The sequence below is a fragment of the Salvia miltiorrhiza genome, unplaced genomic scaffold (assembly GCF_028751815.1).
Source record: "Salvia miltiorrhiza cultivar Shanhuang (shh) unplaced genomic scaffold, IMPLAD_Smil_shh original_scaffold_419_1, whole genome shotgun sequence".
NCBI lineage: Eukaryota > Viridiplantae > Streptophyta > Magnoliopsida > Lamiales > Lamiaceae > Salvia > Salvia miltiorrhiza.
The window spans coordinates 90375-234553 of record NW_026651545.1 but is presented as its reverse complement, the minus strand read 5'-3'; the positions used below and the strand labels follow the sequence as shown (position 1 = coordinate 234553).

Here is a 144179-nt window from a genome sequence, read left to right as displayed (position 1 = left end):
CTCCAAAAAGTAAGCCTTGACAAAGGCCAAAACCACATGCTTATCAAAACACAAATCTTCAAAAATAAGCGCATTGCGTCCCGACCAGATACGCCACATCAGAGTGACAGTTCCCGCTTTCCAAAAAGAACCAATTTGGGAACTCCAAGAGATATTCCAAGCCTGAACCAAGAAGGAATGAATATCCATGCATTCCAAGAGGCCCTCTTTACCAAACCAACCTAAAAAATCAGTCTAAAGAGGACGAACACACGAACAACCCCATAACACATGCGAAATCGTCTCACTATCTTGGAGACACAACGAACAGGCATTGGGCGCAGTCAACCCTTGCCGGATCAGAACGTCAATAGTAGGCAGGCGCCCATGGAGGACACGCCAACAGAGAATAGATCGCCTCATCGGAATATAATCCTCCCAAATCCATTTGCCCCAACTAACTGCAGGAAAACGATGGCAAATACTAGAGAAAGCCAAAGAGGCCGAAACCTTACCCTTAACCGACCATTTCCAAAATCTTGTATCCCGCTCGCCTCCCATCGGAATACGCAGAATATCATCCATAATTTCAGTAAAACGAGAAACAAAGGAGGCCGTGAAGTGCCAAACACCATCATAAAAATAATCACTAACCGGAAAACTCAGAAACTCATGCATATAGCTCGGAATTTTGAGTTTATCCACAAGCTTGTACCCAAGCCAATCATTCCGCCAGAAGTAAGTATGCTCACCACGGTCAATACAAACATAAGAATCATCCACCAACTGGTTAACTTCTTCTTTCATCCCAATCCAAACAGAAGAATTCGACACCGAATCCTTTGCAAAACCAAAATCATTTAAGTATCTCGATCTCAGAATGGAATGCGCCCAAACCTTACCCTGAATTAACTTCCAAGCCAACTTCATCAAATAAGATTTATTCATTAACGTAAAAGACCTGATGCCGAGGCCGCCTTCCGTCAAAGGGGAGCAGACCCTACCCCAACTAACAGCACAGCTAGGACGTTTATCAACATGTCCCGACCAAACGAAATTACGACATTTCCTGTCAAGGGAGTGCAGTAAAGATTTTTGGCCATTTGTAAACCATCATGGAATGAACAATCGAACTCTGAATAACAGACTTGACTAGACAAAGCCGCCCATCCGTAGAAAGATGACGACCTTTCCATCGAGCAAATTTCTGGACAATCCTATCATGAATTGCCTGAAAGAAGGAGGCTCGCGGCCGCCCAACGAAAATCGGGACTCCCAAATAATTGAAAGGAAGACTCTCGGTGGTCAAACTGAGCTCACGCTGAATCGCACGTTTCCTGTCAATGAGAACTCCCGGTCCAAAATAAAAGCATGACTTCTCCAGACTACACTGCTGACCCGAAAGAGAGTCACAGTAAGAAAAAATCTGATGAATTTTTCTAGCATTCCGAACCGTAGCTTTACAAAAAATCATGATGTCATCCGCATAGAATAAGTGAGTAGGGAACTGAAAAGTCCGACTAAAGCGCATAGGCTCCAGATGCCCAGAGTCAACACAGCTTCTAAACAGCCGGCTCAAGACATCCTCCGCAATTCCAAAAAGAATCGGAGAAAGGGGATCTCCCTGACGCACTCCTCGAGAACAAGCAAAATATCCCCGAATCTGACCGTTATAAAGAATAGACAGTCTTGCTGAGCTGAAAATAATAGAAATCCAGTAAATGAACTTCTCATGATAGTGATTAACTCGCAAAACTTGCAAAATAAAATCCCAGCGAATAGTGTCAAAAGCTTCGCGAATGTCCACTTTACAAGCCATATTACGCCCTCTATCCATGCGTTTCTTACAGTTGAAACCTTCCGAGCTGAGCATGATGCAATCATAAATATTACGTCCACTAATGAAGCCAAATTGATTATCAGAAACATGAGACGCGGCCACCACACCAAGACGAGAAGCGAGAATCTTCGAGATAATCTTAAACAAGAAATTCGAAAGAACAATAGGAAGAAGATCAGCAACAGTGTCGACCGAATCCTTCTTGGGAATCAAAATCATCGTACTTAAATTACACCCAGAAGGTAAATAAGAATGGCGAAAGAAATTCTGAACCGCCGCAATGACATCCTCTTTAATTAAATCCCAGCAACTTTGAAAGAAGTTACCAGAGAAGCCATCAGGGCCAGGAGCACTTGAAGCATCCATACTAAACACCGCCGCCGCAATCTCACTCACATCAGGCATACCAACCAACCGCGCATTCTGATCATCAGACACCCCAGACTCAAACAATGCATCAATCTCCAACTGATCTCCAGAAGGCCGACCATCATCAGCGAAAAGAGATGTAAAGTGGTCAATAATATGACTCTCAATAATAGCCGCATCATAAGTCTCTATGCCATCAATCTTGAGGCGAGTAAAAGGCACATTCCGTTTCTTGAACTTGGTTAATCGGTGAAAAAAATTAGTATTCTTGTCCCCATCCCGCAGCCAGGTCGCACGGCTTTTTTGCTGAAGCAAACTATTCTTACGTGTCAACGAAACATTTAACTTTGCCTGAAGACTAACCTCTTCATCAAAAAGAGCATCCGTGTAGCCAGAAACAGAAATCTTCTCCTGAGTAATCTCCAGCTGCCTCATGAGAGAAGAAATAGAGGAATCAACATTGCCAAAAACCTCTTTATTCCAAACCCCAATATCCTTACGAAGCCTTTTCAATTTCTGCATAACACATAAAATCGGGCAACGTGTGTTGACAGTCTCCCTCCAAGAAGTCGCCACCATCTCCCGAAAAGTCGGATGCAAAGTCCACATATTAAGAAAACGAATGCAATCATCTGATCAGAAGAGAACAAGACATTAGTAACCACATAAGGATGAACAAGAACCCAAATATTCGAACAACGAGGAGACCGGCAGTTTTGATGCACCGGGACAAGATTCAAAGAATGCCAGTAACTCTGTCTAACTTTCCGAAACGCCCGTTTCGGTTCAAGAATACCCAACACCACAGGATTAAAAGAATTACAATGCTTCTTTCAACCTCTTCCGCCCAGCTCTCTTTGGCGACGCTATCCATGGCTAGAGCGCTGTCTCTATCACTTTTATCAATCACAAAAGTACGCGACGTATCCCCCGTCTTACGAAACCTACTTTTTATGCTTGTGTCCGCTGCCTTGTTGGTTGTGCTCTCCGCTGCCCTAGCAGCTTGTGCCTGCTTGGACGGTCTTCCTCGTCGTTTAGCAGGAGCAACCTTTTCTGGCATGGGCGCTTTGGCAATCGCTAAAATCTGCTCTAATCGTTGAGCTTTCAAAGCATTATTAATAGCAATCTCATCTGTTGTGGGAACAAACTTTCCACTGCTGTCACAATTCACTTCTTCATCCTCATCAGAATCACCCTCAGAAATATGGCCATCAGAGATCGCAGAATTATTGACAATCTGATCAAACACCGAGTTTTTACAAGGTTTTAGACACTTGGCGAACCTATCAGGGCCGTAGTGTTCAGCAGAAGTAGTCTCATCCAAAGATTAATTACCCCTAGAAAGTGGCTCTCGCCGCTGCTGCTCCGAATCTTCAAGCAAAGTAGTAAATTCAATGCCTTCATGATCCAACGGAGCAAATCTGTTGTCCGACGCCGTAGCCGACAGGCGTAACTGTTTCTGAGAAGCATGTTGCTGAAGCGAGTAACATCCTGGGTCAGAGCGAGCTGGAGAAACATGCATGCATCTTTGATACGAATCATCGCGTCCCGAACCCTCCTCAACCGGCCTATCCTCCTTTGCCGTCTCCTGCTCATGTTTCCCATTGTCTCTTGCGTCACCAGAGATAGGCTGCCACTGTTTCCCAGTTTTAACCAAAGGCTGCTGAATTCGATCTTGACCGCCCTCTTCCACAGCCTTCTTAACCGAAACATTCGTTTTCTGGCACTTTTCAGTGGGATGTCCTGTAAGTTTACACCTAGAGCAATAGAAAGGTAAATTCTCATACGTGAATTCAACATAAAATGAGAAAGTGTCGTTATCAATTAAGAGAGTAGTAGGTAAGGATTTGGACATATCTAACTCAATGAGAATACGCGCAAACTGCCCAAAGTCACGACGAGCCGAGGCTCCCACAATTTTAATAGGATGACCAATGTACCGCCCAATCCCGGCAAGAATCTCAGGATGCCAATACTCAATTGGCAAATAATGTATCCTCACCCATACATTCGCCATGGAAGAATGTTCTTTAAACAGATCAAAGTGTTTAGACCATTCGCGAAGACGTAGATGACCACAAGATAATTCCCAAACTGGCTTGGTTTTAGCGCGAGTTTTGTCTTCAGAAGTCCGGAAAGCCATCGTATAATACCCTTTCCCAAGAGGAATAAATTGCCACTCAGATTCTATTTTCCAAATTTTGTGAAGTTCTGCCTTAAAAAGCAGCGCAGGGTGAGGCTTGTCTCCTTTATGAAGAAAAAGACGACCAATAATTGCGTGAGACAATTCCTTACTGACTTCTTGCGCATAGAGGTGTTGTGGGACTTTAAAGGAGAATTGCTCTCCCTCCTTGGTGGGACAGAATGAGTGAAACCGATGAGCAGCCAGGTCGGGACGTCTCGGAGGCCTATTCATCGTGATATCGGCATAAGATTTAGTGTTGGACGTGTTATCAGTCCCCACAGCCGAATCAGTAGGGTTTAAGATAGTTGTGGTGTTGGGAACAACAACTTCTAGAGCCTCCACAATATTAGGGTTTCCAGGGTTAGGGTTACTTCCGTTCCCCAGAGATCCTGTCTCAATGCACGCGGAAGAAGAAACCATCGTCTGTTTAGCAGCAAGGTCTGCTCCATTAACGCCAGCCGGAACAGCACCGGCCTTTGAAGAGCCAATCATCGAAGAATTATTGCGAGCAAAATTGATAAGAATTATCAAGGGTTTGGCTACTTCGAGCGAGCCTACTCCAAACAAAAAGAGAAAACAACAAGGGAAATATTCTTCATTGATTGAAAGTGAAACAAACTCTGAAACTTAAAAGGCCAAAAAGCTAACACAACGGCTTCTGCTACCACCCGCAGATCCTAACAACTAGTGGGGACCAAGGTAACAGGTGCTCTCCTCCTTAGTTCAGGATAAAATCATCGTAGCGGGCCGGCATCTTTTTCTCGCGATTGGGCCTGCCTTCTCTTAATGGGCTCACCTTCGTTTCTTCTTCAGTAACATTTTCCACAGTTGGCCCATTAAGCTCTGGGGCAGCAGGCGTATCAACTCTCACCCCTTCAGAAACAACCTTGTCCTCAAGGTTCAGATTTGGAAAAGAAAGTCGAACCTCGTCTTTGTTCTCCCATGTCGCGCACTCTGGCGGTTCACCGTTCCATTGCACCAAAACTTGATCCTGTGGTCCTGTAGTAGTGAGGACACAACGCTCACCGCAGATTGCAAGGGGCACAGTGGTGGGTCTTGAATCTCTCGAATCCTCCGGAAGCACACAGACCGGGGGCATGGTGGATCCCTTATAAGGCCGCAGCTTCGAAACATGGAACACTGGATGGATTCTGCTTGTGGGTGGAAGGTCCAAACGATAAGCGACCCGACCAATCTTCTCCACAACGTGAAACGGCCCATAATAGCGTTGAGCGAGCTTTGGCGATTGCCGACCTCGGACCGAAATTTGTCGATAAGGTTGGAGACGAACTAGAACTTGCTCCCCTTCCTGGAACTCGAGATCACGGCGGTGTCGGTTAGCTTGCAACTTCATCCGTGCTTGTGACTGTCGAAGAATCTCCTTAAGTTGATGGAGGAGGGTGTCTCTCTCTTGAAGAAGCTCATCCAACGCTTGTACTTTGGTCGCCCCTACTGTGTACCGTGGGATCATTTGAGCTTGCCGTCCATAAAGCGCCTCAAATGGGGTCATTCTAATGCTGCTACAATAGGAAGTATTGTGTGAATATTCTGCCCACCCGAGATAAGAAGTCCACGCTGCCGGTTTAGCAAGAGCAAACGCCCTTAGATATTGCTCCACAGTGCGATTAACCACTTCCGTCTGCCCGTCCGTTTGAGGATGGTACGCTGTACTGTGGTGGAGAGTGGTGCCACTTAACTTGAATAAATGTTGCCAGAATGCACTCATAAAAACAGGATCGCGATCAGAGGTGATGGTTGATGGGAACCCATGCAATCGGACCACCATGTCGGCAAACAAAGTGGCAGTAGTGGCAGCAGTAAAGGATGTAGGAAGAGGTCCGAAATGAGCATATTTGGAGAGGCGATCGACCACTACTAGAATCACAGTATAACCGTGGCTCGGGGGTAGGCCAGTAATGAAATCAATGGTGATTTCATCCCAAACTTTGGTTGGTATCGGCAGCGGTTGAAGTAACCCGGCAGGGGGTTGAGTGGAGTATTTAGTTTGTTGGCAAACAAGGCACGACGCCACAAATTTTTTCACGGACAACTGCATATTAGGCCAGTAGAATGCAGAGGCGAGGCGCATAAGAGTGCGTTTCACACCTCCGTGTCCAGCCATGGGAGTCGCATGCGCCTCTAGCAGCAACTTAGGTATGAGCTCAGAGGACTTGCTGATGTAGAACTGTTGCTTAAAGGTAAGAATGCCATCCACAACCGCATAATCGGCCCCCAACTCTTTAGCCTCGAATTGCCTATGCAGCTGTTGGAGATCCCCACAGGCGGCATTCTCTTGCCGAAGAAGGGTGAGTAATTCCGACACCGGAGAGCTTCGAGCAAGGAGGACGTGGTTGGCCTCTCGAGTTTCCTCTGTTCCCACTGCCTGCTCGGGACGGCGAGACAAAGCATCGGCAGCTAAATTGGAGGCACCAGCCTTGTAATCAATTCGGAAATTAAATCCAAGGAGCTTCCAAACATACTTTTGCTGCTCCGGAGTTTGTATGGTCTGTTGTAGGAGCTCACGAATGCTCTTGTGATCAGTGCGGATGACAAAGAAGCGCCCCAGTAGGTATTGCCGCCATTTATGCACAGCCTCCACGATCGCGTGCAACTCCTTAGTATAAACCGATGCCGATTGCAACCGAGGGCTGAGTTTCTTGCTAAAATAAGCAATAGGTTGCTCCTTTTGCATCAACACCGCGCCTATCCCTTTATCCGCAACATCTGTTTCCACAATAAATTCAAGAGAGAAGTCAGGTAAGCGCAAAACAGGGGTGGAAGCCATGGCTAACTTGAGCCTAGCAAAGGCGCTATCTGCCTCTTGTGTCCACTCGAAGGCATCTTTGCGGAGAAGATCAGTGAGTGGGGAAGCGATCCCCGCATAGTGTCTCACGAATCGACGATAGTATCCCGTCAACCCCAAGAACCCACGCAACTGCTTCACATTGCGAGGCACCGGCCACGTACTCATGGCTTCGATCTTTTCTGGATCAGCTAGAACACCCCCACCTGCCACGATATGACCAAGATAAGACACGGATGCTTGCCCAAATACACATTTCGAAGCCTTGAGAACAAACTCCTGTCGGTGTAGTTGCTCGAGAATCAGTCGGAGGTGACCAACATGTTCATCCATGGTAGCACTATACACCAAAATGTCGTCAAAGAAGACGACCACGAACTTGTGGAGGAATGGAGCAAATAGTTGATTCATCGTTGCTTGGAAAGTCGAGGGCGCGTTGCATAATCCAAACGGCATGACGAGGAACTCGAAATGCCCATCTGCAGTACGGAAAGCCGTTTTGGCTATGTCCCTGTGATGCACACGAATTTGGTGATAGCCGGCATGTAAATCCAACTTTGAAAATACTAGAGCTCCACCCAAATCATCCAATAACTCATCGATAGTTGGTATCGGGAAATTATCCCGGACCGTTACCGCGTTCAAGGCACGATAATCAACACAGAACCTGAAAGTGCCGTCCTTCTTGCGGACGAGCAGAACTGGTGACGAAAACGGCGACTGACTCGGCCGTATGGTGCCTTGTTCTAACATTTCAGCCACGAGTTTCGCCATCTCTTGCTTTTGAAATTGAGGGTAGCGGTAAGGGCGCACATTGACCGGAGAGGTGTTCGGCTGTAAATGAATGCGGTGATCGACGGTCCGATGCGGTGGCAGTCCGGTGGGTGGCGCGAAGAGATGCTGGAACTGTTGAATGGTTTGGTGGAGAGCCTCAGGAACAGAGTCAAGAGGGGCGAGGGAAAAGTGGGCCGCGGTGGCAGGCCCATCTGGTGGAGAGTTGGGCCGGATGAAAACCGCATAGGCCATGTCGATTGCTCCTCGTTGGGCCTCTATCTGCAGCTGGGAGAAGGAAATGGGCTGCACCTCAATCGCGGAATCTCCGACCAACTTGGTGGTGACACTCGCATCGGTGAATTCCATGGTTTGAGCGGCGTAGTTGTGGATGACGGGGCCTAGAGTCTGCAACCATTGGATTCCTAGCACCACCGAAGGACCAGCGATCTTCAAGAGGTGAAGATCCAGTGTAGTAGAGTAGCCTTGGATCTCAATAGGGACCGCCGGGCAGATACGATCACAAGTGATGAAGTCTCCGTTGCCTACAAAAACTCGAAAAGGAGGAATAGCTTGAGTGTGGAGTTTCAAGAGCTGCACCACCGACGGTTGTAAGAAATTGTGGGTACTCCCACTATCCACCAAGACTCGGACAGAGTGACCATGAATGGCGCCCAGTAAATGGAGAGATCGGGGTCGACCGAGCCCCGACAAGGTGTTCAAGCTGGAGATATCGCCGCAGAGAACCGCCTCTGGAGAGTCCAACGGTGTGGGCGACTCCTCCGATGGGGGTACCTCCGTGTCATCCTCGTCGTCGGTTCCAAGGAGCCCATAGAATCGGCTTTTACATCGGTGAGACGGGGACCATTTTTGGTCGCAGTTATAGCAAACCCCCTTCTCTCGCTTCTCCCGGAGCTCTTGCGGAGAGAACCGGCGGACTGGAAGAGTGGGCCCCGAAATTAGCAGCGGTGATGGTGCTTTGGGTGCCGGCGGCGGAGTTGGTGTCGACGAAGAGCCCCCTGGTGACGAGAACACGGATGTGGGTGCTGCAGGAACAGTAGAGATCGGCACCGCTTTCACCGGCGTTCGTGATACCCACCGATTTTCAGCGCGCGTCTCTTCCAATCGAGCTTCATAAGCTCTAGCCAACGCGAAAGCCTCCATGAGTGTGGCGGGCTTTGAAAAAGAGAGCTCTCGACGGATGTCGGACTTGAGTCCGGTGACAAAGAAACTCACCAACAAAGGCTCAGAGATGCCCTCAACCTTATTCATGAGGTCTTCAAACTCCGCTTGAAACTCACTGACAGTAGACTTCTGGGTAAGTTTAGATAAGGTGCCCTGTGGATCTTCATACATAGAGCCCCCGAAACGGTGGCGCACACTGTGGAGGAACACCGGCCACGTTGAAATAAGGTGGTTCGTCTGCATCCACTGGAACCACGCAGCGGCTCGCCCTTCCATGTGAAACGAGACGATGCGCAGTCGCTGAGACTCTGGGGTTTGGTGAAAATCGAAGAAAGCTTCAATGCGGAAGATCCAACCCGCGGGATCGGTGCCATCGAAGGAAGGGACCTCCATTTTCATAGGTCGGAATGGTAGCCCTGTATTGGGATCTGGTGGACGATGCCGATAACCACCGGAGGAGCCCGAAGTCTGTAATTCGGCGAAGCGGAGATCAACAGAGGACATAAATTGCTGGAGCGTGGAGCTAGTAGCCACCAATTGACCTTCCAAAGCTTTGATGGCAGCGAGCACGTCTGAATCAGTCATGGAGAAAGAGGAGAAACTCTCAATGAAAGCACCAATTGATAAGAATTATCAAGGGTTTGGCTACTTTGAGCGAGCCTACTCCAAACAAAAAGAGAAAACAACAAGGGAAATATTCTTCATTGATTGAAAGTGAAACAAACTCTGAAACTTAAAAGGCCAAAAAGCTAACACAACGGCTTCTGCTACCACCCGCAGATCCTAACAACTAGTGGGGACCAAGGTAACAGGTGCTCTCCTCCTTAGTTCAGGATAAAATCATCGTAGCGGGCCGGCATCTTTTTCTCGCGATTGGGCCTGCCTTCTCTTAATGGGCTCACCTTCGTTTCTTCTTCAGTAACATTTTCCACAGTTGGCCCATTAAGCTCTGGGGCAGCAGGCGTATCAAAAATTGTTGGAAACAACTGGGAGATACAACCCTCCCGGAGATGTCATCACGAACAAAAAAACTCCGGCAGGAAGCACCGGAAACAGCAGACAGACGGCAGCGCTACAAAGGGGGCGCTAGGGTTTTCATGCTCTCTCATATTGATATTATATTTAATCATTGGAAAATATAGATAAAGAAATACTTATAATATGTATTTCAAATAAATAGTTTTCCACATATTTTTATAACTGTAATAGATTTTCACATTAAATTTATAATAACTTCATAATTCAAAATCTAAAAAGTCAAAATTAAATTTCAATATTTGCAAACCTAAATAAAAGTATAGATGTTTCTGAAATAAATAGGTTCTTAAGCTGAACTTGGTTAAAGTAAATAAAATGATCGTTAGATATATTTTAAATAAATAAGTAATTTATTTTAATTTGGTCATATAAAATAAAGAAAATGATAGTAAGATATATATTAAATAAATAAGTTCTTCAATTTAATTTGATAATGTATATAATTTGAAATAATCCTCATTTTCACATGAAACTCATAACCTAAATAAAAAGCTTAATTTTCATTCATATTTTAGCTTTTCATCATTCTCACATTATGTATTTCAAGCACATAGTTTTTTATATATATATTTTTATAATTGCAATAGTTTTCCACATTCAATTGAATTTAGATATATAAAATAAATAAAATGATACTTGAATATATTTTAAATAAATAGGTTATTCAATTTAATTTGGTCATATGAAATAAAGAAAATGATACTAAGATATATATTAAATAAATAAGTTCTTCAAATTAATTTGAAATAAATCCTCATTTCCAAATAATCTCATAATAATCTAGATAAAACACTTAATCTCCATTCATATATTAGCATTTCATCGTTTGAATTTTGGTTGAGACGGATGATCAACTAAAGTAACAAATTATATTTAATTATCTATATATTTCAATAACTTAAATAAGTATGAGTAGTCGTGGGTACGTATTACTATAAATTGGTCCTCAATCAAAATGTATAGTAAATAATTCTTTATTAATTTTCAAATGAATACATGTGTGGATTTATAAATTCAAAATGAGTTTAATCAATTGTATAATATCCAAATATGTACCTTAAATTTGATTTTTATATTTTGTTATTTATCATATCAATTATCTACATACTGAGAGGTCTTCACTATTCTTTATCCTATGTGGCACTCACACAATTTATATTTGTTTCTGTCACGACCGGACCTAATTAAGGATAATTAAGCCGGGGAAACCGTGACTAATGGAGGGAGATTAGAAGCGGGGTAGAAAGGGGAATATTCAAACAAGAAAGGATCGCAGTATCATTGTTAACAACAGGGATATTTATAATATAACGGAGTTTTAGTCGTATAGACTCAAATAACTAGTAAGTTCGGATAACTCCGACTTATCCAAAATAACATAAAAATTCTGAGTACGCAGCGGAATAAGGTTCTGATTACATGTATGAAGACATGTAACCCTAGAGTTCATTAATACATAATAAGACAAAAGAGTCCCGCTCGTCACTTCATCACCATCGGCAGCTACTCAACCTGCACATTTAGAAATATATGCAGGGCTGAGTACAAAAGTACTCAGTGGGCACATATGCCTACTATGAAATATAACATGCTTCGTAAAGTTGTAAATTGTCATGCCATCATAAACAGTACAGCAAGGGAGTTTTTCGCTAAAAAGGCCCAAGCTTACTAAATTCATTTGTGATTCTTAAAGTTCGTCTGCAGACTAAGTTCTCTTGTAATCTATCATATCTGGAACTGTGTGCCGGAGAGGTGGCCACCTCTCACGGTCACTTGACCGGCCAACCCGCTAGATGACTCACGGTCACTGGTGTACACTAGCCCTGGCAGGATAGCTATCAACTGCTCAAGACACGAATTCGATTACATGATAAAAGTCACATCAGATAGATATCATACCGAAATTTAAATATTTTATGGCAAAACAATATTTGAAATAACTTCAATTAATTTAGTCATGAAATAACTTGCTTGAACGTAACATTTAAACTCATTTGATATATATGAAAGTAATGCCCACCTGTTAGAAACTTTTTGTGGTACAGTAGCTCCTTGACTGATTATTAATCTCGTGCTTGACCTTTATTACGAGAATATAAATAAGATATTGCTCGAATAAAATCATCAAATGAGAATGTGTATTTAACTATGCATGATCCTTATGCATGATTTATTACTCCGAGATGATATTAGAGAATTACTACTATTAATCCTCACTATCGGATCAAATAAATACCAACTAGGTTTCATCTTGCGTGGTTGAGTAATTAACTAAAATAATCTGTTCGCTTCAGGTGTTCTAATCCGCCAATTAAATAAACCCCATTCCTCGTAGTCAATAGAAAATAAATAATACTTCAACTTATTCGCTTTATAACTTCATAATTAATCGGGCTTAATAAATAGGAACAAGTAATGTTATAAGATTAAATAATTAAAAGGCTCAACATAAGGCAGCCTAATAATTAATTAAACAAATATGGGCTTGATTTAAATAAATCGTGGCATTCCAATAATTAAATTGAAAAGTTTAGCTGGAGTAATTCATGGACTCAAGTAATTAAATAATTTTAGGGCCCAGTTGAATAAGGAGACAATTAGTTGGGTTTAATTAAATAATTCATCGGCTCAATTAATTAAATAAATCTTGGCCCAATAATAAATAATTTGATTAGTTGGGCTCAATTAAATAAATCAAACGAGGCCCAACGAAGATAATATAACAGCCCAATAAAATAGATGGGCTTCAATTTAAATAAATTCAGCCCAATGAAATAGTGTAATAAAAGCCCATCTTAGTAAAATAAATAAATTCAGAGGCCCAATCAGTGAATAAAATCGGCCCATATAAATAAAATCAGAGGCCCAATCAGTAATTAAAATCGGCCCATATAAATAAATTCAGAGGCCCAATTCATAATTTAAAATCAAGAAAGCCCAATTAAAAATGAATAGGGAGGAGCCCATGGATCCAGTTCACTTAAAAGGAATAAATTCAGCCCATTCTTTAATAAACTCAGTCTAAATATCGGCCCATCAAAAAAATAAGGAGCAGCCCAATTCGAATTATAAGGGAAGCCCAAAACAATTAAATAGATCAAGCCCAAAATAATTAAATGCAATGGCCCAAACCAAATTAAACAAAGCCCAAGCTCAAAATTCGGCCCAAAAGAAATTAGAGGCCCAATGTAATGGCCCAACACCCTTTTCTTCCTTATTTCTCCCCCTTCACAGCCGCTTTCCCCAACATCTCTCTTCCTCTCTGAAAATTTCACGTCACACACACACGCACGTAGGCAGACGGGCGGCGCCGCCTTTTCCTTGAAACACCGGCGACGGGCGCTGCCATCAGCCATCATCTTCTCTCACTCGAGGTCACCGGTCGAAGTGGCGGTAAGAAGTAACCACCACCGCCTCATCTCTCTCCGGCGAAGCAGCGGAGTTCGCCGCAGACCCGACGCTCGTTTCCTTTCGCTGAACAGATCCGACATCTCTCCCTCCGCCGACCAGCCCCCGCGTCCAGCCGCCGTCCACCCACTGCTCTATCTGAATCGACGGGCAGCAGGAGCACCTGGCCACTGCCGCCGTCGATTTCCCGAGCCCCGACGCCGCTGCTACTGGAAGGCCGGCTTCGCCGTGCCACTGCACTCCAGAATCGGCGAGATTCGCCGCGCTGCTACTTCAGAATCGGCAAGGACCATCGCTGAGGTCGGGAGTCTTCTACCTTTCACCGCTCGACGCCGCCGACGTCGCCGTCCTTGGAACCGCCGCTGCTGCGCACGAGTCCGGCGTGCCTCTGCACGTCGCCGTGATTCACGGTTGGCGCTTGGATCCCCTTGAGCCGTCGCCCAATCATCGCTTCATGGCTCGACCGAACAGGCTGCGCCCTTTTCCATTCGAAGCTAAGTTCATTCTTAATACTCTATTGTGAACGAAACTCAAAGCTTGTTGTAACTCAGTTCATGATTCTATTGAGCTCTAGTATTTCTATAATTCGATTATGCAGTGGGTAAAACTAGCCATAGTGGTTTGTTTCTATTTCGAAAGTCCTCATTGTCTAACTCATGAATAACACATAAAAACTGATTTTAGTTGATTGCTATGTCCATTATGCAACAATGTTTTCTATCATTATATACAGATCATGCTTTGATATGCATACAACTGGATTGAATATTTGGTATTGAATTAATACCTTGAAAATGACTGTTGGTTGGCTGATTGTCGTTGGTTTAAATGCAGCAAAATGAACTGAAATAACCAAGTTGCTGTTCATAAATATAGGTGGAATCCTGAGTGCATTAAAGAGAATTCAAAGAAGGCTTACCTCTTTGAAGTTTGGCAAGAAGAAGAGTACTTTACTCCCCTTGAAACTTGACGGACAGTGAATGAAGTAGGGAGTTTGTTGGCTGGGGTTGATACTAATAATTCATTGGTGAAGACTTGAGTGTAATGGTGGGGAAAAAGAAAGAAAAACATAATGATAGTGGTGTATAGAAGTTGGGGAACAAAGTTTAATGGAAAGAAAAAGAGAAGAAAAAGAAAGGAAAAAAAAAATGTAGAGGAGAATTATTGATGTATTTTCTCTGACTCGGTGATTCTGTAACTGTAAAGTGAATCACGTGCTCATATTTGCTTGTACTGTTTATTTAAATAAATCCCGATTTCGACATGTGATATCTTACTAAAAACGATAAGTTATAAAATGAATCTAAATTAAATCCGTAGATTTAATTCGTTCATTGATCTGATATCTAAATTAAATCCGCAGATTTAATTAACTCACGAGTCTGAAATAATCCACAACTTGAGTAAGAATAAAATCTAATTCCATCTCGCTTAAATAAATAACGTGACTTTGCTAAGTCAGTTATAACTCTGAAATAATATCATTGACTGCTTTAACAATATAAATTCAGGATCATAAGCTGAATTCATATCAGAATAATATCCATTTTCATTCACTGATGAACAAAAATATACACTCATTACTGGATTTAAAATATATAAAAGAGCGGGTCACTACAGTTTCACTCTCAATTCTACACCATATGACATTTATACATTTGTTTTCATCTATCCCACATTGAATTTATACTAAACTTCATCAATCATAACCTTAATAAAAGGGTCAATCTCCATGAATACATTAGCCCATCTATCTTTCTCACATTGATATTCTATAAAATTTAATTATGGGAAAACCTTGATAAAGAAATACTTATGATATGTATTTCAAAAAAAATAGTATTCCATATATTTTTTTTATAGTTGCAATAGTTTTTCATATTAGATTTATACTAAACTTCATAATTCGAGTCTAAGAAAATTATAATTAAATTTCAATATTTGGAAACCTAAATAAAAGTATAGATATTCTCGAAATAAATAGGTTATTCAAATGAATTTGGTCGTATAAAAAAATAATACTTAAATGTATTTTAAATAAATAAGTTATTCAATTTAATTTGGTCATATAAATAAAGAAAATGATACTAAGATATATACGGAATAAATAATTTCTTCAATTTAATTTTGATCATGTAAAATAATTTGAAATAAACTTCATTATCACATTAATCTCACAATGATATATCTTAATAAAAGGCTTAATCTTTATTCATATATTATCTTATCATCGTTCCCACATTGATATTTTGTCATTCCTACATTGATCTTTATTGAACTTCACCATTAAAAAATATAAATAAAAGGATTCTTTTGAGATGCATTTAAAATAAATAGGTTCTTCTATTTAGTTTGCTCATGAAAAATTACTTCAAATACATTATCATTCCCAAATTGATCTAAAACATTCTCACATATATTGAATCTATATTAAATCTCACAATTCAAAATTTAAATAAAAATAAATTCAAATAAATTACCATTGCCGAATTTGGTCATATAAAATAAATAAAATGATGCTTAGATGTATTTTAAATAAATAATCTATTGATTATATAAAGAGCTACATATTGAAGAGTTGTTCACCATTCTCTATCATAAGTGGCATTTTAACAATTTAGTATTGTTTCACTCTCAATTCTACACTTTATGATATTTTTACATTTGTTTTCATATATCCCACATTGAATTTCTACTAAACTTCATCAATTCACAACCTAAATAAAAGGCTCAATCTTCATGAATACATTAGATCATCCATCTTTCCCACATTGATATTCTATTAAATTTAATCGTGAGAAAATCTTGATAAAGAAATATTTATAATATGTATTTCAGATAAAAAAATAGTTTACCACATTTTTTTATAGTTGCAATAGTATTTCACATTAAATTTATATTTATGTTAAACTTCATAATTTTCAAGGTCTAAAAAAATTGTAATTAGATTTCGATATTTGCAAACCTAAATAAAAGTGTAGATGTTTTTGAAATAAATATGTTCTTCAATTGAATTTGATCATATAAAATAAATAAAATAATACTTACATGTATTTAAATAAATAAGTTGTTCAATTTAATTTGATCATATAAAATAAAGAAAATGATACCAAGATATATATAAAATAAATAAATTCTTCAATTTAATTAGGTTGTATAAAATAATTTGAAATAAATCTTCATTTCCACATTAATTTCATAATGATATATCTAAATCAAATGTTAGGTCCGGAGGGTCTCGAATAGGTGTATGGGGGGGAATACACCTATAGGCTATTTTCAAAATCAGAATGATCTCAAGAAAGAGATCAAAACGAAACTTTACATACAAACTCAGACACCTGTTTACTGAAAAAAGTTTTGACCAAAACAGGGTTGACGACCGATACTGAAAGACTCTTCAGTAATGAGTTATCAGTTAAGTCACAAGAACTTAACTGATCCAAGTAAGGCTTCAGTCGAGTTTGCTAAAACAGAGATATTATAAGTCTTCCTGACTATCAGAGGATAGATCAGTCAGACTGATAACATACGCAGCGGAAATACTTTTGTTTCGTAATTGCCTTTGTTGAGAAAGTTGTTAGTCTTAAGTTTCTCTTTGCAATTAATCAGTATTCAGTTTATCAAAGGTAAGAACACAAGTAGGAAAGTAAAACTGAAAGCTGTAAATAACACAGAGATTTTTACGTGGTTCGGAAAACACTTCCTACATCCACGGTCGGTTGATCAGACCAACAACTTCACTCTGCAAGTGCTTACGGGTGCACTGCAAACCTATCCGTGTGCTTGCCGGGTGCACACAACTGAATCAACTGAAGATCCAATCTTCAGTACCAACACACCTTGTTGGATTTCTCACTCCTAGCACGAACTGGCACTAGGATCTCACGGAGTCAGAGTACCTTCCTGAACTTCTTTTCAACTCAAACACTCGATTCTATCGGTCGAAGGGAGGTTTGAAATCTTGTCAACTAAACTTCAAAGAACAAGTTCTTTGGAGTTAGTTTGACCTAGGCTTCTGGGTAAACAGAGGTTTGCCTAAGGTCTAAGAGAATATATGTAATCAGCAGTGACTGATTTTTGGCGTTGGTATTATTTTCTTCGATTCAAGCTTTGGAGAGGTTAAGCTTTGGCTGAGAAACAATTTTGGCAGAGTTTCAGCTTATGTCGTTGAATCGGTGAAGATTGAAGTGATCCTCGAGCACTATTTATAGGAGAGGTCTTGAATACATCCGTTGGCGGAGAAGGTCTTCAAGATTTCTTCCGTTGGAGAGCATTTTGAATTTGGGCTGAGGCTTCAATCTTCGAGGTTCCTTGTTTGGTGAGAACAGCTATGTTGAAGAGCAGGAGATGCGACGTCTCTGATAAAGTAGCCACCAAATAGGAATGACCTCTGCAGAGAAAAGATGATCCTGAGATCTCTGCATTTAATGCGGCTGTACTTTTTGGAGTACGTGGCTTCCTTTGAATGTTGGAGGTTCAGTCCGAGGATGAATGTTTAACTGATAGTATCAGTCCGCTGATTCCACGTGGCACCCATTAAGTAATCAGTTCATGACTGATTTTTCAACTGATACTTCAGTTGGTAACTTCAGTCTTCAGTCTTCAGTCCTTCGTCCTTCAGTCTTCAGTCTTCAGAACAGCAAACTAAACTAGAAAATAACTCTAACACTTGAGTTCGAACAGTTCTAGTCTATTACAATCAAAGCCTATAGATTTTGGCATCATCAAAACAAGAATTAGGATATTCCATTAAGTTCCCAACAATGTTTAATCTTCATTCATATATTAGCTTATCATCATTCCCACATTGATATTTTATCATTCTCACATTGATCTTTATTGAACTTCGCCATGAAAAAAACATAAATAAAATGATACTTTTGAGATGCATTTAAAACAAATAGATTCTTCTATTTAATTTACTCAGGAAAAATAATTTCACATAAATTATCCTTCATGAATTGATCTTACACATTCTCATATATATTGAATTTATACTAAGATATATGTGTAATAAATAAAATTTTCAATTTAATTTTCATGTAAAATAATTTAAAATAAATATGCATTTCCACATTAATCTCATAATGATATATCTAAACAAAAGGCTTAATCTTCATTCATATATTAGGAATTGTCCCCCACGCGATGGAAAAGTAGGGAGCTTTTGTCCCCCACGCGAAAAATGAAAGCACAAGCTTTTTGACCAACTGTGCGTGTGCGGCGCCACGCCGGTGCCATCTCCCCCTCCCCGGCTTCTCCTTGGCCGTTGCTTCACCGACGACGCGGCCCTCCTCGCAGCAGCAGCAGACCCTCCTCGCAGCAGCAGCAGATCGGCCCTCCGCTCCTCGCAGCAGCAGCAGAACCGACGACGCCGCCTCCTCGCAGCTGCAGCAGACCTCCGCTCTCGCTTCGCTCGACGCCGCGCTCTCGCCGCTCGCCGTCGGGAGCCACGCCGAGAAGACGGACGCGCTGCTCAAGCGGGCCCAGCTGCAGGCCGCCGGAGGTTAAAGAGCCGCATGAAAACTGCAGCTTGAGAAACCTCACCGCAGCTTGAGAGCAGCGATGCCATCGACGTCGCGCGGCCTCGACGTTCGCGGCTCAAAGCTGCGTCGAAGGAAAGCGGCGACGTCGTCACAGATTACCTCCGTTTGTGAGAAATGGCATCGCTCCGGCCTCCACTCCAAAATTACCCGATTGTGTCTAATAACTTTGCTCCTGTCAGTCGATCATCATCGCCACTCCACAGTTCTTCTAGGGATTTCACCACTACTGATCAGACGACAATGAACTCTACGACAGTAATGACGGCGCTTCTCTTCCCCGAGTCTGGGATCACGATGCCTCCGAGCATCACTATCACAGATAGTTCGGCGGAGAATGCTAGAGCTACTGATGATGTTTCGTTCCCGGAAATCGCTGCGGTGATGACTGCCCATACTGTCGGTGTCTCTACTCAGGCCGATGGTCCTAAGGGCCTGATCCCACCTCGCTCGATCGGGACTGCCCATCCGAATGTGGTCAGTCCACCGTCTGCTTCGAAGGTGTCGCCGGTCTCTTTTGCAGATAAACTGAAAGCTAGGGATGGCAGTCCGACAGAGCAAGTTTCCAAGCCTAGGGACGTCCCCGCTCATGACTTTACAATCCTCCGGCCAGAGTTGGTGGATCTCAAACGTTGCCTGGTTTTAGAGCCTTCTTTCCACCAACGACAAGTCCGGCGTTTCGCCCATGCGGTTCACGGCCGGCTGATCCTCCGCAAAGGTGAGTCACCTCGATTTGCAGCGGATCTTTGGCAGGAACTTTAGCAACTTTGGAAACCGTCTGTTGGTTGGTCGATTCATCCTCTCGGAAAAGGTTACTTCACTTTTAATTTCGCCACCGACGAGGATAGGGCAGCGGCCTTCGCTAAAATGACTTGGCGTCTACGCTCAGGTATACTCCATCTCCAGGCCTGGGTGCCGAATTTTGATCCCTACAAAGCGAATTCAACCCTTGTTCACGTATGGATTAGAATCTTTAACTTGCCACATGAATATTGGCACCCAGAGGTTCTTTCCGGGGTCGCACGAGAAGTGGGTACGCCTATCTTGATTGATGGTCAGTCTGCACAGGCTCATGTGGGTCACTTTGCTAGAATTCTTGTTGAGTTAGATGTTTCGGCTGATATTCCTGAGGCTTTAGATATTAAGTGTGGCGACATTGATTTTACTGTCAAGTTTGTATATGAGAATTTGCCTTATTACTGCTCGGTTTGCAAGGTTGTGGGACATATTTCTAACGAATGCAGAAGGAGGAAAACAAACACGACAGAGGAGGGCTTTACGGAACATCAGGGCCGGGAACGTGGTCAGTCCAAGGTAGATGACCACAGGGTTCATCCTCGTCCCTACACCGGAAATCAGGAATCTCCAGCAAGGGCTGGAAAGGCTTTTGCTGAGGTTGGACAGAAACTGAACTCTTCTTCAGACTCTCCTACCTCATCCAATCCCTTTGCTGTGTTGGTTTCTCTAGAGTTGCAAGATGAACATAGACTTGTTTGTGATGATAACATGGAAAAGCCGCCATCTGATGGAGGCCGAGCTTCAGATGCTTGCATCTATCAGGACAATCAGGATAGAAAGGATATGGAACAGCTTGAGTCAGATGACGAAAAGAGCCAAATTGAGGTAGTGGACCAGGAACACGAGAGGACTTCTGCACCTTTGGTTGTTCAGCCGCTTGCTGTGATGACTGACAACAACGATTTGCTAACTTTGACTGGGACGACAGGACCCAGTTCTCGTAGACGAGGGCGTCCGAAAGGGGCTATCAACAAGAAGGGGAGAGTTTCTGATTCTTCTATCAAGCACAGGCTCCGTCGTATCATAATGAATGGCATGTCCTCGGATTTCCAAAACTCAGCACGCCATGATGATATGCAGGGCCCTGGTCTTGACACTTCTTCGCCTGTGGAGTTCCTGAATAAAGTGAAGTATGCTCAGTCTAGAGGACAGATTCTGCAAAACTTTGTGATCAACTCCTCTAACTCTACCGATGCAGCCCATGCTATGTCGGTTGTGGCCTCTAAAAAATGGGGCGATATGTTGGACGATGAAGATGACGATGTTTTAGACGAGGACGACCCTCTTAAAATGTTCTCTTAGTCTTGGTTTCTTTTTTTGGTTACCCGGGGTTTCTTGCGGGTGCTTTTGCTTGTTTCCTTTGTCTCTGGTCTCTCTTTTTTCTTTTCTTTTTAATAAAATTTCTATTTCAGCAGCTTCATTCATATATTAACTTATCAATTATCATCGTTCCCACATTGATGTTTTATCATTGCGCATTGATCTTTATTGAACTTCACCATGAAAAAAACATAAATAAAAGGATACTTTTCAGATGCATTTAAAATAAATAGATTACTCAATTAAATTTGGTTATGAAAAATAATTTCAAATAAATTATCATTCTCGAATCGATCTAACTCATGCTCATATATATTGAATCTATATTAAATCTCACAATTCACAATTTAAATAAAATGATTATTAAACTTTACCATTTAAAAATCTAAATAAAAAATACTTAACTTTGAAAAAATAATAAAAATATATTTAAATATATTTGAAATAAATAGGTTCTTATTGTTTGAAATTTTATCGAGATTATCAACTAATTATTGTTTGATATTTTACTTGTTTATATACATATTTTATAAATTTAAACAAATTCAAGAAATTAGTTGATATTATTAAATGGGTTAAATGGGTTTAGGACGAGAATAAGTATTAAAATCATCACATATCTAATAGGAAAATGGAATACTCCTATGTGGCATCACCATATTTTTGCTTTTTTAGTTATCCTAATTCTCTAAACATTTTCATATTTATTCATTCATATTTATCTAAATCTTCTCATCGAATATTGATTTTTTATGAGATTTCACCTAAATAAAATCTATATAAAAGGATGTTCTTACTCTCCAAACCAAAAACCCACATTTAATTGATGAAGTGATTGAGATTAATACAATTTAAATTGCAATAAAAGTTGATCAAATTTATTTAGTTGAATAAAAAATTATTTAATTTTAAAAAAAATAAATACTTGTGATTAAATAAATTATTTCTTTATTTTAATTTGGTCATGAAATAAGATATTTTGCATAGTTTTTTTTATTACACATTGATTTTTTTTATGAAAATTTAACAATTGAAATACTAAATAAATTGATATGATATAATTTGAATATCACATCAATTTTCTCAAGCCTTAAACGAGATGATTCTCAGAACTTAGTTATGGTCTTTCAAACTTCAAATAAGATGATTTTCATGAATCAGTTTTATTCTTTCAAACTCCAAACGAAATGATGCTAGAAACTCAGTTATAATTTTTTAAGCTCTAAATAAGATGATGCACAAATGGGGATTTTTTAAGCTCTATACAAGATGATGTTTAGAAGTTAGTTATAATCTCACAAGCTTCAAATTATATAATCTCACAAGTCAACCATGGTCTTTCAAGCTCATAATGAAAATGATGTTTAGAAGTGAATTATGATATTTAAAGCATCAGATAGTGATGTTCAAACGATTGACACATTAAGTCAGGCATAGTATTTTAAGGTCTAGACGAGATAATCAAAAGTCAGATATCGTCTTTCGAGTTCTTGATGATCATGAGATGAGATGATGCTTAGATGAAAAATGAGATCTTAAATTAATTCTTATCCATCAATATATTAAAAATGTACAAAATTTATATAAACGAGTATTTTACTATTCTAACAAAAAGTTAACATTTAATTGACGAATATAATTAAGATTAGTATAATGTAAATTCTATTACATCAAATTAAATTAATTAAAAAATAATTATATTATATAAAAATAATATAAATAATTTAAATTATAATTTAAAATACCGTCGAATTTCGACGGGTTATACACTAGTTATATAATATAGAATTGAGAATGATCCAAATACTAACTTGTGGGAGTGCCACATAGGATAAAAAATGAAGGAGAAGTCTTCAATATGTATTCTATTTAATAATAGATAGATACCACAACACAAGCTTGTTGAGAAGAAAATTAAATATTCAACTTAAATATTTTCATTCTCTTAAGAGAACGAATACATAAGAATAAAAAATCAATACTTGATAAAATTAAAAAATACAATCTTAATTACTTTTCCTATTCAAAACATACTTATTGATTCTGGTTTTTTAACTTACTCTTCCAAATCAATTCTAACATACTTATATCCTCCAATTTTGTGTTCTATGTTGTAGGTGCATTCCATGTTTATATAAACTTATTGATTCTCATTTTTTAACTTTGTGGTAATATATATGTTTGATACTGTAGCTCTAACAACCAATGTTTTCTGGAATCGGTTTCTGATTAATACAAAGATTACTTATATTGCAAAAACATACAATCATAATTACTCTTCCTGTTCATGAATCTTAATCAGACTCAATTTTCAATCTTCTGCCCTAAATACTTTTATCAAGTGCAAAAAGTTGTATAAATACGTACTCTCAAATAATTTTAAATAACTAGAATAAACATATAAATTCTTACCTGAACTTGATTTCGGAAATCACCCTCTCAAATTCGCCTTTCAAAAAATTTCGTAGTGAAATATGCATCCCAAGCCCATGCCCAATTGATTAGAGTGACACGAAAAAGAATACTAGTATATGACTGCGTTAGGGTTTCAATCTATTTCTTGTTCTACATCTGTTCTGTCCACTACGAACACGATGAGTAATTCCGAGCAGAAACGGTTTAATGCGAAATTTCACCTTGGCAAGTCCGGTATGTATCATTTATCTGCTTTTTCTCCGCCAGATTTTTCTGAAATCCCTGAAGATAGTTTCGACCTTCCTTTTTTGAATCCATGGCAGCCAGCTTTTGGTAACAGTTGTAGGGGTTTGTTGGTTATGGGCGATGCTTTTGGCCATATTTTTCTTTGCAACCCCACAACCAAACAGTTTCAATTTATTCCTCCCACAGAAGATATAACTTATTTTAGCATCCAGCAGTTGTCTCTCGGCTATGATTCTAAATCTGGTGATTACAAACTCTTAAGAGTTACGATACGAATGCGGGAACCTGATAGAACAAATAGAACAAAAACTGAGTTGTATTCAGTAAAAAATGATTCTTGGAAGACGATTCCGAATTGTGATTGTTTTCTATATGGCCGCGGTGAGTATGTTGACGATAGGTGTTATTGGCTGGATTTATATGGAAGCAAAGTCATATCGTTCGATTTTAGCGAGGAAAGCTTCTCTTACTTGCCTGTACCACGTGAGCCACCAGAGCCAGAGGATCGTCTTGATAAATTTCTGCTATTTAAGTTAGATAATGAAGATTCGGTAGGGCTTATTTTAGTTTGGCCACGGAGCGGAGGTATCTATAGTTGCGGTAAACGTATTGGCGGTGATTATTATCAGTTTTGGGTATGGAGAGATGGGTCTTGGTGCTTGCATAAAAATGTCGTTCTTAGTGGTTGTTATGATTTATCAGATATGATAGATGGTCGATTCATGTTTCTTGAAGGACCAAGTAGCCAATCGCTTATACCCTATGAATGTCATCAAGTAGTTTACGATTGGAATGGGAAAGAGTGTATGTATTTGGGTTTGATTGAGCGTAGGAATAATATCATTTTCTTTTCTTATGTTCAGAGCACCTTTGCGCTGCCCCATGGAAAGCCAATCAATGGGTATGTATGTAACATTCTTCTTTCAACCCCTTGTGTGGCTTAATTATATCATGCATTTTTTTACTTGAAATGGGCATATCTAATTCGAAATACGTTATGATTTTTGGTGTTATATTTTAGAAAAAGTTTCTTGAATATATAGTATTCGAAATTGAAACACCATGTTGACTCTCACTATTTCTAATTGAAAAGCTAGCCAACTTTCTCTTTGTTTCAGTATTTCATGTGAAATAACATGATGTGTGAGTGCAGATCCCGTTATCTTAATCATATTCAGACTGACTCCGAGCCTATACTCAAATGGGCGAATGATGGTTATGATTCTGATCTTGATCTTGGTCTTGATGACGACAACTTGAACCTCATTGATTCGTTTGCTAACGGGTATGTTTTTCCGTGCTTTTTTCTTATTATCAACAATTGATAGGGTATTGCATAAGGATTAATTTTGAATATGAAGGTAATACATGCATGGGTGTTATAATTGTATAAAGTTAGTTTCTTAAATAGGATGTTAATTATTTGTGTTTTAGATTACTTTTTTAATGAAAAGCAGCTTTCTTGCTTCCTTTTACTAATTAAACACATGTGAGACTGCAGATTCCGTGTCTTTGATGATACAGAGGAGGCAGTGGAGGTATTGGAGGAGGATGAGGATGAGGAGATGGTATTCTTGTTCTCATTTGTTTTTTACTTCATTCTTTTTAGCTCCAATCTAATAATATATATTCTGTGACATTGATGCATATTATTTTTAGTTGAAGTTGGGAATGATATGCTTTCTGTTATACTTTATTGGATCTAAACATTAAGCTACTACTTCATTGATTTGTCATTGGAAGTTTTCTTTCTTTGGACACATAACTCTATGGACCTTAGTCCTTCATAATCAGTTATGTATTGACTTACCAATAACTGTTCTTAGGAACTTGATGTTGGAAATATAGCCTCATTGATTATGATTTTATCTATGGATAAAGTCAGTTTGTTTAATAATTGTTTCTGTTTCTTTTCTTTTTTCTTTTTTCTTTTTTATTTTAATGATTTGGAATTTCATGTCTCAACTCATTGGCAAATTTTGCAGGATCCCAACACTGAGGAGTTAGTTGCAAATTGGCAAAAAAATCATTCACGCTATGTTGTTGGAATTAGTCATGGTGAAAGTTCGATAATTTACCTAATCTTCTATGTGTTACTCCATGCATTGTTCCTCACCATGTTTATTTTGAGAAACAATGTGGGGAAATTTCAGCAATGCGAAATAGTCATGGTGAAAGATGTTTATTTTGAGAAACAATGAGGGGAAATTGTAGCTATGCTTCTGGAAATGGTCATGGTGAAAGTTTGATGATGATGGGAAATTGCAGATAATGAAGTGATTAAAAGTACTAAACTTGAAAATAAAATATTTGAAGTATCTAGTAGATTGAACATTAATTAATAATTATATAGTAGTTGTAATAGAATTGTTGCACATTAATTAATAATTAGAGTAGTCGTGATAGAATTGTTGCAGTTTCTTGGTTAACTTTAAAACGAATATGCTACTAGTAGTTGTTTCCCACATATATAAATTAGCTCCACCATTGACGGATATTTCCATTAAGTCCTAAATAAGTATGGTTAACAGTTGAATATCATGTGTGATTATGTGATTAGCCAACCTTGTCTACATGCTATATTTTATATTCTCTCATGAGTTACTGATTTCACATCATATTCTCTTATATCATATTTTAGGTACAAAAGCACCTGGGGCACCATTTGCTGAATGTGGTTCTCTCCCATTACGTGGAATGTGTTGTTCAGTGAGTAATACTGAACCGTATCCTACAAACACATATTGACTGTTTTATGTCAAGATCCTAGGAAATATAACCCGCTAATGATGGAATTATTTTAGTATCATTGGAAATTAAATGTTCATCTCTTTTGTAACCCATGCTGCTAATTTGGAAGTATATTAGGGTAAACATAATAATAAGAAGATGTTGAGATGGCAAACTTTATTGGTTGTACATATGCTTTATATATGGGTTGATGAGGCCATGTTAATTACTTCAAATTTAAAGGAAGAGCATATCTTAAGTCACAACATGAAATAAGTAGTATTGTATTTGTAGCATATAAGGAAGAAGCAATAAACTACAAATCTTGGCCTTAATTCTTTGAGTGAAAGAGCCTTTAAAACCTTTTGGATGAAAAAATTTGTTCCAAGTTAAAAAAGATTGGGATATAATTGATGTTTCAAAAATTGGTTTATAATACATAATATAAAATTTATTCATTTTAAATAGGTTGTACATTACAAGTATTTGCTCTTTGTATAATGTTACTGGAACTAGACTATATAAATATTATGTATTTTGGTTGGATTTCATTAATACTCCTGCCATATGAAGTATATAGTGACCAGTTTTGACCACTTGTGTTTGTTATTTGGATTCCAACTAGCAATTGAAGCTTCATTTAACCTAAATACCAAATTATATAATTCTTTGTTCAAAAAAGAAAAAACCAAATATATTGCTTTAGTTTATCAGTCGCTCTATATGATAATGGCTTTGGAATCTAGATTAAGTACTTAGGGGGGGTGTATTCGTACAGGATTTTAATAGATTTTAAAAATCTACATATTTCACACAGATTCTAAATAGATTTTGAACGGATTTTGTAGGGATTTTAACAAGAATTTGAAGGACTTGAAATCTACCATCCCAACGCTCGTTGGAATTAATTGAGCGTTGGGACAGCTCCCAGTGATCGCTTTACCCAGCGACTGCTGGCCTCGTTGAATATTGATAGTTTCACATAGAGAGATTAGTATGGTAATTAAAAAACGTGATTATGTTTTTGTACAAGTCAATAAACACTAGATTTGTTTTAATGCTAAATAGTGTTGATGAGTACACATTGAACCAGACACCAAAAATAAATAATTCCCACCATTTAGTTAATGATATTAATATTAGCTGCCAAAATGTTGTGAAAGTATTTTTATAATTATACTACTTATTTCAAAGTAAACTTAAGTCGGCAAGAAACAAATTTCATAATTGAATATGGGTATCAAACAAATCGTGGTATCTAGATAGATTGCCAGCGACCGTTGGGTATCAAGTAACACTCATTAGGTTTTACCGGGCCAACGATCGCTGGCTTCTTCGAGCCGCGGTCGGTGGAACCCAGCCGGCGCTGAAATTTGAAGATTTCCGAAATCTCGTGGTTTGAGGTCGGATTTGTTCATGTGTATTTTTTGAATGAAATCAATGAAAATCAGTCCAATTTTAAAATCCATGGATTTTTAAATACCTCTAGATTTTCATAGATTTTTAAAAGTCTGAAACGATTACATCTGGATTTTTATAGAATTTTAAAAGTCTTGAACGAATACTTCTAGATTTTCATAGACTTTTAAAAGTCTTGAATGAATACACCCAGATTTTAAAAGTATGCAGAAATCTATTAAAATCTTGAACGAATACACCCTCCTCAGATTAGGTAGTGATGATTTTTTTAAAAAATCAATTTTGTCAATTATTTATTTATTTATTATGTCTAAAATGTATTGTTCTAAATAGGACCTTTATATCTATCTACAAAATCCTAACTATAGAAGAGAGTATAACCATGTAATTTTGAAAAATGGAAATGTTGTTGGGAAATTTATTAAGTGTTTTGATTATGATTCCAATACTCCTAAAATGATGATGAACCATTCTGATATAATAGTCCGATAGCAAGCTTGCATGTTAGTGAGCTTTAACTTTGACAATGATGAGTTCGTAAACAATTCTCATAATAAAGCTAGATAATTGTAGATAAAACAGTAAAAATGGTAGAGATTTTATTGATGGAGAAGAGTTCCCAAATACAAATCAAGTATAATAATAATGAAAAAATCCCCTTATTCCATTCCATGTACAAGTGCCCTATTTATGAGAATAAGCCTAAAGCATTTGGGCCTTTCTAAGCCCCTAAAGCCCATTAGCCCAAACCCCCTTATACTATAACCTGGGTCGCGCTATCAGGGCTGGCATAGGTCAAAGCTGAAAGTCAGAACTGAGTTTTGGCAAGCCGAGAGTCGAGTTAACCCTATCAAGTCGGTGCTGGACCAAATACCTGAAATAACCATAATAATAATGACTAACAATTAGAAATATTCTTGTTCTAATATGCACAGTGCTGTATATATTTTACTCCTCATTAGACAAGAATTTAACTAAGAGAGAACCTTGTTTGGTCGTAATTTCCCATGCATTTTGTGATTATTTTACTCGTAACATGTTAAGTTTTCCGTCTTGTTAGCATGAATTTGATTAATTTGCACTAAGTTGTCATTTGTCGTGTTACAGGTTTCAACGGAAAACAATTTAAAATTTCTAACCGGCTATGGCTTGCAGCTACCCGGCATTGACTGCAGCTTCGCCAAGAATAATAGGCACATAGAAGGCAGCAAGCTTAGCCAGCCATGGTTGGCCCATACCCTGCTCTCGCTTGGCTGTTGTGTGAGGGGCAGAGGGCCCCTTGGCTGGATTGGGCAGATAGGAGGCAGCAACCTTAGCCCGCCCTTGCTTGGCTGTCGCAAGAATAATATGCCCTTAGAAGGCAGCAAGCTTAGCCAGCCATGGTTGTGCCATAGTCTGCTCTCGCTTGGCTGTTCTGTGAGGGGCAGAGGGCCCGTTGGCTGGATTGGGCGTATAGGAATAGGAGGCAGCAACCTTAGCCAGCTGTGGTTGGCCCCTAGCCTGCCCTTGCTTGGCTGTCGCATGAAGGGCAGTCTGCGGATTTTCTATTGAATGTTATTTTGGGGCTCTCTTGGCACGCCTGCATTATCATCTGTCATTACGCTCTTTCTCACTGGCTCTACACAAAAAACAATAGAGAAGCACTTGGTTTGTAAGAATTGCTTTATCAAATTTATCTTGGAGAATGTTTTGTGCTTGGTTTGTAAGTTTTATCTTTTCTTTCTAATTTGTAGTTTGATTTGATGGTTTTTTATCTTTATTTGCTTGAATCAATTCAACGTGATAATTTAGTTTTCAAATCTATAGTGTTTAGGGAGTTTGAATTGAGGTTTGATTAATTGTTTGTGAATTCTTGATGCGCACTGTCCAATTTGAAAACTAAATTATCACGTTTGAATTGAAAACTAAATTATCACGTTTAATTGATTTGACTATTGTATTTAGGGCAGAGCAAAACCGAACCGTTCTTTTCAAATCGAATTGAACCGAATCGAACCAAATTGGGTGATTTGGTTTGTTTTTGGTAGATAAAATGGTGCAGTTTGGTTTGAAAATTTTCAAATCGTCAATTTTTGGTTCGGGTTCGACCGAACCTGTCAAATTATTTAATAATTATTATAATATATTATATATTTTATAAATAATTAATATTAAATTATTAAACATTAATCATTAGGGTTTTGTTTTAGATTTCAAAGTTCAAACCTAATTCTAATTCTATTCCGTCGCCCCCCTTCTCTCACCCATTTTAGAGCTAGGGTTTGCTAAGTGGCTTGAGCTCCCGTCGCCCCCACCTCATTCTGCCATCCCCACCCACACTCGCCGCCCCCGAGGCCCATGCCGGCGCCGCCTTCTGCACCGAGCCTCTCTGTTCACGTCCCCGTCCTTCACCGCTAAGCCCACTACAGTTGAGTTGTCGTCGCGAGACTCGCGACGTCGCCCAAGTCTCAAGCTCCCAGCGACGCCGTGACGCCGTTGCTGTCGCCCAGTGCCGTCGCCCCTGTGCTTGACTGAAATCAAAATACTGAAGTCACTTCAGTATCAGTCTACAACCACTTTACAACTGAAGATTGGTTTGTTTATTTTCCGCAAAAATAGCCTACAGGTGTATTTCCTCCCCCCCCATACACCTGTTCAGTCAACCCTCTGAGACCCAACAATTAGTATCAGAGCAGGTTGTTCGCAAGAACAAATTGCTTTGACCCGGTTCTACTGAACTAGATCATTTTCTAAAAGAGGGTTTTGAACTTTTTCGTCTTCTAAGTGCTATTTGCGTTCTATACCTGTTATATCTCTTTTCCTTGTACAATGGAAACTAACTACAACAGAGCCTCATCACTCCCAGCGTTTAGTATTGAAAAATACGGCATATGGAAGTTCATACTAGAGAGCTATCTCACTGCTCAACACTGTCGAATGTGGAAAGTCATCACCAAAGGACCAATCGTCATCACAGAAAGTGGTCAAGAGGACTCCACTGAACACCACAAGAGATCCATACGATGCAGTCCAGATCAAATCCAAGGCTGACTTCACCACTAAAGAAAGAAAGCAAGATGAACTGGATAATCTTGCCAAGAATATCATCTCCGGAACAGTCCCCGACAAACACGTCACCAAGATTATCAAATGCAAGACAACAAAAGAGATGTGGGATATTCTCGAAAGGATGTGCATCGGATCAGAGGAAATAAAAGAGAATAAGCTATTTATAGCTTGCCAAAAGTTCGACACATTCCTGATGCTAAAAAATGAATCAGTTGAAGAAATGGAGTACAGATTCAATCAAATACTGAACGAGGTTCAATCCATCTCAAATGACAAGTATACACAACGAGAAATCAACTTAAAGATTCTACGAGCACTTCCGTGAGGTGACTGGCAAATTTATGCAGTTGCTCATTAGAACAAACTTGGATTCAACATGCTCCCAACTAATAAGCTTTTCTCAGACTTAAAAGCAAATGAATTTGACATTCTGAGAAATCGAGAAACCAAAAAGGCCAGAGGATCAAGATGAAGATACTCCATCCGGATCAAAAGGAGCTGCACTAAAAACTTCATCAAAGGAAAGTAAGAAGCAGTCGAAGGAACCGACTGAACTGAAACCAGAAGACTTCTTCAGTCAATATGCTTTGTTGATTGAAAGATTTAATAAAATGGAATCTAAGTTTCGCAAGTACAAGAAGTTCCACAAGGGAAAAGAAACAGAGTACAAATTCAGACACTCCACAGACAAGGATGTGGAATGCTTTGGGTGCGGGAAGAAATGGCACTACAGAACTGATTGCCCTGAATTATCGCATGAGGAACGCAAAGAGCTAAGAGCTAAGAGGGATCTCAAGTACGCGAAGAAGAAAGCTATGGTAGCTGGAGATGCTAGAGCTTCTTAATCAACAACTGAATCATCAACCAGCAACTCCACCAACTCAAACGACGAGCCAAGCCCTCATGGCCAAAGATGCCGAAAGCGTGGTTGACAATTCAGACAACAGCTATGACAACGGACTGAATGGGCCTGAGGTAAACTCTCACTCTAGAACTCTTAATACCGATAACTCCTTGTTGTTTACAGGAGATAACTCATAATCTGGAGGCAGCTCAACCAATGAAGTTGATGAGTATGATCAGCTCATGGCTGATCATCGATTGCTAAGAACAATGTTCGAGAACCTCCTACAACAAAATCAGAAAATGGAAAAGGAGATCAGTGAAGATCAATTCAAGAAAGAAACAGTCATCTACTATCCAGATGAAAATTGTCTTGACGAACTGATTATAGAAAATCACCAGCTGAAAGCAAAGCTCAAGAAATCAACAGTAGAATGTGAGAGGGCCTCTCATGAAATCAAGAGGCTCAACTACAAATTAGAGCAAACAATCAAGAACTGTATGAAGGAATCTCCATTAATGGACAACTTTCTATCAACAGCCCTAGTGGAAAGTATTGGAGGAAAGTTGATCTCTACTGATAAGGGAAAATGAGTCATGATTCAGAATGTAACTGAAACATTCGATACGCTAGAAGAATCAAGGAATTATGACAAGGAAGAAGTTGAGAAAAGAAACCTGATGGTGAACAAGAATGTTCCTTCTCCACAGAGCTTCAGACGAGCAAATGAGGCACCCAATCAGTATATCCTCTTGAAAAGACTAGAAAGCCAATTTCAGTCGAAATATGGGAAAGGAACATCAGGACTGAAACAACATCAAAACTACACTTTATTGCATAAATCCCTTATTTTAAGGAATTCAACTGACGGGCATTTAATGCGGATGTCAAATATCATTAAATACACCTTGGCGCGCGGATTTCAACCGCCGGTGTCTTTTCAAAGCCCTAAAAGTAACTGTTCATCTCCCACGACCGCTCACATCACTATAAGATTTATTTTCTTCCACACTTAGCCATTTTCTTTTCTCTCACCTGCTATCTAACCCTAAGCTCCACAAAAATCATCTGTGAGAAATCTTGTTTGATCTTTTCTTTCAGAATCATAGATACAATGGCATCAGTGGATTGCAGTGGCAAAGAAGTTCGCTATAAACAATCTTTAGATGTACCCTCCTTCCAATCAAAAACAGGGTACATGGAAGCCGATGAAATTTTGGCGAGGCACCAGTGGCTCACCTTCGTCACTGCTGAAGTACCTTCAGGAAAAACCTGGCTCTCTCCCCGGTGATGATGCCAAAAAGGGGGAAGAGTATTGGGGTTTTGAACCTTCTGTTGGATCCTTTGAAGCTGCCAAAGAAAAGCTTCTTGCTCCGTCTCAATCAAGGGAATACAGGAAGAGACCCAGAGCAGAGGACAAGCCTCGAGAGCAAGAGCCAAGAGCCAAGAAAGCACCGAAGCTTACTCTGTACCAAAAACTGACATCTCATCAGTTATTTTGAAATGAGAATGTTCATTCTCTTGATCTCAACCTGAAGACAATGTCTTTTTGTCCAGGCTCTGATTACTTATTTGAGTTATGTCTTCTTCTTGTTCTTTAACTGTTATGTTTTCCTTCTGTGTGCAAGATTTTAGGATAATTTGTTAAGGGGGAATAGCATTCACCCTGTTTTGTATCTTGCCTTTTTGTTTTCAATCACTTCTTGTCTTAGAACTGATTGTATGGTTTTGGCATCATCAAAAAGAGGAAAATTGTTGGGAACTTAATCAAATATCCTAGACCTAGTTTTAATGATACCAAAACCCTTAGGTTTTCTTTTCTATAGACTAGAACTTTTCGAACTCAAGTGTGAGTTCATGTTCTCTAGTTTAACTAGTGTTCTGAAGACTGAAGACCAGAGGACTGAAGACTGAAGACCTCAACTGAAGATAGCTGTGAAAATGTCAAGTCAAATACTGATGTTTTGACTGAACGAGGTTCTCACTGAAGAATCAGTTATGACTGATCTATTTGAAGGAATATTAAACTGAATTAATACTCTACTTGCCCGATGATCGTTTCTTGGATTATTATTAATTCATCATACAACGATTAATCTTAACATGCTCCTATGAATTTAATTGCTGCACGTTGGTGTTAGGATTACTTACTTGTAAAGCGTATGCAGAGGCTATTGATGATTGAATCGAACGACTCCAGCTCAGATCTTTTGAACTGTATACCGCTCAGCTTTCACCGTTGGATGGACAACGAACTATGAAAGTCCCAAGGCAAAAATCTGCTTTTCACGTTTCCTGCGCCTCCTGCTCTCTCAAAACCCTAATATTTTATCTGTGTTTTTTCCTGAGAGCAGACAACTGTATTTAAATAAATTAAATACGTGAGGGGGCGCCAGTTTCACTGTGATGGGCGAAAAACAAATGCGGGGGGAAATTCCCTATCAATTTTCTAATTCGTATATTTTAAAGTAAAATTTTTTGGTCATGGGAAAAAACCCAAAAACTAAAATGTATGTGGATTTAGTGGCAACTAAAATGTACAGTGAGGAGTCCGTGAATTCATTTGAGAGAAAGTACAGCATTCATGGAGAATGTAATTTCCTTCGGTCATTTAGTACAACTAATCCAGGTAGGAGGTTTTGGAGATGTCAATTTGGAAATTTGGTAAGTTTTTTTTTATTCAATTTCATTTAAGTTCCATTTTTTTTCTTTGAATTCAAAATACTTGTTGTCAAATTCTATGTAATTGTCAAAGTATTTGTTAATTTAGCCGAAGGATTGCAAATATTTTGTGTGGTACGATGAGCCGTTTGTCATGAGAATGATTGGTGAAGATGATATTCTGGAGAAAATATCCAATCTTGCAGAAGGGAAGGAAATGCTAGGGTTTATTGAAGAAATTGGGGATTATACGTACAAAGAGGAAGAAGATTTGGGTTTGTGCCATGTTTGACTTCCTTCAAGTCAAAAATATATATTTTACTGTTCATGTTTTAAGCAAAGTTGCTAGTAGGGAGAATATATATATTTTACCCTTTTTAGTTGTGGCTTTGTGCCAACCCTAGCTGTTGAGCATTTATTTAGCCGTTTTCTTGGACTAAAAGTTTGGGCAATGAAATATCTATTCTACTTTCCTATCTCTCTCTCTCTCTCTCTTTATCTTCCCTCATTTTTCCTTATCTGCTCTTCATTCTATCAAACACTGTTACATTACTATTCAATCCAACAAATCCAAATTGTGGGTCCGCTACAATTGGTATATCAGAGCCTAGGCCTTGATCATGGCTGAAGCAACACGTTTCAAAGATCTTCAAGAAGCTCAAAAAAAGTTGGATCAAATTCTTCATGCGGAGTCCATGAAAAGGGATGCTTCCGAGGAGAAACTGCAGGAACAAATCGATGGGATTAGTTCTTCGATGACAGAAAAAATGGATCATTTAGCAAGAACTTTAGCAGATATGCAGCTGCAATTGCTAAACATGAACAGGGGCATTTATGAAGATTCAGATTCAATCTTGGGGCATCATCACACATCTTCAACTGGTAAAAATTCTGGATCTAAGATGAGAATGGAATACACTCATGCTTATGTAAATACTAGGATAGAATTTCCTAAATTTGATGGGTCTAACCCTAGAGCATGGGTCCTTAAATGCAACAGTTATTTTAAGATAATCCCAACCCTTCTTGATTACCAAAAGATCAACCTGGCATATCTATGAATTTTGAAGGAAAGGCATTGCAATGGTTTCAAAATTTGGATACTGGGCAGTTGGATGTTACTTGGGTTCAGTTTGTGGATATTGTTTCAGCCAGATTTGAAGGTATAAGGGGAGCCAAGGTTATAGTGGAGTTTAATAAGTTGAAACAAACTGGAACATATGCAGATTATGTTGAAAAATTTGAGGAACTCGAGTCTTGCATGCTTTTAAATAGCCAAAATAGGTTCTCCGAGGAATACTTTGTGGCTAGCTTCATTAGTGGCTTAAGTGATGAATTGCAATCCTTTGTGGGCATGTTCAAACCCACTACTCTAGAGCATGCCATCGAATTAGGTGAGCAACAGACTGTCGCCTTGGATATCATCTCTAAACGGATGAAGCCCGTAACCAGGAATTACAGTAGCCCTCCTTCCAACTATAAAAAGCCGGGGTTTAACAATCAGACAAGGAGTCTGCCATCTCCTATTCTCCAGCCACCTACTCAATTACTAACACCTGCACAAATGGAGGAAAGAAGGAAGAAGAAATTATGTTATAACTGTGATGAACAATTCACCCCTGGACATAGGTGCAAGAACAGAATCAGCTACGTGATGACAGAGGATGAGGAGTTATCTTATATGCCAACAGAACAGGTGGTTACTGACCCTCAAGATTCAACAGAGGTACCTTATGAGGAGGTGCATATTTCTATTGATTCTATTATTGGAGGAGCAAGCTCTACTACATTGAGAATGGTGGGAGAAACAAATGGACACCAATTACAAATCTTAATTGACACAGGCAGCACACTCAGTTTTCTCCAGGAAGCCGCAGCCATGAGGTTGGGTTGTCAATTGGAACCAGATAAATCTATTATGGTTCGAGTAGCAAATGGCCAGAGGTTAACTAGCACTCATAAGGTTGCTAATTTCAAGTGGAAGGTACAAGGACATGAGTTCACATACACTCCAAGGATTTTGGGCAGTGAAGGTTATGACTTAATCCTAGGAGGAGATTGGCTAAGGCATTGTACACCAATTGAGCTGGACTATAAAAGAATGACTGTTACAGTCCATTTGAGTGGGCACAAGGTTAAATTGAAGGCAGCAACATCCCCTGCTAGTGATTGCCAGTTCATCTCAGAGGCTTCTTTGTATAATTTGATACATAAGAACCTAGATACTGTAGAGGAAGTGTTTATATTAAAAAATCCCTACTCAGGGACCAATGAAAACCATGGGCTGGAAGATTTATTGGGGGGAATTTCAGGATGTCTTTGAATAACCTCAGGACCTACCTCCATCTAGAGGAATTGAACACCAAAGGGTTAAATAGCAAATACAACCTCAAGGTTTGCCCGTATTTTGCAAAAACAACCCCCACGTAACGTTAGTCGCATGGTAAACCTTATCGTATCACTTTTTAAAATTTTCAGTCCTTGACAATGACGGCCGTTAACCCTTCCGTCAAGTAATTAAATTTTTTTTTAATTTCGAACGGGCCGTTAAAATTTTCAGTCCTCGTTCCCGGCAATGGCTTGAGCGTCTCCGACCTTCTCTGCTGCACCCAGAACGACAACTGCCCCGGCGCGGGCGTTGTCGGGGCAGTGGTGTCGCTGAGCTGTTCGAATTTCTTTATCTCGGGCAGAACACCACCGATCTTAACGGATTCTTCAACATTACTGTTCCCATAGCTCCAGGTAGCCTCGTCGGCCTGGCTGGCAGCATTCCGTGCGCGGCCACCGTGCAGCTTCCGGTGGGCGGCGCCGCCTGCCCCGCGCTGTCCAACTCGAACGACGTTCTTAACGGACTCCTTCAATCTACGGGCACGTTGGTGACACAGGTGCTCGGCGTCGTCCAGTCTGCTCGGCGTTCGAAAAAAAAAATTTAATTACTCGACGGAAGGGTTAACGACCGTCATTGTCGAGGACTGAAAATTTTAAAAAGTGATACGATAAGGTTTACCATGCAACTAACGTTACGTGGGGGTTGTTTTTGCAAAATACGGGCAAACCTTGAGGTTGTATTTGCTATTTAACCCAACACCAAATTACTCTCAAGCCCAATAGTATTCCCAAACATCAATATCCATACAGAACATCACACAACCATAAAGATGAGATAGAAAAGATTGTCAAGGAGCTCTTAGAATCAGGGGTAATACAACATAGTAGGAGCCCTTTTGCTTCTCCAGTTATTTTGGTAAAGAAGAAGGATAATTCATGGAGGATGTGTGTCGATTACAGGTACCTAAACTCTCTCACAATCAAGCATGATTATCCAATACCCTTGATTGATGAACTCCTAGATGAATTAAATGGGGCTGTCTATTTCTCTAAACTTGACCTGAGGTCTGGATATTTTCAAATACTGGTCAAGGCTGAGGATAGGTATCTAACTGCTTTTAGTACACATCATGGACATTTCGAGTTTTTGGTTATGCCTTTTGGTTTATGTAATGCTCCTGCAACCTTTCAGTCCTTAATGAACTAGGTGTTTCAAGGTTGTTTAAGGAGATTTGTGTTAGTGTTTTTTGATGACATCTTAGTCTACAGCAAGAATTGGGAGGATCACCTACTACATCTCCGAACAGTGTTGGAATTACTAAGGAAACACACTCTTTATGCCAAGAAAAGTAAGTGTAAATTTGGGCAAAACAAGATTGAGTATCTGGGACATGTTATCTCACATGATGGGGTATCTACAGATCCGGAGAAGATTCAGTGCATGCTTAACTGGCCAGTACCCAAAACAATTAAGCAACTTCGAGGTTTTTTGGGGCTTACCGGCTACTACAGGAAGTTTGTTCAAGGGTATGGGTTGATTAGTAGACCTTTGTCCAACCTTCTAAAGAAGGATGGTTTTCATTGGGACAATGAAGCACAATCAGCTTTTAATCAGTTGAAAGAGGCCATGTCATCAGTTCCTGTTTTGGCACTACCAGATTTCAGTCAGCCATTTGTTTTAGAAACTGATGCCAGTGGCAGTGGAGTGGGTGTTGTTCTTATGCAAAACCACAAGCCTATTGCATACATGAGTAAGACTCTATGTTCAAGGAACCAAGCTTTGTCTATTTATGAGAGAATTTTTGGCAGTTCTTATGGTTGTTCAGAAGTGGAAAACATATCTACAGGGGCATAAGTTCATTATTCGTACTGATCAGCAAGCTTTACGACATCTCTTAGATCAAAAGTCCATGAATCCTACCCAGCAGAAATGGTTGACTAAATTATTGGGTCTCAACTATGAAATTCAATACAGAAAGGGAATTGATAATAAAGCCGCTGATGCTTTATCCAGAATGGGAATGCAAGAAGAGGAATGTACATGACTTACTATTGTCAGTCCCATTTAGGTTCAAAAGGCGATACATAGCTATGACAATGATCCATTATTTTCCAAGGTAATATCATCTTTGGCAATTGATAGGCTAGCCCATGGTAATTATACCCTCAGTGCTGGAATACTGAGGTATAAAGGGAGGATAGCAGTGGGTTCCAACACCAATCTAAGAGACGAGTTGCTGCAAGAAATGCATAACTCATCAGTGGGGGGACATTCTGGCAACCAAGGCACTTATATGAGACTCAAAAGTTTGTTCTACTGGCTTAATATGAAAGAAGCTGTGGTTAAGTGGGTGCAAGAGTGTGACATTTGCCAGAGGAATAAGGTAGATAACAAACTTTATCCGGGGCTCCTCCAACCTCTACCCATTCCTACCACAGCCTGGACTCACATAGCTCTAGACTTTGTTGAAGGATTACCAAAATCTGGGGGGAAAAATGTTATCTTGGTCATTGTTGATAGATTAACAAAGTACACCCACTTTGTTGCTCTTTCCCACCCTTTTACTGCTCAATCAGTAGCTAAAATTTTCCTCGACACAATCTACAAGCTACATGGACCACCTGTGAGTATTGTTTCAGACAGGGACAAGGTCTTTACTAGTACTTTTTGGAATGAACTGTTTAAACTTATGGGTACAACTTTGGATATGTCTACTGTGTATCACCCACAAAGTGATGGACAAACAGAGAGACTCAATCAGTGTTTGGAGAGCTACCTGAGGTGTATGGTGGGATGTTGTCCAAAACAATGGTATAAATGGCTTTCTTTGGCAGAATATTGGTATAACACTAACCATCACAGTGGCCTCAAATGCACCCCCTTTGAGGCTCTTTATGGTTTTCAACCTGCTCGAATGGTGTTATCTCCCTATTTGGACTCTACTGTTTCAGAGGCTAAGGACTGGCTGGTTCACCGACAAGAATTCACCAAACTTCTGAGGGACAACTTACTTCAGGCTCAACACCGCATGAAATACTATGCCGATAAGAAGAGGAGTGAAAGGGAATTCATTGTGGGAGACAAGGTCTATCTTAAATTACAACCGTTCCGCCAGAACTCAGTCGCACTAAGGAGGAATTTGAAACTCTCGTCTCGCTACTATGGACCTTATACAGTTTTAGAGAAAATTGGGCAAGTCGCATACAAACTCGATCTACCACCTACCTCACGCATACATCCAGTCTTTCATGTTTCTCTGCTGAAGAAATGCATAGGAGAAAAGAAGGTACCTTTGCTCGACCTTCCAGAAACTGATAACGATGGGCAATTTAAAATTGAGCCTGTTGCCATCTTAGATACGCGCACCATATCCAGGAAGGGCGAAGAAATCACACAGGTACTGGTTCAGTGGCTGAATGCTAAGCCGAATTTCGCTACTTGGGAGGATCTGAAGCATATCCGCACCAAGTTTCCTACTTTCGATCCTTGCGGTCAAGGATCTTCATCACGAGGGGGTATTGTCATGAGAATGATTGGTGAAGATGATATTCTGGAGAAAATATCCAATCTTGCAGAAGGGAAGGAAATGCTAGGGTTTATTGAAGAAATTGGGGATTATACGGACAAAGAGGAAGAAGATTTGGGTTTGTGCCATGTTTGACTTCCTTCAAGTCAAAAATATATATTTTACTGTTCATGTTTTAAGCAAAGTTGCTAGTAGGGAGAATATATATATTTTACGCTTTTTAGTTGTGGCTTTGTGCCAACCCTAGCTGTTGAGCATTTATTTAGCCGTTTTCTTGGACTAAAAGTTTGGGCAATGAAATATCTATTCTACTTTCCTATCTCTCTCTCTCTCTCTCTTTATCTTCCCTCATTTTTCCTTATCTGCTCTTCATTCTATCAAACACTGTTACATTACTATTCAATCCAACAAATCCAAATTGTGGGTCCGCTACACCGTTCTATGGAAGAGCGAAATCGGCTCTACTACATTGCATAGAGCCAGCGAAATTCTACAGTGCAGGGCTGCCAAGAGCCAGCGCTGCCAGAGTGAAGGGCTGCCAAGAGCCAGCGCTGCCAAGAGTTTGACTCGCCAGAGTGCAGGGCTGTCAGCCTACTCAAATTAGAAGAAGTGAGAAACGGTGCCGTTTTGGGCCTCTTTTAAATTGCTGATAAAAACTAATTCCAGCTGGATTAATAGAGCCCACGTGGATATGCCATGGTGTAAATCCGGCGATCCACGTAAGTTTCCGATTATCGGAATTTTTTTGCAGGACACGGACGATATTGAAGGTGATACGTTAGGTACCGTTTTGATATTATCGTTAGGATGGGACATATTTGAGAATTCGCTCAAACGATGGAACAGAAAGTGACTTTTACCCAAATATAAATTTTCCAAATGTTTGTATGGACAAAATAAGTCCATTCCCATTCTGGAACCAAACAAAAACAAACACATATTAAAAACATTCAAAACTATTCATTTCTTTTTTTCCATTTCCCCAACATATATAAGTCAGATGTTTTAGCTACCTAGGAATTCACTCGTCAAACATTTCACGCATCAATTCACAATAATCTTCCAATTCACATTAATTAAAAAAGGTCCAACTTAATCACAGAGAGCACATGAATCTAGCAAAATCCAGTTCTTCTGCTACCAAATAATGAAAGTAGTCAAGTAGTAAAGTACATGGACTCAAGTTTTAGAAAATTTGAATATGCATTTATCACTCACTCACTTAGAAAGCATGCATACAAAACCCTTTCCAAATCCAACCTTCCATCATCACCAATTCTTTAAAATAAAACATTCCCATCTCTCATCTCCTTCACCAAAATCCCAAGACAATGGCATCCTCCTTCCTCCTCGTCTCATCTCGTCTCATCTCTGGCCCTCGAGATGAATCTAGAGATGATCTGAGAGTTGAATGTATGATCTTCTGGTATAATCAAGGACTAAAGTCGTTCCACAATAAAATACAATTCTAGCAAATGTGAAAATCAAAAGGCTACTCTTCCAAGTAGCGGAAATGGCTGATGGAAAACGGCGAAATCAGACAACACGGAGTTAATTCATCACATGCAAATGCTTGCAAAATAACAACAAGACGAGAAACTCAAAGCAGATGGTTCCATACTAGCACAAGACACAGTGCAGCAAGACCACCCGATGGTGGAACTCCCTTCAAGTATATATCACTCTTAGCACTCTATGAATCACTTCTTGACAAGTGAAAATCCCACGTGATAAATTATCCTGCGTAAAAGGATGGCAACGAAACAGGAAACAGTTCAGCTGAAGCTACTTTCAACAGTAAACAGAAACACTAGATGTTCGAGTTGAGAAAGTGGTGATCTTTCACACAAAAATCATCTTCTTTTAAATTTAGTTTTTTGCGTAAAATCTCATTGAATTTTAAACAACCTTACCACCACACAAACTGACAACAACAACAATGGTTAGAGAGAGAGAGAGAGCATAAAGATTACTGCATTCAACAACAACGACAACAACAAAGGTTATAACAAGAAGATGAATAGAATCAAATGTAACTTCAGTCAAGCATTAATACCTCAAAATAGAACATTCACTTGTCGATTTTGAGCACAAACTTTCTTAAGAATCTCTTGCAATTTCTCATCTTTACCTTCTCCTCTTCTAAGTTCCTGAAGCAAAGCAGAAATGATCTCCGAATTCACATCAAATCCTCTCCTGCACATCTCCTCCAAGAAAGGAATTGCCTCATGGAACCTTTTGCTCTTCACCAGATTCCACACAATAATATTGAACGTCACGCGATTAGGTGCGCAGCCGCTCCTGTCCATCTCCTCCATCAACCTCCTAGCCTCCCCTTCGCGCCCATCATTGTAGAGGGAGTTGAGCATAATGTTGTACATTTGTACGTCCGGATTTAAGCCCTTGGAAGGGAGATGGTTGAAGAGCCTCGTAGCATCATCAAGTCTTCCGCCCTTGCATAAGCTGTTGATCAGAACACCATACGATACGATATCAGGTTTCACGCCTCTCGCCTCCATCACCGTCAAAACCGCAAACACCTCATCAATCCGACGTATCCGACACAAGCCATCCAACAAGATGTTGTAGGTGTATAGATCCGGATGTAGATTCTGAGCTTCCATATCGTGGAAAAGCTTCAACCCGTCTGAAAAACTACTTTGGCGTATTAGCCAGTGCATCATCGTGTTGTATGACACGGTCGAGTGTTTGAGACCTACACGCGAGATTTCATTGAAGAAACGCCACGCTTCATCAAGGTTTCCCGCCTTGCAGTATCCCTTAATCAAGATACAATAGGTGAATATATTGTGCTTGATTCCCCTCTTTGGCATCGAATTGAAGAGCTCTCTAGCTCTAACCATCTCGCCAAGCGAGCAATATCCATCGATCAATGTGCTGCATGTGACAGCATCAGGCGAGATGCCCTTCTCCACCATCTCGGATAGCAGAAGCAGAGCTTCATCAACCATCCCACGCTTCAACAACCCATCCAATAATGTACTATAAGTTTGCACATTATGCTCGAGACCTTTACCGGAAATTTCAAGAAAAATAAGCCAAGCTTCATCCACGCTTCCCTTCTTACAATATCCATTTAGCAAGGTGCTATAGTTAACAATATTGGGTTTAAGGCCCCTCTCTACCATGGAATCAAGTAACTGTTTCGCTCTTTCGATTTCACCCTTCAGACACAGCCCTTCAATAAGCGAAGAATAAGTAAAGACATCGGGACAAATATTTTGTTGCGTCATTATTTCCAACATATTTTCAGCCTCTTCCATCTTTTCTTCCTTACAGTATGCATTAATCATGGAACTATAAGTGACGACGTTAGGTAAAACACCCTTCCCAACCATTTTGGTTAGAACCTTGAAGGCATTGTCCACCATTCCGCCCTTGCAAAATCCATCAATTAGTGCACTATAAGCCTTAACGTTAGGACTCCACCCAATACTTTCTAATCTATGAAGCCAATCATGGGCTTCAATGACCTGTCCAGTTTTGCACATCCCATCAATCACGTGCAGAATCATAACATTACTGGGCTCACAAAGTTTTAAATCCAAAATCTTTTCGAACAGTTTCACGGCTTCAGCCTCCTTATTAACTAAGAATAACCCTTTTATGAGAGTGCCGAAAGTCACGACATCTGGTTCGTGACCTCTCTTGAGAAAGAATCCCATTACAGAAAAAGCAGAATATATATCTTTCAAGAGACGACAACAGTTGACAGCAATACTCATTGTGTAATCATTAACCGGGACACCCATCCTAAGCATTTCGCCGAACACATCAAGGGCAATATAATACTGCTCAATCGTTACACTAACACTCATGAGTTTGTTATACAGGAGAACAGAAGGCTCTTGCCGCAAACTCTTTATTTTTTGAAACAATTGAATAATATCGTCTACTTCTTTAACACAGCTGAAATCGATTCTAGACCGCTTAGGTTGAAAAGCCTCGGAAGAGAAGAGAGAGAACAGAGGAGAGAGAATACCCGATTTATGCTGCGACCATCGATTGACAAATCCTCTTTCATGAATGAGATCAATTGCAGAAACAACAGCTCTTCTGGCCATCATCCTTAATCGGCGGTGAGATTTAATGTGAAGAAAGAGAGATTAGATCTGAAGTAAGGTACAAAAGTGAGAAAGAAGAGTTTCACTTATACAATATATAGTAAAAGATAAAAGATGTAAAATATAAAATATAAAAGAAAAAACTACTCGGTCAAAATTTTCTTTTTCTTCGGATATTAGTTTTTGAAAAGCTTTAATTTTGTAAGTAACTAATTAGTTAATAATGCCTGCCAAAGAAAAAGATAAAAGTACTCAGTTCAAACAGTAAGTTCAGTTTTTCATTTTATTCGGATACTAGCGTCTAACCCGTCGAAATTTGACGGGAATTATTTTATGTCATCATTTATAATTATTTTTATTACTATAATATATGAAATAGTTTATATATAAATTATTTCTTTAGTCAATTTGATATGATCAAATTAAATTAGTAATACAATATTTGAAATAATATTAATCTTAATCACTTTCGTCAATTAAATGTAGGTTGTGATAATAGAAATAAATTTTTATATAAATATTCATTTGATGAAGTTCACATGGAAGGAGGGAGTATATATATATAGTTAATTATTTAAGTAAATACATCTATACATAAATGTATTATATATATATATATATATATACATATTAATTTGTTAGTATGATGTGATAAACTTAAACAAATATTATATGATAAAATAAAATACAAATATAAATCTTTTTTAGATATGGAAATTGATTAAAAATTTAGAAAAAAATAAGAATGAATGAAAATTGAAGAAAATTAAAATAGAGTGATTATATGGTGCCACGTAGGATATGATTTATTTTGCTATTATATATATATATATAGATAGATAGATTGGGCATAGGCATGTATTTTATTTATTTATAACATTTAGTTGAAGAATATATTTTCTAAAAAATGAATTGACATTTGAATTAATTGCTTTTCGTGGATTAATTTATTGGTATATCTATACTATTAAATAATCGTATAAAATTATTAGATAAACTCTGTACTATTAAATAATTGTATAAAACTATTAGATAAATCCAACATATCTATTTAATTATTATCACTCCATTCTAATTTTCTTCAATTCTCATTCATTCTTATTTATTTATATATTTCTAATCAATTTTTACATTATAGCAAAATAAATCATATCCTACGTAGCATCGTATAATCACTTCATTCTAATTTTCCTCAATTCTCATTCATTCTTATTTATCTATAAATTTATATATATTATCGCAAAATTCTATTCTAATTTTCCTCAATTCTCATTCATTCTTATTTTTTCTAAATTTTTAATCAACAAATTTCTATATATCTATTTTCGAACCTATCATCAACAATCGTATAATCACTTCATTCTAATTTTCCTCAATTCTCATTCATTCTTATTTATTTATACATTTCTAATCAATTTTTAAGAATGAATAAGAATGAATGAGAATTGAGGAAAATTAGAATAGAGGTGATTATACGATTGTTGATGATAGGTTCAAAATTAGATATATAGAAATTTGTTGATTAAAAATTTAGAAAAAATAAAAATGAATGAGAATTGAGGAAAATTAGAATAGAATTTTGCGATAATATATATAAATTTATAGATAAATAAGAATGAATGAGAATTGAGGAAAATTAGAATGAAGTGATTATACGATGCTACGTAGGATATGATCTATTTTGCTATAATGTAAAAATTGATTAGAAATATATAAATAAATAAGAATGAATGAGAATTGAAGAAAATTAGAATGGAGTGATAATAATTAAATAGATATGTTGGATTTATCTAATAGTTTTATACAATTATTTAATAGTACAGATTTTATCTAATAATTTTATACGATTATTTAATAGTATAGAATTTATCTATAAATTTATATAATTATTTAATAGTTTTTAAATGTAAAAATTGATTAGAAATGTATAAATAAATAAGAATGAATGAGAATTGAGAAAAATTAAAATAGAGTGATTCTATTACACCATGTAGGATAGAGTTTATTTTACTTATATATATATATATATATATATATTAGTTTTTTTTGGAGGTATTCGGATATTAGTTTTTTTTTTTTTTTGACGGATGGATATCTATCAATACTATATTAAAAAGGGAGTTTTTAATTTGAAATTGATTTCAAATCAATTTTAAAATTGAGTAGCAATTTTGTAGTTAGAATAAAATTGAACGTTTATTTATAAGCTATACATCTTCTTTTTTTTCTTTAATTTCTTACTTTTCTATTTTGTTTCTTTTTTAAAATTGTGAAATTCGACTAATTATAAAATATTTTATATGCATATCAAATTAAAGATCATGACAAGAGCTTTAATTTGATATATGTTATGTAAATATTAGATTTAAAATATAAAAATTATATTTATTTAAAGATTAAAACTTAAGAAAATTCTCTCTCCTCTCTCCTCTTTTTTTTTGAATAAATCTATTTTTTTTTCAATTATCTTTTATCTTATATTGTTTTCCTATTTTACAATATCAATTTTTATTAATATGAATTATTCTTTATTATTTTTATATTAAACTAAAATATATTTATCTTAAATTATAGCATTTTTAATTATATTTAGAATTTTATATAATAATCAAATTAATATCAATTTTATATACTCCCTCCGTCCCTAAAATAACTTCCTCTTTTCCATTTTGGGACGTCCCGCAAATAACTTCTTTCTTTCTTTCTTTCCATTTTTGGAAACCTACCCCACCACTAATAATACTTTATTTATTCTTACTTTTCACTTTTCACCACTCTCAATACTAATTATAACACTACTAAAATGCATTTATTAAAAAGAAGAAAAGGAAAAAGAACCTAAGAAACCCTTGAAAGCACAAGAAAAGCAGACTAAGGGCCGAGCCTCATTAAAACCCTTTTACGGAAAACCCAGTGGGAAAAACCGTAAAAAGGAAAAAGAGTACCCGTCTAACAGACAAAAACGAAACAGAAGGAGAAGAGCGGAAGAGAGAGTTTCGGGAACTCCGGCCTAACCATCGTCCCCAAACAATCTCGGCTCTAACCCCATCAAACAACAAAGCAAAACCGAAGGCCGGTGAGAAGCCGTCGCCAACAGCAAAACCAGGAACAGAAAGACTCAAATAGAAAAATAAAAAGAGATAAGAAAAACAACACGGCCGGTTAGACGCCGTCGCCGCGAGCAGACAAAGAGAGACAACACGGCCGGTAAGACGCCGTCGCCGTGAGTCAACTAAGACACCCCGCACATCAATCCCAGAGATAACTAACGGCCGGTTATACGCCGTCGCCGTTAGCACCCCAAACAGAAGGAAACCCCAGAGCAACCAAACACTAGTAGTTTTGGCCGGTGAGACGCCGTCGCCAAAACTAAACAAGATCAGAAACAACTCTAAGAGAAAATAAAAGCAACACGGCCGGTGAGACGCCGTTGCCGCGAGCAGAGAAAGAGAGATAACACGTCCGGTAGGACTCCGTCGCCGAGAAACGAAAAAACCATCCCGCACAAAGCTAACTAACCGCAGATCACGCACATGACACCACCGATGCAGAATCACGCCACTGCGAAGGGAAGAGCAGGCAGCCCCAGCCAGCCGTCGAAACCAAGCAATTAAAACCCCAAGGAGCAATAACCGAAAGAAGAGGAACCCGCCGCAGACATTCTTCCAACCATGCGACCAACGACAGCAAGTCCAGGAATCCAGCCCATCCAGGAAACAAGCCCAGAGCTCGCAGAACACAAAAACCCCCCTACACCCAAATAAGCAGCTCGTCAAACCCAGAAAACGAACCGCCCACCAGGTGTTCGAAGAAACATCAGACCCAAACAACATCAAAACTTTATCTGGACTCGACTATGCGTCGACATATCTAAAGCAACGGCTTTCTTGATGGCATCAATAGCAAAAGGCCACCATCCCTCATCTCTATCCTGATTGGCCATAGAGTCCGCCGCGCTGTTCCCTTCTCTATAGATATGAGATATCTGCAAGCGAAAGTCAAGGAGAAGATGAAGCGTGCGTTTCCAAGTAGCCTTGAAGCGCCACGGAACGTCCTGAGAGCGGGAATTAAGAAGATTAACAACGTAAATAGAATCCGCCTCAATCCAAAGCCAACGCCACCCTCTGAAATGAGCAATATTCACCGCATGAATCACAGCAAGCAGCTCAGCCTCGAAAGCAAAACCAGTACCCCCTTTGAAGTGAAAACACCCACGCACCCATCCCCAGTTGTCCCGGAAGACACCACCAGCAGCAATGCTTCCCGGGGCTCCCAAAGCAGAACCGTCCGTGTTAACTTTCATCCACTGTCCTGCCGGCGGCCACCAATGAACTTCAATCATAGTGGGGGGCGGCGCCGCCCTCGTAGAAACCCCAATTCTGCGAAGCACAATATAATCCGACCAAGAGTTGTTCGAGCAGCCCAGCTTATGAAAGTTAGCATCCATTTCTTTGAACATCACCTGCAAAAAACTATCAATAGTTTTAGGATGGAAAGAAGCATCATTGAAAGTCATTTGATTTCGGCAATCCCAGACTTTCCACAACAGAGTAATAATCCCCGCTTTCCAGAAAGACCGAATTTGGGGGCTGAAATCCACATTCCATGCAGCAACCAGGACACTATGAATATCTAAGCAGAGAGAGAGCTCCTCTTTGCCAAACCAAGCCAAGAAAACCGACCAAACCGAACGCAGAGCACTGCAACTCCAAAACAAGTGATCCATGGTCTCCATATCTAAACCGCACAAGATGCAACGGTTTGGTCCAAAAATACCGCGTCTCATAAGAGTATCCAACGTGGGCAATTTCTTATGTATAATACGCCAACAGGTCAACGAACGACGCTCCGGGATAAACTTTTCCCAAATCCAATTTTCCCACACAACCTTCGGAAAATTACGATTTTGAGACTCATAAGCAAGAGAAGCAGTCACGTTCCCACAAATCGAAGGTTTCCAGAAACGAACGTCCTTCTCATCCCCAATCGGAAGTAACAAGATATCCACAACAATGTCCGGATAATTGATAATAAAATCCGCAGTGAAGTGCCAAATTCCCTCATAAAAGTAATCACTAACCGCTTGGTTGAGGAAGTCCATCATAAAGCTCGGAATATGAAGCTTATCCATCAACTTATATCCCAGCCAATCGTCCCGCCAGAAATAAGTATGTTCACCCGTGCCAACATAAGAGTAAGAATCATCAACCAGATTATTCACAAGGCCCCGAATACCAGTCCATACAGGAGAGGAAGCCAAGTAAAGTTTAGCATAGCTAAAGGAAGTCAAATAACGCGTGCTAAGAATCGCAGGAGCAAACTCCTTGCCCTGAATAATTCTCCAAGCAATCTTCATTAAGAAACTCTTATTCATAGCAGAGAACGATCTGATCCCCAAGCCACCAACTGCACGCGGAACACAGACACGGGACCAGCTGACCGGGCAAGAAGGCTTTTTATCCACATTACCCGTCCAAATGAAGTTCCGACACTTCTTATCCAAGCTATAAATCAGAGACTTTGGCCAGCGATAAACCATCATAGAATGAGTGACTGAGCTTTGAATAACCGATCTGACCAAGCAAATTCTACCAGCCATAGAGAGCTGCAAACCTTTCCAATTCGAGAATTTGTTGACAATCCTGTCATGAATACCCATAAAAAAAGACGCCCGAATACGACCCTGAAAGATTGGAACTCCCAGGTAATTAACCGGTAAAGAACCCACGGCAAAGCCCAGATTTCGAAACACACCATTTTTCATCACAGGAGAGACACCCGACCCAAAGAAAACGTGAGATTTCTCCGGGTTACAAATCTGACCAGAAAGTTCCCCGTAGAGATCCAAGATTTCTTTAATTTTCCGCGCATTCCTGACAGACGCTTTGCAAAAAATTAAAATATCATCAGCATAGAGAAGATGAGTGGGAAAGTGAACAGATCTACTAAAATCCATGGGGATGAGATGTCGAGAACGAACACAATTCAAGAAAAGATGACTCAACACATCTTCAGCGAGTCCAAAGAGGATCGGCGAAAGAGGATCACCCTGACGGACCCCTCTGGAACAAGCAAAATAACCGCTCAGCTGCCCATTAAAGAGGATGGATAACCTAGCCGATCTGAAAATGATAGAAATCCAACGTATAAAGTTCTCATGAAAACCGTTCACCCGAAGAACTTGTAGAATAAACTCCCAACTCATCGTATCAAAAGCTTTGCGAATATCAATCTTGCAAGCCATATTCGATCACTTCCCCGTACGATTCAAGCAATTAAACCCCTCCGAGCCAAGCATAATACAGTCGTGTATCGATCTTCCTTCAATAAAACCAAATTGGTTTGGAGTGACCCCAGCCGCAGCCACCCCACTTAATCTCGTGGCCAAGATCTTTGATATGATCTTAAAGAAGAAGTTCGATAGAACAATCGGACGTAGATCAGCCACAGTCTCAACGTTATCTTTTTTAGGAATCAGAATTAACGTACTAGAGTTACAACCCGCAGGCAAATAAGAAAACCGAAAGAAAGCCTGAACCGCCGCCACGACATCAACACGGATGATGGACCAACAATTCTGAAAGAAACGACCAGAAAACCCATCAGGCCCTGGCGAACTATTGGCATCAAGGCCGAAGACTGAAGCAGTAATCTCATCATCGTCCGGAATACCAATGAGATTGTCATTCTGCGCATCAGTAACAAAATGATCGACAATAGCCTCAAGCATAATCCTCTCCACTCTGCTCCCACCATCATCCTTAAACAAATTGGAAAAAAAATCCACAATGTGTTGTTGTATGTCATCCCGGACGTAAGAAAAGGAGTCGCCAATCTTAAGATGCTCAATCCTCAAGCCATGCTTTCTAGAGCGAGTCATACGGTGAAAAAAAGACGAGTTTCGATCACCATCCTGTAACCAATTCGCACGACTTTTTTGCTGCAACAGACTATTCTTACGTTCCAGAATAACGTTGAGATTAGCTTGAGCAGCCACTTCATCCTCAAACAACTGATCGGTATAGCCCAAAAGCGAAATATTATTCTGGATCTCTAACAAGTTTTGCTGTCCCGACTGAAGAAGCTCGTCCACATAACCAAAAACGGTCTTATTCCAGATACGCAGGTCACCTCTTAGCCGTTTAAGCTTAGCCATCACCGTGAAGATGGGACATCGAACATCCACAGCAGCCGACCAGGAAGAATTAACCTTTTCCTGAAAATCAGGGTGAGAAATCCACATGTTCAAAAACTTAAAAGAACGTCGAATGTTGGGCGAACCAGAAGCACACTGAAAGATAAGAGGAGAATGATCAGAAGTCAGCCTCGGAAGTGCATGAGTATTGACGTTGGACCACAAGCCACCAAAACTGTCAGAAAAAATAGCCCTATCCAGCTGAGATTCCACATGCCTAGGGAGGAGCCGCCTGCCAGACCACGTGAACCGAATACCAGAGGTAGGCGATTCAATAAAGCCAGAAGCTTCGATAAAGTCACAGAACTCCTTACAAGAGCTCCTCGAAGGCATCACCGAACTTAAACGCTCATGAGCACCCTTGACAGCATTAAAATCACCTATGAACACCGTGTTACCATCAACAAAAGAAAGAAGATCCATCCACAAAGATCGCCGAGTGATCTGATCGTTAGCACCGTGAACAATCGCCACACGGAAATTCTTCGAACACCAACAACAATTAGCAATAACCACCTGATCCGAGGAGTGAATGATGCTTGTCTGAACAGTAGGGTGAGCCAGCAACCAGATGTTCGAGCGACGAGGACCTCTACAATTCTGGTGACGAGGAGTCATATTAATAGATCTCCAAAAATGTGTTCGAACTTTGTGAAATCTAGTTTTAGGTTCGATCAAACCCAAAATGATCGGAGAAAAGGAACGGCAATGTTCCTTAAGAAGACGTTTAGACTCGTCCGTCAAGCCACGGACGTTCCAAACGAGAAAATTCATAAAGCTAGAATTTCAATCTGGGCTGGGAGTCTCCCAGCTCCGCTTCCTTGTCCCAACGTTTATTCACCACGTTATCCATTGTTTGTAAATAATCATCCTTGCTATAATCAACAATATAGTCGCGCGGATTGTGGCCTGCTTCAACCGACTTCCTGAGCCGATTTTTAATACTTTCTTGCTGCATCATAAGAGCCTTGTTATGATTCCTTGCTGCCTGATCTTGCTTAGAGGGTCTGCCCCGGCCTCGTTTCGGAAGGTCTTGGCTCTCGCTAATACTTTGCTTGAGGTGCTGAATTTTCTTCTCATTCTCCAAAGCTATGGCCTTAGGAGCTATAGATTCTGTTTCAGTCTGCTCCACCTCAGTAGTAATTTGATCCATCGACAAGTTCACGCTCTCATTAGGAATTGCGTGATTTTTGTTGCTCTCATTAAGAATAGATTGATTTCTGTTGTCATCGAAATCCCCCATCGACAACTTTCTGCGTCCCATCTTATCAGTGCACTCCAAGCTTCCTATCTTCAAAAGGCTCGCCTGAGCAGCCTCCTGATCAAGAGATTGCTGCAGCTCATGAGTCTTGTTCTGTTGCTCCTTGTGAAAAGTAACAGAGGGCCCAAAACTGCTATCCGCTGGTGATCTTAAATCCTTTTCCCTCTGGTCCGCCAGGTTCACCATTGGTGTGCCATTGCTCTTATCCTCCACCAATCCCTGATGTACTTTGCCTGGGGCCACTTCGAAATCAGTCAACTCCATACTATCCAAAACATTGAATCTGTTTGCATTCGGTATACTCGGATTCGAGGTTTTCATCATGTCCGGCCCTGAAGGCTGCTATTGCTAATCCTCTATCTCACCATCCGACAGCATGATGGTATTCTCCCTTTCATTCAAACATTTATCCAGTGAAGGATTATTCACGGTTCCAACCACTTGCCATTCCGGTTCCTTTGGTTTCGCTACCTCCACAGGTTGTTTTGGCTCCTTTTTTCCCTTCCGGCATTTGTCCACCGAGTGCCCAATAATCCTGCATCTCGTACAAAAAAGAGGGAAATATTCATAGCTAAATTCAATATTAAAAACATAATCCCCACCATCAATCGACATCTTCTCCGGAAGAGGTTGAGCCAAATCGATTTCCACCAAAATGCGGGCAAAGTGCGCAACATCATCATCAATAGAGTTTCCATCGATTTTCAGCGGTTGTCCAAGCCAACGACCTATGCCAGAAAGAACTTCTGGATGCCAGAATTCCACAGGTAGATAATAGATTCTTACCCAAACTTGAGCCAAAGAGGATGATTCCTTATAGGGATTGAAGAACCTAACCCAGTCACGGAGCCGCAAAGATCCCGCAGAAAGGTCCCAAATGAGATGAGCTTTGGCAATCGCCTTATCCTCCTTACAATGAAATTTCAAAGTATAATATCCCTTTCCCATTGGCATTAAATGCCATGCATTCTTGATCGCCGAGATAGACTGGAGTTCCGTTTTAAGCTCTCGAGTAGTTCGAGGCTTCTCGCCTTTGTTCATCATAAGCCTGCCTATGAGGGCGAACTGGAATTTAGAGGCTTGAAAGTTTTGAATCTTCTTTGGGACTTTGAGGATCCCCATCTCACCCTGACGAAACGGCCGAAGAGCCTGAAATTTGTGTGCCGGAAGGTCCGCCTTCTTGGCACGTTGCGGCGCGGTCACATTCGCGTAGGAAACAGCAGGCGCCGAAGACACAAAAGTCTTAGTACCAGAGGGACCAGCAGTCGTAGTAGCAGCCATCGAAGATTGCTTGTTGTCCAAGGCAGGAGCTTCAGCAGATTTGCGTCCATCCTGATTCACAACAGGAGGAACTGAGTTATGATGAAAGTTAGTTGACACCGGAGGGAGGTTGAGGGCGCTTCTGTCCACCGAGGGGGGCGGCAGATCAGGCAACATGATCGGAAAACGAACGGAAATCAGCGGCGGACAAGGACAGTTAGGGTTAGGGTTTTTGGAGAGAACGTCATGCTTTTCAAAAAAATATCTCAATACTAATTATAACACTTTTCACAACTTCCAATAATAATTATATCACTTTTTCTCCATTATCAATACACATTACAACTTTTTATTAAAACCCGTGCCGTCCCCAAAGAGGAAGCCATTTCAGGGACGGAGGGAGTATAATAAAATATAAAAATATTTTTCGTGCGTTGCACGAGTGAAAATTCTAGTACTATATTAAAAAAGGAGTTCTCAATCCAAATTGATTTCAAATCAATTTGAAATTGATTTTAATGGCAATTTTGAAAATATATTCAACATGAAGGTTACAAATAAATTATATCGCACTTAGGGCTGTCGATCGGTTCGGGTTCAGTTAACCGAACTCGAAATTGTCATATATCACTAACCGTTTCCGAACCGTTTTAGGTGTTCGGTTACCCGATTCGGTTATTTGGGTATCCAAAATACCTATTTAAAAAATTAAAATTCAAATAATTTGCTAGATAGAGGATTTGAACCCTAGTTGCCAGAAAATACACAAAGCAACTTATCCACTAGACTAAAGCTCATTCTTATACTTTAAATATATCATAATTTTATTTTACCAAAGAATCGATTTTTTAATAAAAATAAATAAATTAATGAATTAATAATTAAAATGTATATAATATATATATATATATATATATATATATATATATTAAATAAATTATTAAATAATTTTCAGTTATTTCGGTTAATCCGTTTCGGTTATCGGGTTAACCGATACCCGAAATATTTCTAAAAATGATACCCGAAATTGAATCGATAACCAGAAAATTCGGTTATTGGATACCCAAACTCGGGAATTTCGATTCGGTTAACAGATTATCCAAAATTCGATAACCAATTAAACAGCCCTAATCCCACTCACCCCACTATCTCACTTACACATTAACTCATTCAAAAAAATCAAATAAATCCACTAATATATTATAAAAACTAACGAGCAATTATCAAAACTAAATTTGAATGGTCTTTTATTTGATTTTATATGTATATCCATATTCACAAATTATAAATTCAAATTGATACTCTAAATAATGCACATGCTATAGATAATTAGGTAGAAAAATTAGATTGTATATTCGAAGAAGTATTTTACTATAAAAAAGATGTGCACTTGTATTACCGTAATTCACTTATATATATATATATATATATATATATATATATATATAGATATATATATATATAGAGAGAGAGAGAGAGAAGGAGGGCTAAAATAAAAACACTTCTTAAAATATAAAATATAAACAATTTTCAGCCCTTAGATCATCAAGATCTACGGTTGATTCGTAACCCTGGATGAATTCGTGGTCCTGAGTTCGAATCCCAAAAGTAGGAAAATTTTATTTTTCACAATTCGTAATCCCGTTAGATGAATTCATACGTGTGTAAACACAAATTTTTTGTATTTCAATTTATAAAATACAAAAGTGCGTTACAAAGATAATTTGATAGAATTTGATAGAGTTTTGCAGGTTGCAATCTCTAGTTGATCCTCTGATTCTTCTCTTCCATTTGATTCTTGAACAATATCGAAGGTTCTCAAAATATTTGATTTGATGACGATAAATCCAAAGGACTCAAGCCATGATTTTGAATTTGAACGTCGAAGTTGATTTGATTTGGAGAAGATCGTCTTTAGAATTTTGTAAGAACGCCTTGAAGCTTTCGATCTTGAGGATTTGAATGCTTGATCGCTTGAAGATTTGAAAATCTTGATCACTTCAAGATTTGAAGATCTTGAATTCTTGAGCTTTTGAAGCTTTGAGGATCTTGAATTCTTGAACTCTTGAAGCTTTGAAGATGATTTGAAAATCTTGATCACTTCAAGATTTGAAGATCTTGAATTCTTGAGCTTTTGAAGCTTTGAGGATCTTGAATTCTTGAACTCTTGAAGCTTTGAAGAATGCTTGAATGTTTGAACTCTTGAAGCTTTGAAGAATGCTTGAAGAATACTTGAATCCTCCACCTCTTCCACTTGTGGCACTAGAGAGAATTCTTGTGCTCTTCAACCTTTTACTCTTCCAAGATGGCATTTATGAGCTCTCAACACCTCTATTTATAGATATAGGAGGTGGGCCTCATGGGCTTTATGGGCTTTGGACCTCCATGCATGGGCCTTAGGGCTTTAGGTGTCTATGAGCCCATTAATTCATTTATATTAAATATTAATTATATATATTTATTTAATTTAGGAATAAAATCCTATTTAATAAAATAGAAAATATAATTAAATATTTAATTCATGAATTTACACATGGCACGATTTAACACGTCGTCAATTTTAATTGTCTACAAATTGCCCCATCGAGGCTCGTTTGTGGACGAAATGCCTTTGGAAGTAGACGAATCTCGAAATTCACTCTTTGATAGCTTAGACTCTAATCGAGGAGTTCTTGAATTTCGTTCGGATTTATAAATAGTTTATACTCATATTTAGGAGTTCTTGACTTGACTTAGAAATTTTAAATAGTTTATACTCGTATTTAGGAGTGCTCTTTTTATTTTATTTTTGTTTTTTTGTTCGAATTTCTTGAATTTGTGAATTGGCTACAAACCATAAATTAATGCTTCATTTGAAGTGGGCAAAATCATAGCCACAATTCCAAACCTCACGTTTTTTTTGGTCAAAGCCATATAATTGTTTCGGCCAATTTCCTTTCTTCCAGATTTTTAGAAAATGATCCAACAATTTTCCTCCAATTAAAAGATGAGTGGCCCATTATCAGCAGCCCTAACTAATAAAGCATAAAACAATTTCTGTCGCCTAACTGTGTGTACAAATGTACACCACTCAGCCATTTAATGAAAACCCAACAAAGGAAAAGCAGCTCACAATCTTTTCTCCATCCTCATCATTCATCTGGTAAGCTTAAATCACCACCTGATTCTCTCAAGCAGTAAGATCACCACTAGCAGTTTGGACATGTGTTCTAACAGATTTTGATGATTCAAGTATATCAGATTTATCAAAAGTCATTGTATCTGTGGCCCCACAATCGAAAATCCAACCTCTATCCCTATTTGTTTGGTCACTTAAGACTTGACATGCAATAGGGTTTTTTTTGGAATTTAAACACAATTTAGGGTCAGATTTGGGATTATGCAGATTTGGCCTTAAAACAATTTCTATCGCCTAACTGTGTGTACAAATGTAGACCACTCAGCCATTTAATGAAAACCCAACAAAGGAAAAGCAGTTTCAGTCACTACAAGTGTTGAATTCTACTTTCAGCTAACATATATGCCATTTTCATTCTTCTTTTAACAACACCACCTTTTAAGGCAAATTTCATACGTGCCAACACAAACACAGTCCTTTGCTACATTATTAAATGTAGTACTTTTGAAGCTTTGGCAGCTTGTTTTGAAGGGTTGTTCATAGCTGGAAGAACAGCTGGCGGCTAGGGTTTGGGGTTTGATAGAACCTTGTTTTCGCCTATAAATAAGGTAGCTCCTGTGGTCATTTTCATACAAAATCTGAACTTATAGCCATAGTTATATTTCTCTATGAACTTCATAGCTATAGTAGCCTCTCTTCATAGCGAGTCTTTTCCCTCATAGAGTAGTTACAGCCATTTTCCTTCTTCCTGTTGGAAAGGAAAGAATCATTTACATTGATTGGAGATCAAATCAAGATTAATGATTTAGAGTTTCCTAGTTTGTAACTTTCCTTGTATATTGCTTTTCAGCCCTATAAAGGGTAGATGTAATTCACAGAAACAAAATCAAGCAATACAATTCAATTCAGTCTCCTAAACATGTCTTCAATTTATACAAATTCATTGATACCATGTTCTAACAAGGTATCAGAGCAGGCATGATTCTGGGAACTCATAAATCATTCATCATTGTTCCAAATACCTCAAAACAATTGTTGAAAACCAAAAGATGCTAAAAGCATGAAGAAAGATAAAGGAAAAGATTGTACTATTTTTTTCATTAAACCAAAATACAAAGGAGCAGCCTTAATATATAGGCAACACACGAGCACATCGTGAGAAAAGAGAAAAAGGCATAAAACCGTAGGCAACAAGAAACACAAACAAACTCTAAAAAGTGACAGCTGCTGCATAGTGATGTGCATGCATGCATGTCCATACATATCAACATAGCAACTTTAATAGGCCCCCTCAAGATGGACTGTAAATGTTGATGAAGCCCATCTTGCTCAAAATCAAGTGAAGAGCTGGTGCAGATAAAGCCTTGGTAAGAACGTCAGCGAGTTGGAGATGATTCTTGACATGAACAGGATGAACCACATGTTGAAGAAATTTGTCACGAACAGTGTGACAATCTATTTCTATGTGCTTAGTTCTCTCATGGAAGACGGGATTGCAGCAAATATGAACGGCAACCTGATTGTCGCAGTAAAGAGGTGAAGCCTTGGTCTGAAGGATTCCAAAATCCAAGAGCAAAGTGCGAATCCAAGTAATTTCACAGCTAGCTTGTGCCATAGCCCGATATTCAGATTCGGCAGATGATCGAGAGACAGTAGATTGTTTCTTAGACCTCCAAGAAACGAGAGATGATCCAATGAAAATTGCAAAGCCGGTGACAGATCGTCGTGTGGTGGGGCATGCAGCCCAATCCGCATCAGAAAAAGCCATGATATCCAAGGTAGAATTTTTATCAAAAAATAAACCATGACCAATGCTTCCCTTTAAATACCGGAGAACGCGTTCAGCTGAAGCCATGTGGCCTTCACAAGGCATAGAAAGAAACTGACTTAAATTGTGGACCGCAAATGTAATATCTGGGCGTGTCAAACATAAGTATAACAATCGGCCAATGAGTCTGCGGTATTTAGTGGGATCAGGGAGCTCTGCTCCTTCAATCAAGCTGAGATGCTTCCCTGATTCCATCGGAGAAGAAGCAGGCCTGCAGTTGAGTAACCCTGCATCCTTCAATAAATCCAGAACATACTTGCGTTGACAAAGATAGATCCCTTTGTCATTTCGAGCAACTTCCAAACCAAGAAAATAAGTAGCCTTCCCTAGGTCCTTGTATCTGAAATGTTGACTCAGAAATGCCTTGAAAGAAGCAATCATATCATCATCATTACTTGTGAGCAAAATGTCATCAACATAGACAATGAGACCAAGAAATTTTCCTTGTGACTTCTTGTAGAAGAAAGAATGATCACTGGTGGATTGACAAAGACCAAATTTGGCTAAAACTTCGGAGAGTTTTAAATACCACTGTCGTGAGGCTTGTTTAAGGCCATAAAGAGAGCGTTTCAGCTTGCAAACAGACCCTGCAGGATAGGGCTGACCCCCCTCATCAACTAAACCAGGAGGAAGCTCCATATAAATGTCTTCACTCAACTCACCATAGAGAAAAGCATTGTTAATGTCGAGATGGCATAGAGACCATCCTGAAACAGCTGCAAGTGACAACATAACCTTGACCGTGACTAACTTTGCTACAGGGGAGAAAGTATCAATGAAATCTACCCCTTCTTGTTGTGTGTAACCTTTGGCCACCAAACGTGCCTTGTATCTATCCAAGGTTCCATCAGCAAAGAATTTGATGCGGAAAATCCACTTGCATCCAATGGCAATCTTGCCCAAAGGTAGCAAAGTAATAAACCAAGTATCATTTTTAATAAGAGCCTCAAGTTCTGCCTGCATAGCTTTTCTCCATTCAGCATACTTAGATGCTTGAGAATAAGAAGAGGGTTCAGGAATGGCAGAGAGAGAGCAAACAAGCCTGAAATAGGCTGAGGAGAGTTTGGAGTGGGAGATGTATTTGTGTAAGGGATAAGGGGAACAAATGACAGAGTTACATATGTAATCTGACAAGTAAGAAGGAGGTTTCCTGATTCTACCCAATTGTGTAGTAGGAAGAACATCAGGCATGGAAGTGGCATCTGAAGTGGAGTCAGCATCAGTACCTGCCTCATTTGTATTAGGAGGTGTAAATGCTGATTGAGGTTGAGCTTGACTAAAAATGTTATTGGGAATGGAAGTGTCTACTGGGAAGGTGAATTGAGGTTCAGGAAACTGGGAATGAGGCTTATCAGAGTAAGGAAAGATTTGCTCATGAAACACAACATCTCTACTAATATGGATTTGATGAGTGTCCAGATTTAGTACCTTATACCCCTTGTATCCAGAAGGATACCCCAAGAAAACACACTTGACAGCCCTAGATGAGAATTTTGATTTGTGTCTATCTAGAGTTGACATGTAGCATAGACAACCAAACACTCTCAGATGAGTATAAGAGGGTGGCTTCCTGAACAGCATTTGGAAGGGAGTAGCATTGTCAGGAAGAACATATGAAGGAACCCTATTTATAAGGTAAGAAGCTGTGTGTATACAATGTCCCCAATATGAAACAGGTAAGTGTGACTGAAATAAGAGACTTCTAGCAACATTAAGCAAGTGTTGGTGTTTTCTTTCAACTCTAGCATTTTGTTGTGGAGTGGACACACAAGAGTGATGAACTATAGTTCCATATTTGGTTAAAAGCTCTCCAAGACTAAATTCAGGACCATTATCACATCGAAGAATTTTAATGGTTTTTCCAAACTGAGTGTTGACTGTATTAAAGAATTGAGTTAATATAGTCTTCACATCAGATTTGTTTTTCATTAAAAAGGTCCATACAAACCTAGAATAATCATCAACAATGGTGAGGAAGTAGGTATAACCATCAACAGTGGAAGAAGAGTAAGGTCCCCAAATATCACAGTGTATTAATTGAAAAATCTCTTGTGATACACGCTGAGAATCAGGAAATGGCAATCTTCTCTGTTTAGCCAAAGGGCAAATTTCACAGAGAGTTTGCTTACAAGATGAAAGAGATAAAGCTTTTGATAAGAGCTGCAACTTATGAAAAGAAAGATGGCCTAATCTATGATGCCATAATTGGGATGAGATGACTGCTGAAGCAGAAATGCTAGGGAATGTGACTTTGGTGGGTGTGGCTGGATCAGTCTCTAACACATATAGGTTTCCAACCTTGCTACCCTTCCCAATCACAGTCTCCTGAGAAGCTTCCTGAATAACAAAAGAATCGTGAGTGAAAATGACTGAACATTTAGCTGAAGCAGTAAGTGTACTAACCGAGATGAGATTGTAAGAGAATGTGGGAACACAAAGGACAGAATCTAATTGCAAATTAGGTGTGAGAGTAATGGTTCCAATGTTAGTAACACTGGCACTACTTCCATTGGAAGATTAACATGAGCATTGGAGGTATTAGAGATGTTTGTGAACAGAGATGGATTATTGCAAACATGATGAGTAGCTCCTGTATCTAGGAGCCATAAAGTAGAAGAAGAAACAGAACAGATGAGAGGTGCTAAGGAGACAGTACCACTGAATGGTGGAGAAGCATTTGTAGGTGCAGAATCCTTAGAGCTCTGAGTATCAGATACAGTAGAAGAAGAACCACCAATATTTTGCATTTGCTGTTGCAAAAAGGAAATGATCTGAGCCATATCTGCGGTTGTCATAGTTCCACTAGCCTTAGACAAATTTCCAGACTCAGCTCCACTAACTTGATTCACAGATCTGCCACTATCTGATTGTGTTTTACCCCGACCTCTGCCATAACCAGGGGGATAGCCTATTATCTCAAAACATTTATCAACAGTGTGGTTAGTTTTTCCACATTTGGTGCAAAGAAATTTTCCTTTTGCACCTCTGCCTCTACATTAACCCGTAGCATTTATCATAGAACCAAAATTTTCAGTGTTGATTTGTGGTGCTTGAGGCACAAATTCAATAGATCTTTGGCGTTCTTCTTGAAGCACCATAGCAAAGATCCGTGACAATGAAGGAAAAGGAATCATAGAGATGATTTGAGATCTAATCTGAGCAAATGAGGGATTCAAACCGATGAGAAACTGCATCGAGCATTCTTGCATCTGGTACTCGCTCCATTTCTTTGAGCTATGACAACGGCAAGTGTCACAGGTACACCATCGTGTTGGTTGGAAATCACGGTATTCATCCCATAGAATTCGCAGCTTAGTGAAATAGGACCCTACATCTTCAGATCCCTGCCTCAGATTAAGAAGATGTTGTTTCAGCTGGCAAACACGAGCCATATTTCCTTGAGAAAAACAATCTCTAAGATCGTTCCAGATCAGATGCGCGTCATCAATATACATGATGCTCGCGCTAATTTCAGAATTAACGGAGTTACGCAGCCAAGAAACTACCATACTGTTGCAACGCATCCACTGTGCATACAAATTTTCATTTGGATGAGGTCGCTCAATAGATCCATCGACGAACGCGAGTTTATTTTTCGCAAGGAGTGCCGTGGTCATGGAGCGAAACCAACTAGAGTAATTTGATCCCGTGAGTTGCTGTGTAACGAGCTGCACTCCAGGGTTATCACTATGAGATAAATAAAAGGGATAGGTTGGATCCTCGTGAGGAGGAGTGGAAGGAAGATTTTGCTTAGGAGGAGCCATGGGAGGACAGCGGAAGAATTAAGCTATTGCTCTGGTACCATGTTGTAAAACCAAAAGATGCTATAAGCATGAAGAAAGATAAAGGAAAAGATTGTACTATTTTTTCATTAAACCGAAATACAAAGGAGCAACCTTAATATATAGGCAACACACGAGCACATCGTGAGAAAAGAGAAAAAGGCATAAAACCGTAGGCAACAAAAAACACAAACAAACTCTAAAAAGTAACAGCTTCTGCATAGTGATGTGTATGCATGCATGTCCATACATATCAACATAGCAACTTTAATAACAATCAAGGCAGCAATAGCCTTTTTTCTTCCTAGAAAAAATATGTCAGGAAAGATTCAAGCCACAAATCCAACCACCTCAAATAAATTAACTTCCTCAGCCGAATCAGCCTTCTCAAAAATGAGAAGGGAGGCCACCCGGCTACAGATCTTGCAGCCGGCAACCAACCGCTTCGACACCAACATTTCATCATCGAAAGAGACCGGGACCGGACTTACCACCATATTCCGCCATGCACCACGGCCGGAAGCCCGGTTGCAACAAACCACCGCCAATAGAAGCGAAGAAGGCGGAGGAAAGAACCCAAGCATCTCGATCGCCGCCGCCGCCCAATCTTCGTTGCCGCCGCCGAATCATTACTACGACACTTTTCAAGGCGTGGCTAACTATCAAAGGCCTATCGGAGCAGCGGCAGTGGCTGCGGGAGTAGCGGTGGTGACCACGAATCGGACGTCTCCGGTTGAGCAGAACGGAGGGAACAGACGTGAAAGGCCTACCGGAACAAAGGCGGTGGTTGCGGAAGCAGCGGCGGTGGCCGCGGATCAGGCATCCCCGGCTGGGCAGAACGGAGGGAGCAGATGTGAGAGGGAGGCGGCTGGAGAAGGGAAGGGAGACGTGAGAGGAAGGGAATTAGGTATAGGGTTTGGTGCTTTCACACTAAACCCTCATTCTTCTCTTTATTTGCAAAAAATACCCCATCCCTTAAAATCTGCCCCCCTAAGTTCCAATAAAATACAAAAGCTACCCCGAGGTTTTGTTAAATTGCAGAACTTACCCCATCTTATGCAAATTGCCCCCCTAAGTTTTTGTAAATTACAGAAACACCCCAATCTTCTACATAATACTAAAATCACTCCTCAATTATGTAGAAATTCCCTAAATTTCTCCACTGCATATCAAACCTCTTGTGATAATAGGGATAGAGAGGAAGGGTGGATTTTTGATTGTGGAGCTACTGATACGATGACCTTTGATAAAATTAATATTATTAAGTCATCAACATCCCACCGAACACATGTTCAAACTGCTAGTGGTGATTTTACTCGTGTTGAAGGAGCTAGAACTATAGAAATTTCTCCTACTCTTCATCTCTCAAATTGCCTATATGTTCCATCTCTTTCTCATAAACTGTTGTCTATTAGTCATGTTACAAAAGAGCTCAATTGTACCATGATAATGCATCCCCACTTCTGTTTTCTTCAGGATATCAGGACAGGGGAGATTATTGGGCGTGGCACTGAGCGGGATGGATTGTACTATATGGATGAGATAGCTCAACAAGGCAAGGTGATGCTGGCTCACGGAACTGCTGACCGGGAAGCCTGGCTTTAGCACCGTCGGTTAGGGCATCCATCCACGGGGTATCTTAAGCTTTTATTTCCTAAATTAGTGAAAAATGAGACTTTATCTTGTGAGACTTGTGTTTTAGCTAAAAGCCACCGAAAATCTTTTAAGCATAATGATACACAAGTGAACTCCATATTTTCTCTTGTTCATTCTGATGTTTGGGGTCCTTCATCTATTGTGGGGGGTCAAGGTTTTTTAGATATTTTCTGCTCTTTATTGATGATTGCACTAGAATGACATGGGTGTATTTTCTCAAAAATAAATCTCAAGTTTTTGAAAAGTTCACTCATTTCTTCAACAAGATTCAAACTTAATTTCAGAAACATATCCAAACCCTTAGAACCGATAATGGGGGGAATTTGTCAATCGATCCATGCAGGACTTCTGTCAACAAAGAGGGATAATTCATCAAACCACTTGTTCCCATACTCCCGAACAAAACGGTGTTGCTGAACGAAAAAATAAAATTCTCCTTGAAATGACCCGTGCTATGATGCTTGAGTCTAAGGTACCCACCCACTTCTGGCCTGAAGCTGTCGCTACATCTGTTTACCTTATAAATCGCCTTCCCACCAGAACCCTCCAACTTCAAACTCCATTACAGAAATTATCCACTCATGCTGGTATACCTCTTGCTCTTACTCTTCAACCTCGAGTTTTTGGTAGTTCCGTATTCGTTCATATTCCCAAGCATGAACGGACTAAACTCTCTCCTTGTGCCATTAAGTGTGTGTTTGTCGGGTATGGTGTTAACCAAAAAGGGTATAGATGTTACAATCCTAAAACCCGTCAAATCATATAAAAAAATGCAAAAGAGAAACAATAAATAAATAAACAAACGGAAAACAAAGAAAATACTGAAAGGATAAAAAAAACTAAAATATAAAAAAATAACTGAAATTATTGAAATAACTGAATGTTTATTGAAAAACAAAAATAAGAAAACAAAACGAGAAAAAAAGAAAAGAAAAAGAAAAACCTAAAAACTAACATAAGTGAGGTGCCACTGTTACTAAAAACGAAAAATATTCATTTCTTTTATAGAATGAACGGTATATGTGTGAATCTCAATCAATCATCCCCCAATTCAAAATATTGAAGAAAAGAATTCGACAAAGCAATAAAGCATTGGCTACTTGAATTAATCAACCCTAGAAAACAATCTTATACAATATAGATTGTCCAATTGATTTATGATAAAATACACATATTTAGTTAGTTAACATAATTTATAAAGAAAAAGAGGCAAAGAAAAAGATGAAAAGAAAATTCACCAAACATATTACTCATCTAACCACAGATTCAGCAGAGAAATACTTATTCTGCAAATCGAAATTGCCTCTCAAAACATCCTGCAGTTTACAGTCTTGAAAAAAAAGACAGTTATAAGTAGAGCTACTCCTCGTGAAGAACACAATCCAAGAGACTAGCAGCAAATGCAAACATCCACAACATTTTTTTGTAAACGTACAAAAGCATTTGCATTTACAATGCCAAAAGAAAAATTACCTTGTCATATACCTCTCTCAATTTTGAGCACAAACTTTCTCAACAATCTCTTGCAATTTCTCATCTTTACCTTCTTCTATTCTTAGTTCATCAAGCAAAGCATAAATGATCTTGGAATTATATAATACCCAAATATAAATTTTCCAAATGTTTGTATGGACAAAATAAGTCCATTCCCATTCTGGAACCAAACAAAAACAAACACATATTAAAAAATTCAAGACTATTCATTTCTTTTTTTCCATTTCCCCAACATATATAAGTCAGATGTTTTAGCTACCTAGGAATTCACTCGTCAAACATTTCATGCATCAATTAACAATAATCTTCCAATTCACATTAATTAAAAATGGTCCAACTTAATCACAGAGAGCACATGAATCTAGCAAAATCCAGTTCTTCTGCTACCAAATAATGAAAGTAGTCAAGTACATGGACTCTTTTTTTAGGAAAATGAAAAGAAAATTTGAATATGCATTTATCACTTTCACTCACTTAGAAAGCATGCATATAAAACCCCTTCCAAATCCAACCTTCCATCATCACCAATTCTTTAAAATAAAACATTCTCCTTCTTCCTCCTCGTCTCGTCTCGTCTCTGGCCCTCAAGATGAATCTAGAGATGATCAGAGAGTTGAATGTATGATCTTCTTGTGCAATCAAGGACTAAAGTCGTTCCACAATAAAATGCAATTCTAGCAAATGTGAAAATCAAAAGGCTACTCTTCCAAGTAGTGGAAATGGCTGATGGAAAACAGCAAAATCAGACAACACGGAGTTAATTCACCACATGCAAATGCTTGCAAAATAACAACAAGACGAGAAACTCAAAGCAGATGGTTCCATACTAGCACAAGACACAGTGCAGCAAGACCACCCGATGGTGGAACTCCCTTCAAGTATATATCACTCTTAGCATTCTATGAATCACTTCTTGACAAGTGAAAATCCCACGTGATAAATTATCCGGCGTAAAAGGATGGCAACGAAACAGGAAACAGTTCAGCTGAAGCTACTTTCAACAGTAAACACAAACACTAGATGTTCGAGTTGAGAAAGTGGTGATCTTTCACACAAAAATCATCTTTTTTTAAATTTAGTTTTTTGCGTAAAATCTCATTGAATTTTAAACAACCTTACCACCACACAAACTGACAACAACAACAATGGTTAGAGAGAGAGAGAGAGCATAAAGATTACTGCATTCAACTCCAACGACAACAACAAAGGTTATAACAAGAAGATGAATAGAATCAAATGTAACTTCAGTCAAGTATTCATACCTCAAAATAGAACATTCACTTGTCGATTTTGAGCACAAACTTTCTTAAGAATCTCTTGCAATTTCTCATCTTTCCCTTCTCCTCTTCTAAGTTCCTGAAGCAAAGCAGAAATGATCTGCGAATTCACATCAAATCCTCTCCTGCACATCTCCTCCAAGAAAGGAATCGCCACATGCACTGTTTTGCTCTTCACCAGATTCCACACAATAATATTGAACGTCACGAAATTAGGCGCGCAGCCGCTCCTCTCCATCTCCACCATCAACATCCTCGCCTCCCCTTCGCGCCCTTCATGGTAGAGGGAGTCGAGCATCATGTTGTAGGTATGTGCGCTAGGTTTCAAGCCCTTGGAAGGGAGATGGTTGAAGAGCCTCGTAGCATCATCAAGTCTTCCGCCCTTGCATAAGCTGTTGATCAGAACACCATACGATACGATATCAGGTTTCACGCCTCTCGCCTCCATCACCATCAAAACCGCAAACACCTCATCAAGCCGACGTATCCGACACAAGCCATCCAACAAGATATTGTAGGTGTAGAGATTTGGATGTAGATTCTGAGCTTCCATATCGTGGAAAAGCTTCAACCCGTCTGAAAAACTACTTTGGCGTATTAGCCCGTGCATCATTGTGTTGTATGACATAGTCGAGTGTTTCAGACCTACACGCAAGATTTCATCGAAGAAACGCCACGCTTCATCAAGGTTTACCGCCTTGCAGTATCCCTTAATCAAGATATCGTAGGTGAATATATTGGGCTTGATCCCCATCTTTGCCATAGAATTGAAGAGCTCTCTAGCTCTAACCATCTCGCCATGCGAGCAATATCCATCTATCAATATGTTGCATGTGACAACATTAGGCGAGATGCCCTTCTCCACCATCTCGGACAGCAGAAGCAGAGCTTCATCAACCATCCCACGCTTGAACAACCCATCCAATAATGTATTATAAGTGTGCACATTATGCTCGAGACCTTTACTGGGAATTTCAAGAAAAATAAGCCAAGCTTCATCCATGCTTCCCTTCTTGCAATATCCGTTTAGCAAGGTATTATAGTTAACAATATCGGGTTTAAGGCCCCTCTCTACCATGGAATCAAGTAACTGTTTCGCTCTTTCGATTTCACCCTTCAGGCACAGCCCTTCAATAAGCGAAGAATAAGTAAAGACATCGGGACAAATATTTTTTTGCATCATAATTTCCAATATATTCTCAGCCTCTTCCATCTTTTCTTCCTTACAGTATGCATTAATAATGGAACTATAAGTGACAACATTAGGTAAAATACCATTCCCAACCATTTTTGATAGAACCTTGAAGGCATTGTCCACCATTCCACCCTTGCAAAATCCATCAATTAGTGCAGTATAAGCGTAAACGTTGGGGCTCCACCCACTACTTTCTAATCTATGAAGCCAATCATGGGCTTCAATGACCTGTCCAGTTTTGCACAGCCCATCAATCACGTGCAGAATCATAACACCATTTGGCTCGCAAAGTTTTAAATCCAAAATCTTTTCGAACAGTTTCACGGCTTCAGCCTCCTTATTAACTAAGAATAACCCTTTTATGAGAGTGCCGAAAGTCACGACATTTGGTTCGTAACCTCTCTTTAGAAAGAATCCCATTATAGAAAAAGCAGAATATATATCTTTCAAGAGACAACAACAGTTGACAGCAATACTCATTGTGTAAATATCAACCGAGACACTCATCCTAAGCATTTCATCGAACACATCAAGGGCAAAATAATACTGTTCAATCTTTACACTAACACTCATGAGTTTGGTGTAGAGGTGAACAGAAGGCTCCGGCCGCATACTCTTCATTTTATGAAATAATTCAATACAATCATTTAATTCTTTAACACAACTGAAATCGATTCTAGACCGCTTAGGTTGAAAAGCATCGGAAGAGAAGAGAGAGAACAGAGGAGAGAGAATACCCGATTTATGCTGCGACCATCGATTGAGAAATCCTCTTGGATGAATGAGATCAATTGCAGAAACAACAGCTGTTCTGGCCATCATCCTTAATCGGCGGTGAGATTTAATGTGAAGAAAGAGAGATTAGATCTGAAGTAAGGTACAAAAGTGAGAAAGAAGAGTTTCACTTAGAATATATAGTAAAAGATAAAATATAAAAGAAAAAAGTACTCTACACTCTCACAAGTGGTCGGCCATCTCGAAAATCTCTATAAACAATTAATTGGTGGTGGGTTTACAAATTGGGTATTTTTGTTGGAAAAGAGATAACAAATTATTTTGATTTTTGAATACAACTTCTAAATGCTAAGTAATTATTTTCAAGAGGAAAGTGAAAAGAAGAGGTTTGTTGATGATTTTCTTTCACAAGATAGTATCATGTTACCAATCAAAGGAGAGGTTATGTATAAATCAAATCACTTTTATTTGGGATTATGGGTAAAATAGTACATTTATAAATAAATTTTATTTTTTATTAAATGAAAGGCTATGAATAGAATCACCCATAAATCTCATGTCTCTGGCCCAACTTGAAATAAAAGTTGAAGCCCAAATAAATCTCATGTCTCTCCCTCTCTATCCCATCTCTCACTCTCGATTTCTCTCTTTCTCCGACGAACCCAGCGCTATGGCTGCCGCCTCCTTCTTCATCTCGGCGTCTCTCTCGAAGTGAAAATTGGGCCTTGTAAATAAAATTCAGCCCGATGAAGACTTATAAATTGAGCTCCACAAATTAAGATAAACAGGCCCAATCATTTAAATGAAAGAAAGCCCAATAATTTAAAATTTTTGGCCCATTTTAATAATTTAAATCGTTCTTACAAAACTTTGATAAATCTTTTGCTAAAAATAAATACTTTTTAAAAAGAAAAAAAATCGACTAGAATAGAATAAAAGTCAAATTTACAAAAAGATTGAATTACAATACTAGCTAGGAACAAAGCAAGGGCAAAGATATACCATAAACAAGCCTTGAAGTTATTGATTTCCTCATCTTCACAATTTGAGGCTCCTTTTTCTTACAACCCATCTCCACTTCAAGAACCCTCGTCTGCATTCCTTGCAGACGAGGTTTTACCTTTTCGTGCTCATGTGATGCATGAAGTTCTTGACTTTCTCATCCTTATAGTTTGAGGTTGCGTTTTCTTACAATAAAAGTGAGACTTTTGATTGTGTCAATTTGAGCATAGATCTGGGCGCTAGCCAGGTAAGATCTGGTGCACGGAGAGCCCCAAACGCAACCAAGTTTTTTATTATTGAGAGCATTGTTTACATTTAGTTTATGTTGACATTTTTTTATACATTTATTTTGATAATAATTCTATTCAAAGTCCCCAACTTTAAGCTTTTTTCAAAAAATGACCTTCTATACAAAATTCAACGATAGAATGACGAGTCACCTCACTAAATTCTTAGAATTCTTAAGTGAAATCTATACATATATAAAAGTTGGTCTATCTAGCCAAAAAAATCCCCCACCTTTTTTACTCAATTTATATTTGGAAGGCTGACTAATTTATAGAATGATATATATATATATATATATATATATATATATATATATATATATATATATATATATAATATAGGGGAGGCTACAATGAAAACATTCCTTAGTGTATAAAATATATACAAGATCCAGCCATCCATCTCTAAATAATTTACGGTCCAGATTAAAAATTAATCTTTTTTATGGTTCATATAGTTATACATACTGATTCGTAACAAATTGGATGAAGGGCAAAATTGCCATTAAAATTGAGTTTGACTTTTCATATCTATCCGTCTGTTCCGATAATTATGCGGTGGGATATGGAAAGATTTTCTTTCCCATAACCTAATGATAGTGGTTTAGATTTTCGAATGTTTGATATGAATTGAATGCCAAAAAAAAGCACCAATCAGGTATTTATGTTGGATAATATATACTGTGGGTTATTTTAATGAGGTATTGTACTTCGTTACGAATTACATTTTAGTGGGGTAAGAATTAAAATCATATTTTTGGTATTACGAATTATCTTTTTTGGTATTACGAATTATTAGCAAGTTTGCTCTATAATTAAATAATTTGTTATTCAACATTTTTAGTGGTTTACTACATCGTAAAGTCATTGATACGAATCTAATTTTTTGATAGTGAGAATTTGTATGATCTATTTTAAGAGTCGTGCAAATTATACTTTTTTGGTGTTAATAATTAAAATCAAGTTTTATTTGAAATAAAATGATATGTTATTCCACGGTTTTTGTGGTTTACTACATCATAATCTTGCTATTACGAAACTAAATTTTTCTTAGTGAAAATTGGTATGATAAATTTTAAGAATTGAAAATATAGTTGTTACGAATCCGAAATTTTATTAAATTTAAGAATTAAATTTTTTTGTGGTTTACTACATAATAAAGTCACTGTTACGAATCTGAAATTTTATTAGTGAGATTTGGTATGATAAATTTTAAGAATTAAAATTATAGTTGTTAATTGTGAGAACTTATGGCAATTATTCATTCTCCAAAAATACAATGAGTATATTATAAAGATTTGTATGGATTAGGCGTGAATATGTATTAAATTAAGCAATTACATGTTTATCCTTTTATGAATTAGGCGTGAATATGCACATATTAGATTAGGCAAATCTTAAGCCATTAGATCAAAAATATTTAATGGTCAAGATTTATTTATATTTTCTACACTTAAAGTGTTTTTATTATAGCTCCCCTATATATATATATATATATATATATAGGGTGCGGTTATAGTGAGAACCACAATTATCGTGAGAACATAAGAATCAATAAAATTACTGCATCTGCTATACAAATCAATGCATCCGCTATTAAATTTAATGCATCCGAAAAAAATATTTTTTTTGCTCCCTTCAGAATTCGAACCCAGCACCTGCATCCATCCACCAAGATGATGCATCCACCGTAGATCTTGATGATCGAATGACTTAAAATGGTTCTCCGTTCTTATTTTATTAGTGGTTCTTATTTGAACCTCTCCCTATATATATATATATATATATATATATATATATATATTCCTATTCTTAATTAATCCTATACAAATAATGAGAGAGATCCCTCGACCTCGGCATTTGAAAATGAAAGAAGACTTGTTGTTAAAGAACAACAAAATTTTTAAGAATCCGAACCAATGGATGAAGATGAAGATAATTCGGATTTCGATCTTGAAAATTTCAAGAAGCTCAGGACCCTAATGAGGAATGACGAAAGCAGTGACATTTCTAGCTCACTCATTCACCGTTTGAATGAGTGATCGTCGGGCAGCTGAAAAATTGTAATTGCTTTCTTAGGGTTTTCTGATTTTAGGAGAATGGCACAAATGGAAAATTTAGCTTATGTGGCGTCCATGTCATATTTTAAACTTAACATTGTTGGGAACCTTGTGGAATATCCTAATCCTTGTTTTGATGATACCAAAATTCATAGGTCTTAAATGTAATAGACTAGAATCGTTTTGAACTCAAGTGTTAGAGTTCGTTTCTAGTTTAGTTGCGGTGTCGAAGACTGAAGACTGAAGACTGAAGAATGAAGACTGAAGACTGAAGACTGAAGACTGGAGTTACCAACTGAAGTGTCAGTTGAAGACTGATTATTTAATGCGCGCCATAGACTGATACTAAAGTCAAGTATCAGTTGAACATTCCTCCTAGGACTGATCTTTCAACGTTCAGAGGAAGCCACGTACGCTCAAAGTACAGCCGCATTAAATGCAGAGATATTTCAATATCTTATCTCTGCAGAGGTCATTCCTATCTGGTGGCTACTTTTTAGAGATGTCACATCTCCTGTCCTTCAAAGAGAGTCGTTTCCACACAGACAAGGAACCTCGAAGATTGAAGCCTCAGCCCAAATTCGAATTGCTCTCCAACGGAAGAAATCTTGAGGACGATTTACGCCAACGGATCTATTCAAGAGTTCTCCTACAAATAGCGCTCGAGGATCACTTCAATCTTCACCGATTCAACGACATAAGCTGAAGCTCTGCCGAAATAGCTACTCAGCCTAAAGCTTAATCGCTCAAAGCTTGAATCGAAGAAGAGAATTCCAAAGCCAAAATCAGTCACTGCTGATTACATACATTCTCTTAGACCCTAGGCATATATTCTGTGTACCCAGAAGCCAAAGGTCAAACTTGCTTCAAAGAACTTGTTCTTTGTAAGTATAGTTGGCACTCGTTTAAACCTCTCCCCCATAAGAGTGTTTGAGTGACTCGGAGATTCAGGAAGGTACTCTGAACTCTGAAAGGGAATTCTGAGCACGAGGTGTGCTTAGCAGGGAAACCCTACGCGAGTTGTGTAGGTGCTGAAATCCTATACGAGGTGTGTAGGTGGGGAAACCCTACGCGAGGTGTGTAGGTGCTGAAGAGAGTTTATCTTCAGTTTACGGTTTGCAGTGCACCAGGCAAGCACTTGCGGAGTGAATTGTTGGTCTGATCAACCAGCCGTGGATGTAGGAAAGAGTTTTTCCGAACCACGTAAAAGTCTCTGTGTTATTTACAACTTTCAGTTTTACATTCTTAACTGTGCTATCTCAATTGATAAAACTGAACACTGACTAACAGCTAGAGAAACCCTAATCCAACTATCTGCTCCACTGAGGCTATTCGAAACTAAGTTTAATTTCCGCTGCGTATGATATCACTCTGACTCACTATCCTCTGATAGTAAGGAAGAGAGATATCACCTTCATCTTTGCAAACACGACTGAAGCCCTTACGTGGATCAGTTAAGTTCTAGTGACTTAACTGATAACTCTTTACTGAAGAGCTTTCAGTATCAGTCGTCAACCCTATTGGTCAAAACTAATTTCGGTTAAACAGGTGTCTGGTTTGCATGAAAAGTTTCTTTTCTATCTCTGACTGAGATCCCTCTGATTGAGGTTGGTAGATAGATCAAAAATAGCCTATAGGTGTATTCCCCCCCTCCCCCATACACCTATTCAAGACCCCCCCGGACCTAACAATTGGTATCAGAGCAAGTTGTTCGCAAGAACTATCTGTCTCTGACTAGTTCCTACTTGAACTAGATCCTCTTGGGGGTGACGTTGTTTTTTTTTATCAAAAATTTCTTCTCGAGATTACTCTTGTATCTGCTTGGTTGTGTCTTTTTCTTATTTCCTGTGTGCTTCTCCTGCTTTCTCTAACCATGTACAGGAACAAGAAGGATTCCTCCAGCGATTATGTTCATACATATTTTCGAGGAATCAGCGGATTTGAGTTAGGATCATTGGACTCCGATGAAGAAGAAAGATTCATCTTTCCAGAAGAGAACATTAGTCCAACTCACTCACAACCAGAAGATTCAAGCAGATATGATCAAATGCGACTAGAGTATCAACACCTAAGATCGAGATTTGAAGATCTCCTTAGGGAGCACAGACAGATCCTCAAAGAGATTGGTCGTGTGCAAGATGCTCGAAGGATCGTCAGGCTCCACTTCGTTTCAGATGAAGACGAAGCAAACAAAAGAGATGTACATGAGCACAGACTGATCAACAGACTGAGACTTCTTCAGTCTCAGAAACAAGAACTTCTTCAACGTCTCAAGGAAACAGAGACAGAATTCAAAGCGACGTCAGAAGTTTTTGAAAGAATGATTCGTGAGGAATCACTACTGCACAGAAGAAAGATGGAACGAGAAAAAAAAAAACATGCAACAACAGCCCACGGACTCAAAATCCAAGGAGAATCAGTCATAAAACTCAGGGGGAACTTACACTTCAATCAATGACAAAACTAGTGTCAATCACTGTGTAAGCCTCCCTCAACTTTTCATTTGTATATATGACTACTTCTCTTTAATACTCTTGGTTGTATTGTGCTTAAATTTGACTTGTCTAAATGCCTTTCTCCTCATTTTTTTTGTTTTGTTGACACGTACACATTTGCGTTAAGAACGGCTGTCACACGATCACACGAACCCGCCCTTTTTACTAACAAGCGGAGTGATCCACGTGGCACGATTCCATTTGCACGGATTTCAAACGTTTATTGAAACCGCCTCTTGCACGTCCTCTCACACCTTCTTCAAAAACGTTTCATCTTCAACCAAAGATTTACTCAATCTCAGAGAAATCTTTGTGTGCAAAATTTTTGAGTGTGCCTTTTTCTGCAAGACTAACAGCAAGAATCCACAGTTCCTTCTCTGTGAGAATCAATCTTCAAGACTTTTGCAGAAAATCTCTCAGAAAATCCATATGGGAAAATCAGCATCACAACAGGTTGTGTGTTACGAATCTGTAGCAACACTGGAATCACTCCAACAGTTTGCTGATTTCAAAAAGATCGATGAGATCTCAGGACGACATGGATGTATGAAGTTCGTCCAATGCTCACCAAGTTTCCTTCTCGACAAACTGATCATCCAAGAGTTCTACGACAACATCAAGACCAATTAATCGACTGGTGAACTCATAACAGAGATTTCTGTGTTTACAAGTGAAGATTTCTCAGAATCAACCAAGATGTCCATCAACATATCTGAAGCAGTAAGAGATATGTTCAATCTCCCAACTGATGGACCAGCCCCATTCTTCAGCGACGAAGAAGCCACTGAGCACATGAGGGAAGCACTGACAAGCAATGCACCTGTCGATCGCGTCATCACAAATGTGCTGAGCATTTCAAGAATTCATACTCATCTCATACCCATTGCGAAGATGATCAAGAGATGCTGGTTTGGCACTCTTGGATCCCATGGTCACCTTTCAAGACCACACAAACTTGTGTTGATCGCCCTGATGCAGAAAGGCCCATTCAACTGGGAAAAGGCCTACATTCAGATCCTCGCTGAAGAAAAGAAAGAGTCTCACTCCACCAGACATCTACGTCAAGGAACAAGAGTCTCAACACTCATCCTCCATAGTGCTAAGGGGACTACTTGCTTCTGGAAGAACACTACTCAAGTGTCTTCCACCATCAATCTGTTTGAAAAACAGAAAAGTTCACTCAAAGGAAATTTCAGCATCTCGACTGAAATTCCTCTCCTTTCTTCCGAGCCACGATACAAGACTCGAAGATCAACCAAAAGAAAGTTCGAAAGCGTGTCATCTCCAGTCAAGATCTCATTGGACACCCCTCAGAAATCCCACAATGAGAAACATGAAGAAGATGCTCCAAAATCTTCTGAAAAAGTTCCAATGCCGAGCACAGAAACTCCTCAACAACAGACTCCATCTGTCACTCCAGCAAATGAAGAAAAACAACCGTCAGAGGAGACTCAAGCAACCTTTGACAGAAAAATAGAATCTGAAGAAATTCATCTCAGAGGTTTCTTCCATTACTGTCTTGAAGGGTTCAACAAGAAGGCAAAGTTTGATGAAGTCTCTAACGACAATGCTGCATCCTCATCCTCAATCTTTGTCAATCAAAAAGCCCTTCTCAAAAGCTTCGTGACACAACTGTCCGAACACTGTGTCACAACCCTTTTTCCCACAGTTTTAGCCTCCCTGAATCCGGAAGAGTTTCATGCACTCGTCAGCTATTTCTTCTACATCTTCATCAAAACCCTACCCAAATCACAATACAAAGAGATTGATGAAGTCCTCACTGATGGTGAGATAGAAGCTTTGGAGAACAGCATCCTTGATAAGTTCAGAGTCACAAATGTTTGGGATGGCATCCACGACTGGGCACCCAACTTCAGACTGTACCTAACTTCCAGAGGTCTTCTCAAAGAAGACAATGATGAGAACCTTGAAGTCCATCATGAAATTCCTCCTCATCAGTCGGCTTCAGCCAAAGCAACAGAAGAAGAGAAACAAGCTGAAGAACAAGAGCCTACTGAAACTACCACTGATGAAAGAGTCCAGATGCTGGAAGAAAGGATGCTCATTCAAGAAGAAGTTTCATATGAGCTAAGAGTCAAGATCGCGATTCTGGAATCAACCGTCACTCATCTTCAACAACAACTGGACATCCAGGACAAAGTCAGCAATGTCCCCGCGTCTGATGACAAGGACACACGAGAAAAGGACAGGAAAGGAAAAGGGAAGCTGACTGAAGAACCAAAAGGAAGTCCTCCAAGGAAGCCAAGCAAACAACTCCGCATCAACTAAGGACTCAGAAAGAACAAGGAATGTCATCTAAACAGAAACTCATTATTTTGTATATGATGTTCTTAGTTTGTCTCAGCTAGCCCTTCCTTGTTGTGATCTTCTGCATTCTTGGTTCATATTGATTTGTATTTTGTTCATAAAGATTCATGCTTATCCAGTTTTTGTTCTTTGCCTATTTTTCTCTTGATGAATATAGGTTATCTTATTTAGGGGGAACACTGTTCAAGCTTTTTCAGTACTTTGCCTTTTTGCCTATTGTTGGGAACTTGTTCGTATCATTTTCTTGGAGTAAATGAAAATAGAGTCTAGGTGTGATTTTGGTTAACTGATGAAATTGCGTTCTTCTTTTGTCTTTCAATTTCCAAAATCTCCTTTTATGCATATCTTTTCAAATCATTGCAGGCACTATTCGCCGCCTATTTACGGCAAGTGATTATGACAAATATTCTATATCAGTGCATATCTCTTTTTTCTAGGCATTTTATTGTTAGGCAATTACTACGGACGTCAAAATTTATTATAATTGCTTTATCGCGCTTATTTCAAACCGTGCCCACGTCTTTTCGATTACCCTAGGAAACTGTTCATCTCCCACGATCACCACTTTCTCTATTTCTACTGCTATTCAACCTTCTCCATCACTTTTGCTCTTTCTCTCTAACTTTCTAAATCCACAGCAATCTACTGTGAGATCGCTTTCTGCAAAATTTCTCTTCACAGATATTCTATTCAAGATGGCCAATACTAACATGAAGAAGACTGACAACGAGAAGGAAGCTTCAATGAAGAAAGAAGTCAGATATGAACAGACAGTGCATGAGGAATCATTTGAAAAGAAGTCGGAATTTACGAAGGTCTCTGAAATACTTCGCCAGAATGGTTGGAAGAAGTTTGTCACAAGTGAACCAAATTACTTACTCGATGAAGCTGTCAGAGAATTCTACAAAAATCTCAAATTCATCAATTCCGGAGTACTAATCTCAAAGGTCAGCATCATCGATGGAGCAAAATGCTTTGAAGAGACTCTCAACGTCTCTGAAATTGTCAGGGAATTGTTCAATCTCCCAAACAACGGATTTCTACTCTCTTCACTGACTGATGATGAAGCAAATGAAACCCTCAAGACTTCACTGAAGGATAAATCTGAATCAACAAAGAGTCAGATCACTCTATCTCATCTTCATCCAGAATTTGCCACGTTGGGCAAAATTATCCAGAAGTGCTGGATAGGTGCTACAGGAACTCCAGACAAAGCCTCTCAACCGCAGAAGAATGTCATGGCTGCTCTTATGAAGAAGGAGTGCTTCAACTGGGAAGAAGCTTACCTGAAGCTTCTTTACAATGAAGCCCACAACACACGACCGGCAACGATGGTCCGACAGGGGAACAGGGTATCCCAGATCATCATCGAGGGGACAAAGACGTACAAGTATGTGCAATGGCCTAAGATGATCAAATTCACAGACAGCCTACGTCTCTTCAAAATTGCCAGAAGAGATACCAAACCTTCCTCGAAGGCAAAGGTAATCGACATCTCTTCTCCTCCATCATCTGACTCTGAAGCCCCTGATTCACCTCCTTCAAATCCTCTCACAAATGTGCCACGACGTGTTCGTACAATCCTCCCCAAGAAACCATTTATACCAACTGAGATACCTTGGAAATTCTCTCCAAGATCAAAAGGCAAAACAGTTATGGAAACTGCACTAGAACCAGCCTCCACCTTCATCTTCGAAGGTACTCAAGAAGCTGTGGAACTTCAGTCTGAAGTTCAACAAATTGCCACCAATCGCCTACAACGCATAATTGGTGATGTTGATACGTCTCTAGAAGTCTACCGGGATCTTCATAGACTTCTCACGTTTACTCTTCTGAAAACAGCGCCATGTCCAAAAATCAAAAGTCTCTGCTGCCCTGAAGCTGAAGACTCGTTTGAGATGGAAGAGGCTACTCTTATCAGCCTCTTTCAAATTGAACATGTTTGGGACGTAATTCATGACATTGACAGTTTTGCCATGAATTACTTGAACTCGTCCAAACAATTCAGACTACTTCTGCCACCAAACGACGATGCCGGGACATCAAAGGTGTTGGATGAGCCTCTCGTCATAGAGGAAGTGATTGCAGCTCACAACTATCCTATTAATGAAAATTCACAACCGGAGGAAGCTGCTGTTGATTCTGCCTTTAATGATCAACCAATGACTGACTCAATCAGTCAACCGGAGCTACCATCCACTCATTCGACATTGACTGCTGAAACGAACCTGACGAGCATCACTGCAGTTGATGCTCCTTCTCCAGTAGAAGAGGAGAAATCAGCAGACAATGCTGATCCAGAAAGAATTGACGACATCTTGAAGTCTCCGCCGACTTCATCAACACTCTTAAACGCTGATGAGGTAATTCCACCTGAAGGTCAAAACGTCAGTCAAGAACAAGAGATTCCGCAATCTATTGAAGAAAGAACAGATTGCCCTGCCGCATCCAATCAAGCTGAGGCCTCCACATCCAAGACTGATGAAGAGCGTCAGCAAGAGCAGAACCTTCCTGACGAATCAGATACTCCAATAGAACACGTCGAGCTTCCTCGCCCAGAAGGACCTGTTCTATTTGATTCAGATGAAGAAACTAATGTGCGCCTTACCCTCTGGAAACAAAATCGGCCACGCAGACATCTATTAAGGATCGCTGATGATGAAGAAAGACCAATGGATGTACTGCTGAACCAGCTTGCTGATCAACGGCTTGAAATCGACTCGCTTAAGCACGAGCTCGAACGACAGCAAATCTATGGTGAGAAGTTTGTGAAAAAGCTCAAAGAAGTCGGAGAACAGGCAACCGCTGACATGATCCATCATGCCGGGTTAATCAATAAGATCCAGCTCAAGATAAAGGCACAGAAAGATTTTCTGATCAATTACAAGCTTGAAATGATTGATACAAAGATTGGCTTCCCCAAAGTTCAGAAGGGGCACGAGGAACTCTACACTCTCTTTCTCGAAGCAGAGATTGAAAGGAAAACACACTATATTCGTCTAACTACACAGCTCGAGAAAATGGAACTTGAGTTCCTAAAGACGTTCATGCCAAGAACCGAGGTCCAGGAACTCGTTACAACGACGGTACAGCCTATAATGGAACGACTTGCAAAGGTGGAAAGGGAACTCCAACAAACCAAAGAATCTCCTGACACCGCCCTCGTTCAGAAAATGCTCACTGATTTTCAAGAGCTACAGAGTCGACTTCCTCCAGCTGATGCCAAAAAGGGGGAAGAGGATATATTGAGGCGTATGCAAAAAGAAGCGGACATGCTCCCCGCTGTTTTCAACAGGGTGGAAAACAGGACCGAGGAAATCGCGGCAAGAGTAGCCCCCACTTTCGCCTCAGTTGAAGCTAGCAGAAAGAGAGGCAGAGAAAGCTCTTCAAGTGAATCAGAAATGAAGAAGAAGAAAACTGTCGAATTCATCTCTACTCTGAAGGAAAGTCAAAAGCTTGAGCATTATCTCAAGAGTGGACTGATTGTATCTCATCTGGAAAAGTTTGAGCGACCAGATAAATGGATACCATCAAAGCTGAATGACTGGTGGGAACAACTCAAGGAACGCTACACCAAATGGATGGTGTTTGCAAATATTCAAGGCGAAAAGGAGCGCAGGAATGAAGCCTGGAAGTACTTCCTGATGCATTTACAAGAACAAGAACCTGTTCATCAAATGTTGGAAGCTCATAAGGCTTATGGACAAAGCATACCTGACCCTCAGAAGAAAGTAGCAGCTCCACCAAGGTTCAGGAATGGTGTTGACAGAGAGAAGATCAAGAAAGAAGTCAGAACCGTCTGCAGAATCTGGAACTTCCATCCAGACTCTAAAGAAGCCAAAAAGGTATGGGAAACAGTATTCAAACTCTACAATCAAATACCTTAAGTAAGATGGCAATACTCTGTAATGTTCTTTTTATGTTCCCAAGATGTAATCTTAGACTGATACTTTATCAGTCTCTCGTTTATAAAAAGAACAACTTCTTATTGATCTCACCCTGAAGACAATGACTCTTTGTCCAGGCTCTGATTTATGGTTTTTCTGTCTTCTTTAAAGTTCTGTGTTTAGAACTGTTTTCGTTCTTGCTCTAAGTATAAGTTGTTTAGGTTCTATTGTTAAGGGGGAACTGTTTTCTCCCCTTGTCTAGAACTTGTACTGAGAGCTCAGTCTTTTGATTGTCTAGAACTGCTGTGTGGTTTTGGCATCATCAAAAATGGGGAAATTGTTGGGAACCTTGTGGAATATCCTAACCCTTGTTTTGATGATACCAAAATTCATAGGTCTTACATGAAATAGACTAGAATCGTTTTGAACTCAAGTGTTAGAGTTCGTTTCTAGTTTAGTTGCGGTGTCGAAGACTGAAGACTGAAGACTGAAGACTGAAGACTGAAGACTGGAGTTACCAACTGAAGTGTCAGTTGAAAAATCAGTTGAAGACTGATTATTTAATGCGCGCCATAGATTGATACTAAAGTCAAGTATCAGTTGAACATTCCTCCTAGGACTGATCTTCCAACGTTCAGAGGAAGCCACGTACGCTCAAAGTACAGCCGCATTAAATGCAGAGATATTTCAATATCTTATCTCTGCAGAGGTCATTCCTATCTGGTGGCTACTTTTCAGAGATGTCACATCTCCTGTCCTTCAAAGAGAACCGTTTCCACACAGACAAGGAACCTCGAAGATTGAAGCCTCAGCCCAAATTCGAATTGCTCTCCAACGGAAGAAATCTTGAGGACGATTTACGCCAACGGATCTATTCAAGAGTTCTCCTACAAATAGCGCTCGAGGAACACTTCAATCTTCACCGATTCAACGACATAAGCTGAAGCTCTGCCGAAATAGCTACTCAGCCTAAAGCTTAATCGCTCAAAGCTTGAATCGAAGAAGAGAATTCCAAAGCCAAAATCAGTCACTGCTGATTACATACATTCTCTTAGATCCTAGGCATATATTATGTGTACCCAGAAGCCAAAGGTCAAACTTGCTTCAAAGAACTTGTTCTTTGTAAGTATAGTTGGCACTCGTTTAAACCTCTCCCCCATAAGAGTGTTTGAGTGACTCGGAGATTCAGGAAGGTACTCTGAACTCTGAAAGGGAAGTCTGAGCACGAGGTGTGCTTAGCAGGGAAACCCTACGTGAGTTGTGTAGGTGCTGAAATCCTATACGAGGTGTGTAGGTGGGGAAACCCTACGCGAGGTGTGTAGGTGCTGAAGAGAGTTTATCTTCAGTTTACGGTTTGCAGTGCACCAGGCAAGCACTTGCGGAGTGGATTGTTGGTCTGATCAACCAGCCGTGGATGTAGGAAAGAGTTTTTCTGAACCACGTAAAAGTCTCTGTGTTATTTACAGCTTTCAGTTTTACATTCTTAACTGTGCTATCTCAATTGATAAAACTGAACACTGACTAACAGCTAGAGAAACCCTAATCCAACTATCTGCTCCACTGAGGCTATTCGAAACTAAGTTTAATTTCCGCTGCGTATGATATCACTCTAACTCACTATCCTCTGATAGTAAGGAAGAGAGATATCACCTTCATCTTTGCAAACACGACTGAAGCCCTTACGTGGATCAGTTAAGTTCTAGTGACTTAACTGATAACTCTTTACTGAAGAGCTTTCAGTATCATTCGTCAACCCTATTGGTCAAAACTAATTTCGGTTAAACAGGTGTCTGGTTTGCATGAAAAGTTTCTTTTCTATCTCTGACTGAGATCCCTCTGATTGAGGTTGGTAGATAGATCAAAAATAGCCTATAGGTGTATCCCCCCATACACCTATTCGAGACCCCCCCGGACCTAACAAACATCAAGACTAAATTTTGGCACATTGGATCTGAGTTATTTTGGTGGTGGCCGAAAAACAAATGCGGGGGAAAATTCCCTATCAATTTTCTAATTCGTATATTTTAAAGTAAAATTTTTTGGTCATGGGAAAAAGCCCAAAAACCAAAATGTATGTGGATTTAGTGGCAATTGACCCTTTATTTTACGCCTCTTTAAGCATGTCAATTTGTGCCCGCGACCACTGTCAGTTTAGGAGTTAGAATCTTCTTGTTCATCACGGCCACTGTCTGTTCTGGGCTCAACTTTTAGGGAATCTATAGAATCTTTCACTGGAATCAATCGAACCAATTTCAGCATGCAGAATAAGATATATATAACATTAAACTTCAGCCAAATTTAATTATCATTAGCTTACCCTTCCTAAAAAACCTTTAAAAAGTTTATATATGGTACAATTGACTCTTTTTTTGTTTGAGAACTAGCACACGCCCACTCGTGCGATACACGATCAATATCGAAACTGAACGATATTTTAAATAAATAAATATGCATATTAAATATATACTATAATTTAAATATAAATATAAATCTAAATAAAAAAATTAAATTATCCACGATATAATTTCAATAAAAAACACAAATTTGAAAATATATAAATTTTCAATTACCAATTAATTGATTTTTATTGATAATTAAAAGAAATTATAAAAGAGAAAGGAGAGATAAAAGACGAGAGAGAAAAAAAATAATTTTGTAACTTTAATTGATAATAACTTATTCGTTTTAAATTTATTTTTTATAATTTTTATATCAAATTAAAGATCTTTTCGTTATCTTTAATTTAACATTCATGTTGAATATCTTTTTATTAATCAAAGTTGACGATTTTTATAAAAGAATCAAAATAAAAAAAGAAAAATGAGGAGAGAGAAATTTTGGTGGGAAAAAGTAGTCGTTATACTGCTCTTTTATATAATATATAGATATAGATTGGTACAGTTGACTTTTTACGAAGTTTGCTTAAACCTAGGGAATCTGAATTAAAAATTTAAATGACACAAAATATAAGTTTAGCAATAATTTTAAAATAAATTAAAGTTTAGTAACCAATTTGATATATATATATATATATATATATATATATATATATATATATATATATATATATATATATATAGGGGAGGGCTACGGTAAAAACACTTCTTAAAATATAAATATAAACGTTTTTTAATGTACGAATTTTATCCAACAGGGTTACGAATTCATCAAACATGGTTACGAATTGTGAAAAATAATTTTTTGCTACCTTTGGGATTCGAACCCAGGACCACGAATTCATCCAACAGGGTTACGAATCAACCGTAGATCTTGATGATCTAAGTGCTGAAAATCATTTATATTTTATACACTTAAGAGTGTTTTTATTCTAGCCCTCTCCTATAGGGAGAGGTTCAGGAAAGAACCATAAATAAAAGAAGACCGGAGAACCATTTTCAGCCATTCGATCATCAAGATCTACGGTGGATGCATCATCTTGTTGGATGAATGCAGATCCTGGGTTCGAATCCTGAAGGGAGCATTTTTTTTTATTTTTTTGAGTGCATTAATTTTAACAGCGGATGCATTAATTTTTACAGTGAATGCATTAGATTTGATGGTTCTCCCGTTCTCACAAATAATGTAGTTCTCTCTAGAACCACACCATATATATATATATATATATATATATATATATATATATATACACACGGATGTACCATAGTTTAGTGATATTTTATGCAATTAACCTGGTCGATTGCTTATAAATATACCAACAGATGTCGAAGAGATAAGTTATGGCAAATAAAATCAATTCTGATTTCCGACTTCCACATAAATATAAGTGTAATTGAAATTCTAATTAGTTCCAAATTTCTGCAAATGAAAAGTTCACATATTTTTTTACCAATATAATAGTGTTGATTAAAATAAAAATTGTGGCACTTTGTTTAATTCGCAAAAAATGAACGTAGTTTCCTCGAACCAATAAAGCCCCACTATGTTCTCTTACCTGTCTATACAAAATGAAAAAATTACTACATAAACACTCCAATCTTCAAATCACAATATAACTTTTCATCAAACACAGTATGATATATCCCAAGAACATTCTAGTATAAAATCTCTTGAAATGGTAATTTCTTGCTAGAATAGATCAGGGCCGTTTCTTATCGAAAATGGAACATTTCAGTAGAAAAAAAGTATTAGTAATTACAAAAGATGACTTCTCGCATTTTTACTTGCAAAGTCATCTATAACATCATTTGTTTCAAGCCTTTCTAAGATATTTTTTTCAATACATAAAATTACTAAACCATTCAATCTTTCTTGCGACATCGACGATCTCAAATATGTCTTCAATAATTTTAACTTCAATAAACTCCTCTCAGCTGAAGCTACGGTAACATGCATAGTCAACAAGATCATATAAGCTATTGCAACATTTGGATAACAATTTGCAATTTTCACAAATTCAAGAATTTCAATAGCTGACATTATTTTATTTGGCAGCGTCATTTGTAATATTTTTAATTCAGTAAATAAATCATCTAAGTCAACATCGGATGTATTATCATGAGTAGAAGTAGATTTCAAATTAACACAACAATGTCTTAATTTTTCACTATCCAAAGATTTTAAAGTTCTCGAATCAAACAAAAAATCAAATATATGATCAAATGATTTCATTTCTGTAAATCTATATTTTAAAGAAGCAATTGTCATGTCCACAACAACTATAAAATACTCAATTTTAAATGACTCTTCAGGTGATAATGAAACTTCAGTACTTTCTCCCTCATCAAATTCTAAATGGGTCTTTCTAAAGTCATGCAGTTTCGCTCTGTCGCTATTGTCCAAAAATATTTAGGGATATAATATTTTTGGGCCCCAAAATTAATTTCAAATTTAATTTTTTGGGCCCTAAGTTTTTAATGCTAGTAATACACATAAAAAAATGGGCCAATAATAATAATAATAATAGTAGTAGTATATATAAGAGGATATAAAAATTTTTGGGTACGGATACCCGAAAATGATGGGCCCTGGAAAAGATAATAACTGAAATGGAATACATTTATCATACCATTTATTTATTTAATTTGGTTCGGATATGCATAATTAAAGATATTGATTTTTTTTTTTAGAATGCATAAAGATATGGTTAAGAGAGTGTAAATTGATTACCCAAAAAGAAAACAAATCAAATCAAAGACTAGAAGAAAAGATTCGACAAAGCAATAAAAAATTGGCTACTTGAATTAATCAACCCTAGAAAACAACCTTATACAATATAGATTGTCCAATTGATTTATGATAAAATACACATATTTAGTTAGTTAACATAATTTATGAAGAAAAAGAGACAAAGAAGAAGATGAAAAGAAAATTCACCAAACATATTACTCATCTAACCACAAATTCAGCAGAAAACTACTTATTCTGCAAATCAAAATTGCCTAACAAAACATCATGCATTTTACGGTCTTGAAAAAAAAGACAGTTATAAGTAGAGCTACTCCTCGTGAAGATTAGCAACACAAATAAACTTCAACTCCTAAACACATTTCTCCCAACAATACGAAAACCACGGAGGCGAACTGCAAGAGCAGTGTTGCTTTCCCTACCGATAGTTAAACGTCAATTCAAGTCAAGTTGTAAACATCTCCAAGAATACTAGCAGCAAATGCAAACATACACAACATTTTTTTGTAAACGTACAAAAGCATTTGCATTTACAATGCCAAAAGAAAAATTACCTTGTAATATACCTCTCTCAATTTTGAGCACAAACTTTCTTAACAATCTCTTGCAATTTCTCATCTTTACCTTCTTCTATTCTAAGTAATCCAGGCAGATTATGAACTTTCGAAAAAACCATCTTTATTTATTAAATTCTTTATTTTATTACAGTTATGTGCATTTAATTTATTTTATTATTTTTTATCATGCAGATGGAGATGGGGATACTTTACACTTCTTGGACATTTGATGATTTTTTCGATTTTAATTTAAGATTTTAAAGACTTAATGACTTATTAGTAGTTTAGAACTTATGAGTTTTGGAATATTTGTTAGGTTTTTATGTGTTTTGCAATGTTTGCTATGTTTTTAAGTGTTTTATGATATTAGGTATAATTTATCTATTTTTATATGATTTCCGTTTTTTTTTTACGCCTCACACCGTTTTGAAACTTACGTTTCGTGAGGCGGACGAAAAACGTTTCGTTTCACAAAACGTATTTTCAAACATTGCATCAAGCAAAGCATAAATGATGCCCAAATATAAATTTTCCAAATGTTTGTATGGACAAAATAAGTCCATTCCCATTCTGGAACCAAACAAAAACAAACACATATTAAAAAACTCAAAACTATTCATTTCTTTTTTTCCATTTCCCCAACATATATAAGTCAGATGTTTTAGCTACCTAGGAATTCACTCGTCAAACATTTCACGCATCAATTCACAATAATCTTCCAATTCACATTAATTAAAAAAGGTCCAACTTAATCACAGAGAGCACATGAATCTAGCAAAACCCAGTTCTTCTGCTACCAAATAATGAAAGTAGTCAAGTAGTCAAGTACATGGACTCAACTTTTAGAAAATTTGAATATGCATTTATCACTTTCACTCACTTAGAAAGCATGCATACAAAACCCCTTCCAAATCCAACCTTCCATCATCACCAATTCTTTAAAATAAAACATTCCCATCTCTCATCTCCTTCACCAAAATCCCAAGACAATGGCATCCTCCTTCCTCCTCGTCTCATCTCGTCTCATCTCTGGCCCTCGAGATGAATCTAGAGATGATCTGAGAGTTGAATGTATGATCTTCTGGTATAATCAAGGACTAAAGTCGTTCCAAAATAAAATACAATTCTAGCAAATGTGAAAATCAAAAGGCTACTCTTCCAAGTAGCGGAAATGGCTGATGGAAAACAGCGAAATCAGACAACACGAAGTTAATTCACCACATGAAAATGCTTGCAAAATAACAACAAGACGAGAAACTCAAAGCAGATGGATCCATACTAGCACAAGACACAGTGCAGCAAGACCACCCGATGGTGGAACTCCCGTCAAGTATATATCACTCTTAGCATTCTATGAATCACTTCTTGACAAGTAAAAATCTGACGTGATAAATTATACTGCGTAAAAGGATGGCAACGAAACAGGAAACAGTTCAGCTGAATCTACTTTCAACAGTAAACAGGAACACTGGATGTTCGAGTTGAGAAAGTGGTGATCTTTCACACTAAAATCATCTTTTTTAAAATTTAATTTTTTTGTGAAATACCACCACACAAACTGAAAACAACAACAATGGTTAGAGAGAGAGAGAGAGAGAGCATAAAGATTACTGCATTCAACTCGAACGACAACAACAAAGGTTATAACAAGAAGATGAATAGAATCAAATGTAACTTCAGTCAAGTATTCATACCTCAAAATAGAACATTCACTTGTCGATTTTGAGCACAAACTTTCTTAAGAATCTCTTGCAATTTCTCATCTTTACCTTCTCTTATTCTAAGTTCCTGAAGCAAAGCAGAAATGATCTCCGAATTCACATCAAATCCTCTCCTGCACATCTCCTCCAAGAAAGCAATCGCCTCATGGAACTTTTTGCTCTTCACCAGATTCCACACAATAATATTGAACGTCACGAAATTAGGCGCGCAGCCGCTCCTCTCCATCTCCATCATCAACATCCTCGCCTCCCCTTCGCGCCCTTCATGGTAGAGGGAGTCGAGCATCATGTTGTAGGTATGTGCGCTAGGTTTCAAGCCCTTGGAAGGGAGATGGTTGAAGAGCCTCGTAGCATCATCAAGTCTTCCGCCCTTGCATAAGCTGTTGATCAGAACACCATACGATACGATATCAGGTTTCACGCCTCTCGCCTCCATCATCGTCAAAACCGCAAATGCCTCATCGATCCGACGGATCCGACACAAGCCATCCAACAAGATGTTGTAGGTGTAGAGATTTGGATGTAGATTCTGAGCTTCCATATCGTGGAAAAGCTTCAACCCGTCTGAAAAACTACTTTGGCGTATTAGCCCGTGCATCATCGTGGTGTATGACACGGTCGACTGTTTGAGACCCACATGCGAGATTTCATCAAAGAAATGCAAAGCTTCATCAAGATTTCCCGTCTTACAGTATCCCTTAATCAAGATATTATAGGTGAATATATCGTACTTGATCCCCGTCCTTTCCATTGAATCGAAGAGCTCTCTGGCTCTAACCATCTCGCCCTGCGAACAATACCCATCTATCAATATGTTGCATGTGACAACATCAGGCGAGATGCCCTTCTCCACCATCTTGGACAGCAGAAGCAGAGCTTCATCAACCATCCCACGCTTCAACAACCCATCCAATAATGTACTATATGTTTGCACATTATGCTCGAGACCTTTACCGGAAATTTCAAGAAAAATAAGCCAAGCTTCATCCACGCTTCCCTTCTTACAATATCCATTTAGCAAGGTGCTATAGTTAACAATATTGGGTTTAAGGCCCCTCTCTACCATGGAATCAAGTAACTGTTTCGCTCTTTCGATTTCACCCTTCAGGCACAGCCCTTCAATAAGCGAAGAATAAGTAAAGACATCGGGACAAATATTTTGTTGCGTCATTATTTCCAACATATTTTCAGCCTCTTCCATCTTTTCTTGCTTACAGTATGCATTAATCATGGAACTATAAGTGACGACGTCAGGTAAAACACCCTTCCCAACCATTTTGGTTAGAACCTTGAAGGCATTGTCCACCATTCCGCCCTTGCAAAATCCATCAATTAGTGCATTATAAGTGTCAACGTTGGGACTCCACCCACTACTTTCTAATCTATGAAGCCAATCATGAGCTTCAATGACCTGTCCAGTTTTGCACAGCCCATCAATCACGTGCAGAATCATAACATTACTGGGCTCACAAAGTTTTAAATCCAAAATCTTTTCGAACAGTTTCACGGCTTCAGCCTCCTTATTAACTAAGAATAACCCTTTTATGAGAGTGCCGTATGTCACAGTATCTGGTCCGTAACCTCCCTTGAGAAAGAATCCCATTATAGAAAAAGCTGAGTATATATCTTTCAAGAGACAACAGCAGTTGACAGCAATATTCCTTGTGTAATTATTAACTGGGACACCCATCCTGAGCATTTCATCGAACACATCAAGGGCAATATAATACTGCTCAATCGTTACACTAACACTCATGAGTTTGTTATACAGGAGAACAGAAGGCTCTTGCCGCAAACTCTTTATTTTTTGAAACAATTGAATAACATCGTCTACTTCTTTAACACAACTGAAATCGATTCTAGACCGCTTAGGTTGAAAAGCCTCGGAAGAGAAGAGAGAGAACAGAGGAGAGAGAATACCCGATTTCTGCGACCATCGATTGAGAAATCCTCTTCGATGAATGAGATCAATTGCAGAAACAACAGCTCTTCTGGCCATCATCCTTAATCGGCGGTGAGATTTAATGCGAAGAAAGAGAGATTAGATCTGAAGTAAGGTACAAAAGTGAGAAAGAAGAGCTTCACTTATAGAATATATAGTAAAAGATAAAAGATGTAAAATATAAATAAAATACTACTATAAAAGAAAAACTACTCGGTCAAAATTTTCTTTTTCTTCGGATATTAGTTTTTGAAAAGCTATTATTTTGTAACTAATTAGTTAATAATTCCTGCCAAAGAAAAAGATAAAAGTACTCAGTAAGTTCAGTTTTTCATTTTATTCGGATATTAGTTTTTTTTGGAGGTATTCGAATATTAGTTTTTTTTTTTTTTTTTTTTTTTTTTTTAAATGGACGGATATCTATCAATACACTATATTAAAAAGGGGGTTTTTAATTTGAAATTGATTTCAAATCAATTTTAAAATTGAGTGGCAATTTTGTAGTTAGAATAAAATTGAACGTTTATTTATAAGCTATACATCTTCTTTTTTTTTCTTTAATTTCTTACTTTTCTATTTTATTTCTTTTTTAAAATTGTGAAATTCGACTAATTATAAAATATTTTATATGCATATCAAATTAAAGATCATGACAAGAGCTTTAATTTGATATATGTTATGTAAATATTAGATTTAAAATATAAAAATTATATTTATTTAAAGATTAAAACTTAAGAAAATTCTCTCTCCTCTCTCCTCTTTTTTTTGAATAAATCTATTTTTTTTTTTCAATTATCTTCTAACTTATATTGTTTTCTTATTTTACAATATCAATTTTTATTAATATGAATTATTCTTTATTATTTTTATAGTAAGCTAAAATATATTTATCTTAAATTATAGCATTTTTAATTATATTTAGAATTTTTATATAATAATCAAATTAATATCAATTTTATATATAATAAAATATAAAAATATTTTTCGTGTGTTGCACGAGTTAAAATGCTAGTAGTATATTAAAAAAGGAATCAATTTGAATGACAATTTTGAAAATATATTCAACATGAAGGTTACAAATAAATTATATCCCACTTAGGGCTGTCGATCGGTTCGGGTTCGGTTACCCGAACCTGAAATTGTCATATTTCACTAACCGTTTCCGAACTGTTTTAGGTGTTCGGTTACCCGATTCGATTATTTGGGTATCCAAAATACCCATTTAAAAAATTAAAATTCAAATAATTTGCTAGATAAAGGATTTGAATCCTAGTTTACAGAAAATACACAAAACAACTTATCCACTAGACTAAAACTCATTCTTATACTTTAAATATATCATAATTTTATTTTACCTAAGAATCGATTTTTTCTAATAAAAATAAATAAATTAATGAATTAATAATTAAAATATACTCCATATAATATATATTAAATAAATTATTAAATAATTTTTGGTTATTTCAGTTAACCCGTTTTTGTTATCAGGTTAACCGATACCCAAAATTTTTCTAAAAATGATACCCGAAATCGAACCGATAACCAAAAAATTTGATTATTGGATACCCAAACTCGGGAATTTTGGTTCGATTAACGGATTATCCAACACTACAAAAAAACATATCGGACACCGACGGAATTACCGACGAAAAATAATCCGTTGGTAATCACCGACGGAACAGCGACGGAATTCCGACGAAGATATTTTCAAAATTTTACCGACGGATTACCGTCGTTAAATATTATTCATTATTTTTCATTTATTTTTTTATCATTTTTTAAAATTTACCGACGGAAATAGCGACGGAATTATTAACGACGGAAAATAATCCGTCGTTAAATATTATTTATTATTTTTCGTTTATTTTTTAACATTTTTTTTAAATTTATCGACGGAAATAGCTACGGAATATTTTTCGTCGCTAAATATGATTTTTTTTTAATTTTTTTTAAAAAAATATATATTTATATTATTTTTCGTAAAAAAATAGCGACGGAAAATATTCTGTCGCTAAATATATTTTTTTTTTAATTTTTAATTTTTTTTTGTTATTTTTATTTTTTTAAAAATATTATTAATTTTTTTTAATTAATATTCTAATTTATTCTTATTTTTAAATTATTAAGAATATTTTAAATTTATTGTTATTTTCAACAATAATATATATATATATATATTTTAACTAACTATAATATTAATATTTTTTTTATTTTAAATTCGATCGTATATTTAGCGTCATTCTTTCGTCGGCACCACAAGTCTTAGATATGACTTCAGCATATTCTAAGGTCATGAATAAATGATATTGTATATTAAAATAGAGTTTAAATAAATTAATAGGTGATAGTTATATCAATAATACGCGTGTTCTGTACTGGTGACCACTCGAAAAGAACTTCAAGGTTAAGCGTGCTTGAATTAGAGCACAACTAAGATGGGTGACCCACTGGGAAGTTCGTCTTAACGTATGCAATTAAGTTCAAAATACATTAGAAATACCAAAATACTTGTGGAGAATAATGCTAGAATGATATTAAATATATATATATATATATATATATATGTATTTTTATTATTTTTCAAAAAAAAAATAGCGACGGAATTTCAGTCGCTATTTCCGTCGCTATTGACTGACGACGCCTTCGTCGTCGTTTTTCCGCCGACGGTCGCGCCGTCGTTATTTCGGTCGGTAACTTAGTGACGGACTTAAATTCCGTCGGTATTCGGTTTAGCGACCGGTTTTACGGCGACAGACGACCTCCGTCGGCCTTCCGTCGGTGATTGAAAATAGCGACGGAAAATTCCGTCGCTAATCGCCCAGTTTCTTGTAGTGCAAAATCCGATAACCAATTAGACAGCCCTAATCTCATTCACCCCACTATCTCACTTACACATTAACTCATTCAAAAAATTCAAATAAATCCACTAATATATTATAAAAACTAACGAGCAATTATCAAAACTAAATTTGAATGGTCTTTTATTTGATTTTATATGTATATCCATATTCTCAAATTATAAATTCAAATTGATACTCTAAATAATGCACATGCTATAGATAATTAGGTAGAAAAATTAGATTGTATATTCGAAGAAGTATTTTACTATCAAAAAGATGGGCACTTGTATTACCGTAATTCACTTATATATATATATATATATATATATATATATATATATATAGGGAGGAGTTCCAATAAAAATCTAGTTAATAAATATTTGAAATAAGTTTATTCATTTTTTCTTTTGCACCCCTCGTCCATTTCCAACCTTGTATCTTGATTTTTGAGTCACACCCTTCGTGCAATTTATGTTGGAATAAATAGCTTATTTAATGTCATAATTACTTTGTAATTAATGGAATTAAAAAGTATTTTTGGAATCTACATGTTGAGTAGATTAATTTGGTATATTTACTTGTTCAAATCTAAAAAGAATTGAATGAGTAATTAATGCATAAAGATAGCCACTGTTCGGTCCACTTGTTTGCCCAAACAGTGCACGTGGCGGCGGTTAAGGACCGAAAAGACACGATGGTTCGGACCACCTGTTTGCCCAAACAGTACACCCCTTCAGACAGAAGAGACACATCTCTTCGAACAAGAAGGGTGCACCTCTTCGGACTGAAAAGTCACGTCCATTCAAGGAAACCCCTGGAACACTATAAATAGGGCCCTCCAGAATGAGATTAAACACACTAACGAATTCAAATAATCAACTTGTCATATTAGTTTAGTTTACATACTCAGTCCCGAGTATCAAGCCGTTCGACCGGATAGCGATCTCCTAGTACTAAGGACTCGTCTATCATCCATAAACCGTTGTATCTTGGAGGGCAATTACTGTAGATCTGCGAGCACAGAGCGGAAGTAATTTTGCCTTACGGAGAGAGATTTAATCTAGCCTCGGTTCTGCATCTTTTTCCATTTATCGTCATTTATTTTCTACACTCCCAAAATAGCAATCGTAAGTGAAAATTGGTGTGGAAAGATGGCGACAGGAAGCAACACCAACAACAACAACATTCCAACTGTTCCGGTCAACGTTCCAAATGCTCCAGCACCTGCCCAAAAGCTAGAAAAATCTCAGGTTCTGAATTTAAACGTTGGCAATCAAAGATGCTTTTCTATCTTACTACTTTGAATATGACTCGTTTTCTGAATGAGTCTCCTCCAACAGTGGGGGAAGACGAAATTGATCCGCAAGTGCGTATCGCATATGATGCATGGCATCACAGCGACTTTCAGTGTCGCAACTACATTCTGAATGGGCTAGACAACACTAGTTAAATAAGAACATTAAAAAATGGTGAAAATTCCACATAGGCTTATTGATTAATTAACGATTGCACTCATTTAAAACTTATATATAGCCTTATATATCCAAAACTCAGTTTAAAGATGATTTTAGTACTTGTGGTGTCCTAAACGTATATAGCTAGCTAATATCACAAATAATCCAAACTCGTTGAAATTTATTAATATCAATTATTATAATATAGAAATCGGTCTTAATAATAATCTAAATTATTTTAAATTATTCTTGTCACCTAAAAGTTATTATAATATAGTAATTGATGGTGAAAATATATAAACCATGAGATACTACACAAATATTTATATAGCCTTTAGTCAATATAGAGTTTGATTAAAAATCAATATAAGATAAGAGATGTTTCTTGTGAAAAAATGAAAGTAAAGGAGAATAGAAAATAATTGAATTGTAAAATGTTACGTAGGCAAACTTCGATTTACTATTATACTAGTACGCTCTCCCGTGCGATGCACGGGTTACGATTACACTAAAGCATCAATATAACTAAATTAATAGCCGTCATTTAATATAATAATTTTGGCTCGTAAAAGTCCAAATCATATATTATTAAATTGTTATATAAATAAATAAATAATTTGTACACATAATTAAATTAATATATATAATATTTTAAATTCTAATTTTAAAATATATAACTAATATTTTATTTACAAATTCATATCAAAATTAATACAAATTTCCTCCTCCTTAATTGCATTAAAAATTATTGCAGTTTAAATAATTATATTTAAAAATCATGTAAACTTTTTTAAAAGGAAAAAAATGAAATATGCTTATGTTTGTCACCAATAAACGAAAATACAATGAAAATAGAGTACAATATTCAACATTATAGATAAATGAGAGCGAACAAAAATTGATTTTAATATTTTAATCAATCATAACTTAATAATCTCAATTTTATTTTTTATAATTTTTATATCAAATTAAAGATCTTTTTACAATCTTTAATTTAACATCCATTTGCATTATTTTTATAATAGAAATTAATGATTTTTTAAAAAGAATAAAAAAAAGATATATAAAATTTGAAGGGAAAGTTTATGAGGAGAGAGAAAAATTGGAGGTAAACAAACTCCTCTTTTATACTCTCTCCGTCCCAATGAAAGTGGTGCGTATTTCTTTTTAAATCGTCCCAACGAAAGTGGTGCATTTTTTTTTTGGTAATAATTTTACACTACAAACAATGTGGCCCCACACACCTTTACACATTTTTACACTACAATCTTATTCTCCTTAAATTCCGTGGCGAAAAGAAGAGCACCGCTTTCGTTGGGACGGAGGGAGTATTATATATAGATTATTATTTCAATAATGGTGTTATTGATGAGTCGTAAGTTTATATGTGCCAAGTAATTTGAATAAATATGACAATATTTATCTTTATATGCATTTAAATTTTAATTTGTGTTGCTTTACAAACAATTTTTTTTATTTTTTTTATCAATCGATTAGTGGAAAAACGGGGGTTGAACATGATATAATTGTCATTCATTTTTAAATAATATACATGATCTTTTTAAATTTAAATAGATGTGCTATTATAAAATTAAGCAGTTCATTTTTTTTAAATAGTATCAATACTGATTCTCCAATTAATAATTTTTCAATGAGCCATTTTGATGTTTAATATATAGTAAATGAAATCTAATATAATATTTAATTAAAAATAGTAGTAGTAGATATGTTAATACAAATAAATATATATATAAAAGGCGGTATTTTATAAATAGAAAAAGAAAACGAACCCATGAAGGCACAGAGAAGCCAACTATGGGTCGAGCCTCGTTAAAACCTTTTTACAAGGACGTCATAAAAAGGAAAAAGAGTGCTCAACAAAGCGTGAAGACGAGCGGGAAGAATTACTTCAGGAACTCCGGCCTGACCATCGTTCCCAAGTAATTCCGGCTCAAAAACAGGACACCAAACAAACAAATAACAGCCCGGAGAGGCCAAGGCAGCCACGGTGCCCAGACAGCCACAAGAACGAGGCCAAAAAGTTCGACACCAGGAAAACATCAAAGCTCCACACCAGAAAAACAACAGCACCCACGGCTTAAACGCGACGAATATGACTGTGGCTAGCAATGTCTCGGATGACCGCATCCTCAATGACCGCAATTCCATAATTCCAAGATCCCTCTTGTCTAGCAGGATTTGCCATAAGATCCGCCACTGCGTTCCCTTCCCGATAGATATGTGAAACGCGAAAAGTGATTTCCCGCAGACGAGCTAACGTCTCCTTCCAATAGTTGATGAAACGCCAGGGAATCTCCATCGAACGTTGCTGAAGAAGACCAACCACATACAAAGAGTCCGCCTCGAGCCAAAGCTTGCGCCATCCACGATTGTAAGCGATAGCAATGGCTGTGATTGCCGCAAGTAACTCAGCCTCAAAAGCAAAGCCCGATCCTCCTTTAGTGTGAAAACAGCCTTGGACCATAGCAGTGTGATCCCTGAACACCCCACCACCAGCAATTAATCCCGGGGAACCGGATGCAGAGCCGTCAGTGTTCACCTTAATCCAACCAATATCTGGCGGCCACCAATGCACAGAAACATACTCCGGAGGAGGTGCAGGCCGAGAAGAGACCCCAATGGAACGTAAAGTGAGCTAATCGCTCCACTCATTGGCCATAAACCCTAGCTTCAAAGGCGACGCATCTGCGTCCTTGAAAACAGTCATGATGAAGCTAATAATCTTAGTTCCATTAAACTTCTGATCATCGAAAATGCAGGCATTCCTGCTGGTCCATATCATCCAAATAACGTTGAGAATACCAATCTTCCACAATCTCTGCAGTAAAGAGCTAAAGGTCGCGTTCCACGCCCTAACCAAAAAGCTATGAATGTCCGGACACTCTAACATATCGGACTGGCGGAACCAACCCAGAAAAGTTGCCCAAATCGGCATCACCTTCGTGCAATCCCAGAAAATATGATTGATAGACTCCGCAGTAAAGAGACAGATAGGGCAAGCATTGGGGGCAATAAGTCCCTGTCTAATCAGACAGTCAGTCGTGGGAAGCCTCCCATGAATGAGGCGCCAGCAGGTGAGTGAGCGGCGTATAGGTACCGCCGGATCCCAAATCCACTTTCCCCAAACCACTTTGGGATATCTATTCGAAATATTGGCAAAGGCCAGAGAAGAAGTGACATCCCCGCGCAACGATGGCTTCCAAAAACGCTCGTCATTCGCATTACTCAAAGGAGTGAGAAGAATATCACATACAATATCCGGAAAATTTTCAACGAAGTTGGCAGAAAAATGCCAACAGCCATCAAAAAAGTAATCAGAAATAGAGTGTTGCAGAAAACCCCATAAGAAAGGTGGGATTCCAAGTTTGTCACTAATCCTGTACCCTAGCCAATCATCAAGCCAAAAACGTGTAAGCATTCCATTTCCCACCACGGCATATGAATCATCCACCAAATCATTAATCTCATGTTTCACACCGATCCAAACCGAAGAGTTCGCCACATTCTCTTTAGCATAGCCATGAGGTTTAAGATAGCGAGAACATAAAACCTTGTGAGCAAAAGAATTACCTTTGATCATATTCCACGCCAGCTTCATGAGATAACTCTTGTTCATTAAAGTAAACGAGTGAATCCCCAAGCCACCCTCCTCTTTAATAGCACAGCATCTGCTCCACTTCACTGAACAAGAGGGCTTTTGTTCAGTATTCCCCGTCCAAATAAAGTTCCTACACTTTCGATCAATCTCATGGAGAAGGGACTTCGGCCAGCTGTAGACCATCATGGTGTGAGTTAAAGAGCTCTGAATGACCGAATTCACAAGACAAATCCGTCCGGCCATTGAAAAGTGCAAACCAGCCCATCTAGAGAACTTTTGAACAATTCTATCTTTGATGCTAGTGAGATGAAAGGCCCTCGGCTTCCCCACAAACAAAGGCGCTCCCAGATAAGTAATACAATCGCTTCCTTGAGTGAAACTCAAAACATGATTAATCCCACGCTTCATAGAAGTAGAGACCCCTTTCGCAAAATAAATGCGTGATTTCTCCAAGCTACAAACTTGCCCTGACAGCTCACCATAGTACTCCAGAATGTGTTTTATCGTTTTGGCATTACGAGTGGAGGCCCTACAAAAGATGAGAATGTCATCCGCGTACAAAAGATGCGTAGGAAATAACATCGATCTACTGAAACTCATCGGAGTAAGGCGCCGCGCAGCAACACAGTTCAAAATCAAGTGACTAAGCAGATCTTCGGCTATACCAAAAATAATAGGAGAAAAAGGATCTCCTTGTCTGACCCCTCTGGTGCAAGCAAAATAGCCACTGAGATGCCCATTATATAAAATGGAAATTCTAGCAGAGCTAAAGATGATGGAGAGCCACTGGATAAATCTTTCATGGAAACCCAAAACACGAAAGACTTTGAGAATGAAGTCCCAACTCATGGTGTCAAAGGCCTTCTTGATATCAATTTTGCAAGCCATGTTTGCGCTGCGATTGGTGCGATTCATGCAGTTAAAGCCTTCAGAACCGAGCATGATGCACTCGTGGATGGACCGACCGCTGATAAAGCCAAATTGATTCTGGGAGACAATCTCAGAAGCAACTCTGTTGAGCCTGACCGCCATAACTTTGGAGATGATCTTGAAGAAGAAATTCGAAAGAATGATCGGCCTGAGATCCGAAACCGAAGTCACCGCCTCAACTTTAGGAATTAAGACAAGAGTATTAGCATTGCAACCATTAGGGAGATAAGAATTCAGGAAGAAACACCGCACAGCCCTAATAATATCCTCTTTAACGATGTCCCAACAACGATGAAAGAACACCCCCGAGAATCCGTCAGGACCCGGAGCACTGCTAGCCTCCATGCCATGGACAGCCGCCGTGATTTCCTCATCCGAAGGGATCTCAATCAAGCCCCTATTGTGATCTTCATTGACCTGCAAATCAATATTAGCTTCAATATCAACCAAATCCACGCTGCTGGCCACCCCTTGCGAGAAAAGCGTAGTAAAATGCTCCACAATGTGACTCTCAATCACCGACTGCTCGTACACAACGGCGCCCGCAATGTTAAGATGACTAATGACTAGTCCAGATTTTCGCTGACGAATCACCTTATGGAAAAAAGCCGTGTTTCTATCACCGTCTTGTAACCACTTAATACGACTTTGTTGTTGTAGCTGAACGTTTTTTCTGGTAAGCATCGTATTTATGACATCTTGCTTAGTGATTTCCTCGTCGAAGCTAGCGTCCGTGTAGCCATCTCTAGAAATCCGAGCCTGAACCGAGGCAAGCTCCTCCTGAGCTTCAGCAAGTTTAGCATCCAAGCTGCCGAAGGTAGTTTTATTCCACTCCCGGAGAGCACTCTTTAACCTTTTCAATTTTAACATCACTGTATAAATTGGGCAAGGAATGTTAGCAGCAACAGCCCAAGAGTCTCGCACCAGATCCAAAAAACCAGGATGTTCCACCCACATGTGTTGAAAACGAAACGGTCGCTTTCCTGGTGCCAAACGAGGTTTGCATTGCAGCACGATGGCTGAGTGATCCGACGTAAGTCTCGGCAGCACATGAGTATTTATGGAGTCCCATAAATTATCGAAAGAAGAAGAGACAAGAGCTCTATCCAAGAGAGTTTCCACATGGTTGGGGAAGAACCTTCTACCCGACCAAGAAAATTGTAAACCCGAGGCGGAGGGTTCCAGGAAACCCGTATCATCAATAAATCTACAAAAATCTTCACAAGAGCTTCGAGAAGGAAGCACCCCACTAAGCCGCTCATGAGCGCCTTTCACCGCGTTAAAGTCGCCAATAAAAACAGTGTTCCCATCAGTAAAATTAAGAAGATCGGCCCAAAGTTGTCGTCTGAAAACCGCATCATTGGCCCCATGTATAACTGCCACTCTGAAGCGAAGATTCTGCCAAGAACAATCAGAAATAATCACCTGATCAGAGGAGTAAATAATCGTGGTGGCAACAGAAGGTTGAGCTAAAAACCAAATATTAGAACGACGCGGCAGTCTACAATTCTGATGTCGTGGAGTGACATTCAAAGAATGCCAGAAATTCATCTGTATTTTTCGAAACTTCGATTTAGGTTCAACGATACCCAAGATAATAGGAGAAAAGGAACGACAATGCTCCTTGAGAAGCCGTTTAGATTCGTCCGTAAGGCCTCGGACGTTCCAAACGAGCAAATTCATCAGGTAGAATTAAAAGTCTGGTGAAGGGGTGTCCCCCATCTCCATTTCAGCGGCCCAACTCTTTGCTGCCATATTATGCATGGTTTTGATACTCGGCGTGTCATTCTGCTCAACAACAAAGTCCTGCACTTTGTGACCTAAGTCAATGGATTTGCGAAGCCTGCCCTTGATAGAGTCAGTTGCAGGAGTGTGTAAAGTTCTTCCTCCTCGTCCACTTCCTGGCGGTCGTCCACGACCCCTCTTTGCAGCATTTCCTTGAGGCATCTCTTTAATGAAAGATTCGAGTCTCTGGATTTTCACGGCATTCTCGATCGCTAAAGCTTTTAAGTCCGTCTCCTGTAACGTCCCTCCTTTAAGACACAAAGAAGAAGAGTCCTCTTCCGTAACCGCTGTTACCGGATCATCAGCAAAAAAAGTTCCTGGAGAGGAATTCAGGTGAGATACCTCATTAATGTTCATGTGAGATAACTCATTATCCATGTGGTCCGTAGTAGGAATAAATTCACTATCCTTTGCCGGCACCAAAAATTCCTCAAGCAAATCAGGCCCAGAATATAATATAAAAAGCAATAAAACAATAATTAAAGATTTAATAAATTTAAACCATTTCTGAAATATAATTTTTAAGATGATATAATTTATTATTCAGCTATAAATTTATATTAAATTAATTTAAATTCTACTCTAAAAACAATACTTTTAAATTGAAGAGCTTTGAAATGAGCTAATATGATTTAAAAAAATACTAACGTGACTTCAATATTAAAAAAAAGAGTGGAGAGTGGAGAGTGGAGAGAGGAAATAGGAGAGAGGAGAGAGGAATAAATTAATTTTATGATTTCAAACTATTATAACTTTTTTATGTCAATTTTTTTAAATATAATTTTTATATCAAATTAAAGATATTGTCACGATCTTTAATTTAACATCCATATTGAATATTTTTCACGAATCAAATTTGATGATTTATAGAAAATAATCAAAAGAAAAAAGAGAAGTGAGACAAAATTTGGTAAAAATCATATAATAAAGATGATGAGAAAAACGTGTGAGATGAGGGAGTTAGGAGAGAGAAAGTGTGATAAAATGAGTGATAGAAGGAGAGAGAAAATCTGGCGGTAAAAAGTTACCGTTAAAAACTGGTGTTTCATATATATATAGATATAAGATGTTTACTCAAATATTCTATGCATTAATGAAACAATACAAATAATAATATAATTTCAATTTACTATCATGATGCATAATTAGCACTTAAATCATCATCTGAAATAAAATTTTAAAATATTAAAAGAAATAAATTTAAATTGAGTAGAATATACCTGACAATGTCAATTAAAGAAAGTAATGTGGGCAAAATTATTTTGAAATTTCAGTGGGGATGTGAATGAGTAATTTTTTTATTTATTTTTTGAGAACCGGGATGTGAATGAGTTTTGCATCATGTGAGGTCACGACTCAACGTATGAGCATTTAAAGGCAAAATATATTCTTAACTGTTAACAAAAATCAATTTTAGATAATGAGATTAAAATTCAATGACGGTTCAGACGATGTACTGTGCTACTCATGCACATTTGTACTTGATGAATATATTCAAATTATTTCACTAGAAAATATGTTTAACATGATCATCTATTAATGTTTATACATTATGAACTTTAGAATTCATTAATTATAAAATGAATAAATGAAATGCTTATAGTAGAATGAAATCAATAGTCTAATATAATGAAAACATACAAGTACATATCGTAATTACTTTTCACGTGCTCATAAAATTATAAGATAATATTTCAATAATAAAATAAATATATACATACAAACAGTACATGTTGGATAAACAAACATTGAAACTAAAGTAAAAATAAAAAACATAAATAACAATCAAAGTATACATCATTAAATTGAAAGGTTCCAAAAAAAAGGGAGAAAAAACTATTTAAATATATACATACAGGGAGAGGTTCAAGAAAGAACCACTAAATAAAAGAAGAACAAAGAACTATTTTCAGCCATTTGATCATTAAGATCTACGGTGGATGCATCATCTTGTTGGATGAATGCAGATCTTGGGTTCGAATCCTGAAGGGAGCAATTTTTTTTATTTTTTTTAGTGCATTAATTTTAACGGCGAATGCATTAATTTTTACAGTGGATGCATTAGATTTGATGGTTCTCACGTTCTCACAAATAATGTAGTTCTCTCTAGAACCACACCCCATATATATATATATATATATATATATATATATATATATATATGGGTGGGCTAGAATAAAAACATTCTTAAGTGTATAAAATATAAACGTTTTTCTTAATGTACGAATTTTATGTAGAACACGTATGAATTTATCCAACAGAGTTACGAATTGCAAAACCTGTGGCGAGTTTCTTTCCAACAAGATGCAACAGCTCTTTTGAGGGCTGGATCTTGCTCCGTGATTATGATCTTTGGTGCATGGCCCATTATTTGAATAAACCGCTCCAAAACTTAGGAATATGATTCTGTGTCCTCATGTGATATTAATGCAGCACCAAATGATACGCATTTTCCATGGTTGTCCTTATCAGTGAAGGGAGCAAAAATCAACTTGTACCTGCAGTATTGTTTCGAAAAAACAATCATGAGCGTAAACGGTATATTTAATCTTCAAACAAAACTTAGTAAATAATAATTTCACAAGCAACATCACCTGTTAGTATTATAAGTGGCATCAAAAGACACAGCCTCTCCAAACAAGCTAAAATTCTTTATTGATGTCTGATCAGCCCAAATTATCCGACACAATTTATTCTCTTCATCTACGTCGTGGAAGAACTTAAAACCGTTTCCAAGTTCCTGCTTATTCATAAATGATTCCAATAACATATGTGCATCGGATCCTTTGGAATGCACTTTCAAATCCCTAGCAAAATTCTTGAAATCATTACTTGTGCATCCAACTCGATCGTAACTGCCCATTATCTCTCTGAACATACGGAATGAACGCATGGGACCTATGTTAGCCTTTATTCCAGATATTATGAATCTTTGTTGAAATTCATCCACATTCCTATTACTTTGCATAAGGTCTCTGGTTGGTAGTGGAACCATGGAATGTGTATGACCCTCCCAAAATTCAGAAAACTTGTAGCAGTTTCCCAACACAATCTTAATAATAACTTTAGCTTTACAATCAACCTTGCAAGATGTTGTCTTGCGTTTCTTTGTGCCCTTATCACTGAAACGCACTCGAGGTTCGTTTGCCTTTTTCCATACTCTTTCTCTCTTACAAACAACATATTGCCTGGTAATTATATCATCTTTATTTTTCCTGTTTGTGCTCATTCGGGTGTCAAATCCACAAAGTTTGGCATAATCCTTGTAAAACTTAACAGCTTCAGGTAAGGTACTAAATATCATGCCATTGCGAGGTTTCTCCGAATCATCGCATGGAGGATAACACAATTGACCATCTGGTGTTCTTGAATATGTGAATTCTGCAAATGCTAAATGTAAGTGTCAATATAATGAATACGAACATGGTCTGTCAACTTATGAACGAAATCAGGTTCATAAAAAATTGCTAATGAACATAATTAAATTGCCTATCAGTTTGATGTGTAAGTGTCAATATAATGGATACGGACATGGTCTGTCAATTGATGAACCAAATCAGGTTCATAAAAAATTGTGAATGAACATAGTTAAATTGTCTATCAGTTTTTAAATGTTGTTATGGTAGAGTCTTATGAACATAATGAATACGAACATGGTCTGTCAATAGATGAACGAAACCAGGTTCATAAAAAATAGCTAATGAACATAATTAAACTGCCTATCAGTTTAACTGTAAGTGTCCATATAATGAATACGTACATAGTCTGTCAATAGATGAACGAAATCAGGAAGATAAAAAATTGTGAATGAACATAGTTAACTGCCTATCAGTTTTAACATGAAAACAGAAAACAACGAAGATACAGTGCCAAAATATGATCAAGGTGACATCCGGATAACAGTATAAATGAACATAATTAATACTGAACATATTATGTGTTTTAATAAGTAAGGGTAAAAACACGTATGAATTTGACATTAATCGTAATGTTTATCGAACAAATAAACAGAAAATTTTCATATATATGCAACATGTATAACAGTTCGAACGAAATCGATTAAATTCACATAGAATAAATAACCTTGATTCTCCATAAAATGTTCTGCAAAAAATCGAAATTTTCTTCAATGGTGGACTGGTTTTGAAACGATGAATATGAAAAACAATGCAGCTAATACGTTTCTAAATTGTAACAAACATATCTTAATAGTTATTTACCATAAATAAGAGATTTGATATGATTCATATCTAGCTAATAACGGTTGTGCATAACATAAATTACATTCTTAGCCTTTATGAATTAAAATGGCCGAAAATTGAAAAACCAGATCAAATAAATCAGGACCGCAAGATTACATGGATTTAACGCTTTAGATTTGGTCTTCGTTCTCTATATAGGGGAGTGGTCTTCATTGAACTCTCCCCTATATATATATATATATATATATATATATATATATATATATATATAGGGGAGGGCTACAGTGAAAACACTTCTTAAAATATAAATATAAACGTTTTTTAATGTACGAATTTTATCCAACAGGGTTACGAATTCATCCAACATGGTTACGAATTGTGAAAAATAATTTTTTGCTACCTTTGGGATTCGAACCCAGGACCACGAATTCATCCAACAAGGTCACGAATCAACCGTAGATCTTGATGATCTAAGGGCTGAAAATTGTTTATATTTTATATTTTAAGAAGTGCTTTTATTTTAGCCCTCCCCTATATATATATATATATATATATATATATATATATATATATATATATATGGTGCGGTTATAGTGAGAACCATAATTATCGTGAGAACATAAGAACCATTAAAATTAATGCATCTGCTATATAAATTAATGCATTCATTGTTAAATTTAATGCATCCGAAAAAAATAAATTTTTTGCTGCCTTCAGGATTCGAACCCAGGATCTGCATTCATCCACCAAGATGATTCATCCACCGTAGATCTTGATGATCGAATGGCTTAAAATGGTTCTCCGTTCTAATTTTAATTAGTGGTTCTTATTTGAACCTCTCCCTATATATATATATATATATATATATATATATATATATATATATATATATAGGTAGGTGTGTGTGTGTACATAATTATGTGTGATTGTAATTGAGGCATAATTCGTGCACATGTTACATAAATATCAATTAATTTGTGCTGATAGATTGAATGGACTAATAAACTTAAGGACCTTGCTATTTGGATCAATTTGATCCGGATCAAATCCAAAAAATAATTAATGTTCAACATAAAAAGACATATTTACCCTTTATGTATTTTTCATTTTAATATTAATGAAATATGTATATATATTATTGGGAACATTATTTTCAATAAATACTTTTGTATTTTCAATGAGAAGTTTGACTAATTTATAATATATTTTGTAAATCAACATGAATGTATTTAATTACTCAATCATGCATTTGTTATCATGCTTTGATATTTTTTATGTATCTGAAGTTTTTTTTTTTTTTTGTTAACATGTTTTACTTTTATTTTCCTGAAGTGTTTCTTTACTTTTATTTTTGTTATGTATGCTTTTCTTTTTTGTAAACACACCCTTTATTTAAATAAAAAATATTAGAAAAACAAAAATATGATTGAATAGATACATTTTAAGCTCAACTTTTCGTAGGCATTTGATTGATAATATGTAAAGTGGTTTAAAATATAAACTTAATTCATAAATTATATTATATTAAATATAATTAATTCATAATTTTAGGACAGGAAAATGTAAAGACTAAATTCAATGGATACATTTTAAGCTAAAGTTTTCGTACGCATTTGATTGATATTATGTAAAGTGATTTAAATATACACATAATTCATAAATTATATATATTGTATGAAATATAATTAATTTTTATATTTATTAACTAAAAATAAAGAGTCGAAATTTTATATTTTAAAAATAAATACATGTAAATGAAATTGTCACCTCTTGCTCACAAATATATATGAATAACAACTTTAGCTTTAGTGATCGCCAACATAATTTAAAAATATATTGTGTACTTTTCATTCTTTTTCGGTGGATATCTTAATGCATTAAAAAGTTATTGCTTAATATATACGAAAAAACGGCTTAACTACAGTGATTGTATTAGTTTTGTAGCTTTTAGTATGGTAACTTGACGAAAATAAACTATACTTTATTAAATACAATTAATTCATAATTTTTAATATTCATTAACTATAAACAAAGAGTTCAATATTTTATCAAGGGTAGAGGGTTTACAATTTCGTACATCGTCCTTGCATATATACATTTTTTTAAAATTTCAAAAGCACATGCACACATGAGTCAATCCACTGACTTTAGATTGTTTGAGAATGTAATACCCCGTTTCCTCGAGCTAAGTTTAGAATAATTTTGAACTTAGATTTAAGATGATTCACGCCGGATAAAGAAAATGAATTTATTTTAATTCCAACAAAAATTATTTACAAAAGCATTTGTAAATTTAGTTATTAAATTTATGTGCGTCGCATATTTATTTAATTTAGCATTCAAGCATTTACACGAGCTATTTATCTAGCAAACACTGATCGATAATCACAGTATCGATTATTAAACCTTGAAGTTTTTATTTGTCCAATCAACACCCATACCCTATGTTGTCCATCAGCCACCCTACTTACCTGCTGCAGCCCCCAATTTCAGCCCAAAAGTCAGCCTTGGGCCATGCTTTTGTGCAGGCAGTCCAATCTCATCTTTCTATCATAACTAAACATACTTAGGCCATTTCTTGGCACCTCTTTACAACTTTCAGCAGCTCCCAACTCTCTCCCAAGCGTTATGCTAACTACACATGTAAGTTTGAGTTTTTGAACTTGGCATTTCTCCATTTCTTTCATGTTTCATCTTGCAAGTATTGAAAATAAATCAATATCTGTAGTTATTCTACTAGCTCCATTCACGAAGTTCAGTAGCAGTAAATCCAGCAGCTGCACCTTTCAAACTTCAGCAACAAATCCAGTGGTTTATATTTCCAACTCATTCAGTTCATGCCAAATCCATCAATCCTTAGCCGAGCAGAAAAGCACAAACACTCGTCCATCATCTCATCAGATATATGCATACATATTTGTGTATATAATTACATTCAGAACATGATTGTTTTTAAAAGAAGAAAAGAAAGAAGTCTTGAACTTTATTTGTTGCTGTCGAATCTGAGTGTTTGGAGCGCTTGAGTCGGGAAAACTGAGGTTGTGTAGTCGACGGCGACAGCCATGGCTGCTGTCGCCGGAAGTTCTTTTTGAGGGAGTTCAGGCGGCGGTGGCTCCCCTGCTGCTGGCACGCTGTCTGTGAGAGGGGGAGAACGGCGGCGGCAGTCTGCTCCATCTACTGCTGTCGGCCGGAGAGAGATGGGCGGCTGTGGGTTCAGCGGAGGGAGGCAGGGCACGGCGGCGGTGCCGCTGCTGCCCGGCCACGGCTGGAGAGAGAGAGGTGGTCTGGTCCGGGCTGTTTTGCGTCGAGGTCAGGACGGCGGCAGCTATGGGTTGCTGTCGCCGAGCGAGAGGCCGAGGGAGGCGGCGGCGTTTTCGTCGTCGCCAAGGAGGAGAGAGAACAGAGGGAGATCGACGGGTGGCTAGGTCAGAGGGAGATGAGGCCGGTGGCCCTTCGCCGGAGACGAAGCCGCGGCGGCGGGACTGATGGCTGAGAGAGAGGGGGGCGATTTTCGATCAGTCGAGAGAGAGAAACTGATGTGCGTGTGGCGTGACTGATGGAGGGAGGAAAGGAAGAAAAGAAAGGCTAGGTTTGGGCTTGGGGAGTTGGGCTTCTGTGTTGGGCCGGTTTTTATTTTATATATCAGTTGGACTGATTAGTTTAATTCAGCTGGGCCTTATTTTAAATCCTCTTTGGGTCAGTTATTATTTCAAACTTTGGGCTGTCTTGATTAATTTAAATTAATTGGGCTGCCCTATTTTAATTAATTGAACTATTAATTAGTTTAATTAATTATTTTCAAAGACTAGTTTTCATAATAATATCATATTATTATTATGTGCATATTTTAAGTAATTACTTATTATATGCTAAGCATGACATGAAATTGCATTTATGTTGCAATAAGAGTATTTATGATTTAATTGGTTTTTATTATAATTCCAATTACAAAAGAAAGATGAGTAAGAATATTGTTGGTATTCTTAACTCAAGAGAATTGTTTTCAATTATTTATTCATTAAATTTTGAAAACCCGGCTAAGTGAATCATAGAATGTTAAGCATTTCACCAAGACTTAAGATTAGATTCAAGGAGACCTATTGAGAATAGATTTCTTGTAGGCTTTGAGCAACAAGAGGATTAGCACTGCTATTCCGATTCAGAGATAACGTTAAACGACAGGCATTGCCTATACAGGTGGGCTTATTTTTCAAATGTATGATTGAGCTAATGAGCTTAAATGTTTCATGAAATACAAACTGTTTATCCAATAAATATTTTTGTGCACTCTACCATGTTTAAGGCTCGCGCAGTTAATCAATTGAGGTTCTCTTATGACCTAACACGTTGTTTGAAAATTGTGTACACTTGTTAGTGACTCGATGGGTTGATCTCCATCGGGCTCTAACCAGAGGCGTTATAAGGGTGCTCGGCTGGATGTGTTCCGGAGCATGAGAAATAAGAGGCCTGCCTGGGTAGCATCCCGAGGTCAAAGTAAACTTGTCTGGGTTACGCCCTCAGTTCAAGTCAGCGGGAGACAGAGATCCGTCGGTGGCTAAAAGGTCCGGGATCACAGCGAGTAACAGAATAGAGTGTGACAACTGCGCGCAATCAAAGATATATATATGAAATGTTTTAACATGCATAGAAGTTATTTCTCTTTAAAACCTTCATGTCAGTAAGATTGGATAAACTGTTCTTCAGATTATGAAATGTTTTAAAAGTTGTAGCCCACTAAGTACATTAGTACTTAGCCCAAAAATACTTTCAAATGTTTTCAGGTTAATGGCGGGTGATGACAGGGCGGAGCTGAGGCTAGAGTTCAACTCCTTATTTTGATTTCCGCTGCAGAACTAGCCAGTATCTGTCTTTCGTTCCTTAACTTAAGACCTATTATGTTGTGACTCTAAACAATATCTTTTGTTGAGCCTAAACTATTGACTCTCAAGTATTTCGATCAGTGAATGTTGGTTATCTGAAGCATGACACTAAACTTGTGATCTTGAAGTTATTATGTTTGTTGATTGATTTGTATCACTTGAATACCTGTCTTTCTTCATCCAAAGGGGCTAAGCCCGATTGTTATCCCTTTTATTCGGATTTCACAAGGATTTTCCCTTGTTTATTTAGATGATTAGTCGTACCCCAGTTATAGTTATTGTTTCAAAGAATTGGGGTGTGACAGAGAAGAGTTTTATATTTAACAATAAATATTATTTTAAAGTATTTTTTATATTTAAATTATGAAAATAATATTATATGAATGTTAAAATTTTATGTTATACAAGAAACGGGTAGGAACAATTATTGCTCGTTATATCAAAATAAAAATGATCGCATATGTTGTTAGAATAGGACGTGTAAATGTTTGAATGATGTCTATTATTGAAACTTTAGATGCATTAAGCAATGCCAATGTACACTAAAGGAGATCGATAGATGCATAACAATCATTATATGAATTTTTTTCATAATATTATAAACTTAGGCAATATGTTACTATTTATGTAATTGGTTGAGCTTTCATATATATATGATATGATTTATTTACAAATATATATATATATATGTATGTATGTATAGGGCGGGCTAAAATAAGTACACTTTTTAAAATATAAAAGAAGAATCATTTTCAGCCCTTAGATCATCAAGATCTACGGTTGATTCAACATCCTGTTGGATGAATTCATGGTCCTGAGTTCGAATCCCAAAAGTAGCAAAAATTTATTTTTCGCAATTCATACCTTTATACAGTGAATTGATATATGTTCAACATAAAATTCATACATTATTTCTAGTTGTTATTTTTTGTTTTAAGAGGTGCTCTCACGATAGCCCTCCTATATATATATATATATATATATATATATATATATATGTGTGTGTGTGTGTGTGTGTGTGTGTGTGTGTGTGTGTGTATATTTATATGTATATGTATATCACATACTTAATAAATTATAATATTTCGTACAAGTAATTATTTTTAGTATGAAAAAAAAATTGTGTGAGATTGAGCCTATTGTAATCTCCAATGAAATCATGAATAAATTACGAAGAATTTGAGTTTACTAAATTTAATGTGTGTGAGATTGAACCTATCGTAGATCTTGATGATCTAACGGGTGAAAATAGTTTATATTTTATATTCTAAAAAAATTGTAAAAGTTAAAACTTAGAATATAAAATATAAACTATTTTCACCCGTTAGATCATCAAGATCTACGATAGGCTCACTCTCACACACATTAAAATTAGTAAACTCAAATAATTCGTAATTTATTCATGATTTCATTGGAGATTACAATAGGCTCAATCTCACATAATTTTTTTTTTCATACTAAAAAAATTACTTGTACAAAATATTCTAATTTTATTAAGTATGTGATATACATATACATATATACAATCCTAAATTAGAATATATATTATATTACATTTTATGACTTTTTATATTTTTGGTTGTGTTTCGAATAATTACGATCTCATGGAAAATACTAAAATCAAGACGATGTTGAAAAATACACAATACTTGATAAATAATAATAATAATAATAATAATAATAATAATAATAATAATAATAATAATAATAATAATAATAATAATAATAATAATAATAATAATAATAATAATAATAATTGGGGGTGTTTAAATAAAAAAAATGTTACAAACTTTTATAATCTTGATAACTAATGTTACAAACTTGATAAATAATAATAATAAAAATGTTACAATACCCATTAATGATTTATGTAAAGAAATTTAATTTAGATATATTATCCAACATAATAATAATAATAATAATAATAATAATAATAATAATAATAATAATAATAATAATAATAATAATAATAATAATAATAATAATAATAATAATAATAATAATAATAATAATAATAATAATAATAATAATAATAATAATAATAATAATATATAAATTTTAAATTTTTAAATTGAAATACTTTTTATAGTGATTGGGGGTGTTTAAATAAAAAAATGTTACAAAAACAAAAAAGTCAGATAAAACATAAAAACATATTAAAAAACAAGTTATTTATATGGGTAAATATCATGAAAACCCCTGAACTATACCCATTATATCAAAAATACCCCGAAACTTTCGAAATGTTCTCTAAACCCTCAAACTATCAGGTTTTTATCAAATATATCCTGCATTTATTTTTCGGTTACCAAAAACGTGATGTGGCTCGCCGGATGCCACAATGTAATTTAATATTATATTTTGTTTAAATGACATGAAAAAAACGACTTCGTTTCGTACCATATTCTACCACGTTTATCCCTAATTCTAGGTTATTAGCATGAATTTCAAACACGATAGAAGTCAATTTTAAATTTCATAGTGGATTTTTTTTAAATAATATGGTACGAAATGACGTCGTTTTTGTCATTGCATTTTAAAAAAACTAAATATAAATTACATTGTGGCATCCGGCGAGCCACATCATGTTTTTGGTGATCGGAAAAAAAATGCGGGATATATTTGATAAAAATCTGATAGTTTGAGGGTTTAGAGAACATTTTCAAAGTTTCAGGATATTTTTGATAAAGTGGGTATACTTCAGGGGTTTTTATGATATTTACCCTATTTATATATACCAAACTAATTATTTTCTTAAATAAAAAATGCTACGAATTATGAAATGTTTAATTTTTTATAAAAAAAAAATTAAATGAAATGTTCAATTTTACATAGCACCGAATTTTATGTATCCTATATATGTTCAATGTATTGATTTAAGTGCATATGTTCATGAACTTAATTTATGGCCTAGAAAATTGAAAAGACATTCAATTTATATTCACAATATATTAAATTTAATATTTTAAAATAATAAACTTTTATAAGGGGCATTTAAGATAAAACACATTTTCAGTCATTTTTTTTGGACTTTTATACCCCTACTGATCCGGATCAAATTGATCCGTCAAGATTTATCCTAAACTTAATTGCACAAATTATGCTAAATGAGTAGACTATGAATTTAATTGTCCGTAAGTTACATAATTAATAATATCAATCACAATTAAGAAGCACAAAATAAAATGCAATAAAAGAAAAGGATGGCATAAAATGAAGAATTTAGAAAATTAAGAATAGAAATTCTAGGAATTGCCACATAGGACAGAGGATTGTTGTGGTGGCTAGAATGTGTATCTCTTAATATCAATCACAATTAAGAAGCACAAAATAAAATGCAATAAAAGAAAAAGATGGCATAAAATGAAGAATTTAGAAAATTAAGAATAGAAATTCTAGGAATTGCCACATAGGATGGAGGATTGTTGTGGTGGCCAGAATGTGTTCTCTTTATATAATAGATAGATAGATAGATAGATATGAAGTCAAGTGGAATATGTAAAAGTAGAATGTTTGAATTAATTGAATTGTCATCCAGTTGAATCAGATCTTTTTATTATTACTAGGTTAATATTAAATTATAATTTGAATTTTAGCGTGATTTACAAATATTACAAATATAATTTGTATTTATATCCGTTATTGACTTAGCAGACCGGATAAAAGTTTTCAATATCATAAATATAATTTATACACATTAATTTCAATTGGCCTTTTAGCCTAAATTTACAAATATTATAAATATAGTAAGTACTTATATATGTTAGTATTACTTTATAGTCGAACCAAAAAAATTAATATTATAAATATAAACAGTACGACAAAAGTTTTTCGACTTAAACTATTTAGTAAACAGCAAATATAAATATAAACTATTGTTGAGTATGCTCAGAATTATTGGATGAGTACGTGTTTAGCTGGGACTCCATGTACACGACCAGAGCTCTTATAACAGATTAGTTATTCAAGTTAGCTCTTTACAGTCGTTGATCTAGATTAGATATGTGTTTTTCCTTTGGGAGTATAAATACTCTACAGTAACATTCATGCTGCGTGATGTGTGTTAGTCATTCCAAGAGAGAGAGTGAAAAATATATACACTGTTGTATAGATTTGAGAGATGTTAAGCGTAGCTAGCCATGGTTTTGGAGCTCGAAGCATAAACTTTGTACTGTTTGATTGTCATCAATAAAAGAGTGATTTATTCTTCTGCCGTGGACGTAGACAAGAAATTGCCGAACCATGTAAATTATCGAGTTCCTTTTTTTTATAGGGTTAAGTACCAGATTGCCCCCTATCGATGGCGTCCCTATGGCTTTTAGCCCCCTAAAGTCAGGGGGAGAGCTGCCCACTACCTTATCGTGGCTTTTTGGTACCAATTTCCCCTCCAGTCTTTTGACGGATGCAGCTTTCCCCCCGACTTTAGAGGGCTAAACGCGAGGGGGACCCCTATCGATAAGGGGGAAATTGGTGCCAAAAAGCCACGTTGAGATAGTGGGCAGCTCTCCCCCTGACTTTAGGGGGCTAAAAGCCATAGGGACGCCATAGGGGGTAATTTGATAATTAACCCTTTTTTATATCGCTTTTCTTGCTCGTGTGTGCTGTGTTTTTTGGTTTTGCGTTATTGTTCTACATTTGGCGCTGTCTGTGGGAACCAAAGTTCAATTTAGGGAATCGATCTCACGGCGTTTATTGGCCACCGGAGTTTGCACATCAAGAAGGCTAAAGGGAAAGACAAGAAGCCATATGATGATGCAAAGAATAAGAGTCAGTCAAAGGGAAAAGACTCTAATTCAAAAGAAGAACGAAAATGTTTTGAGTGTGGGAAACCTGGTCATCTCAAGAAAACCTGCTACGTATGGAAAAAAAGTATACAAGAGCTGAAAGGAAAGCAACCAAATGCACTAACAACATTCAAGAGAAGCAAGATGCAGAGGTTCTGAACATAGTCCAGGGAAAGGCAGAAGAATGTTGGATTCTAGATTCAGCTTGCACACTTCACATGTGCCCAAGGAATTAAAGACTAGTTATTGGCCTTTGAGATGAAAGATTGTGGCTCTGTATTGCTTGGGAATAACCAGGCATGTCATGTTAGAATAATTTCTGATGTCAGATACATACCTGATTTAAAAAGAAATTTAATTTATCTTGGAACTCTTGAATCAAAAGGTTGTAGATGGGAGTCACAGAATGGGGAATTACATGTTAAAATGGGAAATAAGGTTGTTATGATGGCTAAAAGAAGGCATAGCCTCTACTACTTAGATGCTCAGATTTTGATTGGTCATAGTGATGCTAGTCAAGTTGATGAAACTATGAAGTGGCATTCTAGACTAGGACATATTGATGAGAGAGCTTTAAATGAGCTCAAAAGACAGAAAATCCTAAGCAATCCCACTAGTTTCAAGATAAATCACTATGAGATTTGTTTGTTGGGTAAAAGCACTAAGTTACCTTTCCCAAAAGGCAAACATGTATCAAATATGCCCCTTGATTATGCTCATGCAGATTTGTGGGGACCCTCCAACACACCCATAATGGGAGGGGCAAGGTATTTTCTTAGTATAATTGATGATTGCAGCAGATTGGTGTGGATATATTTGCTAAAGCAGAAATCAGATGCCTTCAAGTATTTTCAACGTTGGTGTGCATAAATGGAAAATCAAAAGAGGGTAACTCTCAAGTGTCTAAGGACAGACAACAGTTTGGAATTTCTATCAAATGGGTTTGATAACTTCTGCAAGGCAAAGGGGATAAAGAGACACCAGACTGTTGCTGCAAATCCACAGCAAAATAGGGTTGTTGAAATAATGAACATGACTCTTCTAGATAGAATGAGATGTATGCTCATATCTTCTGGTTTACCAGAAAAGTTCTGGGGTGAAGCTCTTTCAATTGCCGCTTTTCTCATCAACAAGAGTCCTTCATCTGCTATAGATTTTAACACTCTGGATGAAGTCTGGACAGGACATGTATTAGATTATTCATAGATGAAGGTGTTTGGATGCCAGGTATCTGCTCATATGAAGCAAAACAAATTAGCTCCAAGAGCCTACAAGTGTATTATGTTAGGCTATCAGCAAGGGGTGAAGGGCTACAGGTTGTGGTATACTGAGAAAGGTGTCAACAAAATCATAATTAGTAGAAATGTAAGGTTCATGGAGGATGTTATGCCTCACAAGAAGGATGCAGCTAAAAATCAGATAGGTTCAGTCATTGAGAAGAATGCAGAACTTGAGGTGAAGCCTCAAGAACAAACTGATAAAGACATTGATTCAGACTCACAAGATGAATCAGACTCTAACACTCAGGAAGGAGATGGTTCAAGCTTAAATGACTACCAACTCACCAGAGATAGAGAAAGAAGGCAGATAAAACCACCAACAAGATATGATCATGTTGATTTGATAGCTTATGCTCTTAGCATAGCTAAGAATATTGAGTATCAAGAGTCGAGTACCTACAAGGAGGCAGTGAGTGGAAAGGAAAAAGAGCAATGGATTCAAGCAATGAATGAGGAGTTGAATTCTTTACACAAGAATTGCACATGGGTTCTGGGGGATAGACCAACTCGTCAAAGGCCATTTGGATGTAAATGGATCTTCAAAAAGAAATTCGAGTTGCTAAATGGAAGGAAACAGTAAGATACAAAGCTAGATTGGTGGCCAAAGGATTTACTCAAAAAGAGGGTGTTGACTTCAACGAAATATTTTCACCGGTTGTCAAACACTGCTCTATAAGGTTATTATTATTCTTGGTAGCTCAGCTAGAAATGTATCTTGAACAACTTGATGTCAAGACAACATTCTTGAATGGCAGTCTTGAAGAAACAATTTTCATGGAGCAACCAGAGGGTTTCATTAAAACTGGAGATGAGGGAAAGGTTTGTCTACTAAAAAGGTCATTGTATGGATTAAAGAAGAGTTCAAGGCAATGGTATATCAGGTTTGACAATTTTATAAGAAGCATTGGTTTTGTGAAGTCTCAATATGATAATTATGTGTATCAGAAGAAGGATGTTAGGAAACCGGTTGTGTATCTATTGCTCTATGTTGATGATATGCTGGTGGCTAGCAAACGCATGGCATAAATTCAGATATTGAAGGGAAAACTGAAGGAAGTTTTTGAGATGAAAGAACTGGGGAAGGCTAGCAGAATCTTAGGTATGGATATAGTAAGGAATGAGAGTGAAGGGAGCCTGTGCCTACTTCAAAAGGATTATATCAAGAAGGTTGTTAACAGATTCAGAATGGAGGAGTCTAGAGCAGCTTCTGTACCTATGTCTCAGCAAGTAAAGTTGTCTACATCTCAATGTCCAGGCATTTCAGATGAAAAGAAGCTGACAGTGCCTTACTCAAATGCAGTTGGAAGCTTTTATACTTTCTCATAATTTGTCCTAAAATGGTTGTTGTTATTCTACTTAATTTAAAATTCCAGCTCTATTTATCTGCTTCGCCGCCAAGGAATTGTTGATTCTTTCCTTTTTCTCCTTCTGTGGAGTTATATTGTCTTATATAAAGATTATAGGTGAACTACATTTGCCATTATAATCCACCTCAACAATAGTATTTTTCTAGTGATGTCAAATAAAGTTAAATCCACTCGTGTTATCATGGAAAAAAGAGGGTTAAATTTTATTTCATAGAAAATGAGGGAAAACAAATGAATGATTTAAAAAGTAAAATTTTATTTATATCTCATTTTTTCATAATAAATTTATAAACAAATAGAACGCACCCTAAAAAGTATATAAATGGACTAGAGTGATTTACTAGGCCCAACATAAAAAAAATCGCAAGGACCTTGACAATAAGAGGCCTCAATTAGAAAACTTTTTGGCCCAATAAAAATATCTTAACGATCTCATTTGAAACAAGCATAATATTAACCAATAAGCCCAATAAAATATATTTCATGATGAAACAAATTAATGGACACCACAAGCTTTGTTTAGGGTAATTTTATGAAGGGTTGTATACTGAAAGCAAGACTTTATGCTTGTATACATTGATTCCTTAGTTCACTGTGATTCTTCTATCTAAAATATTGTTATTGCATAATCCTATTATAGTCCAATTTATCTGATACTATAGATTATATGGTGTGTTGTAGATCACAGAAGATCATATAATTGGAAAAAGTTGAGATATAAATTGAGTTCACAATCGAGGCAACTATGGACGAGTTGCTGGTTTAGATTGTAGCATAAATGGATAAATAGTTTGTCTTGACTATTTATTTATGCTAGTACCTTCGTGTATTGAACAGGATCACAGTGAGATGAATTCTTATATTCTGACTAATTAAGAATCAAGATCTCGGCGACTTAAATAATCTTAACTTTAGTTGGATTAATCGGTGTAAATAATATATTGACTATTGCTTTGATTTATCATGGGTGAGAGTTCTCTTGAAGCTCAATATACTCGATACTTTGGGTGATAGCAATTATTATTTGACATGCGATTATATTGCAATAAGGATCCGTGTCTTGCTAATAACAGGATGATAGTATCCTCTCGAGGAACTTAATAAGTTTATCGTATTAAACCCTGCAGGTGGAATTAGTTCCGATACGATAATAAGTTTAAGTGGTAGCACTCGAGATGTCGTTTATAATTAAATGACTAATTAATTAATTAATTGATCGTCAGAGGAATTAATTAATTAATGGATATTGAATATCTTAAACACGGGGATTAATTAAGTCTAATACTAGCCCCAACTCACCTAAAGAATAAAGAGGTAATTCAGTATTAATTTTCTAGTGGAATAAATTAATACTTGTGTCTCGATTTTATTTTGGACTGAATAGGAAAATCGAGCACTGGGAGGCCAAACTTTATTCAAGCTAGTAGATCCCCGCTTGGCCCAATAAAGGCTTAACTCCATATGGGGCGTCCGTCCATCTATTTCTCACTTAAGCCCTTGGGCTTTGTTTTAGTTTAATTAGATGATGGGCTTATTATTTAGGGTTTTAATGCCCAGTATAAATAATAGGTACAGCCCTAATTCTAATCACTGGTGACATTACGTGAGATAAAATAGAGAGAAATATGTGAGAACACAGAAAAGTGAGGCGGTGCGTTTCCCTAGGAAAAGGAGAGGACTTGAAGATCGTTGCCACCCAACGTCAAGTCTTGCCGTGGGAACAAGTTGGAAGATCAACACTGGAGTCGATCATTGCAGGATTTGCAAGTAAGATTCCATCCTCTTGCTATAGGCACATGGTTTTTGTATGTATTCGTTTGATATCCGAAATGGATCACGGGCACGTGAATCATATGTCAAAATATGGTTCCTACATTTTATACATAACCCCCATTTCACTTATTGTAGCCCACTATTTATAAAATTAAAACTTACAAGATATAGCCTCATAGCCATTGATATTTCAAGAGCATCTTTTTATTCTTCCATAGCCTCCAAAGATTCAAATCATCTCCATCATCTGTAACCTATGAGGTACCGCAAATAACTAAACTCAGAAATGTTTCAATTATGTGCAATTAAATTAACAACAATATTTGGTCGAAAAAAAAATAGCAACAATATAATCGCTAACTGTGAAAAAGTACAAAACCATTCAAATATGGCCTTGCACGGTGATGCCCCCTTCTAAACCATTGTGGACGCTTTCCCCACCAATTCAAATAAACCTCATCGGGTTAATATGCAAAAACACCCCTAACGTTATCACTCCAACTACACTTAAGCCCCTAACTTAACGTTGATAGCAACTAACACCTCAAAGTTCATTAAGTACTACAATTAAACCCATAAACAAAATTTCTTTCACAAAATTAAGAAATTCATTTTTTTTTTAATTTATACAATATATAAAAGGGAGAAGTGAGAGAAAAAAAATGATTGGAGAAGAGAGAGAAAAAATGGTGGATTATATCTCTAAGGGTAAATATCAGTTTTTGGCCTATCGTTTGGACGTTTTCTCAAAAATATCTCACCCTAAACATATTTACAAAACAATACACATCGTTCCATTTTTTTCTTATTTGTGGCCCACAAAAATAATCCAGTCATCGGGATTTGACGTGTCCGGCCAAACGCCATGTTGGCATACATGTGTAATTAATAAAAAGGAAAAAAAACTAATGAAAATCCACTAAGTCAAAATCGCATCTCTAGTGTTGAAGAAAAAAAACGTTTTCTTCATTAACTTTCTAACTCTTCCCTCCTCTCCCATCTCCTCCGCCGCCCATTCCCCTCTCCCATCTCATCCGCTTTGCCTTTGATCAAAAGTAGTTTAGGGAGAGTGAAGTGAAGCTATAGGCGATGGCACAAGGGCAGTTGTGATTCCTCCATGAATCGATGGAAGAAGACAGTGGCGGCGCTGGGATGGCGACGACAGGTGTTGCTCGCTGTTCATCCCCATTCAAGAAAGATGATAGAGCCGCAGCGACAGAGGTCATGCTTTGGCTGTTGCTCACTGGAAATTGAACAAGAAGAAGGCTAGGAATTTTAGAGATTTCATAAATTGAAAAATTTGTGGGTTCTGTGAGAGGGGGAACGAGATGAGGGATTTAGGGGATCGAGAGTGGGAGAAGGTGAGGAAGGGGCAGGAGGTGGTCGGCGGCGACGATGGCGTGCTTCCCAACCGAAAATTTGAGAAGGAGTAGGAGATATTTTCTGCTCCATGTGTGCGCGCGCGTGTTTTCTGAATGGCGTCGAGTTTGAGTGTTTTCTGCCCAGTTCCCCTCATCCCCATGGAGGTTGTTGTGATCTGATAAGTCTGTGCTCTCTTAAAGAGAGCAACTTAAACTGATGAATCTATTAAGTGTTTTGTTTGCAGAGTTTCTCAGGTGGCAGCTTCATTAATTAGCAATCAAGGTGGAGAATTGTAGTGTATACGTGATTGATAATTACATGAAGATATATACTTGATTAGAGGGAGGAGCTATCTGTTAATAGCAGCTGGAGAAGGACTAAAGTGCAAACATCAAAAGTAATAAGCTTAAATTGGTTGTAACTAACTGACTGACAGCTGGCTACTTTGGTGACTTGTTGCGGCGGTTTCTGGTTATCTTCTTCAGCTTTACTCACTTTATTAGTTTAGTATATATTGTGTAATTTCAGTTTGATACATCAGATTCGAAAATCATCTCTGTGATTGAGAGGAAAAAGTACAGCAAAAGAGAGAGGAAAAGTGAGATTGCAGTGCCTTGTTTAGTAGGCTTAAAGTCTGTTGTTTTTCCAGTTCTTGAGCTGTAATTTGTATTAGATTTGTTCTTGTTGTTGATTAGTGAAAAAAGAGAGCTCTGCAGTGGATGTAGATCTATATAGATCGAACCACTTAAAAACCCGTGTGTTCTTCAATTCTGTTTGCCTTCTTCATTTTTTCTTTTTAGCTTCAAATCTTGATTAGATTACAAGTGTTGTCAGCTCGTTTTTTGAGTTGGTTTCACAACAAGTGGCGCCGTCCGGTGGGAAGCGAAGATCACGGGAAAGAAGACAGTAGAGGAATCTTGTTTTCAACGCAAGAATCAACAGGAAATCGAAGTATGGCAACTGCGAAGTTCGATACTGAGAAGTTCACAGGCAAAAATGACTTTGCTTTGTGGAAATTGAAAATGAAAGCTATCCTAACTCAGCAGGGTTTGCTTGGGGCATTAGATAGCAAGAAAGCTCCAAAGGAGGAGGATAAGGAGAAGCATCAAGAAATGATGCAGAAGGCACACAGTGCCATCATATTGTGTCTAGGAGACAAGGTTCTAAGAGAAGTAGCTCGGGAGGATACTGCAGCAGGGGTTTGGGCCAAACTAGAGTCTCTTTACATGGCTAAGTCTTTGGCTAATAGACTCTATATGAAGAGGAGGCTTTACTCATACAAGATGGTAGAAGATAAGAGTATTCTTGACCAACTTGATGAGTTTACAAAAGCTGTAGATGACTTAGAAGATGTTGAAGTCAGCCTTGAAGATGAGGACAAGGCTATTCTCCTGCTGAACGCTCTACCAAAATCTTTTGATAATTTGAAAGATGCTATTGTCTATGGTAGAGAAAGCTCCATTACCTTGGAGGAAGTGCAGAATGCACTAAGAGCTAAAGAACTTCAAAAGGCTGCAGAAACCAAAAGTGCAGCTGCTAATGAAAGCCTTAATGTGAAAGGCAAGTTCTCAAAGGGAAAACAGAAGAAACCCTGGAAGGACAACAAGAAGGCAGGAAATTCTCAAACTAAAGAGGAGGATGGAAAGGAGACAAGAACCTGTCACTATTGTAAAAAGCCTGGCCATATCAAGAAAGATTGTTATAGCTGGAAGAAGAAACAAGCTCAGAAAGCTCCTGCAACAACTGATACAGCAGACATTGCAGAGAAGTGTCAAGAAATTGAAGCTCTCAACATACTCACTTCAAAACTGGGAGATGATTGGATTCTTGACTCTGGCTGTTCATTCCATATGTGTTATAATAAATCTTGGTTTACTGATTTGCAGGTAGATGATCAAGGCTCAGTGATTCTTGGAAATGATCAAATTTGCTCAGTAAAAGGTATTGGATCAGTCAAGCTTAGACTGCATGATGATTCAATTAGGCTTCTTAAGGAGGTCAGGTATATTCCTACTCTAAAAAGGAATTTGATATCTCTTGGCTCTCTAGAATCTAAGGGATATGAATTTAGCTCATCTGAAGGAAATTTGTATGTGACTAAAGCTAAGAAAATAGTCATGAAAGGAATTAGGAAGCATAGCTTATATCATCTTGTTGCAAAAACCATTACTGGACAATCTGAAATTACTGTTAAAGATGATATGAATATTTGGCATGTTAGACTAGGACATGTTAGTGAGAGAGGATTGAATGAACTTAAGAAACAAGGGCTGTTACAACTAAATCAGGATATCAACCTTAAGAACTGTGAACAGTGCATATTAGGAAAAAGTAAGAAATTGCCATATTCTAAAAGCAAACTCATTTCTAATATGCCTCTTGATTATGTTCACTGTGATTTGTGGGGTCCATCTAAAACTTCTACCATTGGGGGAGGGAATTACTTCATGTCTTTGATTGATGATTACTCAAGGAAAGTGTGGGTTTATGTTATTAAAAACAAGTCAGATGCTTTTGATAAATTTGTGGAGTGGTGCAGAGAAGTGGAAACTGAAAAAGGTTGCAAAGTTAAGTGTTTGAGAACTGATAATGGACTTGAGTTCATATCAGAAAGGTTCCAAGAGTTCTGCAAACATGAAGGTATCAAAAGGCACAGGACTGTCCCTTCAAACCCCCAACAGAATGGAGTAGTAGAAAGGATGAACCGAACTCTTCTTGAGAGAGTTAGATGTATGTTGTACAGCTCGGGGTTACCTGCCAGATTTTGGGGTGAAGCAGTAACAACAGCAGCTTACCTAATCAACAAATGTCCTTCTGCAGCTGTGGAGTTTAAAACTCCAGATGAAAGATGGACAGGAAAGCCTCCTAATTACAATTTTCTGAAGAGTTTTGGGTGTTTGGCATATGCTCATGTTAGGCAAGATAAACTTGAGCCTAGGGCAATCAAATGTGTGATGATTGGTTATCCCACTGGTGTTAAAGGTTATAAGCTGTGGTGCATTGAATCTGGAAAAGGAAAGGCATTAGTCAGCAGAGATGTGATTTTTAGAGAAGATGTAATGCCCTATCTTAAACTCTCAACTTCTTCAGATACTACAAGTGTTGAGGTGGAGTTTCCAGATCCTAAAGTCAGAAATGATGAAAAAGGTAGTATTCATTCTGATGAAGAACAAGACATAGAACAGTGGGAAGAAGAAGAGCAACTTACAGAACCTGCTGTAGATGATAATCTCAGTAGTTATCAACTAGCTAGAGACAGGACCAGGAGAAGTATCAAACCTCCAGATAGGTTTGGTCATGCAGATCTTATAGCATATGCTCTTAATATTGCTGAGAATATAAACTATCAGGAACCTAGAACTTACAAAGAGGCTGTGAGTTGTACTGAAAAGGATTTCTGGATAGAAGCAATGAAAGAGGAAATAAATTCTCTTGTTAAGAATAATACTTGGAGGTTAGTGAGCAGGCCAAAGACACAGAAGTGTGTTAGTTGTAAGTGGATTTACAAGAGGAAAATAGAGTTAGTGAATGGGAAAGAGACTGTTAGGTATAAGGCTAGATTAGTGGCTAGGGGTTTTACCCAAAGAGAGGGTATTGATTTCAATGAGATTTACTCTCCTGTAGTGAAACATAGTTCAATAAGGATACTTCTAGCCATAGCAGCTCAGTTTAATCTAGAACTTCACCAACTTGATGTAAAAACAGCCTTCCTAAATGGTAATCTTGAAGAAACTATCTTTATGAATCAGCCAGAGGGATTCATAGTTGATGGTCAAGATTCTAAAGTGTGTTTACTTCAAAAATCCCTATATGGTCTTAAACAAAGTCCTAGGCAGTGGAACAAACGTTTTGATGAGTTTATGACTAGTATAGGATTTCATAGGTCCTCATATGATAGGTGTGTTTATCTTAAAAGGACTAAGGATCAGGGTCTGGTATATCTCCTCTTATATGTAGATGATATGCTTATTGCTAGTAAGTCTAGAGCTGAAATAGAAAAGGTTAAGAAATCTTTGAGTTCAGAATTTGATATGAAGGATTTGGGGGAAGCTAGAAGGATCTTAGGTATGGATATTCTGAGAAATAGGAGTAAGGGTGAGTTATTTCTGTTTCAGTCAGATTATATCAAGAAGGTGTTACTAAGGTTCAATATGCACGAAGCCAAACCTGTTAGTGTTCCTTTAGGACAAAATATTAAGCTCTCTGAATCTCAAAGACCAAAAACTGAACAAGATAGGCAGGAAATGGGTAGAGTACCATATGCCAATGTAGTTGGCAGCATTATGTACTCCATGATTTGCACCAGACCAGATTTAGCTCACTCCATTAGTGTAGCTTCCAGGTTCATGGCTAATCCAGGAAAAGATCACTGGGAAGCTCTAAAGGTTATACTCAGGTATCTCAAATCTACTTCTGAGGTTGGCATTCTTTTTAAGCAGAATTTAAGTAGAAATAAAGAACCTTTACTTGGGTTTGTAGACTCTGATTATGCTGATAGTGTTGACACTAGGAAGTCTCAAACTGGTTTTGTTTTCACATTATTTGGATCTTCTATTAGCTGGAAGTCAATGTTGCAATCTGTGGTAGCTTTGTCTACCACAGAAGCCGAGTATATGGCTGTAACAGAGGCTGTGAAAGAAGGGATTTGGCTGAAGGGGATGTTGGCAGAATTAGGGATACATCAGGGAGCTGTGACTATCTTATGTGATAGCCAAAGTGCTATTCATTTAGTGAAACATCAAGTCTTCCATGAAAGGTCTAAGCATATAGCTGTAAGATTTCATTTTGTGAGAGATATTGTTGAAAAAGGTGAAGTGAAGGTGATTAAAGTCGGCACAGAGGATAATGCCTCTGATATGCTTACAAAGGCTTTGAATGTGACAAAGTTTAAATATTGTTGTGATCTGATAAGTCTGTGCTCTCTTAAAGAGAGCAACTTAAACTGATGAATCTATTAAGTGTTTTGTTTGCAGAGTTTCTCAGGTGGCAGCTTCATTAATTAGCAATCAAGGTGGAGAATTGTAGTGTATACGTGATTGATAATTACATGAAGATATATACTTGATTAGAGGGAGGAGCTATCTGTTAATAGCAGCTGGAGAAGGACTAAAGTGCAAACATCAAAAGTAATAAGCTTAAATTGGTTGTAACTAACTGACTGACAGCTGGCTACTTTGGTGACTTGTTGCGGCGGTTTCTGGTTATCTTCTTCAGCTTTACTCACTTTATTAGTTTAGTATATATTGTGTAATTTCAGTTTGATACATCAGATTCGAAAATCATCTCTGTGATTGAGAGGAAAAAGTACAGCAAAAGAGAGAGGAAAAGTGAGATTGCAGTGCCTTGTTTAGTAGGCTTAAAGTCTGTTGTTTTTCCAGTTCTTGAGCTGTAATTTGTATTAGATTTGTTCTTGTTGTTGATTAGTGAAAAAAGAGAGCTCTGCAGTGGATGTAGATCTATATAGATCGAACCACTTAAAAACCCGTGTGTTCTTCAATTCTGTTTGCCTTCTTCATTTTTTCTTTTTAGCTTCAAATCTTGATTAGATTACAAGTGTTGTCAGCTCGTTTTTTGAGTTGGTTTCACAACAGAGGTCATCGTCTTCATCATCTTCAGAGTTTTCTTGGAATTTTTGGGGGGTGTTGAGGTAGATTTGAGGGGGGCAGATGTGGTGATCCGGCAGCAGCAGTGGTGGGGATATCCGACAGGGGTAGCAATGGGGATTCGGCAGGGGCAGGTGTAGTGATTGGAATTTGTTTTTTTTTTTTTTTTTTAATTCCACGTGTTCTTCCAACTTGTCAATTTGCTGGAACACGTTAAAATCCGGTCGTCGGATTATTTTTGTGGGCCACAAATAAGAAAAACATGAAACGATGGGTATTGTTTTGTAAATATGCTTAGGGTGTGATATTTACCATATCTTTAATTATCTAAACCTTTGAAGAGACATCAAATTTCTCCAATTTCACACTAAACGTCATCTTTTGTTTGGCGACGGTCAGGCAGCCGACGTGCCATCGTTGGTTGACGAGAGCGATTAATTGTGTGGAGACATCGAAAGCGACGAGGGAGAATCAATTGAGACTCATTTTATGACCGAATGTAATGCTTTGGTAACCATGGTTCTCGGTCTTATCAAACTTTGTCATCTATGAATCTTGACAGGAAACATGCATATAGTAAATTTAAGAAAATAAAAAATTAGATGTGCTCAAGCTAAGTTATTAAACGAGCTCTATCACTGGATTGCTCACTACTCCAGAGTCCTGGCAATCTATCTATCTTTATGCAGTGAGGAAAAGAAAAATAAAGAGAAACAGATAGGAAAACGGGGGCTATACCTTTTATATTTTATTTTTATTAGAATTTTAAAATGGAACTATAAGGGTGGGGTGAAATGGTAGTTTTATAAATAAAGGGCTATACTGAGTAATATAGGGGCTATGTATAAAATTACCCCTTTGTTTTAGTGACAATAGATCTCATTAGCCATTCTCAAATTATTTAGGACTTATATAGCCAACAATATAAAAGCATGACTTTGGGGTCAAAAGCCATTGAAAAGACAAAATAACCCTTACTAATTACTGAATAAAAATAAAAGAAAAAGAAATACATGCTTCTTTGACCCACCAACTACATGATCTCTTCTCTCTAGCCAAGCAGCAAGAAGAAGGCCAGTGAATAAATAAAGTACTCCAGGCTTGCTGCCTCGCCAAAAGAAGAATATCTCGGTTCGCTCCTTAGCGGGAGGATGTTTAGCTGCCATAACTTTCTATTACTTCCTCGACGGAAGCTGCCCGAACCTTTACTTGACTTTAGAAGGGATGTCAACTAGTGAAAAAGTCCCTGGATTGGTGACTAAACCCTGCCAACCCAGTCTTGCGGAAACCAGATCGAAGTGACATATATTATATTGAATCTTCCTACCGCCGATGGATTCACAACCCGTTTAGGCTCAACGATGCCGCCCGTTTTCATTTCGTGTTAACTCTCCACTTTTGGGAGAAATTATCTTCATTTATGAAATGAAGAACAAACGCACGCACGCCACACTCTTCTTAATCATATCTCATGCTTTGTAGGTTAAGATGGACCGTACAGCTTAATTAATGTGATAGTAAATGCTAATGTAAGGTAGGTTGGTGAAGAAATGCATGAAAAATGGTGTTCTTGTTTATCTTCTTCATTCTCTTTTTTTGTGAGTAAACCCACGAAAACTACCTAAAAAATTAGCGATTTTTTATATGAAAAAGTTTGGGTCAGACGAAATTCTTTGGGCATTCGGATTGTATTTAGGTATGTGTTGGGAACTTAGTGAAATATCATTGCCCTAGTTTTGATGATACCAAAATCGTTAAGGTTTCTTTGTAATAGACTAGAACTTTTCGAACTCGAGTGTTAGAGGTCTTTTTCTAGTTTAGCTAGTGTTCTGAAGACTGAAGACCGGAGGACTGAAGACTGGAGAACTCGACTGATGTTGCGAATAAAGGTAGAGACTGATCGCGTTTCTCAACTAAAGGATCAGTTACGACTGATTCATTAATGCAGGCCACGTGGATTCAACGGACTGATACTAAAGTCAAGTATCAGTTAACATTCTTCCTCGGACTGAACCTCCAAAGTTAAAAGGAAGCCACGCACTCCCAAAGTACAGCCGCATTAAATGCATAGATTTCAATGATCGTCCTTTCTCTGCAAAGCATTCTATTTTAGTGATTACCTTTTCAGAGATGTCCTATCTTCTGCTCCTTAGTAGCCGTTCTCACCAAACAAGGAACCTCGAAGATTGAAGCCTCAGCAAAGTTCGAAATTCTCTCCAACGGATGAATTCATGAAGACCCTCTCCACCAACGGATCTATTCAAGACCTCTCCTATAAATAGAGCTCGAGGATCACTTCAATCTTCACCGATTCAAATACATAAGCTGAAACAATGCCGAATTCGTTACTCAGCAAATCAAAGCCTTCCAAAGTTTGAATCGAAGAAGATAATCACAAAGTCAAAATCAGTCCACTACTGATTACACACATTCTCTTAGAACCTTAGGCAAATATTGTATATCAAAAGCCTAAGTAACTGGTTACAGAGAGCCTGTTCTTTATAATCTAGTTGGCAAGTTTTCGAACATCCTTTCAACTGATCGAAACGAATGTTTGAGCCGAGAGGAGTTCAGACCAGTGTTCTAACTCCGTGAGATCTTAACAGTCGCAGGGTAGACATAGGTTTTATCTCAGCGAAGCTAAGAGTGAGAAATCCAACCCAGTGTGTTGGTACTGAAGATTAGATCTTTGGTTGTTTCGGTTTGCTGTGCACCCGTAAGCACAAGCCCAGAGTGTTTGTCAGTGTGATCAACTGACCGTGGATGTAAGAATTGGATTCTGAACCACGTAAAAATTCCTTTGTCGTTTATCTCTTTCAGTTTTACTTTCTTATCTGTGCGCAAACTCTTTATCAACTGAAACTGATTAACTGCAAAGTGAAACTAAATCTTGACAACGTGTTTACTCACAAAGGCTATTTCTTAAGTAAAAAAATTTCGTTGCCAGTGTTATTAGTCTAACTGATAAATCTTCAGATACTCAGTAAGATTCATAACATTCCTCTGTTTTACAAACCTGACTGAAGCCTAACGCATATCAGTTAAAGTCTTGGACTTAACTGATAACTCTTTACTGAAGAAAGAATCAATATCAGTCACCAACCGAAGTTTTTCTGAACTATTTTACTGTCAAAGGTTGTGTTGGTTTGCTTTAAGTTTTAAAATAGCGTATAAGTGTATTCCCTCCCCCCCCTCATACACCTATTCGAGACCTTCCGGGACCTAACAGTATGTATGTTAAATTCATAGCAAATGTATCAATTGTATGTTTTATTTTCTGATTTTTGTGATAATATTACAATACACAGTAACCTCTGTGTAAATGACACAGTTAAGACTATATTGATATCAAAATCATGATTTGTGGTTTTGTAATGATAAAATTTAGTTTTTTCACGTCTAAGACCACATTGAGTATGAAAAATATAAAATAAATGCTTGATTGGGAGGACACAGTTGGGAGCTATAAATGTGTTCTTAGCTACACAGTTGTGTTCCACAATGACACAGTGAACATCAACAGCCATGCACAATTGAGCTCAAATGTGTACTTAAAAACACAGTTGTATCCACAACGACACAGTTGTAAAACATCAACCGTGTATAAAGTCAATCAACTGTGTACATATTGTGCACAGTTGACATATTATTTATGAATTAGCTTAATTATCATTTGTATAATAATTAAATTAATTAATTAATTATTATTAAATTTATTAATGTATTTATTAACTAATGATTTGGATTTCAAGCTCATAAAAATCTTAATTATTTATTATTGAAAATTAATAAATATTCAATTTTGTTAAATTAGCAAGTTAATTAAATTACTAATTAAGTATATTAGTAAATTTTTTATTAATTAAGTTACATATTTATTTATTATTTTTAAAATATTTATTTTGTACACAGTTGATTATATTTGTACACGTTTGAACAAAATCAACCGTATAAATGTTGTGCACAGTTGAACTATATACACAGTTGACATAGTAATTATGAATTAGCTTAATTATCGTTTATATACTAATTAAATTAAATTAATTAATTAATCAATCAATTACATAATTTATTAATGTATTTATTAACTAATGATTTGAATTTCAAGCGCATAAAATTTTTAATTATTACGTGATTATATGTACACAGTTGATTAATTTGTGCACAATTGAATTGTATGCACATTCCAGTTTTCTATACATAGTCAACTATCAACAATTGAACTCATTTACTAATTTATTACGTGATTCTTTTGCAGATATGTCGTCGCGACGTGTAGCAATTCGTCATAGTGGTCATTGTGAGAGATCTAATTACATAGGTGGGGACGAGGTTCTTTTATACATGCCTGTGAGTTTGTCATCTTATGATAACTTAGTACGAGAGATTAATGAGCAACTGGATTGTGATGAAAACGCCTCTGATTATTTATTTCACTATCTGACGAGCATGAGCGATGGTAGGAGAACAAAAGTTGTCTTGAAAAGTGATACAGATTTTTTTTCGATTGCTTTTGGAACAAAATGACTATCCAGTAGTATATGTGGTCAAGAAAGGCAAGCAGTCAGCTACATGTGTAGAAAATCGCACTGAATCAAGGCATTTTGGTAATGGCAAGCGTCGAACAGTCAACGCGCATGCTCAGATAGTGTCACCCGATGATGATGATGATGATGATGATATAGTGTTTTCAGATGATGAGGTCGTGAACATCTATTGTTGTCATGCATCCATGAATTTGGAAGTTGGATTCGCCAACCTGGTCACCTTGAGAAGATGATTGAGAATCGTAAGTTTTCTTCTGATGATCATGGTGACAAAGACGTGCATGCTAAAGATCATGTTTCTCTTTCGCATGATGAACTTCGCAATAGGTTGATTGTTATTCCAGATTTTGATAGCGTCTTACCATTATGTTGGGCTGAACCATCATTTCCAGATAAAGAACAACTTGCGGTGAATGCCACATTTCGGTCTAAGGATGAGTTGGCAATTGTTGTAGGGCTTTATCACATGGAAGAAAAAGTGGAGTATGCGGTGGATCGATCCACCAGCAAACGTTTGGATTATATTTGCAAACATGGCGGTGAATGCCCTTTCATGTTGCACGCAGTACAAGAAGCTGGAATTTGGAGAATCATTAAGTTCATTCCGGACCAACACTTGCCGTTCGAATTTGACTCGTACTGCTCCGAGAATGGTGCCGTCTAGAGTAGTTGCTGCATACTTTTTACGTAAATTATCGGTGGAGAGGATTATTATAAAACCGAAAGAGATGATGGATGAGATGCTTAGGCTATTTGGTATTGAGATGGACTATAAGTTTAATTTGCGGTTCAAGGATATTGCTATAGAGATGATGTATGGCGGGTTCGAGCAGTCTTATTAGAGGCTCCCGACTTATCTATATTTGTTGAGGGAGCGTAATCCTGGGACCATATATGATGTTCAGACTACTCAGACGGGTGAGTTCTGCTACATGTTTTGAAATGGGGAAGAAGAAAACTGAAATGGGGAAATTCATTCGTGGTTTTTTTTTTAATTGTTAAGTCAAACTTTGATTTTTTATTTTGTTTTATTACAATTTTTTTAAGTCAAATGCTATTTCAATTTTATTTTATTTTTATTGACTAATTAGTAAGGGTAGCTTTGTCTTTTAATAGCATTTTGTCCCCTAAAGTCGTAGTTTAAAAGTGGTGGCTATATAAATCTCAAACTATATGCTTTTGGTTAGTTGCGTCTTTCACCCTATGATTTTTTTGTAAATAAAAGATGTAACATCCCACTTATTTAGATTATTATAATAAATTTTTTTTATAAATACACATAAGTTGAAATCAAGTTTAATTTTTTTTTTTTTCAATGCGTAAGCTTATCTCAAATTAGACTTTATTAATTTGTTTAAATCGATTAAATAAAATTTCTATAAGAATAATTATGTTTGTTTGATTTTTTTTCCATTCTGTAAAATTTTCGTTCGTAGAGAAATTTTTTTTGGGAAGTCAATTAGAATTTGTATAACTTTTGATTTTTTTTAAAGAAGTTTATTACATTACCCAAATGATCTTATGTGAAGTTTACTTTTTTTTTCTTTTCTCGTTTGAATTCATAGGTAAGAGTAAAGTTATTGATTAAGATTTGATTTTAAATATATCTTTTAGTGGATTTGTTAGTTAGTGATTAAAATAGTGCAGCCACATTTATCCTTATTTTATCTAAGCATTTATTTTCCTTAAAACACAAGTTACGTATATATTTTAGAAATACAAAGTGGTTTACTCAAATAAATTCATGCATATCAGTAATTTTCCAAACAACCTATATATATAAGGGTCTTAGACGCATACTGGGGAGGAAGCACGAGATTTCAGTTTATTTTTTTCTTTATTTTCTTTTCCACATAAAAAATTTGTCGAGCTATTTCAAAGCAAGGTTAAGGTGAGGGATTATATGCTTGTTGTTATATTCATGTATGTTTAAATGTGCTTTTAGTTCATGTTTGATTATGCTTGCTCAGTTACATGTCTAGATACATGTTCAGAATATCATGTTCAAATACATGATCAGAAAATTTAGAATATCATGTTCAAGTACATGATCAGAAATTTAGAATATCATGTTCAAGTACATGATCAGAAACACAGAATATCATGTTCAAGTACATGATCAGAAACGCAGAATATCATGTTCAAATACATGATCGGAAATTCAGAAACACTCAGAATTCAGAATATGTGTATGACAATGTGTTTTATTAGTATGTTTAAGCGTATGTGAATATGTGCATGGTTCTTCACTGAGTATATTTTCAATATGTTCACCCTTTATCTTTTCAATTTTGCAGTTCCAGAGTCGAAGTGGCCATGGAAGTGGAGAATGACTAGGGATAAGGGATTTACATTGAGCAATATTTTAGTTGAATTTGTTAAGTTTTAGTTTATCGTTTTATTTTTATTTTTATTTTATGTTGCTACTTTAGTTTTGACGAGTTGATTTTGAATTATTTTAAAGTGTTAATATATAAGAGTACCCACTTTTATATAATAAAAATAAATTTTAGCCACTCAAATAAAAATATAAAAAAATACCCACTTTTTGTGTTAAATGACTAAATTGCCCTTCTATATAAATGGGCAAACCCTAGCTATCCTCTCATTCTCTCATTTTTTTTCTCTCCCTCTTCTCTCTCTGCACTGCACGCTCTCCTCTCTCTCTCTTTCTCCCGCACGCTCCCACGGCCACCGGCAGCGGCACATCCGCCATCAGATCTCAGCCAGCGCCGATTTCTCTCTCTCCTCTCTCTTTCTCTTATCTCTCACTCCTCTTTCGTACTAGGAAGCACCGCCACAGATCTGCGCTGGGCGGCGGATCTGAACTTCAAGGCGTCGAATTCATCGTCGTATTGGCAGGGGTATCTGTGCCCCGACGCCGGGCGGTATTTGACGGAGGCCACGACGGCGACGAGCGCGATGCAGAGGAAAAATTACATTCAATTGAATTCTGTGGTTTGATCTTCGAGGTCTGGACAGGGGCAGGCCGAATATGCAGGCGGCGGATCTCACGTCTTCGGCGATGGCGGCGGCGTAGTATTAGTTTGTTGTGAAGATAGAATGAGATGAGTTCTTCTTCCGTTGGGAAAAAATGAAATCCAGTAGTCATTTCTTCCATGTTTCTTTTTCCTTCTTTTTTTGGGTTTTGGATCGATTTAGTATATGGTTTTTGGAGGTTCTGCCCTGCCTCGCCCTCCTAGTTGTTGTCGAGGACTATAGCCGCTTTAGTCTTGAAGTGCCTCAGCCGAATCATCCGCCACACATTTGCTTTCATTGTAATGGAACGCTTCTTGGTCTCCACTATAAGAGTTTGTAGGTTCCATAGCTGGTAGGTTTGTTCCGGAAGAATTGTGAGGTTATCAATGGAGAGTGTGAGGTACCTCAGATGAATTAGTTTGGTAACCTTTGCAGGAAATTGGTGAAATTTGACGGACTTGGACTCCAGAATCCTGAATTCAATTTGATTTTAATAAAAAAAAAATTACAAATAATGAAGAAATTGATGAAAATCACCCAATTTTGTACAAATGTTCTTGAATTCACAACCAAATTTATGAATTCACAACTAAATTATTAGCATTGGTTGTGAATTCACAATTAGAAATAGTATTGGTTGTGAATGCACAACTTGAAATAGTGTTGATTGTGAATTCATGTTTTGTTAGTTGTGAATTCATAACTAGAAATAGTGTTGGTTGTGAATTTACGCGAATTCACAACTAACACTATTTATAGTTGTGAATTCAAACTTTAAAACTTGAATTCACAACCAATACTTGTTATTCAGTTGTGAATTCGAGTTTTAAAGCTTGAATTCACAACCAAATTAAATTTTGGTTGTGAATTGGTGGGTATTTGTTAAAATTTTATATGCAAGGGTAAAATGGTAAATGTGGGTATTTTTTAAAATTTTTATATTAGTGGGTAAAATTTATTTTTACTATATAAAAGTGGCTATTTTCAAAATCCACTCTATTTTAAACTTTGATAGTCAAGAAATTTTATTTTTATCTATTAGTTCTTCAAGATTTTAAATTGAAAAGTTTATCAAAATTGGCCGGTCACAAGTGGTATCAGAGCGGGTCTACGTTCCTGTAGACTCGTGTTTGTTTTTTTAAAAAAAAATTGGCTTTCAAAAGATTAAGTAAGCCTAATCATTCGAAACTCATGCGCTGCATCTACTCCAAGGTATGTGTTCTAATTGTTCAAGTACATTGTCGTTATGATGTTTTACATGATTTTTTTTTTATGATGCTTTTATATTATAATACTATTATGTTTAGCTCCATTAAAATAGTTGTAATTGTTTAGAAATTTCGAGGACTAAATTATTTTTAAGTGGGATAGGTTGTAACATCCCACTTATTTAGATTATTATAATGATTTTTTTTTATAAATACACATAAGTTGAAATCAAGTTTAATTTTTTTTAATTTATTTTTTTTCAATGCGTAAGCTTATCTCAAATTAGACTTTATTAATTTGTTTAAATCGATTAAATAAAATTTCTATAAGAATCATTATGTTTGTTTGATTTTTTTCCATTCTGTAAAATTTTCGTTCGTAGAGAATTTTTTTTGGGGAAGTCAATTAAAATTTGTATAACTTTCGATTTTTTTTGAAAGAAGTTTATTACATTACCCAAATGATCTTATGTGAAGTTTACTTTTTTTTTTCTTTTCTCGTTTGAATTCATAGGTAAGAGTAAAGTTATTGATTAAGATTTGATTTTAAATATATCTTTTAGTGGATTTGTTAGTTAGTGATTAAAATAGTGCAGCCACATTTATCCTTACTAGTATGACCATCCGTGCGATGCACGGCGAAATCAAAATTACATGATATTTTAAATAAAGAGGTGATCTTGGGTACACCCGGGTGTACCGTACAACCGGTTTATATCTTCACTAAAATTTTGACCCATATCCTGATTTGAATCCATATCCTGACCCAACCCATATAAATAATACTATTATGGATACGGGTCAACCCGGTTGTACGGTACACCCAGGTGTACCCAAGATTTTGTGTTAAATAAATAAATATAAACATTAAACAGAATCAAAATATAAATAAATACAAAATATGGTTTAAACATAAAATATTAATTACTCAATAGAATTTCGACTTTAAAAACATGTATAAAGTATAATGATAATTACAGTTATTAAATAATTTTATATTATTTGATAATGAAAATTAATATACATATTATTATTATAGATTATTACACATAATAATAAATAGATATTTTTATAAACAGGCATAAATAAAAAAAATTGTAAAATTTTAACAAAGGGAAAGAAAATAAAATATTTTAAATTTTTAATAGCATATTCGTCTTAAATTTATTTTGATGATTTTGATACTATATTAAAGATCTTGTTACGAACTTAAACTTAAGATGAATATTGAATATTTCTTCATAAATTAAATTTGACTATATTTAAAAAAGAATTAAAATTATATAAAAAATAACATAAAAATAGTGTAAAAAATGATAGGAGAAGAGAGAGAAAAAATGAAGAAAAGAAATAGAGGGTGAAAACTCCTCTTTTATATATTATATAGATTTTATCTAAGCATTTATTTTCCTTAAAACACAAGTTACGTATATATTTTAGAAATACAAAGTGGTTTACTCAAATAAATTCATGCATATCAGTAATTTTCCAAACAACCTATATATATAAGGGTCTTAGCCGCATACTGGGGAGGAAGCACGAGATTTCAGTTTATTTTTTTCTTTCTTTTCTTTTCCGCATAAAAAATTTGTCGAGCTAATTCAAAGCAAGGTTAAGGTGAGGGATTATATGCTTGTTGTTATATTCATGTATGTTTAAATGTGCTTTTAGTTCATGTTTGATTATGCTTGCTCAGTTATATGTCTAGATACATGTTCAGAATATCATGTTCAAGTACATGATCAGAAAATTTAGAATATCATGTTCAAGTACATGATCAGAAACGCAGAATATCATGTTCAAGTACATAATTGGAAATTCAGAAACACTCAGAATTCAGAATATGTGTATGACAATGTGTTTTATTAGTATGCTTAAGCGTATGTGAATATGTGCATGGTTCTTCACTGAGTATATTTTCAATATGCTTATAATGGGCAAATTTCGTACAGCCCATTTAAATAAATATTCACAGCCCAATCCAAAAATAGAATTAATTGAAATTAATTCAGCCCATACGCTAAGACGTTGAGGCCCAATCGCACCAAACCCTAGAAAGGGTTTGCGACTTGGAGGAGAATGCAGGTCAGGGAGACGATCCCGTAAATATCAGAACAACCAGGGTTTCACGGAGGTCCCAAAAAAACCCTAGCCGTCGAGATACCACAGTATATAAGAAAATTAACTAGGCCACTCGACCTATCCAATCATTCACGCTCTAGCACGATCTCTCCACTTTCTCTCATATCTCGCTCTAAATCCGCCTCCACGCCCTCAATCCAGGGAATCCCGGCAACAATGCCATCCATCTCAAATAGTATCACGTCTAACTCTACACTCAGTTACTTTCTTAGGTCTCACGAGACCCACTCGACATACTATACAATTACTGATGCAGGTCAGAACTACATTTGGGCTTGATCCCCTAACAGGGTATGTAGGCAGCTCTAAGGAGCGCAGCCCCCCTCCCCCTCCGACTCTTCCATCCCCGACATGTCTGCGAGTGATAGAAATTTACCCTAGTAACGAATAACTAAGTCCTTTATTCCTACTACCACTAGAAACTACGCCTCAAAGAAGTTATGAGTTAGTTTAAGTTTTAGCACTACGTGCCCTCCCTAAACTGGGGGACATATCTACCCGACCTTCAAAAAAAGTTCAGCAAAGGTGTCAACTCCATAAGTTTGTCTACACTTAGAATACACCAACGCAAATACCACAATCACAAACTACATAATACTTTAGGGCAACAACCCCCAACCGAGTCGGCAATGCCGAAAAACATCAAACAACAATACATAATGTTTTAGTTTGGTCTCCAAGGCGACCACAACTAAACTAGAAAACAATAAGAAAATACTAAGTCCATACAGAAAATATCCAAGGGCACAACACGCTCGTACACATCCGAACAACACAAAGAAATGCGATGCAATCACTCGCCACCAACACCATCGTCACCATCGAACGCAGCGCCATCACAGATAGCCAAGTACTGATGGTATTCATCCACCCACTCATCAATATTCCACTGGCTCGTCTCCCCGGCGCGGAACTGCTCGGCCATCTGTCCACGGGAGCAGACAAGAGTCCCGGCACAGGCATCCTACATTTCCTCCTTAAATAAGGCCTCCCTCGCAACCATAGCAGCCTTCACCTCCGCCACTGAGGCCCTCGCAGCTTCAAGCTCCTGTTCCTTGGCAGCTAGCTGGTCACGGAGAAAATGCTCCAAGAAGGACCACTCCTTCCGGGCCTTCTCTTTCTCCAAGGCAAAAGAGGACCTCTCCCTCTCCAGCTCGGCAACCCTCCTCTCGCCCTCCTCCAAGGCGTTCATCATGAACAGAGAGTGCTGATAGGCCTACACATGAGGAAATATAAGCAACTATAACAAGTAGAAATCAAGGAATAAATTAGTATTCTAAAAACTCAACATACCGCCATAGAGTGACCACAGGCCATGCGTGCCATCCTGGACGGCATAGAAAATTTGGCCAACCGAGCCTTATCTTCATCCAACAAGAGCTGCCCGAGCTGCCCAGACAAAGCGTCATACCCGGTGTGAACAGACGCATTGGCAGGAATACTAAAGTTGACGGATCCATCCGTCCAAGTGGGCTCGTTCGACTCAGCAGTCCGCTTCCCACGCCTCTGGACAACCTGATCAAGCGGCAGCACATCATCACTTACAGTCTCAACCTCGTGAGAACTGGAAGTCACAACCTGCTTCTTCTTCTTCTTCTGCTGCTTCTGCCTATCCAGAATGCCCCTGTACGATTTTTCATTAGTGCAATCAACTTGATATTTGAGATTCGACATCCAACGATCTGCATAAGCCCGCTCATCCGGTGTCAGTTGACCTTATATGGGATAATGGGGAATCCCCCCGTCATTTATGAGCTCTAAAGCCCTACGACACAGTACAATAGTAGAATCGATGCGAGTGGGGAGAATATATGTACCTTCTTCACACCTGACAAGATGACCCTAAACAGACGTCTTGATTAAGTTCTCGTCCCTTAAGATAAACCTCCACGCACGCTCAGCTCGAGGAAAACTAAGGAACCAGTCAGCCCGTTCAGCTAGGTGTAGTGTAACGGGAGGATCTTGACCAAACCAACCTGTAGAGAAGATAGGCGAAAGTGTCAGCATCATAAAGAGGACAAACATGACAATGCAAACAACTAGATCAACTAGAACAACTCACTTCCTTCCCTCCAAGCGCATGGAACACATAAGCCAGCAGGCACACCCAGACTATCATAACTTACAAAGATATATTTAGACGCCCAATGTTTCTCAGCATCGCTCAATGGTTCAAGGAGGGCATCCCGGTTGGGCCTCACCCTCATGCAGAACCTACCTGAACTAAGATTTTTCGAGAAAGAATACGTGTATAACACGTCATATACGTTGATGTCAAAACCGTGCAGCTCAGCAAATACTTGAAGGTTTAGCAGTAACCTCCATGCATTCGGCATAAGTTGACTCGGAGACAAGCAATGATAGTCACACAGTTCCAACACAAGCCGGGGTAGTGGAAGTCGACTCCCCTATGTGAAGATAAACTCATATAGACACACCATATTCTCCACATGATAGGAGGCAAGCAAAGTAGCATCCGGAGCATGCAGTGTTACCCAATCGGGTATTCTGTATTTTCGTCGAAGCCTTTCGCACCATGTCAACCTGATTTACGCGAGATACCGGATCCTTGTCGCTAAGAAATGAAGGCATAGGAATAGCATCCAATATAGGTCCTTCACTGTCGACCCCGAGACCCGAACGTCCGGACGTCCCCGGACAGACATAACTACCATCTCGTAGCTGATCATACGGGATACCTGAAGGAACCTCTACACCATCATAATCTTCATCATCTATTAAGTGTGACATCCCGGTAGTGGAACCTATCGACCATCCCCGATTCCGTGACATAGTAACTCGACCCTAAATTACGACAACGTCTGAGTTCGGTCAATCCAGACCATCCAGACCGAACCCAACGATACTAGCATGTCAAGTAATAAAGTTAATAAATTAACCCAGACCCAACTCGTCACATACTAAGTATACATCACTAGCGATATAATTATAATGGAACACATATGCTCACTAGAACAAGGAGGTCCACCAGTACCACCCAGACGACCCAGACCACCCAGTAAAGCAATTTCCAACAATTCATTTTCTAGCTAAGTATACCCAGACAAACACCATATATGCAAACAATAAAATACATATGGATCAAACTACTCCCTACAAAAACAATAAATCAAAGCTATTCTGAAGCAAAACATAGCATGCTTACATAAAATCATGTTTGAAGATATGCGAAGAACACTCGAAGAATAGTAGAGATAAAACCAACCTTCCCGAAGCCTTCAGAAATGCTCTCTCTACTCTTGATCCCTCCAAGATCTCCAATTGCTTTCAAAGTGTTTGTGAAAAAAGAAAGACAAGTTCCCCATTATATAGATAAACGGGGGCTCGGATTTGCGACACTTGTCAACCATCTAAACAACCCACAAGAATCGAGCTTTTCTAAAATACCGCAGACATGTCGAAACAACTCCGGCCGTCTAGAGCATCCCAAACATCCTAGCGTCCAGGATTTCAGTATGGCTCTAGCCATCCAGAGCGTCCAAGACATCTAGGATAGCTAAGATTCCAACATGACTCTAAACGCCTAGAGCATCCAAGACACCCCGGATGTCTAGGATTTCAATATATCACAATAGCTCTAGCCACTCAGAGCATCCAGGACTACCCGGATGACTAGGACATCCTGGACACACGCATAGTACAAAGGCACCCTGTCACCCCCGATATCCTAAATTACACACACGATTTTGATAACTGGACATCCAGGACTTTCATGTCATCCAGGACTACCCGGATGACTAGGCATCCAGGACTCCCCTGCCATCCCAGACGTCTCCAAATTTCACAAGCAACCTTGATGACTAGGCAACTCGGACAACCATGACAACCCGGACAACCATGATATATCCCACACTTCAATTATGCACATAAATGGATTCCTTCCATCCCTTCCATCCCAGACAACCATGCCAACACGTACATCCCGTAGACATCAACAAAACAGATGCACAATATATAGTCATGCAAACAAGCCTTCCACACCAAAGAAATGCAAAAAATATACTACACACAACTATCAAAACAAAATCAATAAGAAATAACATCATCCACATTCATCTGCATCCAACAAAAAACTCCAGAAATCTACAAAGAACACATGTTCATCCAACATTCATCTACACAAATTTTTTTTCAAGATTCTTATCTCATTCAAAATCAAATGAACATTACTCAACATTGTTTCGAAACTTGAAGATTAGGAAATCCATACGAAAAAGAACTTGAACAAAGTATTACAGAAGGAGAAAAACAAAATCTGACTAAAAAAGAAGAAAATCTTCAGATTCTACAATTCGGCCAAAGCTAGCCCTCACCGCCTGCTCCACATTTCGTCGGACATGGCGGCCGGAACGACGACATCAAATCCATCTCCCCGTTGCTGCCAAGAAATCGAAAGATGCAAAACAAACAGTCTCGTGTCGCAAAGTCGCACCGCCCTGCTCACTCTCAGATCTGGAAACTAAAGAGCATCTGCTTCCTTCTCCAGTCACCGCCGCCGCCTCTGAAAAAGCATGGAGGCCGACTACACCTCAAGTCATCCCTTCTCTCTCTCATCCCGTCGAGCCACGCAAGAGCGGCCTGAGATTCGCGGCGAGAAAGCCTGCCATCATTCACTCCGTCATCACTAGTCCGTCTCCGGCCAGATCTAGAAAAAAGACGGCGCCCATCTCCTTCTCTGGTCATCGCTTCATCCAGTCACCACCACCGCCTCTGAAAAAGCATTGAGGCCGACTACACCTCAAGTCGCCTTTTCTCTCTCTCTCGTCCCGTCAAGCCACGCGAAGAGCCGCCTGAGATTCGCAGGGATAGAGCCGTCGTCGCTTCCCTCATTCTGCAAGGCCACGTCGCCTTTAAGAGAAATCCGCCGGTCCGGAGAACAAGGCAGCGGAAATCTCGGCGAATGAACCCGCCGCCCTCCACCTCGCGCCACTGCCAGCCAGTTTACCAGATCTCGCCGCCTGCTCCACGGCCGTCGGAACAGCCACCGCAGCAGCCTCCTCTCAAAGAAGCCATATTCAAATGTTGGTGCATCAAAAGGCGGCGCCCCTAAGAGAGAAACCCTAAATTTTTATAAAATCCGATACCCCATTAAATGGGCTGCGAAAATCAGCCTAATATTCGGGCCATTCACACACTTAAGCTGCCCCAGGCCCCCAAAAAACGAAGCCCAAATCGATTTAATTAGGCTATGGGCCAATAAATCATTCTTTAGTCCAAATTAACATTTACACAATTATAATACAATTACACCAGTAACATATACTGGAATATAGACCACTTTTGGTCCCAGCTCCGTATATTATTCTAAATTTATTGACTCAATAAAATCTCCAATAGAGAATTTACAACGAATTAAACTAGTCAATAGTTTTACTCTTTATTTCGAGAAGCATCAAATTAGAAAGTGGGGGACAAACTGTAATGGAAAATTTTCGTACAGTCCATTTAAATAAATATTCACAGCCCAAATATTCAGCACAGTCCAAAAATGGAATTAATTGAAATTAATTCAGCCCATACGCTAAGACGTTGAGGCCCAATCGCACCAAACCCTAGAAATGATTTGCGACTTCGAGGAGAATGCAGGCCAAGGAGATGATCCCGTAAATATCGGAACAACCAGGATTTCGCGGAGGTCCCGAAAAAATCCTAGCCGTCGAGATACCACAGTATATAAGAAAATTAACTAGGCCACTCGACTTATCCAATCATTCACGCTCTAGCACGATCTCTCCACTTTCTCTCCTATCTCGCTCTAAATCCGCCTCCACGCTCTCAATCCAGGGGATCCCGGCAACCAGGTCATCCAGGACGACCCGGTGACCCCGACTGATTGCTGAACAACTCTATACTCCGTCAATCAGATCGCTCTGATCTAACCATTTATTTAATATATTTCAATTCTTGTCAATACGATTACTTATACCGTTACTGACTTGAGCGTCGGAGGCCCTTCCATCGACACCCCACCGGTGTTCCTAGAAGGGCTTTAACGTATTTGTGGTTTCAGGTTGCTAGTGCCCACCGTCCAGGACGACCCTGACATTCTTATCCGTAATTGTTGGACGTATCCCTAACAATGCTCACCCCTTATCTTTTCAGTTTTGCAGTTCCAGCGTCGAAGTGGCCATGGAAGTTGAGAATGACTAGGGATAAGGGATTTACATTGAACATTTTAGTTGAATTTGTTAAGTTTTAGTTTATCGTTTTATTTTTATTTTTATCTTATGTTGCTACTTTAGTTTTGACAAGTTGATTTTGAATTATTTTAAACTTTGATAGTCAAGAAATTTTATTTTTATCTATTAGTTCTTCAAGATTTTAAATTGAAAAGTTTATCAAAATTGGGCTGTCACAAAAGATATTTGTAAAGATTAAAAATAACAATAAAGTGTGGAGTCATGTCTTAAAAAAAAGTGTTACTCCCCACGTCCTTGAAATATCTTCCTAATAGGAGACAACACAAATTTTAATAAAAACTAATTGTATATTTGATGAATGGCAAAAGGATCCCACAAATTAAAAAAAAGTGATGATATAAAAAGTTATGATAATGACTAATGGACCAATTAAAATGAAAATTGGTAGGTATATTTGTGGCAATTGGTATAAATATGTGATAATTGTAAGCAT

The 144179-nt window shown here is 37.5% G+C and overlaps 7 protein-coding genes and 1 long non-coding RNA gene across 12 annotated transcripts; 3 read left to right on the top strand and 5 right to left on the bottom strand.

Moving 5' to 3' along the window:
- The first annotated feature begins 23696 nt into the window (after positions 1–23696).
- LOC131004529 (uncharacterized) lies at positions 23697–29749 on the top strand. 3 transcript variants are annotated; one of them, XM_057931235.1, is made up of 7 exons: positions 23697–23891; positions 23981–24804; positions 25057–25188; positions 25405–25471; positions 25889–25961; positions 26545–26612; positions 29160–29749. In XM_057931235.1, the coding sequence occupies exons 1-7, from the start codon at positions 23865–23867 to the stop codon at positions 29601–29603; spliced, it is 1635 nt and encodes a 544-aa protein (XP_057787218.1). In that variant the 5' UTR covers positions 23697–23864; the 3' UTR covers positions 29604–29749. The 3 variants fall into 3 exon arrangements, with proteins under 3 accessions (XP_057787218.1, XP_057787217.1, XP_057787219.1); XM_057931234.1 differs by having other exon boundaries at positions 23701–24804; XM_057931236.1 differs by lacking the exon at positions 29160–29749 and adding an exon at positions 27482–27633 and having other exon boundaries at positions 23701–24804.
- A 12189-nt stretch (positions 29750–41938) lies between these two features.
- LOC131004527 (pentatricopeptide repeat-containing protein At1g06580-like) lies at positions 41939–69782 on the bottom strand. 3 transcript variants are annotated; one of them, XM_057931232.1, is made up of 3 exons: positions 68692–69782; positions 67402–68544; positions 41939–42200 (listed from the first exon to the last, which is right to left on the bottom strand). In XM_057931232.1, exons 1-2 carry the CDS (start codon positions 69431–69433, stop codon positions 67403–67405), a joined length of 1884 nt encoding a protein of 627 aa, XP_057787215.1. In that variant the 5' UTR covers positions 69434–69782; the 3' UTR covers positions 41939–42200; position 67402. The 3 variants fall into 3 exon arrangements, with proteins under 3 accessions (XP_057787215.1, XP_057787212.1, XP_057787214.1); XM_057931229.1 differs by having other exon boundaries at positions 67402–69781; XM_057931231.1 differs by lacking the exon at positions 41939–42200 and adding an exon at positions 66452–67086 and having other exon boundaries at positions 67403–69781.
- LOC131004528 (pentatricopeptide repeat-containing protein At1g62680, mitochondrial-like) lies at positions 42319–44630 on the bottom strand. Its single transcript, XM_057931233.1, has one exon. It carries the CDS (start codon positions 44546–44548, stop codon positions 42518–42520), a length of 2031 nt encoding a protein of 676 aa, XP_057787216.1. The 5' UTR covers positions 44549–44630; the 3' UTR covers positions 42319–42517.
- Positions 69783–87818: 18036 nt separating the features above from the next.
- On the bottom strand, positions 87819–90918 carry LOC131004518 (pentatricopeptide repeat-containing protein At1g62680, mitochondrial-like). Its single transcript, XM_057931223.1, has 2 exons — positions 88802–90918; positions 87819–88165 (listed from the first exon to the last, which is right to left on the bottom strand). Exon 1 carries the CDS (start codon positions 90828–90830, stop codon positions 88803–88805), a length of 2028 nt encoding a protein of 675 aa, XP_057787206.1. The 5' UTR covers positions 90831–90918; the 3' UTR covers positions 87819–88165; position 88802.
- A 6802-nt stretch (positions 90919–97720) lies between these two features.
- LOC131004553 (uncharacterized) lies at positions 97721–101296 on the bottom strand. The gene has a single exon (XM_057931261.1). It carries the CDS (start codon positions 101294–101296, stop codon positions 97721–97723), a length of 3576 nt encoding a protein of 1191 aa, XP_057787244.1.
- A 14394-nt stretch (positions 101297–115690) lies between these two features.
- On the top strand, positions 115691–116134 carry LOC131004552 (uncharacterized mitochondrial protein AtMg00300-like). Its single transcript, XM_057931260.1, has one exon. It carries the CDS (start codon positions 115691–115693, stop codon positions 116132–116134), a length of 444 nt encoding a protein of 147 aa, XP_057787243.1.
- Positions 116135–120470: 4336 nt separating this feature from the next.
- LOC131004526 (uncharacterized) lies at positions 120471–126938 on the top strand. The gene is made up of 2 exons (XR_009095050.1): positions 120471–121210; positions 126640–126938. It is a non-coding gene; the product is annotated as an uncharacterized LOC131004526 (long non-coding RNA).
- An 11160-nt stretch (positions 126939–138098) lies between these two features.
- Positions 138099–141099, bottom strand: LOC131004521 (uncharacterized). Its single transcript, XM_057931225.1, has 4 exons — positions 140752–141099; positions 139343–139501; positions 138819–139207; positions 138099–138741 (listed from the first exon to the last, which is right to left on the bottom strand). Exons 3-4 carry the CDS (start codon positions 139197–139199, stop codon positions 138490–138492), a joined length of 633 nt encoding a protein of 210 aa, XP_057787208.1. The 5' UTR covers positions 139200–139207; positions 139343–139501; positions 140752–141099; the 3' UTR covers positions 138099–138489.
- Between the last annotated feature and the right edge of the window lie 3080 nt (positions 141100–144179).

Excerpts from the sequence above, each read along its gene's own strand:
- LOC131004529 (XM_057931234.1), top strand. The coding sequence starts at position 23,774 with ATGACTGCGTTAGGGTTTCAATCTATTTCTTGTTCTACATCTGTTCTG. Across the intron at positions 25,189-25,404 it reads ATTGATTCGTTTGCTAACGG|ATTCCGTGTCTTTGATGATA; the intron begins GTATGTTTTTCC and ends GTGAGACTGCAG. Across the intron at positions 26,613-29,159 it reads TACGTGGAATGTGTTGTTCA|GTTTCAACGGAAAACAATTT; the intron begins GTGAGTAATACT and ends GTCGTGTTACAG.
- LOC131004528 (XM_057931233.1), bottom strand. The coding sequence starts at position 44,548 with ATGATGGCCAGAAGAGCTGTTGTTTCTGCAATTGATCTCATTCATGAA.
- LOC131004527 (XM_057931229.1), bottom strand. The coding sequence starts at position 69,433 with ATGATGGCCAGAACAGCTGTTGTTTCTGCAATTGATCTCATTCATCCA.
- LOC131004518 (XM_057931223.1), bottom strand. The coding sequence starts at position 90,830 with ATGATGGCCAGAAGAGCTGTTGTTTCTGCAATTGATCTCATTCATCGA.
- LOC131004553 (XM_057931261.1), bottom strand. The coding sequence starts at position 101,296 with ATGAATTTGCTCGTTTGGAACGTCCGAGGCCTTACGGACGAATCTAAA.
- LOC131004552 (XM_057931260.1), top strand. The coding sequence starts at position 115,691 with ATGGGAAATAAGGTTGTTATGATGGCTAAAAGAAGGCATAGCCTCTAC.
- LOC131004521 (XM_057931225.1), bottom strand. The coding sequence starts at position 139,199 with ATGTCGAATCTCAAATATCAAGTTGATTGCACTAATGAAAAATCGTAC. Across the intron at positions 138,742-138,818 it reads CCTGTGGTCACTCTATGGCG|GCCTATCAGCACTCTCTGTT; the intron begins GTATGTTGAGTT and ends CCTCATGTGTAG.